We start from the raw sequence: 143,760 nt of genomic DNA on the forward strand, positions 1-143,760 counted from the left end.
GGTAACTCAAAGCCAGAGAAAGAACCACAGGAAACCTCAGCCTTCTAAGGCGAGCCTTCTGGCCTAGAGCCAAAGGCTGATTGTACTACTGGTTGCTTCTGGGCGGTGCTGGCGCTGGTGAAACACTCAGCCTGGGTTCAGGAAGAATGCAGCCACCCTGGCTGTTATGAAAGTGGCTGCCCAGACCACCCTCAGGGAGAACCTTCCTCTTGCATTTGGCCATTCAAACCTGACACAGCCACACCCCGACTGCCATGACCAAACCGATTTGCCAAGACAGTTGAATTTTTTTTAAAAGGAGAACCCAAAAGATTTCAACCACGGGAGACCACTGGCTCAGTCACAAAGAAACGCCATCATCAAAAAAGATATTTAAGTTTAATACAAATTTTATACAAAGAAAATGTGAAAAAATACTCCCATATGCTAAAAGCAGTTACGCTTCCCAAATAAGGCCAGCTAGGCTAGATTGTTTGTTTTTTTGTTTTGTTTTGTTTTTTGACAACCGCAATTCACATATGTTCTTCCTCTTCTGTTTTGTTCTAGCATTTCTTCCTTTCTTCTCTAGTAGGGGTTAAACTAGCTGGACAATGCACAGCTTGCATTCTCTTATCAACAATGAAGAGAAAGTAAACGAGCGAGGACTAAAATGTACAACGGAATGTGCTGGAATGTACTGGAATGCTATACAATTAATTCTTCTCCTATACACACATTACCTTTTGCTTCGATCGATGCTTGTTTTACACAACATACAAAATGGAACTACAGCAGACGCAGCGTTAACGGACAGCATGACAGGTCCTGGCTTTCTCTCACACTGCCTGTGTTTCATGCTTACATAAAAACGTAGAACTCCGGCATATAAATAATACATACATGCTCCATCCCCGGGCTCACGTGTCCTCACCGTGCACCTTGCCTTTTGAGTCCTTGCTTCTTCCAAGAAGCACATCTCTTCACAAATCTGTGTGAGTGTTCGTGGGAAAAAACTCGGCAGAGAGAAGGGCCCCCCCCCCACACGAATGTGTCGTCTGCATCCATGATGGAACAGGGGTTGGTGTTCACGTGTGCCTTCCGTAAACACACCAAAATACACACACACTTCTCTCTGTGTCCTTTGAGCCCAGCAAGCTTGTGTTTTGTAACATCGTCTTGTAGGGTCAGTGAGGGGCCGATGGCTTGGTGTGGCGGGTCCAGGGCAGCACAGCCTGAGAGCCCCAGTCATGGTGTGCTGCAGGGTGACAGATAGTGGCTCCCTCCCTCCCCAGGTATCCAAGGACTAGGACCTGTGTCAGAATAGCATTCCCTGGGGCCCAGCCCTGATACCACAGTGAGGCCAGAGGCGCTAACTAACCAGCCCTCTGGATTATCAAAAACATTCTTTTTGTTGTAGGTTTATATATATATATAAAACTTGTTTTCTTTTTTCTTTTCTTTCTTTCTTTTTTTTTTTATAAGTTAAGGTTGGTATAGATATGAAAAAGGAAGGTAGGCTAGGTCAGTGGCATCACAAAGTATACCTACTTATACTTAAAGTGTTTGGCTCACAGGGTCAAGCAGTCCCAGCCAAGGCCAAAGCTGGGATGGCATCAAGTCGCTGCCCTATGGCCACACCCCCGGGCATAGCCTGAGTGATGGGAATTATAAAGGTGGTGCGGCGGTGGCAGCAGGTCTCCAGTTCCTGTTTGGGTTGTTTTCCCCCACAGGGAGGAATTGTGGCTCACAACGCGCCCTTAGTCCCAGAAGGTGTCTAGCCGAGATTCCCGAGATTCTTTGGGCATGAGGTTCTTCGTGCTGGTCCCTGCACTGTGCTCGGAGCGGGCTGACCCCCGCTTCTCCTCGCCACTGCTCCACAAACCTGTCTTGCTGCTCCGGGAGTGGTCTGTGGAAGAAAGGCAGCAGGCTTAACTCCCCAGCCCACATGCCCTCAACCCATCTCCCAGCTGTTCCGGTCACAGCTACCACTGAGATCCCATAGCACGGGGTGGTGTTGGTGTTGGTTGTTTTTTAGGCTGTTACTACCGTAACTGCAAGATCAGCAGGGTCTCCTGCTTGCAGAGAACGAAGGTTAGTGAGTGATGTGTTGATGGGGAAACCCTTACCCTAGTTAAGTGACTGACCAATGCCATGGGGGCCCATGCACTTTGCCTCTGAACTCAGCCCTCAGGATCTGGCACGTGGTCTCCTTATGTTAACAGAACTCCTGATTAATTTACAAGACTCACATCCAGACCAGGAAGAGATTGTAAAAGAGAAGAAATAACAGGCAGATGAGATACCTAGACCCACCTGACACAGACCCCAGCTGAGCCCTGAGATGGCTTTGAGATCACACAGGCACCAAGCTCGGTAGTAGCTAAGGAAGCAAAGAGGAAGCTAAAAGAAGAGCCACAAAAGCCGGCTCAGAAGAGGACAATAGCCCAAAACTATGGGCACTGCTGGTGGCGAGATGACAGGCTTAATGGCCAGCCAGTAAGATCTCATTGCTACTTAGACCACTTAGTAAGCTCCCAGATTCAAGCTTACAGATAGAAAGGGCCAGTGAGGAAGGGCGGCGGCAGTGGCTGCTGCTGCCGCCACTGCTGCCACCGCTGCTGCCGCCGCCGCCTCCCCTGCAGGACAGACTGCACTTCTTACTGCCTGTCCCAGGGTACATGCAGAGAATGCTCCGGTTGCTTTTAAATCTGCACGCCTTTAATCCCAGCACTCGGGAGGCAGAGGCAGGTAGATCTCTGTGAGTTCAAGGCCAGCCTGGTCTACAGTGTGAGTCCAGGACAGCCAAGGCTAACACAGAGAAACCCTGTCTCAGAAACAAACAAACAAAATAAATAAATAAATAAACAAACAAACAAACAAACCCAGCCAGGAGGGGGACAGCGTTCTAAAGGGACAATCGGGGTTCCAAGTCGTCCTCTACACATATTCCTACTCCTGGCAGTTACACTATAATCTTCTAGAAGGTCTTTCAGGGGACGACATGGCCAAGAGCAATGGGAACACTAGAGAAAGAGAACTCAAGATCCCAGGGTCTGTAGGACTGAGCCTCAAGTGGACGGGGCTAACCATGCCAGTCACGGCAGGAGACGCAGTATGCACATAAGACAAAACAAAAAAACAAAAACAAAAAACAAGGCTCTGAAAAGCCAGTGCTGTGCTGTCCTACAGCAGTTTGCAAAGGCAGCGAGAGGAAGAGACAAGAAGACTGACAGCAAAGCAGATAAAGACTCCACTCAAAAGAACAGGACACGCCCACACAGACACAAACACACAAAACAAGGCTTCTGCACGGCGGGAATGGCTCCCCAGCAGGCCCCCTGAGACAGGGTCATACTTACACTTCTGGGCTGGGTAGTTGGGGTGCGGCTGGTGATCTGTAGTGGTTGGGGCATAGGCAGGTTGCTTGTTGCACCTCTTGTTAACTGGAGAGAGCACAGGTACCCTTAGAGTCCATCACAGCCCGAACGTCACATAACCCCAGGGGCCAACGGGCTAGCTGCTCCTTCATGTACGTGCTTATGTACTGGGGCTTTTAAAAAAATGTGTGTAAACCAAACAGGGTCGCTGGGCACAGCGCGCCACAGGGAAGAAAGTGGACACACCAAGGACATAAAAGCAACCCTGTACTTTCACAAGCCACAAAGTCTCAGGATCTTGAAAGCAAAATGTTCTGAACTGCAAGCTCTGCCAAGAGCCTCACTCTAGCAGGGAAACTGAGGTCGGCTTGAGACCGCGCTAGTGCGGCAGGCACCACGCGGCAGAGAACAGACCAATTATCTGTGAGGAACAGGAAGACCGACGGCAAAGGTGCCACACAGAGGACAACAGAGGACTGGGAGGGACCAGCTGACTAATGTCTAGGCCACAAGAAAGGGACATCCACAAACCACGTCCAAAGTTTAAGAGCCAAATAAACAAACAAGCAAACAAATCCCTTAGAAAAGCCAAGTGTGCTTTTCACCTGTCACCCCAGCCCTCAGGACACCGAGAGAAAAGGATGATGATTTTGGGGCCTGCCTGAGCTACATGGCAAAAGTGACTAAAAACCCCAAGTGGAAGGAGCGCCTATGCTAAGTGAGTGTCCTGAAGAGTTTAGTAGGAAAAAGAATGGAATTAAGACAAAGAAGGAAACCACAGTAGGCCACATGCCTAGGCAGTGAGTGGCTTAACGGTTAGCGCAAACGGAACTGTGGGCCTGCAACTCTTCACAGAGAGAGGAGAGGTGAGAAGAGACAGCGGATGGTGCATGTTCAGTCTTGGTGCCAGCAGGCGTCATGGGGCATGTGACATGGATGTGAGAGTGACAGGAAAGAAGGCAAGGTGCCAAGGAAGGAGGCCGACTCTGCTGACAGGATGGGTAGAGGGTAGGCTCACACAGCCAAGCGAGGCCAGACCACATGAAGAAACGACCTCCCTCAGAAATCAGGGAGGGGAAGGGAAGCCCCCTGATGAATTCTAAAGGCAGGTCAGACAGCAGGCCCGTGGAAGAGCCCCAGAGGGCCAGATGGAGGATACACCTTGCCCGCACTAGTCTAGCCTCTGAGTTTGTATGCGGTGGTGGCGCACGCCTTTAATCCCAGCACTCAGGAGGCAGAGGCAGGTGGATCTCTGTGAGTTCAAAGCCAGCCTGGTCTACAAAGAGAGTCCAGGGCAGCCAAGGCTACACTGAGAAACCCTGTCTCGAAAAAACAAAACAAAATAAAAATAAATAAATAAAACCCTTAGAGAACAAACTACTGCTGGGGACATGGCTCCATGGTGAGCTTTTGCCCAGAATGCGCGAGGTCCTGGGTTTAATCCTTAACAACCACAAAAGGCCATCAAGTATAGAGGACAAACAGGACAGGTCTGCAAACCTACCGGGAGAGAAGTGTGTATTTGTGTGTGTGTGTACACACATGCATAACGAGTTGTGCGTAGGCCAGAGGTTAATGATGAGTGTCTTCCTCGATCATTTTTCCTTTTTTTTTTTTTTTTTTTTTTTGAGTCTGGGTCTCTTGCTGAACCTCATGTCCAGCCAGGGAGTCTTAGAGATCTCCAGGTCACAGTGTTGGGATTGCAGGCGCATGTTGCTTCACCAGGCTTTGTACATGAGTGCAGAATTCCAGCCTTCACGTCTTACCCTCTAAGCCACCACTCTAATCCCCCTGCCTCATTCTTTCCCCCCAAATTCTAGAAAGGGCTCGTTCTGAGATCTCCACCCGTCCAGGCACTGTCTGAGAGAATGTGTCAGAACATGGCAGCTGGGTTGGGGCCCAGAGTGGAAACACCAGTCTGGCACATGCAAGGCTTGGGGAGGGGGGGGTGTCTCTCCCAAGCATTGCTTCCATGATCAGCACACTAAGAGAAATTTTAATAACAACAACAATAAAACTCACAACATTTAGACTTCTAAATGCCCTTTCTTTGTCAATGGTGCGCTCACCCCCCCTCCCCACTGGCTTTCAATTTTTTTGAGATAGTGTCTCACTATGTAGCTCTAGCTGGCCTGGAACTCACTTTGTAGACCAGGCTGCCCTTGAACTCATGGAGAGTCACCTGCCTCTGCATCCAGAGTACTAGGATTAACAATTAAAGGCATCTGCTACCGCACCTTAATGAATGGTGACATGTGGGGATGGAGGCGGGGTGGAATGCCAGGAGAGGCTCCAACTGGGCCGGGAAAGCAGAGCAGGAGTGATTCAGGTTGTAATAAAAAACCACCAAAGTTATATTAAAATCACCTAAAAGAAAAAGCCCCAATCCCTTCCCTTAGCCACATGCACTCAAGGGGTTTGACATATATTTCCAGGATGGACAGCATAGATTCCACAGTGGGTGCAGTATGGAGAGAGGACCATGGAGACACAGATACATTTATCACTGCTCCCAGAAAATGTGTGAGAGGGGGCAACTTAGGAGCCAAGGAGAGGAACAGAGCGGGGTCAGGTGCGGGAGGTCAGCCTGTCTGGGCAAGGCAGAGAGACTGCTGATGCTCTGCTTAGGACACCACCACACCTGATGCTCACAACTCCCTCCCCAACAGCCAGCCACTTCCTCCTCCGGACTAAGGCCTCCTTTCCATTCAGAGCCATTTTTCCCACTCCCTCTGACCCAAAATTCTCTAGGTAAGGGGCAGCAAGGGATCCCACAGGCCCAAGCAGCACAGCCATTTCTACAAGCCAGGGTTTACAGGTGCATGGCCAGCTATGCAGTTGCCTCTGTTTGGTCTGTGACTTGCACAGACACAGGTCCACACAGGCCTCAAGGTCCTTCCTAAATGTCACTCCCCCACACACTCTAGAGTCCCAACGGTATTTCCTAACTTGGATATTGCTAGCTCCACTCTTGGAATTAAGACATCCCTGCAAGCCGGGCGTGATGGCACAGGCCTGTGAGTCTGGGGCTAGCCTGGTCTACAAAGCGAGTCTAGGACAGACAAGGCTACCCTGTCTCAAAAAACAAACTACCAAAAAAGACATCCCTACAATCTTCTTTATCACTCAGTTCATGGATTTCTTTGCTTGTTTATATATTTGAGACAGAGAGTTTCACTCTGTGGGCCAGGCTGCCCTAGATCTCAGAGAACTCCTGATGCTGGGATTAAAGGCATGCACCACCATGCCAGTTTTTATTTTAAACTCATATATATCATCAGTAAAAAGTGGAAAATCCATTAAGGCATCTCCTCAAAAATGATTTTAAAAAAAGGGGGTGGGGGAGCATCAAACTGCTAGAAATCCACCCATTACCCCAGTACTCAGGAGGCGGAGGCAGGAGGATCATGAGAGCAAAGAGCAGAATTCGAGACAGCCTATGAGGCAGTGTGCGTAATGACTAGAGCCTCCGAGTTCACCAACAGGCTGGAACTGAAGGCACAGTGGGGGAGGGGACTTTCTCCACTGCAGGACATCCAGGGGGGTTGTGAGTTTATACACTCCCTACCATCAGCTTGCTCCTTCACACCACCGTCCCCAGCGGCGTTTCCCGTGTGCTCACTGTGCACAAGTAAAACATTAACTTTTGCTCATCAGCGGACAGAGAGATCCTGGAAGCCAAGACGACAGGAAAGAACCTCAAACTGGCCAAAACTGTTGCCGAGAAGGAAGCTATGGCTCTGAACTCTGGGAAAAAGATACCCAAGGCTCCCAGGAAGGGAGGATGGATGGCTCGAACTCCACAACAGCTGGCAGGGGATCGCAGGGGAGGCTCTCGTGGAGATCCTACCCATCACCATCTTCATCACTAAAGGCTTTAAGGGTCTCTGTGAGTCAGCTATGCCCTGAGGACCTCTGAGACCTGAGGGGGGAACACCCTGGGTCCCATTGAAGGGTGCCCTCGGTAAACACAACCCCTACAGGTGACCAATGCAAAGGGGCACCCGGATAGCACTTTGCCCAGCCACATCTCCACCCGAATCCATCCAAGGTACCCTCCATCCCCCCATAAAAATCCGTTTAAACCTCTGACTTCCCCCAACTTGCCCAACTGAAATTAAAAAAAAAAACAAAAAAATAAATCACCATCTGCCCACCAGGGGCAACATACCAGAGCCTTGGTTGGAGCCTAAGAGTATGGAGGAGGGCGTCTCTCTGGAGCCAGAAAGGTCCAGGGTCTAGAAATACAAACAAACAAAAAGATGGGACTGTAGGACCCCAGGGAATCATGGGAGGGCTCACCACTGCCCCCGACCCAAGACACCTTAGAGACTTGGTGTTCAGACAAGGAGCCAGGGCAGACAGATAGCCACACACATTATGCTCTGCCTGCCAGATGCTAAAAAAGGCCAGAGCAAAGCATTCGAGTGGCTCCCATTTATCCCTACTGTCTCTGCCCCTAGAACGCTCAGGACTTCCTGAGCTTTACTCACAGACCTACTCACCCAGTACCATGCTGTGCAAAGAAGGCGTATGTTGCTCAAAATTACTACCAGTTTGTTTTTTAACTTCATGTTAGCCTCTTACTAGGCAACACTACGAAGTCAATATGGTTTTTACTGGCCATCTAATGATTTGGTCCCTTGAAATACACAGCTTAAAGCATAAGCAACGGTCAACGCAGGCCTTCAAATGGCCCATGCATTCAACTGTTACCGCTTGCCCCACGGGAAGCAGGCAGCTGTGAGCACTACAATCCAGTATGACAGCACCGGCACGGGTTACCACGTACAACTCAAGTAACTTTAAAATCAGCAAGTCCTTGGTCACATGTCACATTAGCCACACTTCTAGTCCTCAATAGGGATAAGTGGCTGGTGGCTTCCAGGCTCAGCAGGAGAGTCCCTTCTGACCTTCGAGGGACCCTAGAGAGCAGCCAAAGCCCCACCCCCCTAACAGGCTCTCCATGTTCTTGCATGTGGGGCACAGTGGCTGCCAAGAGTCCATTCCCCACCCAGCAGAGGTGGAAGACACAGAAAGGGTCCTAGGCACAAAGTGGGTGTCAGGGGGAGCCCCTCACCGAGCTGCTGTCCTTGCTCTTCTCTGCCGGTGTCTCCTTCTCTTTGGAGGCGCTGGCCGTTTCTGAAGGTGCTGACTGTGTGTTGGAAGAGCTGCCCTGGGATGACTTATTTCCTGTTTCCGTGCTTGCCTCAGCATCTGCTTCCTGCTGAGGGGCAGTAGCTGGGGACCAATGAGAACAACAGAAGTCTTGTGGATGTTTTAAGCCACGTGTGATGGTTGCAGGCCTCATTTGGAGGCCATCTTTAAAACTGTGCCACACCTTGAGGCCCCCACAGCTGAGTCCCTACCAATCTGATGCCACCAGGCTCCTTTTCTTTCCTCCCAACCCCACCGAGAGATCTGGCATGGGCCACACTCTCCGAAAGCCAGAGCTTTATCTGAAAATAGGCCTTTTGATATTTAGCAACTCAAGTTTTAAATCATTTTGCTGAGGAAGCATATTCTCCCAGCAAAGGATATTTGAGTGGAGCCAGGCCGTGCCCACCAAACGAGCCTTTAGCCTTAGAGCCACCTCAGCCCAGCTGAGGCAGAGTGAGGGAGACCAGCATCCTTTGAGAGGGACCCGGAGCTTCTGGGCCAAGAGAAAAGCAGGAAGGAGTTACAGCCGCAGACATCACCATGCCACAATAAAAGCTGAGTTTGTGATATCAGACAGAGACTAACTGGACCATGAAGTAACCACACAGAAACGTCCCAGTTACTGAACGTTACTGAACACGGAGTCACGTAAACAGGCCAGAGTTACATCACCACTAACTACCCAACTTAAAGTCACAGGTTGAGACTTAACCCCACACCTGCATCTCTTGTGCATCAGAACAACAGCTGTTCGCATACATAACATGGCAAGAGCCTGGGCAAGCATCCCTTAGCACCCCAGGCAGGAGGGCCCAGCACACAGCCTCCCAGGCATGCCGGCGTCCCAACATTACCTGACTGGGTACAGGACTTCATGTGCTCAGGCCAGTGGGCCTGCTGACAGGGGTAGTCGCAGTAGCTGGTGTTCCAGCAGCAGTAGAAAATGGCCTCCTTCTTGCAATTGGCACACCACTGTTTCTTCTTGGTCTCGTCCACCGCCTGCTGCTTTTCCAGCTCCAGCTGTTTCTTCACCTCGGCGATGAGCCGGTCCCGCTCCTGTTCCAAGCTCTGCCGCATCTCAGCCATGGTCAGCTCTGGTACAGGAGGAGGAGGAGACGAGCCGCATCACTGACTGCGGCACAGCACACTGGGTAGCAGACCCCTAGCTTCACACAGACCCTACCTAAGCCTTGACTTGGAAATGTCCCCCTCACCCCAGCTCGGCCAGTAACACAGTGGGGTGGGATACTCATCACTCAAATCTGATTGCCTGTCATGCTGTCAACCTAGTATGTAGGTGACAGGAGCGTTGCCCACCAGTGACATCATCCCAAGTTGTAGGGATTCCTCACACCGTTCAAACAGTTGCAGCTGATATTCATTTTTTCCCCTTCTGTCAATCAAATACATACACAGCATCTGTTGTGCGCCAAGTGTGGCCCTAAGCACTTTAGACCTGTCATATTCTCAAAGGTAAGCTCTACCGTCCTGTTTCACACACAGGTAACAAAGGCATTCAGACACGATTTTCTTAGAGTCCTGTCTTGAGACACAGAATAAAACCCACTGTCAGGGGCCACTATGGTTGGCAGTTCTGCTAACATAGCAACTGTCAAACCCATCCTCGTTCTTAGAAAATCCCAGGCAGTTTGCACATTTACAAGTGAACCTTACATTGAAAGTAAATGGCCCCTGGATTCCTCACAAGCTCTTCTTGAATTAAAAAGACCAGCAAAGGGCCATCAGTGTGGCTCGGCTGGTAAAGGTACTTGCGGCCAAGCCTGAGATCATGCGTTCAAATCCCCAGAACCCACATAAAGGTGCCATGAGAGAACACTCTTATCTTGAGAGGGAAAAGAGGGTCTGCAGCCCTACACCATCTTCTGCATCCCTGCCTTGAGGGCTGTTTCAACCTGTTTGGATCTGGGCCCCGCTTCACAGCAGCCAGGGGCTCAGCCGACCCTGCCTCCTCACCCAGGTTGTGTTTCATCTCGGCAAGCTCTTGCTGGTGCAGCCACTGCAGTTTCTCAATCTCGATCCTCAGCCTTCGAATCTGCAGGGAAGACACCGAGCCTGAGAGGCTGCTGGGGCAGCGGTTCCCCTGGAGCCCATTGCCCTACAGCTCAGGATTGGTGGAGAAGGGTGTCATGTTCATCTGTACACATGCAAGAGTGCACGATGCACCACGCGTACGTGTACACACACACACACACACACACACACACACACACACACACACACACACACACACACACACACACACACACACACACACACACACGCCCCCCCAAGGATCCTGGTTCTGCAAGCCAAGGCAAGTGAGACATTCGGCCCCCACCTCCTAAATGGAACAAGAGGGAAAACCACTTAAAGCAAAGACAAGGACTAAAGGATTTTCACATAAACAATATATCAAAATTTTAATTAGCATTTTGATTCTTAGAACACATGAGAACGGGGCTACTGAGCTGGCTCAGCTGGTGAGGGTACTTGGCGCCAGGCCTGATGACCTGAGTTTGATGCCTGGGGCGGACAATGTAAAAGTAGGGAACTGCACAGCACTCAGGAGGCAGAGGCAGGTGGATCGCTGTGAGTTCAAGGCCAGCCTGGTCTACAAAGCCAGTCCAGGACAGCTAAGGCTACACAGAGAAACCCTGTCTCGGAAAAAGAAAGAAAGAAAGAAAAAGAAAACCCTGCCTCAAAGGCTTGGAATCTGTTCCCATCCGTCTCTGGTAACCTCAAGAAACCCTGCTCTCTGTGTGTTGTCTGGTCACCAGGCCACTGCCAGCACCACACTGTCCACACAGATTCTAGCAGATGGTCCCTCTCTGAGTGGCCTCGAGAGGGAAGAGCAGGCAGGAATTGTGTGTGTTTGTCTCTGGATAAAAGGAGGCTTCCAGAGTTAGTTCTAAGAGATGACTTAGTAAGTAAACAGTTTGGCATTTAGCCACTGTCTGTCTTTACTCATAGACCTGTGGCGCCCCCAGCACACAATTCTTAAGACAAGTGGTTGTCTAAAAAGGCCAGGGGGATGGAGACGACTACAGCATCAATCCCGGATAAACCAGAGGTGCCCAGTCCTGTTGTGATCTAACAGGACATAGGCAGGAGGCAGGGCCAGTCTCCCTAGCCAACTACTTAATCAAACATCCACCCATGCTCTCAGCCCGAACAAGCCAGGGCCCCAGACAGGCTTCCAGCCCAGCTTTGCATGGCCCAGGCTCAAGCCCTGAACTTCTGGGGGGGGCTCCCCAGTCTTCTGCTAACCTCAGCTATTGTGCTTCCGGTGGTGTTTTTGGAAAGGTCATTGTAGATTTCCGTCATCGTCCCTTTTATGGCATCCATCATCTGAAAAGTTTAAAAAAACAAAAAACAAAACAGCTTCAGTTAAGTAACATGAATGTAAACCTTACACTAGGCCAGTCCGGGATAGTGTCTCTCCCAGACCATGTCAAGATGTCTGACAGAGCAGGGAGGGGCTGCTCCTGGTACCCAGGGCTGGAAGCCAGGGAGGCTGCTAAGCAGCTCACAGTGACTTACAGTGTACAGGCCAGGCCCTCGCAGAGGGGAGAAACCCACACAAAGCAATGTGGAAGCAGCTGAGAGTTCTTTTCAGAAGCCCAGCTCCACCCTCAGGTGTGTCTTGTTGAGCCAACACAGCAGGTTTAAGGAAGGGATTATTTTGCCCTTGTTGCTTCAAGGTTTTTTCCTTTATTTTATTAAAAAAAAAAAAAAAAAAAAAAGCCAGTTGGTGGTAGCATACGCCTTTAATCCCAGTTCTCGGGACACAGAGGCAGGTGGGTCTCTGAGTTCAAGAGCAGCTTGATCTACAGAAGTTGTTCCAGGAAAACAAAACAAAACATAGTCCCTTGGGTTTGTTTATTACTAAGTCAGGGACCTCACATCTCCGCCTGGTTTTACTCAAGCTTTTGATCCCTGAAGTCACTAAGTTTTTAAGTTCAGTGGTGGGGCTAGAGGCCAAATACTTCGTGTGGGCTAGACAAGCATTCTACCAACTAAGACGCATCCAAGCCCACCAAAATTAATTTGTTTTTTGTTTTGTGAGACAGGGCTTCTCTGCCTAGTCCTGGCTATCCTGGAACTCACTCTGTAGACCAGGCTGGTCTCCAACTCAGATCCATCCACCTGTCTTTGCCTCCCAAGTGCTGAGATTAAAGACAAGCACCACCACTGACCAGCTAAGGTATTTTTGTGTGTGTGTGTGAGTGTGTCGTTAGGAAGTGTGTATGTGTAAGTGCCTTGGAGCATGGGGGGGGGGGGTCAGAGGCCAACCTTGTGAGAGATGGTTCTCTCTTACCTTACATGAGGTCCAGGGACCAAACTGAGGTTCCAGACTTGCACAACTTTTACCAACTGAGCCATCCTGATGACCCAAGTGTACATTTTAATGAGAAACAATTAACTCATCACCCACTTCACCAGCTACAGGGCACAATCTGCTAGATTTTATTTAGTGTTGAACTTCAGTGGCTGTGTGCCAACTTGCATGCACATATATTCAGTGGTTTTTAGCATGTCTGGAGTTACCCAGACAACAACAGCACAAACACTTCTAGAACATTTTCATCACATACATACACACACACAGGCAAGCGTGTGCATAAGAGAGTGTGTGTGTGTGTGTGTGTGTGTGTGTGTGTGAGAGAGAGAGAGAGAGAGAGGGAGCACCTTAGTCTTCACTGTCTTAGGGTTTCAACTGTAGTGATGAAACACCATGACCAAAGCACCTTGGAAAGAAAAGGGTTTATTCGGCTTACACTTCCACACCACCTGTTCATCATCAAACAGGGCAGGAACCTGGAGGCAGGAGCAGAAGCAGAGGCCATGGAAGACCGGTGCTTACCAGCTTGCTCCTCATGGCTCGCTCAGCCTGCTTTCTAATAGACTCAGGACCACCTGCCCAGGGATGCCACCACCCACAACCGGCTGGGCCCTCTCCCACCAATCATTAATTAAGAGAATGTTCTAGAGGATTGCCTACAGACCTATGTTATGGAGGCATTTTCTCAATTGAGACTCACACTTTTGGGGTGATGATAGCTTGTGTCAAGTTGACTTAAAACTACCCAGTACAATCCCCAACATCCCCATCACCTCCCCCACCTTTTCACCCAGGTCCCTAGGAACCACTTATCCACTTCCTGCTTCTATGAATGTGTGTCAGTCACTCCACACCTGGGCCTTACAGACTGTGGTCAAGGCTTCCTCAAATCTACAGTGTGTACCAAACAATGCACCCTGCCTTTTCCTAGTCCATCATATGGTCACCTTAATGCCCTCTGGGTTCCATGAGGCAGCCAAGCTCAAACAGGCACCAATTTGTAACGTTCCTTCTGCCTCCTACCTTACCCCCTGCCACAAGCCCTCAGCCACAGGCCCTCTGCGTTTCCAGCTGGAAGCTATGACAAAATTCACCAGCCTCTGGAGCATCTATTCCCACCAACAACTCTCATCAGTTCTTTTCCCAGGGGAAAATTAGGACAACAGCACCCACGTGTGTGGTGCACATCAATGGACTGAGAACACCAGGGGAATGGCGGCTGGCCCAGGGCCATGCATAGAGACCATTAATACCAGAGGGCAGCTACCGCCCCTTTAAAATGAGTGAGAACAGGGTCTGCTCAATGACCTGCAGGTGAGGGCATTTGTCACAATCTCCAGAACCCACATAGTCCAAACTCCTCAAGTTGTCTCCACATGTACATACATACCACAAAATAAGGAATGTAAAATATTTTTTTTTTCCAAAAAAAGAAATAACCTGTTCTGTTTTACAAAAAAATACACTAACGAACGTGTCATCTTTCAACTACCACCAAGGATGAAAACAGCAACTCCAAGTTTACCCCAGAATGGGTATCAAATGAATAACACTCTCCAGCTGCTGCAGGCCCGTGATGTCAGCACTTGCCCTGGGCTCGCAGGGAGGCCGTCCAGTCAGGCACCTGTGTCAGGCCCCTCCAGCCTCCCTCCCTCCACCTCACCCACCACAATGATATTTAAAAAAAACAAAAAACAAAAAACCTACTTTAAGAGAAACCCAGAAAGCCAATCCATTGCTAACATAAAGCTCAACTTTGTGAATTTGGGGACTGACTGTCACTTCAAACACAGCACAGGCCTCAACCTTTAATAGAGTGTTCCTCTGCCTGCACACACAAATCTGGGCCTTCAAAGGTCACCTCAGAGACAGGCTTAGCTCCCGCCCCCTTCCCCCCAAATGTCACCATGTTCAATTTTTCAACTGCAAAGAATCTATCCCCTGAAACAGGCCATTCTTCACTTGGGCGTTGCAGAGATGACAGAACGTCACTGGTCTCAGGGGCCACCCTGTTTGCCCACTAGTAAGAAACCCGCCTCCCCTTGCATGTGTGAGTGTGTGGACGTGTGGATGTCAGGGCTTTACTTCCTCAACCCCGCTCCACTTTCAAGACAAGGGTCTCAAAACTGAACTCACATCTCCCCGATTCAAGGATGTCTGGCTAGGCAGCTTGCTCTGAGGATTCCACCTCTGGCCTGCAGGGCCAGGATTAGAGGCGGGTTCCTAGATCACATGCTTGTAACAGCAAGACAGCAAGTGCTTCAGCCTGTGAGCCATCTCCCCAGGCCCCCACTTCACCAAAACAGTGGACAGGAGTGTGTGTGTGTGTGTGTGTGTGTGTGTGTGTACACGCGTGCGCGCACATGCTAGATGGATTCTATAGGTTTCACGGGACTCTGTCACAAGTACTAGGTAACAGGGACATGTAAAAAGAAGGAATTAAAGAAAATGAGCAAAAACCAGTCACCACAGAATATAAATCTTTTATTTCTTCCACCATCCAGAATTTTGGATTTCTATTGTCAACTCAGCCCAGTAAATAACTTTTTTTTGTTTTGTTTTTTGAGACAGTGTTTCTCTGTGTAGCCTTGGCTGTCCTGGACTCACTTTATAGACCAGGCTGGCCTCAAACTCACAGCGATCTGCCTGCCTCTGCCTCCCCGAGCACTGGGATTAAAGGCGTGCACCACCACACCCGGCTAGTAAAGTAACTTTTAACATGAAATCAAAATAAATTTAAAAATCCAAGCAAGAGGGCTGAGAGATGGCTCAGCATTTAGGGGCACTGGCTGCTCTTTCAGAGGTCATGGGATCGGTTCTGAGCACACACACAGTGGCTCACAACCACTGTTAATTCAAATTACAAGAGATCTGATTCCTTTCTCCGCCCTCTGAAAAAAGAAGTTCATAAGTGATACGCTGAACCCTGACCCTGGACCGGGCTCTGTCTAACACAGACCCTGCATGCAGGCAAAATACCCATATATATAAAAATAAAGAAAAATTCTAAGCTGGACAGAGTGACCCACACCCAGGAGTTTGAGAGGACTGCTAAGACCAAGGCAGGCTACAGAACCAGCGGGGGTGGCGGGGTGGGGGTTGGGGAATTAAGTAAACCAAAAACATAAAATGAAATAAACAAAATAAAAATCAGAGAAACACTATTCTCCACTCTTTTCACCTGTGCCTTCGATAGCTTCAACTGCTTACTTAGAAATTACTAAACACGCATTTTCCTCATTAGTAAAAACCAAATTTTCTGGCCCACTCAGTAACTTCCTACATAGGGAAATGTTTCTCATAGGCTATTAAGTTACTGGCAGTGATAAGTCTGATAAGCAGGCAGCTGGCTAAGATGCTCTCTCTACTGGCAGTGATGGACTCAGTGCACGCATGCATACACACACGCACATACACCCCACCACCACAATATCAAGGATGGACTACACACACACACACACACACACACACACACACACACACACACAAACTCTGCTGACACTGTAGTTCACCGCCAACATCTCTACAATGTCAAAGGAGAGGCCTAGAGGGGTTTTTTTTTGTTTGTTTTCAAGACGGGATTTCTCTGTGTAAACAGCCTTGGCTGTCCTGGACTTGCTCTGTAGACCAGGCTGGCCTAGAACTCACAGGGATCCTCCTGCCTCTGCTTCCAGAGTGTTGGGATTAAAAACATGCAACACTACGCCCAGCCTGAGGTCATAAAAGCCCTTGGCCAATTAAGAGAGAAAAAGAGGAGCTGGGCAGGGGCTCCTCTCACGCTTTTAATCCCAGCACTTGGGAGGCAGAGGCAGGCAGACCGCTGTGAGTTCAAGGCTAGCCTGGTCTACAAAGTGAGTACAGGACAGCCAAGGCTACACAGAGAAACCCTGTCTCCAAAAATCAAAAAAAGAGAGAGAGAAAAGGAAAGTGCGTCAAGTTCATACAGCAGCGGGCTGTAGAGGAATTTTAATTCAGAACATGGCTGCTCTGGCAAGTGTGATCCAGCTGGAGTACAGACACGCCTTTAATCCCAGGAGACAGAGGCAAGCACATCTCTTGAGTTCAAAGTCGGCTTGGTTCAGAGTAAGTTTTCAGGTGAAGAAAAGCTTAGGTCCAGGTGTGGTGGTGCATGCCTCTAATCCCAGCACTCAGGAGACAGAGGCAGGCTAATTCCCTCAGTTCTAGTCAGTGAGCTGAGAGGCAGTGCAGTGGAGCTGAGTTTGTGGCATTTCAGTGCCTGGAACTCAGAGGAAGTTTTACTGGGAGAGTTTTACAGAGGGAGATTGAAGAGAGAACCAGCCAGACACATGTGAAGACAGAATGAGCCAGAAGATTGGGACAGAATGCCAGAGTTAGTTTGTGAGGCCAAGCAGAGCAATTCAGTGAGAAACAGAGAAGCCAGATGGAATCAGTCAGCTGGGAGAGGAATTTCAGCCAGAACAGCTGAGTTGAACCAGCCAGCCAGAGCTCAGAAAAAGCTAGAAAGGGTGAGCCTATTCAGCAGGAAGTCTCAGAGGCTGAAAACATTCTAAGCCTAGATTAGATCATACAGAGGCTAGAAGCTTCCAGGAGTAGGCCTAGGTTAGCCGACAGGAGAAAGCAAGCTTTTGAGACAACAATTACATCAGGCGAATAAAAGATACTTTAACTGTGAGCCATCCTGCCAGCCAGGCCACCAGCAGGGACTGAGTCCTGGAGAGTGGGTGACTTAAGGAGGGGGACCCAGGAGCCCCTGTCCATCTCAGTTCCTACCATCTCACCTTGCTGCCGCCAAAATGAAGTCTCACTTTGCCAACCCTTGGACAGCTGCTTAGGGGGACAGTGACTTGTGCCAGTACTTTCACATCTGTCCTGAACGGGCAGCTGCAGATTTGGCGATGGAGCGTGCCCTGCGTCTTGGGATTTAAAACCCAGCCCCCTTGCAGTTAGCCTGTTTGTAGTGGCGGGGCAGTGTTTGAAACGTTTCCTCTTGGGGAGTGAGCTTCTGAAAGTTACAGGATTCGCAGGTCCCCGGGGGTGCATGAACAGTAACAGAGCCTGGGGAGACCGCTCCCACTGTCCCCCGTGCCAGCAGGCTGTGCAGCCAAGTTCCAGGGACTCAATTCTCTTGTTCCTATCACTGGGTTTGTTTGTTTGTTTGTTGTTTTGGATGACAGCTAGCTGCCTGAATCACTGCCTCCTATATCTCATCCCTAAGAGCTCACGGGTCTACCAAGTGCAAGCTTTCTCTCGTCTGTTGGCGGTGCCTTTTGTGGAGCAAATAGACATTTGTTCACAGTCCCCTCCAGCGAAATCAAACAATACCAGTCTGTATATGTCTATTAAGAAATAACCTGCTAGGGAGGAGGTGGCGTCCACCTTTAATCCCAGCACTCAGGAGGCAGAGGCAGGCGGATCTCTGTGAGTTCGAGGCCAGCCTAGTCTCTAGAACAAGTTCCAGGACAGCTAAGTGGGTGCAGTGAGGACCACACCTGCTCTCCCAGATGCTTAGGAGTTCTTCAAGGCCAGCCTAGATTAGAGAGGAAGACCCTGTCTCAAAATAAAACAGAATAATGCTGGGAATACAACTGCCAAACCCTGGGTTTAGCCACAGATAGCACATGAGGAAAATAAAAATAAAAACAGAAATAGATGGAACTAACTCGACATACCCAAACACAAGACTAACCTTGGAGACCCTCTGTAAAGCCAGCAATTTAGCCTTCTTACAAAACTAGCAAGCCATGACCCCAACAATGCCACCTCAGCCACACCACCACCCACTCACTTTGCTGGTGTACTTGGCAATGTCTGCGGCCACGTCGGCTGAGGCAGTAGCAATGGGCAGGTCGGCACTGATTGCGGACGCCAGGGTGCTTGCAGAGCCCGAACTGCTGACCAGGGCTGCCGGCTGTGTGCTGGTCACCAGCGTGATTGTGGACGTGGATGGGCTCTGAGTGACCTCCTTCTGCTGGACAGCTAAGAAAGCAAAGGATCTGGTCACATCACTCATGTGGGAACCCACGGCCCAGCACATAGCTGGGGTAAAGGAGGGACTTTTCACATAGCCCTGCCAGCTTTTGAGCTGGGTGTGCCAGTGTCTCAACTTGACCAGGCTTAAGCCAAGTTACTGAGCTCTCTTCTTGACTAGGTTATGACCTTGGACTACAAAGACTTGAACAAATGCTTGAGGCTATAGGTGACTTAATCTAGGCTTTAAAAGACAGGCTACCAAGGAACATACAGGAAGATGCACGCAGCCAACATCTGAAGATGTGAGGCCACTGTCTCTCCATCTCTGTGAGCCAGTAAAAGTCTGACTAGTCGTTGGCAAACCCAGACAACGTGACAAAGAGACTCTCATTACAATGTTTAATTTTCCTGTCTCTGAGCTGCCCCCTTTTGCCTTTGAAAATGCCAGCCAGCCAGGCAGGGCAATAAGTACCAGTGTTCTACTAATTAAAATCACTTCCTGCCACGTTCACTGAAGGGGAACAATTGTCCATCACTCATTAAAAGCTCAGGCCTTGACATTTTTGGTTTTTTTGTTTTTGTTTTTGTTTTTGTTTTTGTTTTTGCAGTGTTGGGAACTGAACCCAGGACTTTGTGCATGCTGGGCAAGTATTCTAAGACTATACCTGTGGCCAACCACTTTTAAAAGTCCAACAGCACAGTACTCATTAAAAATCAACGCCATTTTAATACCATCTTAATTGGTGGCAAAGCAGGACTACACTCATTAAAGTCAGTCCTGGCCACCGTGGCTAGAAGTGCGACCCAAAAACGAATGATTAAAACCAATGCTTGGCCATTTTAATGCACAGGCGGTACAGGAACACTTTACCTATCAAAGTCTGGCCACAAGGCGTGCGATGGAGTGCTGCTGCTTGAAATATGTCCCTGACACTTTATGGGTGAGTTAGGTAGTGTATTACTGGATTAAAACTGGCCCTTACCAGTTGAAATAAGCTTTGCAACCTGACACAAGACTATCTAGAATCTGAGGGGCCCTAACGTCACCAGGTCTGGGTGCTGCCCCCACCTACCCTACACCTGCAGTGAGAGCCTTGTGCGGAGACAGAACCCAACAAGTGGCTGTCCTAATTCCAGCTCCACTCCACTGGCTTCTACAGCCAGCGTCAACCCAGCTCACTCTTGACCTGTCTAGTTTTTCAGGCCTTCTCCACCCACCTGGCCTTGAATCCCTGGGGCCAGCCTCACAGGCAGCTAGCTGGGTGAAGTTCCCTCACTAGGGTGAGCTTTGTTGGAGGGAGCATTGGGGAAGGGAGGAAGAAGTGGGTGTGGAGAAAGCTCCTTTGCCCCCCACTCCCCAAGGAACCAGGCTCAGATTACTGCTCCTGAACACTGTCCCGACCCACACTTGGACGGACCTCAGCGGCCTCCAGCACAGAGTTCCTGACGCAGCTGCATCCAACCCATGGTTCTTGGAGGCTGGTTGGTCTTTAGCATGGAACTGAGCACTAGGTATTAAGGGAACCTTGGCCCAACCAACTCCTCAACATGCTACACTTTCCCAAAGAAGGCCTAGAGGTTCACTCATGCTCCTAAGACGGATTATACAAACATCTTTTCATTGCAGCATAACCTAAGAGTGGGAAGACCTGAAAAGCATTCAAAATGCCCACTAGTGGGGAATGCTTTCAATAAACTAGGGAGTGCTATGCAGCAGTCAAAAGAATAAGACAGACAGACCTCGAAAACATGCTGATGGATGGGAGGGAAGGGGTGGGGAAAATCAAGAATGGTACCATTTTTTGCTTTAAAAAAAAAAAAGAAGAAGAAAAAAAGTAATATTTGTATGGTATAATATTCTATGGTATAAAAACAGATGTATATGCATGCATTGGGAAAGGCTTTACAACAAATACTCATGGCTGTCACAGAAGGGTGAGCAATGACAAGGACAGTGAATGGTCCCACACTTAGCATTCTATATAAATATTCTGTCTCCTTTGAGTGAGGAAACACATATCATTTATAAAATGAAAAAAAAAAAATAACAACAACAACAACAAAAATCAAGTGAACAGTAAACAGCAAGCCAGTTTTTTCTTTTTTAAAAAATGGCGCCATATGGGCTTAGCAAGGCCTGCGATGACCACAACACACACAGGAATGGAGGGGGAAAAATTAAATAGGGGGATCTTTCTCCTGTTGATGTGGCAAAAAAGGATTGGTCGCCACGGAGAACAGAAGGGGGCGCGGTACCTTTCACAGCCTGTCTGGTCTGATATCTTGTCCCCTGGGAAGAATGAGGCTGCTGCTGCTGAGGCTGCTGCTGCTGTTGCTGCTGCTGCTGCTGTTGCTGCTGGCGCTGTATCTTCTGCATGTGCCACTTTTGGGAGGACGTTTGAAACTTACTTGATGCGTTCCACACGACCCGCTGCACGGCTGGAACAGTCTCCTTCGGTAAGAGCGGCCTCTGCTTCTTCACCGGGCTTCCTGTGACAGTGGTGGCCGGTGCTGTGACCGTGGCGGTAGACATCGTGCTGGTAGTGGCGGCCACAGTGACCCCAGCTGCGGGTGCTTGGGTGGCTGAGCGGGTGAGCACCGGTGTCTCTGGGGGAGACTGGTTACCTGCTGCAGCGGACGGTGGCGGTTTACCTGTAGCTACAGCCAGACAGCAAGGAAACAAGCAGACACTGGATTTGACTCCTGAGCAGGGAACTCACACGCCACCGGCAAGCTCTGGGTCAAACCTAGTAGAGGCAGACAGCTCAAAGAATTCAGAGTGCCCCTGGGGCCCCAAGGACAAGCATGGCCTGTGCTGCAGCTAAGAATTAGGTGTTAGTGAGTGCAGGCTCACATCCCAGATCAAGATGTGGCAAGCCTTCTAGGGGAAGAAAAGAGGCCCAGACCCGGCCCCCTGCTGAGCAGCCTTAACTAGTGGCTCAAGCTGTGGGTGATGGGGACAGCCCAACAGCTTGGGCTAGAAAACCAACAGGGCGGGGACCACAAGAGTAGATGCCGCCCCCCCCCCATTGTCAATGGCGAACGTACAACACCAAATCTACTTTCACAGTAGACAGAATCACTGGGAGGGGCTGCGAATATTTAACAAAAGAATTCAGCCTCAGGCTTGAGATCCTTCCCTCTACACATTCAGCAGGGACTTCCTGCCCTTCAGGTAGCCCAGTTTCGCCTTGCATTCTAGATGTTTCTGGACAGCAGACAATACTGGATTTCCTGTAGCGTAATGGTCAAGTTTAAGGTGTCGTCTGTCCCCACCCCTGCCCCCTTTTGTTGTCTTTTTCAAGTCAGGGTTTCTCTGTGTGGCTCTGGCTGCCCTGGAACTTGCTCTGTAGACCAGGCTGGCCTCAAACTCAGAGAGCCACCTGTCTCTTTGTGACCTAAGTGCTGGGATAAAAGGCATACACCACAAACTCCTTGCAAGTTTAAGACTTAAATGCATTTTTTTAAAAAAGAGTTATCTTAAAAGGTTTAAGTCAGAGGCTGGGGCTACAGTTCTTGGTCAGGCATTAACTGACCTGGGCTTAACGATATTAAGCTGGGGAGGTGGGGAGGGGGGACTGGTAGCAGGACGGGAGAGCCACCCCGGTGACAAGTCACTGAAGAAGCTGCTGAGGGACAGTCAGAGCCAGGGAATTGAGCGCATTAATAAAGGGGGGGACAGTGGTGGCTGCAGAGGTGGCAGCTTGTACTCCACTCCACCCAGGGTGTGCAGAACACACATCGAACATGGGGTACAAGGGAGCTTTGCCATCATGGACCACACTCTGGCATTTCACGAGGACGAAGCTTGTCATTTTAGATTCAGATCACCCAGAAAAGGACATGGTTGTTCCAGATAGGATCTTGAGCAAGCTCTGGGTTTTACAGGAAGCCAATGAGAACAGAAGAGGAGAGCTGCTGTCTACTCTGAAGCAATGGTTTCCAGGCTTGGTGAGCACCCTGCGCCTCTGGAGACCAGAGTTCAGTCGAGCTGGTGAGAGCGCTGCAGGCAGAAAGGGTTGGCTGGCCCTCTTGGCTAGCCTGACAGACACCAGATGCAGCCCGTCTGCCCTGGGTACAGAAGCAACTCTGACCATGACCATTCTACCAGGGTGTGGTGCCTAGCAAGGTTCTAACCTGAAGAAGCAGCTGCGGGGGTAGGTGGCACTGCCCATGACATGAATGTCATTACCACTGCTGACTAGCTAGCCTAGCTCACTTTTGGGGCCTCAAAAAGGTCAGTTCCTCTCTCCTGACTGGCTTTTTGAGGTGTGCCTACTCGGTGGTGATCTTTTCCAAATGAAAACCGTAGCAGAAACAAATGCTTTGCCAGAGCTTCCTCAGGGTATAGCTTGTGGTTACCAAGAATATGGAAATTTCTTCGATGGGACAAATTCCAGAAATTTCTTCAATGGGGAGAATTCTGGTGTTTAGGGTGGGGTGGTTAGAAAGCTAGAGCACTCAGAGAGAATAACCGATTACTCTAAAGAAATGCAGATTGCCCTAACTAGCCCCATTAAATTAGTAAGCCAGAGCTTTGCATGTATAAGAAGTAACTAATAACCCTGTGAAGATGGAAACGCCCACAGTGATGGGAGCCCAGGGAGTCCCCGGGACCTATACCAGCACTCGGGGCCTGAAGGGTGGCTGCACTGCCCGGTACCCTTCACTTCAGTACTGACTGGAGGAAACATGGCTGCAGAGATAGATGCTAAGAGCACCAACTCTGGGGAAAGAGGATATACCCACCACTGCGGGGACTCTGGTCTACTTGAAGTAAGTTTTGCCTCAAGCTTTGGAAACCTCTCTTGATTGTGCTATCTTCTAGAACCTTCTACCATGTACTCAGGCTTTGCTGGGGTCCGTAGGCATTTCCTTCAGACAACAACACCAGGAATAGCTCTGTAGAATGCTTCTGATATCTTTTAAACTATGACATCTGTTAAGACGCCATGCTTCTCTTTTTTGCTTTCACTGCCAGGAAGCTCACACCAAAAGAGAAACCCTTGTTCAGGATGCCGCCCCCCACCCCACCCCACCCAAAAAAATTGGGACAGCAAATTTTGTTTGGTCTGTTTTGCTCGAGTCAGGGACTGATGGAGCCCACCTGGCCTTGAACTCCAAGGGCTGGGTGGAGAAGTTTGGGTGCCCATGTCTACCTTAGTGCCTTTCCCCAAAGCCAGAGCAGTAGAGGGTTAAAATCAACCAAAAGGTGTGTTTCAGGGTTGGCAAAATGACTCAGAGATAAAGAAACCCGCCACCAAGCATGCTGGCCTAAGATCAAGTCCCCAGGACACACACATTGGACAGACCTGACTCTCCTGAGATGTCATCTGACCTACACATACATACTTACACGCACTCAGACGAGCGTGCATATCTTTTGTTTTGTTTTTTGAGACAGAGTTTCTCTGTTTAACCTTGGCTGTCCTGGACCCACTTTGTAGACCAGGCTGGCCTCGAACTCAGTGATCCACCTGCCTCTGCCTCCCGAGTGCTGGGATTAAAAGGCGTGCACCCCCATGCCCGGCTGTGCATTATCATTTTTTAAAAGCTTGTTTTGGAAAGAACAGGAGAGCTCAGTGGGTTACACCTGCAGTGTATGCTCTTTGCCTCCACTCCACACCCCAGACAGATTTCTGAGGCCTTCAGCAGGCCTAAGCAACTGCACAAGTGTGCTCTGTTTCTCCACCTCATCCCTTTTCCTCCATCAGAGAAATCTGTCTTTATTAAGAACTGAGATTTCAGACTGCCCAGGTGGATACCCCACAGGGGGAAAAAAAAAGGTTCACAAGACACACAAGGACCTACTTTTAGACATGGGGCTACAGGAATTTGGAGGGACACAGATTCACACCTTACTCCTGGGTTACGATGAGGAATTAGCTCCTTTCAGACAAAAGGCTCAGTCAAAAAAGAAAGAAAGAAAGAAAGAAAACTGGCTGTCCATCACCAAGTACACGCGGCTTGACAGCTACCCTCACTTAAGCGATGTAACTGACTGATCTTGAATGCTGCTAGAATCCTCTGACCACCCAGCTGCCCAGCCAAAATTTGCTGTGATTCTGTGAGAGGAAGGACAGACACCCTTGACTCATCCCCTTCCGGGGAGGTTTTCCAGCATGCTCACTGCATCCCATGCTGGCTTACCCTGCGCCAAGCCTGAGGGGAAGACATTTGATGGACAGATGCTCCTGCCATCTAGCGGCACCTAGACCCTGGAACCACAATTCCTAATAGATTCCTTTCCTAGTAAGAAAATGACTATTGTTCTACTGAGAGAACCCCCTTGACCCCCCCCACCCCGAGCCCCAAGAAAATGTCTGAATATTAAAAGGCACTTTGCTGGGGGGGAAGTGAGGCCCTCAAGTTGGTAAACTGCTTGCCTAGTTATGAGGCCATGGGTTCAGTCACCAGCACTCTTAAATCCGGGGTGGTGGTGGGTGCCTGTAATCCTGTCACATGGGAGGTGGGGACAGGAGGATCGAGGCCAAACTGAGCTATATAAAACCTTTAAGCAAGCAGACCTAAGGCTAAAGTGGCCCTCACAGGAAGCCGGTACAAGCACCTGTGGGGTTTATTTTTCTGGTTCATTGTGCTAAGGATCAGAGAGGGCCCTGTTTGGATTATGGCCGTCTGTACCAGTCAGGGACCCTGAGACCTTCCTGTCAGTGCTGGGCTTCAAACTCCCACAAACTCGGGTGTACTAGGTCAGTGGCAGGGTGCTTGCCCACCATTCACAAGGGCCTGGGTTGGATCCTCACACACAGTGCCAAACAAGGAGGCTGGGTGTGTGACTTACCGTCCTGCTTAGGCGACGGCACCTTGGGCTCCTTCTTGTTTTTTCGACCCTCCCGCCCAGAAGGGTCTTCTCCTAAGTCTATGACGAGTTCGCTCTCTGAGTCAGAGTCCAGGCCCAGATGCACCGTGGGAGAATCTGTCTCATCCTTTCCCTTCAGTTTGTCCTTTGTGAGGTGAGGCGATGGCTTTGCTTTCTCTACAAAGTCCTTCTCAGGCTCAGGGCTGGCCTTGTCCTTGGCAGGTGCGGGGTCTGCCTTCTCGCTGGCTGGCGAGTTACTCTTCGCTTCCTCTTTGACCTCCACCGGATTTGCAGGTTTGGGCTTTTTTTTGACAGCAGGGGCCTCTTTGTCCGCCCGATTCCCCTCTTTGTCCCCAGGGTCCTCTGGCTCATGTTTGGGCTTCTGTTCCTCATCGCTGACATACTCACTGTCACTGCTCTCGGACTTCTCGGACTCCTCTGAATCACTGTGCTCGACGGCAGTGTAAACATCCTCCGAGATCTCGTTTATGCCTGAGGTACAAAGGGACAATACAGCACAGCTTAGTCAACGAGACAGATTTGGGGGAAAGAGGGGACACAGCATGCGCCATCTTGGTGGGGGCAGCAAGAAAGAGAACTTGGGGGTGAGGTTGATCAAGACCCAAGGAAAGCAGAGGACCTACGGGCTGTCAGTTTTATGTAGAACTAAATCTGCAAGGCTGACCACTGGTGTAGAGAGGGGGAAATAGAGGCCTAGAGAGTGCCTAGGCACAAACAAGCAAGCAAACAAAAACAAAGCAAAAACCATCTGGGAATCAAATGAGGGACCTGGGCTCCCGACTCTGCATCCCTCCCGAGTGTGAAGAGGCAGCCTTCTTTCTGAAAGCCAGAGCAGAGACACAGGCCACACTGCTCAGCCCTAGGTGCCTCTGCCCTCACGATTCCCTGTGTACATGGTCTTTTTTTTTTTTTTAATTCTAATTCTCCACCCAATTTACAAATGAAGAATTTCCACATAAGAATCAAGGCAGAGGCCAGGCGTGGTGGTGCACGCCTTTAATCCCAGCACTTGGGAGGCAGAAGCAGATGGATCGCTGTGAGTTCGAGGCCAGCCTGGTCTACAAAGCGAGTCCAGGACAGCCAAGGCTACACAGAGAAACCCTGTCTCAAAACAGCAGAGGAGGCAGCTTCTTTGAGATGCTGGTCTATGGGCAGCAAGTAGCATGAGGGGAAGGAGGAAACTGCCACACCCCCTTAGGTAGAGGCAGGTCTCCAGGTAGCCTGGTGCCCAGCCCTCCAGCTGGCTCCCTGAGCTGCTTCTGTGAATGCACTGTCCTTCTACTAGATGAAGCCACACCTGCATCTGTCCATCAAAGGAGACAGGCATAGAAGAGCAGGTGAAGTGTGCACAGGGTACAAATGTGCTTCCAGCTCAGGCTGCTGGTAAACAGTGCATCCCCCAAAAGAATGGGATGCCCAGCTGGTCACACCACCCTCATCCCTGTGCAACGGCCAGGTCTCTGGACATATCAGAGAGAAACTCAGAAAGGACAAGTTGGTCAGCACAGTCACTGGGGAACTGTGACTGCATCGCTGCCCCACCCCCCACCCCCCACCCCCTGCCCCCCGCCCAGGGGCCCAGCAAACACCAACGTGAGGTCTGGAATGAGGTGAGAGATTTGTGCTGCTGTCTGTAGGACCTGTTCGTTAAGCCTTGGAGTTTGCATCTGTTAAAATGGAGCTGAGAGGGCTCCTTTTTTTTTTTTTTTTTTTTTTTTTTTTGGTTTTTCAAGACAGGGTCTCTCTTGTGTAGCCTTGGCTGTCCTGGACCTGCTTTGGAGACCAGGCTGGCCTCGAACTCACAGCGATCCACCTGCCTCTGCCTCCCGAGTGCTGGGATTATAGGCATGAGCCACCACGCCCGGCTTGCTGAGAGGGCTCTTATCTGCCTCCCAGAATAACCCAGACATAGTTTAGCAGACCCATGCAGTGTGTCCAGGAGGCAGAGTTGGTAAATGAAGTAGAAAAATTCTTTTTTTTTTTTTTTTTTTTTTTGTTTTTCGAGACAGAGTTTCTCTGTGTAGCCTTGGCCATCCTGGACTCACTTTGTAGACCAGGCTGGCCTCGAACTCACAGCGATCCGCCTGCCTCTGTCTCCCGAGTGCTGGGATTAAAAGCGTGCGCCACCACGCCCGGCTGAAGTAGGAAAATTCTTACCAGTGGTAACAGAGCTTCCTGGGAGGGTGCAAGAGAGACTCAATCCCCACCTCTCAGTGTCCTAGTGGGACAGGGATCCTAACAAGGAGGGCCACAACACAGAGACCTTGTGCCATCTCAGTATTGAAATGATGGTCCATGTTTCCCCAGCAACTTATGAAGGGAAGGCAGGCTGGTGTCTGATACCAACCAGAGGAACTTGTCTATGGGAAAGGTTTCAAAGCATTCTGGTTTTTTTGTTTTGTTTTGTTTTTGAGACAGGGTTTCTCTGTGTAGCTCAGGCTATCCCAGACTCGCTTTGTAGACCAAGCTGGCCTCGAACTCACAGAGATCTGTCTTGATCAGGATGGCTTAGTGATGCAAACCTCTAGCCCTCTTGTTTAAACCTGGACCCCTTTATCTGTTCCTCTTCCCAGTGCAGCTACACTGGATAAGTATCCCTTTCTCTGCTTTTCACTATTACCCATTTCTTTAATTGGCCTGTGGAAAAAGGGTCGGTGGCCAAGGCTGTCAGAGCCTGAGCTCTGACCCTAAAAATTCTAGATCCAGTGATCACCCACTGGTCACTCAGACAACTCCCTTCTCAGGGATCCAGGGCACTGACTGACACTGGGGCCCTCACCTCAGATGACCCTCGCTCTGGGGCCCCACTGCCCATCACATCTTCAGGGTCCCTGGATTGATTTACTACCTAAAGCAGTATTCCAGAAGCTTCCACGAAGAAGGCAAATCCCTTTAAGATGGTCTCCCTATTTCAGAAGCTTCCATAGAGGGCAGGGCCCACCACCCAAGGACCCTTCATGCTTTCAGACAAGAAAGGAATAAAGGAGGCCAGCCAACAGAAAAGCAGTCATAAAGACTTCCAGAAGGTGAGAGAGTGCGTATGTCTATGTGTGTGTGTGTGTGTGTGTGTGTGTGTGAGAGACATGGATAGCCACACCTGTATGTAGGAGAGGGTTGGACTTTTTTAAGACCCATTCAAGAACAGTGCTATGATATCCAAGTTTGAGGAGAAAAAAGGCAAACTTGGAACACTGGTGCTTTTGAACCCACACCTGAAGTTCTGAGGCCGAGAAATACCCTCCACTGAATTAAGAAGGCCCTTCTGGGTACTGGGAGATATGGCTCAGCGGTCAAGAGCACTGACTGTTCTTCCAAAGAGACCTGGGTTTGATTTCCAGCACCCACATGGCAGCTCACAAGTGTCTATAAATCCAAGATCTGACACCCTCACACAGACATACATGCAGGCAAAACAACAATGCACATAAATTAAAAATAAACAAATTAGGGCTGGAGAGACGGCTCAGAGGTTAAGAGCACTGTCTTCCAAAGGTCCTGAGTTCAACTCTGAGCAGCCACAGGGTGGCTCACTACGATCTATAATGAGATCGGGTGCCTTCTTCTGGCACGCAGGCAAAACACTGTATATGAAATAAATAAATAAACCTTTAAAAAAGTAATTAATTTTTTTCAAAAAGGAAGGCCCTGGTGGAAACCCTGAGATAGCAAATCTGAAATAATTCCGGAGTAGAAATGCAGTGCGCTCTAACTATCCAAACAGGTGGAGGCCAGTGCAGCTGGTGAGATCACAGCGAGTGGCGCTTTCTTCTATCCAGAGGCATCCCCAAGAATGGTACCCACAGCACAGGCAGTCAGGGGACGCACCTAGCTGTGCTTTGCAACTCTCTATGGTCTTGTCCAAGTTGAGCTGGAACCGGCTCCGGATCTGCCGCTTGGGAGAGATGAGCGGGACGGGGGCTGACTGCTGCTGGACCGACTCGCTCAGCTCCTTCAGGTCCATCTCGGCCTTGCTTCGATCTGGAAGACACCAGCCCAAATCAGACCCGGCTCTCATGCCACCCGCGGTGCAGGTGAGCAGAGCATTAAGCAGCCTTCAACCCCAACAGTATCCAGCTGCCCAGAGACTAGGGTGCCTGCCTGAGCAGCAGAGGCTAACAGGAAAACACATGGCAGGCTTACACTCATCCCCCACCCCCCGCCCACAGAGCAATTGACCGGAGTATAGAAAATGCTTATCCCAGCATTAAGAAAGCTGCCAATAATCTACCCAACCTTAGGCAACAGGAGGGAAACGCCTCCCTGGCCTGAGTACGAGGACAGCTTCCCTCTAGCATGAGGCATGGCATTCCCAGAGGGCACCCTGTGCACCCTCAGAGGCCACCCTGAGCCTATAAACCGAGGCTTTGTCTCTCACTACCAGGCCATCCTGGTTGAGGCTTGCACAACAAAGACAGGAATTAGGGGACAGGTCCTTTCTAGCATGAGTGCCAGCACCCAGGCCAAGCAGGGAGAGGCAGAGGACGACTTTCCTGTGCTACTGACCTTGGCTGAAAGGTCTCTGGTGAGACCCTAAGTTCCGCAGCCCCAGGCTACCTCTGCCTAGGACTGGCTGTCCGACCAGCTAGACCGGATTTCTAAGAACCAGTGAGCTCGCTGACTGGTTTCCTACCTCTCTCCTCAGTGCCGAAAACTACATAAGAGAGGAGGTCCAGACGAGGGGAGATTTGCAGGTGGGACCATGTGTCCTTCAGTCAGGCCTGTCCCCGCAGCCATCCCCTCCAAACTACCCCTGGGTCAGCATCCGATCAGTGACAGAAACACCACTTCTAAGGCCAGTCCCTCTGGATCTGAGTTCCCTCCCTGCTACCACAGGCTCGAGTCCTCCACTGTCACCCGGAAGTGATCTGAGAGCTAGACAGGAAGAGCCATACCCCTTCCTGTGGCACAGTATTCTCCAATAACACGCAGCTCCCCAAAGCCCCTGCCAACCCACACATACACAGACGGCAACAAACAGACCCAACTCGTTCACCACCACAGTGATGGCACCCTCCCCCCCCCCCCCCCGCGAGAGAGACCTCCCCACCAAACACACAAGGCCGCAGACACACACACACCTGAAGAAAGAGAAGGAATGTTCATGGCTAATGGAGGCACCACCCTTGTAACCCGAGACAGGTGTCCCAGCATTCTGTGTGCATGTGTGTCCTTGTGTGCCATCAGCTGGAATAGTCTGTGTGGAATCCAGCAGGGAGTAAGTCCCACCCACCTTGAGGTCTCTTCTTGCTTTCTGAACTTAGCACCTACCTTTTGTTTGTTTGTTTGTTTGTTTTTTCCAGACAGGGTTTCTCTCTGTAGCCTGGGCTGTCCTGGACTGACTTTGTAGACCAGGCTGGCCTCGAACTCACCCCTGCCTCCTGAGTGCTGGGATTAAAGGCGTGTGCCACCACGCCGGGCTCCTACCATCCATCTTTATGCCCTCCTCTGCACGTGTTCTGAGAGCACACTCAGGCAGTTTTGGGGGGCTTTCCGGGACAGGGAAGGAACATTTATTTAAGGCTTCTGATTTTCCTTCAGCCATCTTTGTCCCCAGGCATCTGAAGCATTCCCTCAGCTGGCCTGGATGGGGGGCTGGGCACTCAGGGCCACGGAAGTTGGAAACCAAGTATCAGATCAGGATACACCGTCTGCCTTAACTGCTGTGAACCCTCGACACAAGAAAGGAGACAGATCTGGCCTGGCAGTTTGGCTGTGCACACATCTAAGTGCATGTCTGTGAGTAGACGGTCTCCTGGCAGGTGGACTGCCAGGAGTTCAAGGCCAGCCTGACATACAGAGCCAACAGGGCAGCCTGGACTGTGTGTGCCTAGGTCTCTGTAATGCTACATCCTTAAGTACCCGTTTTACTAACCGAGGATAATGAACTCTCATTATTTTTTTCCCCTAAGAGCAAATCGCCCAGTGCATGAGAACTAGGATCAGGTGTAAAAACAGGCTTTTGGGGACTTAAGCCAAACATAATAATTTTCCAAGGGTGCTGGCTGGATGTGACTCTCCCCCTCTCAAGAGAGGGCAGCATCTCCTCCTTATCACAGGGAGTCACCCTGCCCTTTTATACTGGGACCTGCTCCAGCGGCCCCCTGGCTGCCAGCATTTTGAACGTTTCAGCTGCCATTAAGACAGCTCCAGCTATAAATGGAAACCAGAAAGGGAAAATAGCCATGCTTGAGAAAGGCTCGTTCCTCCGTTTCTGCAAGGGAGCACAAAGCCGAGCAGCGACTTCATGGGCAACTCGGCGACAATGTCCAAATAAATATTAAGCCGTGAGGCCGCTGGCCCTCCCTATCACCTCCATGGTTTCCCTCCCACAGGGGAGAAGTGTCCTCAATGCAGCCATTCTCTTTGTGCCCACGAGTAAGGATGAAGGCTCCAGACTACCCACAAATGGGGTTACGATAAGCATGACTGCTCTGAAAAACAGCATCATAAAACAGTCCCTTCTAGGAAAAGGAAACCGGAGGTACAGCCAGGGAGCCTTGGTGTGAGGAGGGGGGGTGGGGGGGAGGGCGGGGAATGCGAATATGGGCGGTCCTGAGGGCCACTGCTTCCGTACTGATGACAAGGGGCTAAGGTAAGCATTGTGGTGGGGTGTGCTGGTTCGGGCCAGCTCCCTGGCTCCCTCCAGCCAGGGCCACCCACATCCCTGAGAACCAAAGGTGTGAGACGGAAAAGCAGATGACAGTGACAACCTGGGGGAAAGGGAAGCGGGAGTGGGAGCGGGGCGTGTGTGTGCGCGCACGCAGAACTACAGCAATGTTCTTCTCAAGGCTGTCACCGCCAGCATCGCCAGAGGAGAAGGACACACTGGCACTGTCAAGACTGCCAACTTGCTGGGCTGCCCCCTTCCCAAGGGGCACAAGAACTAGTAGGAGTCCGGAAGCAGGAGGGCCAAAAGTTCAAGGCCTGCCTTGAGTATGTAGTGGGTTCCAGGTCAGTTTGAGCTATGTGACAACCTGCCTCAAAAAAAAGGGGGGGAAGGGGGACCCAGCCGGGATCTGGGAGGAGAGAACAACTCTGCCAGCTGTCCCCCACATGTACACACACAAATGTGTCTGCGTGAGCGAGAGAAGAAAGAGGGAGAGAGGGGCCTTTAATCTCAGCACTCAAGAGACAAAGTTAAGCAGATCTCTTAGTTCAAGGCCAGCCAAGGCTACATAGTGGGACCCTGCCAGAGGTCAGGTGGAGAGAAAGAAAGTAAGCAAGCCGCTCCGCATTTGAAGTCAAACCCTTTATGGAAACCCAGGCAATTATGGGTCTGCCTCACATTTCTCCAACTTGGCTTTTTCCATGCGCTGTTTTAAATACAACCCCGCTTTGTTGGACAGTGACCTCTCACCATCAGTGGCCAGCACTCTGGGTCACATGTCACATGGGCAGACTTACTCCGCATTTCCCTCTGCTACCGCCCTTCAACACCCCTACACACACACACACACACACACACACACACACTGCTCTCCTGGGTCCCCAGCAGAGCCTTTCTGTGAGACTGAATTTCCATCCCAGGAACCCACCCACATACTCAATGTTCTCACCCCTACTGAGCTGAGACGTGTACCCTGGAAGGAATTATGGGGGGAAAAAGAGGACAGAAATCATCGCTTCCCTAGGGTCACCTTAGAGCCATCCACTGGGGCACCCACTCATCAAGCCAAGCTTCAAAGAGCCGTAGCATCACAAGGACACTGGTGGGCTCCACGGCTTACAGGAGCTGTTCTCTCCAGGCATGATTGGCAGAGGGGAAAATGTCACCAAGAGAACGCCTCCGCTCAGTGCCTCTGTAGAGAGTGTGACGGTGGGAGGAGGCCCCAAGAAAAGAAACCACATTTTCTAGAACAATGAATGTCCCCGAGATAACAAGTGAGGAGTAAAGTGGACTACACCTGGTGGCCTCTGGTCCTGTCACCCTGGGAACCTTGAGACACCAATCCGATCCATACCACCACCTGCACCCGCTGTGCAAGGATGGCATTGTGACTCACACACAAGGCGCTGCTGCACACAGGTGGCCTCCCGCCCACCCCCCCCAGGAAACGTTCTGCCCCAAGGTCTCCAGGATGTCACACCCCTTAGAGTTGCTTCCTCAGATTCCTCTCTGCACTTTCCAGCCCCCTGCTCTTCCTTTAGCTGATCTGCTACCTGCTCCAGGGGCTCAGGGCCCTTGCTCCTTTCAAACATGCTAAGACCAGATCTCGACTTCTGGAGCCAAGCACTAGACATTTAGCTGCACCTCCAGCTTCAGCCACAAGGTGGCAGCATCCAGTTACTCAGCAAAATACGGGCACTAAGTAAGGCCTCCAAGTCAGTCAAAGATTACAGAAATTCTCACCTTTTGCCCCTTGCTCCCAGGGATGCAGGCCACCCTAGGCTGCATAGGAAAGTAACTACAAGCTAGAACACATGGGTGCTCCCCCTCTCCCCCCGCCCCCAAGCAGGCCTATAACCACAACACTTGAGAGGTAAAGACAGGAAGATCTTGAGATCATCTGGGGCCTGAGCTACAAGGCAAGCTCAATTCCAGAGATGGAAACTAACATCTTAAAACACAAGAAAGGGCTGCAGAGATAGCTCAGCAATTTAGAGCACTGGCTGAGTGAGAGAGAGCCTGTACTGGTTCCCAGCACTGACCTGGTGGCTTACAGCCATCTGTAACTCCAGTTTTGGAGAACTTGATGGCCTAGTCTCCACAGGCACTGGGCAGCAAGCACACTTATTCGTTAATTAACTAATAGAAAATTGAAGAAACCATATTAGAACACCCACCCCAGAATGGTAAGACTCGGTTTCAATCAGGTGAATTTCCCAGGGGGAAACCAGCTTATAAGGATCACTTGTAAATGGCTGGCCCAGGATAACTTGTGGTAGAACACTTTTGCATGCCAACGGGCCTCAAAAAGCCCCTCATCTTACGCCCTCCTCTGGGATCAGCCCTCAACCTCCATGCACCAAGGCTTGCACAGAGTTCGGTGTGCACGGACCATTCAGGAAAGGACAAAGCGGCAGAAGCAGCCACTGCTGCCAAACATACACACACGCGGGGGTGGGGGGGGGGGGGGGGGGGGGGGAGAAGAAATGCTACTGACCCAGGTTCAAGTTCAGGATGCTCCCAGTGGTGGAGGTCTTGTCCGTTTTTGTCATGATGGGTGTCGGAGCTTGCGGAGAGAAAGGCTTCGGGCTGCCAGACAGACTGCCTGCTTGCCCCGTCTTTGTGGAGGCTGGAGAAGCTGAAAACGCATGGCCTGGTTAGAAGCCGGCTTTAGAAATCAGCAAAGCAGTGAAACTCTCAGGGTTGGTCGGGTTGAGGACAGGAAAGAAGGGACATGGTGTTCTTCATTCCAAGGGTGCAGCTCAGTGTCCTGGATGGGCTTGGTAGGAAGAGTGGCATACACTGCCAGCTGTCATCAAACAAGAAGGCAGCTAGGCTGGAGGCCTATCAGACTGCTCTAAGGCAAATGGCTAGGCTGCCACTGGAATTGCCGCGGCCCATTCACGGGTGTAGCTATCAGAGCAAACCCATCACGTGCCAGATGCACAGGTCAGGAGCAGGCTTGCCGGGGCAGTTTGAGGGGGCTGCTCACAGCCTGCATGTCCTCTGACCAGCCCCTGGGGAGGTCCAGCCCCTGCCTCAGTTCTTCTCAGGGATGAGTGAAAGTAAGCAAGGCACCAGGCGGAGGGAGGGCGTTGGCAAACTATCTTCCTCCTCAGGCTTAAATTCCTCCAAGGACGACAGACCATGCCCCCAATTTCCTTCACTGGCCAAACAAGGCAAACGAAGACCAAAGCGCTTAGAGTGACCAAAGATTCCTAAGAACCCACCCAGTCCTGACCAGTTACCCTCATACACTAATTTACACATTTTGAGCATTTCCCACTATGGTCCCTGAGTCCTGACAAGCCAGTACCTGGCCGATTGGCCTGAGGAAGGAGATGGCAGTGGTGAGGTTGTGGTGATCTGTTTCTGACAGGAAGTCGTGAATGGCCCAAGAGGGTAGGACGCCAGATACTGACATAGACCATAAAAATGTAGGCCTGCTGTGGGGTTTCTGTAATCCCAGCAGTGAGGAAGCTGGTGCAGGAGGAGCAGTTCACAGTCATCCTCAGCTACATAGCAAGCTGTAAGGCAGCCAATACTGCACAGCGAGGCCCGGCCTCAGGAAGAAAGCTCCTGCACTTGGCTGGGCAGAAATGCCTCCAGCTCTGCGTGTCTGTGAGTGTGTGCGAGTCCAGGTGCCCACTGAGCCCATAAGGCTTGGGTCCTCAGAACTGAAGGTACGCGGGTGTTGGGAGTCAAACTCGCATCCTCGGTAAGTGCAGGATGCGCTCTTTGACCATTGGGCAATCTCTCCAGGCCCTACCATTTGACTTTAGTGTAAGTGAAAGACTTGAGACTACAGAGATATGGACTCAATCAGAGGCGGACACTTAAGGTTCAAACCCTGGGCCCCTACTGACTAGCTATGTGACTTTAGGAAAGGTGCCTGTGTCTGCAGCTCCCTTAGAAAGACATTTAGGGGTGCTGGAGAGATGGCTCAGTGGTTAAGAACACTGCCTGCTCTTCCAAAGGACCCGGGTTCAATTCCCAGCAACCACATGGCAGCTCACAACTGTAACTCCAAAAATCTGACATCCTCCCACCAATGTGCATAAATTAAATTTTAAAATGTTAAGAAAAAGAAAGACAGACATTCAGGGACTGGCAGACATGCAGGGATGGCAAAAGCAGCTACAAAATCCATCAGGTTATAACGAGGTCTGAATCTAGACAGTCAATGGCATCAAGAGCACGGGCATCCAGGAAGTGTGCATTCAGGAAGTGCGGTCCTGTGTCCTTACTAGCTGTTTCTCCATGGAAACCAGGGGTCTTCAATCAGGTTTGCACCACCCTCATCAGCTCATACTGGGCAACACATGCAGGTAATTCTAGTAGCCATGACCAGGGACATGGGCTGCACTTGGTGTCTAGTGCCACAGAACCTTAAGGCGACACAGAGAAACCCTGTCTTCAAAAACAAGGACAAAAGATCACCTAGGGGCTGGAGAGACGGCTCAGCGGTAAAGAATGCTTTCTGTTCTCACAGAGGACCCAGGTTCAATTCCCAGCACCAACATGGCAGATCACAACCTTTTTTTTTTTTTTTTTTTTTTTTTGGTTCAAGGAGAGCTACAGTCTCCGGTCTCTGCAGGCACTGCAGCACACAGACACATATGCAGGCAAGCTCTTATATACATAAAACTTGCTTGTTTGCTTTTTTTGTTCTGGGAGACAGGGTTTCTCTGTGTAGCCATGGCTGTCCTAGAATTTGCTCTGTAGATCAAGCTGGCCTTAAACTCATGGAAGGAGATCCACCTGCCTCTGCCTTCTGAGTGCTAGGGTTAAAGGCATTCACCACCACTTTCTCGCACGCATACAATTTTAAAACATCTGGGCTACAGAGATGGCTCAGCGGTTAAGAGCACTGTTCTTCCAGAGGTCCTAAGTTCAATTCCCCGGCAACCACATGCTAGATAGTTCACAACTATCTATAGTAAGATCTGGTGCCTTCTTCTGGTGTGCAAGTATGGAGCACTAATATATGTAAAATTAATCAAAATAAAAAATTTAGCTGGCTGTGGTGGCACACGCCTTTAATCCCAGCACTCGTGAGACAGAGGCTGGCAGATCGCTGTGAGTTTGAAGCCAGCCTGAAGCCAGTCCAGGACAGTCAAGGCTACATAAAGAAACCCTGTCATGAAGGGGGGGGGGGGGGATTTAAAACACCACCTGTAACTCCAGTTCTGACACCCTCTTCTGGCTTCCATAGGCAAGGCATACATGTAATGTGCTTATATTCATATGCATTAAGACTTAAAAAAATATAAATCTCCTCCGCATTCCCCCCCACCCCCAAGACAGGGTTTCCTCTGTGTAGTCCTAGCTGTCCTGGACTTACCTTGTAGACCAGGCTGGCCCTGAACTCACAGAGATCTTTCTGCCTCTGCTTCCTGAGTGCTGGAATTAAAGGTGTGCGCCACCATGCCCAGCTTTTAAAAATAAATCTTAACCATGAATAAGAAGGAAAGAATTACCATCTGGCCCCAATGTTGCTCCTGACTTAACCCGGGGAGCATATGTGGAAATCCTTTCTCTCCCTCTGGAAATAGGCTGGGATAACATTAGATACATGCCCAATAAATTATTTGAGGATGGTGTTTTATAAATGTGAAATTAAATCCAATTTACCATAGGGATTTGCAGACTGCCTGACCTAGTAACCAGGCAGGCAGCCTTCCTTCCCCGCGGGCTGTTGCTCGGGGCAATCTCTACCACTTCCAGGCTACGGAAACAAACAGAGGGCGGAGTATGTGCTACAGGGAGAAACAAGAATGGGCGAGCTGCGTGAACGTGTGTACGCATGCTCGTGGACATTTGTCCTCAAGGGTGTGGTGACCTTGGGTACTGCTCCTTGGGTCTCTCCACAGTTTGCTCCTTTGGTTTAGAGACAGGGCCTCCATATTAGCCCGGAACTCCCGCCAGAGCAGGCTGGGCTAGCTGGTGGGAGCCCAGGGAGCCACCTGTTCCGCCCAGCACTGGGACTGCAAGCATGCACCACCACGCCTCAAATTCTTACGTGGGTTCCAGGCATCAAATCAAGCTCACAAGACAAGCACTTTATTGAGACATCAGCCCCCAAATGAGGCTTTTTTTTTTTTTTTTTTAAAAGCAAAACTGCTACTATACAAATAGCTTAAATAATTCATTTACTGCTGCTTGTGATAGATGAAAAAGTTCCAGGGGCCACACTGTTCCCCTGAGGATGAAAGAGAAGGCTTTTCCAGCTGTGTAGTCACTAAGTAAACAGAGAGGTGTAGCGCGCTCTGCCTGGGCCTTCAGGGATGTGGTGAGGAGGCCTGAGCGGGCACCAGGAACCCGAACGTCCAGAAAACCCACAAAGCTGCCACTGCACACAGATGGCAGCGGAGTGTGCCTTATTTCCTTTTTAAGTTTAAAATGTAAATGGGCGAGCCAGCAATATGGCTCGGTGAGTAAAGGCGCTCGCCACCAAACCTTAGGACCAGAGTTCCCTTCCATTTCTAGGACTCACATGACAGAAGGAGAGGGGCTGATTCTCACAGGCTGTCCTCCGACAACCTCACGTGTGCCACGTCAAATTCATGCACACAAACAAAAACAAATACATGAAAGCACAGCGAAAAAACACTATAGGTCGGATTTGGTGACACACACCTGTAATCCCAGCACTCTGCTGGCAGATCTCTCTGAGTTCAAATCTAGCCTAAGTGGTTAGAGAGATGGCTCAGCAGTTAAGAGCACATATGGCTCCTGCAGAGGACCTGGGTTCGGTTCCCAGGGACCACATGGTGGCTCACAGCCAGCTATAACTACAGTTCCAATGCCCTGCTCTGGCCTCTGCAGGCAACAAACATGTGTGTGCAGGCAAAACACACTCAAGACACTTGAAAACAAACATAAATAAAAATCTAAATTTTTTTTTTTTTTTTATAGCCAGCCTGACCTATACAGTGAGTTAGTTCCGGTCTAGTCGGGGCTACAGAGTGAGACCCTGACATTGTCTGAATAAACAAACAAACAAACAAATAAATGAAATGAAATTCAAAGGATGGGAAAGCTGCAGACAGCCCAGAGGACTCCACCCCACTTGTGATGAAACCCACAACAAAGCCACTGTTTTCTAATTCTGTGTATATATATTTCTGTGTGTGTTTCTCATAGTGTTTACGACAACAACAAAAGCAAGCTAGGTGATGTGGACACATGGGCGCATACAATGAACCAGTACATAAGGGCTAGATAGCTGGCATATTTATATGTATGTGGGTGGGTGTACATGTGTGGGTGTGGATGCGTGCACGTGCATGTGTTTGTTTGCAGCTTCGCCTGCTGTAGCAGCAATCTGGTCACAACTGTATCCACATTTACACTAAGAGCCAAGCGACAAGAAGCCCCATGGCCGCTCTAGTTCAGAATTTGGGGGACCTTCAGGTCATATGCCTCTCATGAATTCCAAGTAGCTCTTTGACAAAACACAAACCGGCAATGCCAGCATACACCTTCCATCAAAAGGGTGACCACTTGGGGGCCAGCAAGATGGCTAAGCTGGTAAAGGCACTTGCCACCAAGCCTAACGACTTGAGTTTAATTCCTGGGACCTACATGGTGGTGAGGACTGACTGCAGCAAGATGTCCTCTGACCTCCATGCACGCACAGGCGCGCGCGCACACACACACACACACACACACACACACACACACACACACACACACACATTCTAAGTGTGACTGCATCTGGGGAGGCATGACACACCACTGTGCATGAGCACAACTTCCAAGCAGGTCATAATGAGACAGGTACCTTGCTTTCCCTTGATCCTATCACCTGTCAATCACACTCCACTCCCTTCATGAGGTTCAACTTAACAGCGTGCCATGTAACTCCTCAGGAGAGACAGCCATGGGAGGGAGGGTTAGTAGTGACTTAGTATTTGTCACGGGCAGCCATTTTATGACAACTATTGATTTCACAATAAACCAGAGTCTGTGAGAACACTTTGCCTTCTCCCTGACAGCAAGCCCGCAGTGGGAGGCCAAGACCAAAGCGTCATTATCTCAGGTGGGTTTGCAGGCTCAGGGCGGTGCCATGTGACACATTAACATTCTCACTGGGGTCTCTAGGAAATAGTAAACGCCGACAGGCTGATGGCTGAGGAAGGCTGGCTGCCCAAGTGGCCCATATAACCGGGTGAGGTGAGGGGCCACTGTGTTCAAAGTAGTGGGATCCAAAGCTGTGACAGCTATAGGCTGCTTGCCAGGCAGAGGGCTGCTTCTCAAGGCAAAAGACACAGGCCGAGTCACTGAGTCTGCTAAGGAAAAAGACAGTCTTGGAGCCAGTGGGAGGCTGCAGCAGGTAAAGGCACTTGCTGTTGAGCCTGATGCCCTCTGCAAGCTGTCCTCTGACCTTCAAACGAAACACACACACACACACACACACACACACACACACACACACACACACACACACACACACACACTCACCACCTTTAATCCCAGCACTAGGGAGACCAAGGCAGGCAAATCCTCTGTTCTGTGGGTTTAAGGACAACCTGTCACCACCCAAAAAGAGGGGGAGGGCATACATCCCTACACATTCTCATATGTAAAGAGACTCCATTACAACAGGAGAGACGCTGTGGATTCTGAAAGCTGCTTCCGTGGTTTCTCTACTTTATAACATGATAAACTTCTCTGGGATTGTGGGGAGCCCAGGTTGTACTCTCCCTGGCTGTGGGGGTGTCTAAGGAAAATGTACACCCTCTTCTCCCCGCACTAGCTTCTGGCTTCTGCCTTCACTGCTAACAGCAGAGGGCAGGAGGGAGTTGGCCAGGCTTTAGGGCCTGGCAATTTGCCACATGAAGAGCTGACAGAGTCCCTTCTGGTCTTTGTAGTCTACAGGGAGAGGCGGCAAACCTGGATCTATGGGCCTACGGACCCCATCTGTTCCCTGTCCCTGAGTGGCCTCCTATTTAAGAACAGTATAGAACACTGGGGCACACAACAGTTCTTCTCTGCCCCTATATATGAGTGCTTTGCTTGCATTTAGGTCTGCGCGCCACATGCATGCCTGGTGCCCCAGAAAGTCAGAAGAGATCATCAGATCCCCTGGAACTCAAGTTACAGACAGTTGTGAGCCATGTGAGTGACAGAAATTGAATCCAGCTCCCCCGCAAGAGCAGCCAGGGCTCCTATCCACAGAGCTGTCTCTTCAGCTCAGTTCAATCACCCTTAAAGCATGCACTTGTAAGAAATTCAGGCTTCATTACCCATCGTCCAACACCAGCTAAGTTCTATTGAAACTCAGCTATCGATGTCCACAGCTGTAGCCATGACCAAAGCACGGAACCAACATCCAAGTGTTTAACTGTGGGCGCCACACAGTGAGGGGTGCAATTTGTGAGAGCATAACAATTCTGAATGCCATCCCTCTTCTTTCTTCTTTTGAGAGTATTGTTGGAGGGGTAGGGGGGTGGGGTGTCAAGACAGGGTTGCTCTGTGTAGCCTTGGCTGCCCTGGACTCGCTTTGTAGACCAGGCTGGCCTCGAACTCACAGAGATCTGCCTGCCTCTGCTTCCCGAGTGCTGGGTTTAAAGGCGTGCGCCACCACCGCATGGCATTCTTATACTCCTATACAAGTCTTTTTTTTTTTTTTTTTTTTTTAAATGCAGAACCAGAGAGCAAAGGGGAGCTGTGGTGGAGCACACCTGTCATCCCAGCCTGGACCATCTCAGAAAAATAAAACAAAATGTATAAATATTAAATGTCTGGCTCGGTTTTGTTTGTGAAATAAGCGTTCTACTTAAATCACCCCTTCATTGTATCTCTTCTCAGATCCACTCAGACAGCAGATTAGAAATCACCAGAAAGATAATTCCATGGCAAGCACTGTTCTGGATACTGCTCTTGTCCCGATGTGGGTCCAGACTCATTCTGTCCTCGAGAGAGGTTACAGGTAGCCAGCTATGGTTGCCATGGCAACGGTGGGGGAGACTAAGGCATAACGACATTAAATGTATTGCCGAAAGCCACATTAGCTGAGTGCAAAGCCTGGAATTAGAGACCAGTTGTCATCTCTGAAATACAACACAGAGTTTGACAAAAGGCGACCAGTGTAATAACTGGGCAGAAGGACCAATTTTCACCTTGACACATGAATGTATCGAAAACTGAGCTTCCAACAGTCACAGGACCCTGTTGTGAACAGTCAAGCAGCCCTAACATTGGCCCAGAGCCCTGCAGGGTTTTTGACCATCTCCACCCGCTTCTAAGAATAGCCCCAGCTGGCCTTTGGGAACACTTCCCTCATCTCTGGGGCCCTGTTACCCATCTACCTAGTCCATCACAGTGCCCCATGACGGCTGTGGCACCTGGCTGCCTGCACCATGGGTGAGGCACCCAAGGACGCCAGAGTGCTCCAAGTGGCCTCCTACCCCACTCTCCCAACTGGGGCTAACCTGTGCTCTTATCAAGGAAATCCATGGACTCCTCGCTCGCGCTGAAGTGGCTGGCGGGAGCCTTCTTCTCGGGGTCCTGCTCCACGTCAGAGCCCGTGTGCACAGAAGAGTTGGTGCTGGTCGGGGAGCGAGGCATGTCTGACAGGGAGATCCTGCGGCCGGCGCCTCCGCTCAGAAGGGGCTTGCTCAGGAGGATCTTGGGAGACGCTGTCATGTCAAAACTGAGCTTCACTTTCTCCTGTTTGTCTGTCTTGGCAGTGCCGGCGCTGGGGTTGCTGGGATCGAGCAGCATTTGGTACTGGCTATTGGGGGTGTAGGGCGTCCTGAACGGGGAGTAATTAAAAACCCCAAACTTCCTTCGCACATTCTCCACATAAACTTCCATCTCTTGCATGGCGCTGTTGAAGATACTTTTAGTCTTTTTCACAGAAAAGGGGATTTCTTTAGACATGAGGTAGCAATTATTGATTGGAACCCAGGCTCTAGGAGGGCAAAAGAGAGAGACTCTGAGTCAGCTTCATTTCCAAGATTGTTTATTCTTTTCTTTTCTTTCTTTCTTTCTTTTTTTTTTTTTTTTTTTTTTTTTTAATTTTCTTAATGCAAACCAAATTAGCCTGGAGGGCACTTGCCAAGATCCTTACATGTGGGCTCTCCTTTTTTTAAAATAAATGATTTGTTTTGAATGGTTAATGAAATGATCCACTTCACGGAGGTATTAAGGATGGAACACGAACAACGACAAAAAAAAAAAAAACCTAGCCAGGCTGTGAAAAAGCTCCACACACTTAGGCATCTTAATCTGTTAGAAATACAATGGAAGTCTTCAAGATGGCACAGCAGGTGAAGGCACTGCTGCCAAGCCTGGCTGGCGACCTGCTCAGAAAATCAGAAAGCCCACGTGAAGAGAACCCCCTCACTTTGGCCTCCACACAGGCTCAGCTCTGTGGTACCCATAATGTACACGCTCGCACACACACACACACCAATAAAGAAATGAGTGTAAAGAGCAAAAATTAAATAAAACGACAATCCCCTCGGTTTTGTACTGTTTCAGAATAAGAAACACAGGCAGAGTTCATGAGACATCTGAAGGAGGTCGTGTTTCCTGGATCTTGCCACACACGGACAAGGACCTTCTTTTGATTGATTGCAATTCCAAACGGGACTGTTCTTTACAAGATACATTCCTAGAAGGAGGTGCACATTCCAGAACCTCAGTGTGTAGTCCAGGTTGGCCTGCAACTCAGCAGTCTCCTGCCTCAGCTCCCTGAGAGCCACACGTGGCAGAACGTGAGAAAGTAAACTTGGGGTAAACTCTTCCCCCCCCACCCCCACTTCGAGACAGGGCTTCTCTGTGAAGCCTTGTCTGTCCTGGACTCGCTTTGTAGACCAGGCTGGCCTCGAACTCACATCAGTCCACCTGACTCTGCCTCCCAAGTGCTGGGATTAAAGGCGTGTGCCACCATACCCGGCTCCCCGGGGTAAACTCTTAATAATAAGCAGCATTTGGTTTTGGGGTGGACATGCTCCACCTGCTGCTTCCGGGAAAGTCCCATCCTTCTCCTGCAACCCCCACACCCCAGGACTTTCGCAGAGACCCTGAAACCAAAAGCGACAGTGGTACTTTTCCAGACCAGCAGCCACCTCGACCACAGAAGGTCTGAGAACGCGCTAGCCACTGCTCCTGTGGAGAAGGCCCACCAGGACATCTTATTAACTGTCAGCTCCCAACTCTGCAGCCTCCACCTAGCTCACAACTTTTCCTTGGAGACCTTTAAGGGTTCCTGGACCTCAAACTTAAACCTGGCATAAAGCCATGGGATGTGGTGGGGGCTGGGGAGGAGAAGAGTCTTGCCCAGCTATGACCAAAGCGCCCACATAGGACTCTGGACCCAGCTCTTCTGGTCTCCCTGGCCTTTGAAAAGAAGCAGTGGGAAAACTCTATGGCGTTTTATAGCACATCAGTAGCTGGCACTGACTTCCTACATCTGAAGAGGAAGTGAGGCATGAGAAAGGAGGCCTGTACAGACGCAAAGGTCAGCACAAGACCTGCCTACAAGTGGGAACCCTCAAGCATACCACTTCGGGGTGGCAAGAGTGAGCAGCTCCCCGTATGTGCTGGGGACACAATAGCCTTAAGTGCCCTGAGTGACCCTGGGGCAAGGAACTGCATTCTGTGCCTCAGTTTCCTCATCACGTAGACGGAAGTGAAAGCAGTTCCTTCTAAGGGTGGCAAAATGCCTGGTGCCTGGGCACATGGGGTAGCCTGTAAGCGCAGCCCGCAGGAGGTGGAGGCAAAAGAAATAGTTGCTCCAGGCTAACCTGCCTACTCAATTACACAGGAGGCACAGGATGGCTAGCAGGGAGATTTCTTAAGCCTTGCAACCATTTGATGTAAGACTTCCTATAATTTTAGGTCATGGTACATATGTCTAAGATCAAACAAACAATCCTTTAAAGAGATAAAAAGCACACAGAGGAAGCCTGCAGACAATCCAATGGCCTCTGCCCCAAGGCTCTGTAGGCTCATTCTCAGGCCGATCAACTTGAGGATCCCAGTGTGGGGTTCTGGGACATTTCTCACATGTCCCAGCTCACCAGACCCCAGCTCACATGTCGATACTGTCGCTTTGGTGCTACCAAGTGATGCGACAGTATGGCACCCTTGTATGCTTGCCGTGGGTTCTTACGACACAGTTCCCCACATCTTAGCACAGCAGCCTGTGGATGAGCCACCCTGGGCTGACGTTAAGACTCGGGCGGCAGAGGCAGGAGGATCGCTGTGAGATCGAGGCCAGCCTGGTCTACAAAAGCGAGTCCAGGACAGCCAGGACTGTGTCACACAGAGAAACTCTGTCTCGAAAAACCTAAAAAAAAAAAGAGACTCCGCCTCAGGTCAGGTGTAATGACACACTTGCAGTCCCAAGACAAGGGGAGCAGAGACTGGCAGATAGATCTCTTCAGAGTCTGAGGCCAGCCTAGTCTACAGAGGGAGTTCTAGAACAGCCAAAGGTACACGGAGAGACCTCGTCTCTCAAACAACAAAACAAACAAAACAGAAAAAGTCCCTGGCACAGCCCAGGGTTACATGAAAAACCGAAAGTCCCTGTCTGGGGAGAGAAGAGTGCTCACCCAGAACCAAGAATTCCCCTGGGGAGAATGCACACGCAAGCTCCCAGTGATGGAAACACCCTGGCCCTTCCACGTGAAAACACTGAGAAGGACCAGAGCTCATGCAAGCAAACAGAGAAGGCCTGCTCTTGGCCGGCTCCCAGGACCAAGGACGGGGCCTGCCTGTCCCCAAGGCCACCTTCAGTGGCAGGTTAGCAGGGTGGCCACAGTAGGCACGGAATCATGAGCTCCTGGTTCTGGGTCCACTTGGTAAATAGGGACATCTGCTGTGTCACACGATAACATGCATCTGGGTAGGTAAGTCTACGGCGCTGCCCCACAGAAGTCTCTCAACCCCTTAAGATGATGACCATCTCAAGTGTTCTGTGATGAGATGGGTCAGGGAAGACAGGTACCAGCTCCTCCTGCTCTGGAAACAAGAAAGCAAATCCTTACACTCCTCTCCTCCGAGCCAGCACCCAGTCTGAACCACTCAACTACAGCACAGCTTCTCAGTCACAGCCCTCCACTGGCTTCTGCTCCCCAAGCCGGGTCCACCAGTGTCTTCCAAACAAGCATTCCCTACAGACAGGGAGCAAAGCAGTGTCTGCCCACTCGCTACTGCTCTGCAGCACGCAAACAGCCCGAGGAAGCGCGTTCCCTCAACTGAGGGAATGCTGAAGTTCAGGATGACTTCCACAGAACGGGAAAGGAAGGGTGGGGAGAGAGCTCACTTGGTAGAGGGCTAGCCTAGAATGCAGAAGTCTGGGTCTGACCCCCAACAACATATTCCCAAGTGTCAAGATGCTGTAACTCCAGCACTCAGGAGGTGGAGGAAGGAAGTCTCTCCTAATATAAAACAAGTTGAGACTAGACTGGGTTACATGAGGCCCTGCGAAGAAAAAAAAAAAAGGTGTGGGGGAGGGGTGAGCTGGGCAGTAGTGGGCACGCCTTTAATCCCAGCACTCCGAAGGCGGAGGCAGGTGGATCAAGGCCAGCCCGGTCTACAGAGTGAGTTCCTGGACAGCCAAGGATACACAGAGAAACCTTGTCTCAAAAAACCAAGAAAGAAAAAGAAAGAAAGAAAAAAGCTGAATCTCTTCCAGGCCAGCCTGGTCTACAAAGCAAGTCCACCTCTTTAGGGCTACACAGAGAAACCCTGCCTTAAAGCAAAACTAAACTGAATCTCACTAAAATCGAGATTTTCCCTCCTGTTTGGTTTGTAAATCAAGTGAGCTCTATCTTCAGATGCTGGTATCACTAAAATAAAAAATAAATAAATAAATTGTATTTTCTCCTAGGCATTCACATATCTTCTCAAAATGCTGGGCGGGGTGGACTCTGGAGGAGTCTCGGCTTCATTTAGTCATAAGGCAGGCTGCAGGGAAGGGAGCACGTGGAAGGGTGTCTCTGACTACCTGTTGTTCAGAGAAGGCGGGGCGCCAGGGCAAAGGGAGCTGCTGTTCGCTGGAATAACTAACTCCACAGCTCCATTCAGCCTGTGCAGGAAGGAAAGGGGAGGGCGGGGAGGCTGGGGAGGAGGGCTCATGACTGTCAAAACATCAACCCCCCCCCCTGTCATTTCCCATTTTAGAAACAGAGGAAGGGGGGTGGGGGTGGGGGAACAACTCCATCTAATGCTAAGAGCCTCTTTTAGTGGCAATCTGGGGAAACTACCTCCGGTCCCTGAAAGCAAATACTTTTAAAAGCAATTTGCACAGAGGTTTAATTTACTCCAGAAAACAAAATAAATGAATAACTATACATCAAACAGCAACACTTCACACAGCCATGGAACTCATCCCAGATCCATCAACAGAACCAGAGAGGAGATTCTTCACACACCTATAGGGAGAGAATGAGGCCCACCCCTCCCCAAGCTGGGCAGGAAAAAAAAAAAAAAAAAAACCTCTGTAAACACATCATTTGCAGAATAAAATGTTAATGCAAAAACAAATCCTTATGGCAATAAGTATAACAATAACCATTGTCACCACTAATAAAAGGTAGAATTCACTTTTCAAAACAGCGGACACCAGACCCTCCACCACCTTTAATAAGTGATGCGATTACCCAGAGTTCCGCTCAGAGCCTGTTTTGAAACTCCCACCTGTCATGTTGTCCAAAGAAACGGGCATCAACCTGCCCGTCTTTATCCCTCAGAGCTTTCGCTGGCCAGAATGGAAACCCTTTCAGTTTTGCCCAGACCAAAGGGTGCGGATTGCTCTAGAAGAAGAACAAAATGCAGGGTTAGCATTATATCAGGCAGCAATGCACACATTAAAGTCTGAAAGTTAATTTGAATGTGGGGGGTGGGCAGGAGACACAGCAAGGAACACACCCTGTGCTGGTGAGGTTTCTGTCAACTTGACATACACTAGAGTAATCTGGGAAGAGAGACCCACAAGTCAGAATAGGCCTTCATCAGACTGGCCTGTAGACAAATCTGTGGGGCATTTCCTTGATTGATGACTGATGGGGCGCCGAGGGGGAGTCCAAGCCCCTTGTGAATGGTCCTGGGTTGACTAACACAGGGCTGAGCAGGCCATGAGGAGTAAGGCAGTGAGCAGCTCTCCTCTGTGGTGTGGGCTTCAGGTCCTGTCTTCTAGTCCCTGAATGATGGACTACAGTATGAAATTAACCCTTTCCTCCCCAGGCTGGCCACAGCGTTCATCACAGTATATTAGAAGGCAAACTAGGACACAAGCCATGCGTGAGAAGAGAGCAGCTGCAGGCAAAGGTCCCTTGAGGAAGGTGTTCCCCGGGCAGGTGTGCAGCCTGGACAGGGCTGGGGCAGGGCTTAAAGCTGAAAGAGCGAACAGAATCAGGCTGGGGTCCTGGGATGACCCACAAGTTAAGAGGATCCGCCTCTTTAGGCACTACAGAAGCAGTCACCACCCACTCCGTGCTAAGTTTGGACAAAAATGTGGGGCTATGTAGGTGAGAAGCTACAGGAGACACACTCGTTTGCTGGGGCTCCCCTCCCTGTCCCCGGGGTGCTGTGGCTACACAGATATTTATCTCCAGAGGGCAAGAAGGGGCCTGAGCTATGTTTTAATAGTCGCTTGTCCTGTCTTGCCCTCTGGCACCCTCCACCGTGCCTCTCCCTCACCCATAGTGCCTCCACCCCACAATGCACACAACTCTATAAAACAGTGGTTCTCAATTTATGGGTCTCAGGTCGCCTGAGGCCATGAGAAAACACCGATGTTTATTTATTTACTTACATTATGATTCACAACAGTAGCAAAGTTGATGGGTTAGGAAATAGCAACAAAATAATGTCCTGGCTGGAGTTCCCCACAGTGTGGAGGAGCTGTATGGAAGGCTGAGAGCCACTGTTTTAAAACATAACTGGATTAGCCAGGCGTGGTGGTACACGCCTTTAATCCCAGCATTTGGGAGGCAGAGGCAGTTGAGTTCGAGGCCAGCCTGGTCTACAAAGCGAGTCCAGGGCAGCCAAGGCGAACACAAAGAGACCCTGTCTCTCAAAAAAAACAAAAACAAAAACAAAAACAAAAACAAAACAAAAAACAACATACTGGATTTAACCAATGCCCAATACTGTGGGAGAAAGGCAATTCCATGAGGGCGGCTTTGAGTCCCGTATCACTAATCTCTCTGGAGAGACTGAAAAAGTCCTCCAGGGATGTATGTCCAAAGGTCTTAAAACAGGAATCAAACCAATTTTAAAGTGACACAGCAAACTGCAGACACAGTTCTGACACATCCTATGACTCACGTCCCACTTGCCATGTCAACCCAGTTACCAGGATGCTTAACTCGGGACCAAAACCGGTTCGGCCCAAGAAGTTTTCCCCAAACCCAATTGGTTCCTCTCGGCCCCGACTTTTTCCGAACAACTTATATAAGAACTCCACAATCTCATCTCAGAAAGCCCTGGAGATGGCCATCTTCGTATTCCCCGAAGACTCCCGAGTTCTAGAACGGAAACCAAGGAATCGTGTCCAACTTACACAGGGCTCACAGAACCAGTTGTCTCTTTTTTGGCAAGCAGCGAGGTGGGTAACACTCTGGACACACTTCAATTTCGTTCATCTGCAAAGCAAAAGAGACATTTGAGTGTGGAGCCTCAGGCCCGGCAGCCCAGCCCTAATCAATCAATCCCTGATAACTTTTCAGTGCTTGTGCTTTTATTTCAAGGTCAGATTGTCTTCTTCTGTATTAGGAGGGCAGGGAGAGGGCAACAGAGTTTCATCAGGTAGCCCAGGCTGGCCTCTAAGTGAGCAAGGGATCCTCCTGCCTCAGCCTCCCAAGTACTGAGACTGTAGGTTCATAGAGGTGCAGACAGAGTTTGCTTAATTTCTTTTTCTTTTTTTTTTTGGTTGTGTGTGTGTGTGAGAGAGAGAGAGAGGGAAGGGGGAGAGACAGACAGACAGACAGACAGAAAGTTAGTCAGTCAGTCAGAGGGTAACAACAGTATCTTCTGAAGTCACTTTATCGAGACAAGACTTCTCACTGAACCCGGAGCTCACCAGTTTGGCTAAACTGACTGACCAGCAAGGCCTGGGCTTCTCCTGGGTCTGTCCTGGGAGTACAAGCATATCTAAGATGGTGCATTCAGATAGATAAGACAGCACACTTTAGAACCAACAGCCTCAACCTGCAGTTAGACTCTGCCACTCGCTAGTCCAGAGGCTTCAGGAAAAGGTCTCAGACGCTAGGCCCACACCTCATCAGCAGTCATGGAATCCACACAGCAGCTAACTCCACAGATTCAGCATACTAAGACAACCTGTGGCATCTTTGGCCAAACCACCTTGAACACAACCCGTCTAAGTCTTCCATGGTTGGGACAGGGTCAGACTGCTGTCATCTCATTTTAAAGTACCGAGGACAAGCATGAAGTCCTAAAAATGCAAATAACCTAGAGTTCGAGGTGGCACAGGTAGGGGCAGGGATTTGAACCCAGGCAGCAGATCTCCAAAGCCTATATGAGTCTCCTCAACACACTAGCAGTTATTATCTTCCAATGCTGGCAGTCTTGTGTTGCTCTTTGCCTCCGGTTGCCATGCAGGGGCCGTGTATGTAGCAGGTTGATACATTTTCATCCTGTGGCACACATGCCATCCTTCCTGAGCCAGCTGAATTGGGGACCGAGTGAGGAAATGAATGAAATGGGGGGGGGAGCGTGGGGGGGGCGCTTCCTCCTAACATTCCAAAGGCTCATCATGCCATGCCGGGCCCATCACAACTTGCTACCAACACAACGCAAACAAGAACAATTGTAAAACGGTCCTGCCCCATGATCACACGGAGGAAATAGACACGTGTACACTTTTTAATTTAGATGGGCTCGTGCAGTGGCTCAAGAGGTTAAAGGGACAGCCTGGGTTCAGTTCCCAGCACCCACCTTAGGAAGCTTGAAACTACATGTGACTCCAGTGAAGGAGGACTATCCTCTGGTCCCTTCACGCATCTGTATGCTTACGGGGCATGTAAACACAAAGGCACCCACACTACACATAAATAAAAAGAAACAAATACATCTTTTTAAAAGCCCAGCACTTCTCGTGCTAGAACACACACACGCTGCCATCTAGTTCCCCTGTAGGTTGGTATCCACACTGCTACAGCTGTTCTGAAAAGGAGTCAGAAAATAGCCAGCCACTAGCAGAGATGTCCAATCCCCTGACGTCAGGTCTAAGCTGTTTTATCTAGGAATTTCATGCTTGGGAACCACACAATCAAACTGGGGAAAAGAGGAGAGAAAAACCGAAAACAAAAAAACCACCACCATGGTCAGGCGATGTGGCAGGGGTGGTGGCGTAGCGATGTGTACCTTTACTCCTGCCACGACAGAGGCAGAGGCTAGCCTGATCTACACAGCAAGCTCAAGAAGGCCAGCCAGGGCTACATATGAGACTCTATTTTCAAGCAATCCATCAGTAAGTGGAGAAAGAGATAAGAGACTTTCTTAAGTCAAAGAGGAATGAACTGTGAATCACCTCATGGACCGACTCAATTGCAACTGTGGGGGGCCAAGGTCAAAACTGACCAACTGACAAGCCAGAAGTCCCAGGATTCCCCCGCACCTGGCCCCAACCTCAGGCTGAAAATTACCCCCATCTTCACTGCTGAACTAAGGGGCTCCTTTAACATCGGGGTTCCCTCTTTCCTGCTTTCATGTGCTTGAACTGACAAGATGCTGTGCACAACACCGTGATAACAAACGTCCTAGCAGCCACTGAGCCCCGCCCCGTGCCTCTAGGAGCCACCCACAAGAAGCCAGGAGACACATACCTCATGCTCACAGATTTTGATGACGACTTTTGCTATTTGCGTCAACTTGTGATTTCCTAAGGATAAAAGAAAATGAGATTATTCCCAAGGCAAACAGCAAGCCGGCTGCCTCGCGATTACACGTGCATTAGCCAACGCTTTAACTTGCCCCTCCCCCCAAATTCACCATTTAATGGCTAAAACTGCTCTATCAAGGACCAAAGCTTGGTCATCATCTTGTATCTGAGCAGTTGGGGTGGGAATTCCCTATAGGTGAGGTACTTCAAGTACTCCAAGGCTATAATTAGCAGAAAGGAGCCTTCCTCGGCCCTGAAATCCCAGAACACAACCCAAGAAGGAAACTGAGCGTCTGGTGCCTGCCTGGAGACTCCACCAAAAGCTTTAGAGGAAAACGGCTGAGAAAGGTCTCATTTACTTAATGACTAAGCTGAAACCAGGAGTCCCTGCCCCTCCTGGAGCTCTTAGCTAATGAGCTGAGCATCTGCCGCGGCTGCCCCGCCCCCACCCTCCGGGCCAACACCAAGCCTTTCGCTTCTGCACTAAAGCAGGGGTCAAGATGGCCAAAGGGCTGTGCTCTCTTTCTCTTTGGTCCTTGACAGTATTTTTCAGAAACTGTACATTTGCTGGGCTGATGAGCCAGCTCCATCAGTTAACTGTTGGCCTCGAAAGGATAAGGACTCAACGGGCCAGTCATTCTAGCCTAATTGGCCAACCCCAAGCCTGAGACACTGTCCCAAAAGACAAAGAGAAACCAAGGTGGATGGCTTCTGAGGTGGAAACCTGGGGTCGACCTCAGGCCACAGACACACACACACACACACACACACACACACACACACACACACACAGAGTCGCCCACAGGAATATGCACTTATTCATTACCTACACGTAACACATAGCTACGGGACCTAATAAGCAGCAGTGGACAGGAAGAAGTCTGCAATGGCAGCATCTGCAGCCCCGTGTGATCCTCTGTCCTCCATCCACCCCACACCACTGGCCAGGCTGGCTGGAGCAGGTCACTCCGTGCCTCCACCTGAGCTCATTACTATTTGTAATGGTCTGATAGCCAGAGCTCAGTATCAAGTGTGTTCGAGGTTCGACCTCCAAGTGTTTTGAGACGGAGTCCCTCACTGAACCTGCAATTCACGGATCCGAGAACTCTGGAGAGTTCCCAGTGCTGGGGTGACAGACATGTGCTATGACACCTAGCTTTTATACAGAAACTGGAAACTCAGATTTCCCAGCCACATAAGCCTTATGTTATAGTTCTTTTAAATTCTGTGTGGTGGGGGGGTGGGAAATGTACATATGACTCCAGAAAGCCAACAGCATATTGTCTGAAAGAGCAGCAGTGCTTTTAATGCGGAGCCATCTCTCCAGCCCAACAAACCTGAGTTTTAACAAAGGACAGGAGACTGTGCCACGCTCGAGGCATTCTCTCCTCCTTGCGAACCCCCCTTCCCAGCTACTCACCCCCATTATAAATAATGCAGTTGTGCAGGATCCACTTGGCGTCGGCCAGGAAGGCTTCCGTGCAGCCGTACATCTTCTTTTTAGCATTCTGGGAGAAGAAGCCAGAGGCCATAATGACCATTGAAGTCTATATAGGCAGCAGTGCTAGCACCTGGGTTCCCTGCACCTTTCATAGGAGCCATCTGCTGGATTAATCAGTGCTCTCCGACTCATATCCCAGGGTGCTATTTGGTTCAAGATCTATAACCCTATAAAATGCACTGGGAGTTATCACGGGGATTTGAACAGTCTCATCCGTCATTTACCCAGCAGCGTCACCCAATGAATGGCACACTCCATACAGCTGGATATGGCGAATAATAAAGCCACTAAACGCTGTCTCGTGCATCTCACAAAAAGGCCAGTGAAGTTTTGACAGAAGGAGAAACTGAGGTTTGACAGTGTGAGGACACCTCACTCCAGCCTGAAGCTAGGATTCCAACCCTGTCGTTTGTTTAATGTTTTCTCCCCAGCATACCACCATAGGGGTCTGTGCAACTTTCCAAAGCTGATGTGATCTACTGCTGTAGGGGGGACTGCCACTGCAGACAATGATGACATCATGTTCCTCCTTGTGGGTACTTTTGTTTTCTTACCAAAACAAGGCCCAGCCCAGCCCCAGCCCTTTACAGATGTGTTTCGAACACATATTTAGCTGTTGAGCCAGGAAATCTGCACAGGAAGGTGTGCTCAATTGAAGTGTTTCAAGTGTGATTTTCACCACGGAATTTTAGCACGAACTCTTCAAACCACCTTCAGGCATTAAAGAAACAGCCTGATGGGCCGAGTGAAATCGGTTCTAAGAAAGCCCCTTTACTGCTAATCTGAAGGTTTCCAAACATGTCATTTTTTTCTTCCTCCTTCCTGCTGCTCTCATTAGCACCTCAGAAGGAGGAAGTGAGGAGCCAATCAATCAAATCGCTAATTCTCAGAAGCTAGGATAACCCTCAAAAACACTGCCAGTGGATCTCAACAATCCCCTGAGATTGCTCCCCCACCCCGCCCCCGCCCGGAGAAGGTCACGCAAGTCAGGGAGTGCTATCGGACTGACGTCCAGAACTGGTGCTCGGCAGGGGAAGGAGGGAAGAGCCTTCGCAGGCTCCACACCTGTGCTACCACGGCCAGTCCCTATGATAGAGGCCAACCTTTTCCAAGGTACAAAGGTCCATGGGGTGGAAAATATATTCTGCATAGTCAGGATGCTGCTCCAATGGAACGGGCTTCTGGAATGCGTCTGTCTGTAAGAGAAAGAGACACGCAAACAGGCAAAAGGCCGTCACTGCTCTGAATCCATGCACACCCAGCAAAGGATGCTTAGGGTGCTTAGAGCCAGACCCACTTTCACAAGGTGACCTCAAAAAGCTCAAGGTGACCCATCTCCTAATTCTGCACTCTTACATAGAACTCTGGGCCCCTGGGAATGTGTCTGGTTTTGCTATTTGTTTTGACTTCAGTGCACAGTCCCTGCCTTCTCCCTTCAAGGTTGACAACTACAACACACTGTGGACCTCTACCAGACACTTACTGTGTAGTCCACACCCCAGCACAAACTGCCTTGAGGGTAAAGTGGTACTGAGAAGTTACTTCACCAGAAAATGTCCCCTAAGTATGAGCACTGAGTGTGACCTGGGGGACAACCTACAAAGCGAGATTCTGTTCCTTCCTTAAGAAGGCAGATGGATGGAGTTTGTTTTGATCTTGATTCACTTAAGGGGCAATAGATGGTTAGCGTGGGTGGTAGATATTTACTTCTCAATTTAAAAATGCTAAAGAGGTGCTAGCTGCGCAGTGGTGGCGCACGCCTTTAATCACAGCACTCAGGTACAGAGGCAGGTGGATCACTGTGAGTTTGAGGCCAGCCTGGTCTACAAAAGCAAGTCAAAAAAAAAAAAAAAAAAAAGCCAAGCGTGGTGGCGCATGCCTGTAATCCCAGCACTCGGGAGGCAGAGGCAGGCGGATCGCTGTGAGTTCGAGGCCAGCCTGGTCTACAAAGTGAGTCCAGGATGGCCAAGGCTACACAGAGAAACCCTGTCTCGAAAAACAAAAACTAAACAAACAAACAAAACAAAAAACAAAAACAAAAGCAAGTCCAGGGCAGCCAAGGCTACACAGAGAAACGCTGTATCAAAAAACCAGAAACACCAATCCAAACCAAACCAATTGAAAGAAAGAAAGAAAGAAAGAAAGAAAGAAAGAAAGAAAGAAAGAAAGAAAGAGGGGACTTGGTTGTTCAGAGCACTTACTCTTATACCACAGAACTCAAGATGGTTCCCAACACCCACACAGGGCAGCTCACAACCACTGGGATTACAGCTCCAGGGGATCCGATGCCTTTGTCTGGCATCCTTGGGCACCTGTGTACACCCCTTTCAAAATATAAAACACTGAAAGATTTGGCTTAACACTAACTTATACCGTCACCTAGAATGAAAGTCTGACTATTATAAGATGTTAGAGGGCTGAGAGATGGCTCAGAGGTTAAGAGCACTGGCTATTCTTCCAAAGGTCTTGAGTTCAATTCCCAGCAACCACATGGTGGCTCACAACCATCTATACTGAGATCTGGTACTCTCTTCTGGCATGCAGGCACACATGCAGGCAGAATCTTGTATACACAATAAATAAATAAATCTTTAAAAAAAACAAGAAAAATAATAAATAAATAAATAAATAAAGACGTTAAGAAAGATGATTTAGGGTGAGAAACATAAAAATATATCATTCTCAGTGGCTGAGACTCGCCTAACATAGATTAGGATCTGCTCTAGATGGTCCCTTTATAAACCGTCTTTAGCAGGCCCAGTTTAGACCAAAAGGAATCAAGAAGCAACTCGTTACACATTCAACCCAAAAATCACTCCACAGTCAAAATATAACGTTCCTTTTTTTTTTTCCTTTGTACCAAATTCTAGCTATGCACTTTACTCCCACTGATTGGGACTGAAGAGGGAAATGCTTTCCCGTTTTAACAACAGCCAACTGGAAGGATCTGGATTTCTTTCCCCCATGTGACAACAGACTTCAGAATAAGGCTCAAAGCAAAAGCCTGGTATTGGTTTTGTTTTTATTTATTTATTTACTTATTGTATGTGTGGGGGCTCCAGCCTGTGAGCCTGGGTGTGTGTGTGTGTGTGTGTGTGTGTGTGTGTGTGTGTGTGTGTGTGTGTGTGTGTGTGTGTGTGTGTGTGTGTGTAGGTCAGAGGACAACCTGAGGAAGTCATACAGAGCACAGGCATGGGGGTTGAACTCTGATCGGTAGACTCTGCAGCAACCATCTTCTGCTGGGACAGCCCCACTGGCCATGGTTTTGCTCCTTTTCAAAGAGGTTTAATAGGTGAGCTCTTTTCACTTAGAACACGAATTTCACTAGACCATAGGGTGCTTTGCTTTGTGCGAACAGAGAAGAGGGGACCCTGCCCAAATGTTCCTTTACTTCATCTGTAGGAAAAATGCAGTAAGGGATCATTTTAATGTCTTGAGGCAATTGGGGGGAGGGGGGACGGGGGTCATGGTTAAGATGCGCCCACGCCAAAGTCTTGCTATGTGGCCATGGCTAGACTGAAACCTGTTAAGGACACGAAGATAGCCTTGAACTTCTGCCTGAGTGCTAGGACGGTAGGATTATAGGCATGTGCCACCAAGACGGGGTTTAAATATTATGTTTTAAAACCTGGTATATTTTTGGGTTGGGGATAGGTACAGCATCCACAAGACCCTGGGGTTCAATACGCATTACCACCAAGAAAAAAAAAAATTTTTTTTAACAATTTATTTATTTATTTTAATTTGATGTCCATTGATATTTTGCCTGCATGTATGTCTGTGTGAGGGTGTCAGATCTTGGAGTTACAGACAGTTGTGAGCTGCCATGTGGGTGCTGGGAATTGAGCCCAGTCCTCTGGAAGAGAAGTCAGTGCTCTTAACTGCTGAGCCATCTCTCCAGTGCCCCCAGAAAAATTAGAGACATTTTTCTCACATTTTCCTGAAACCATCATAGTAAACATACCAACCACAGTAGTGCTGGCATAGTGGGGTCCCTCAGGAGGGCACTGCTGTAAGGTACACACCTTGCCTGACCCCCCACACACACCTTACAGCCTCACCCACCATGGAGAGCTCCCTGGCTCAGCCTCACTACACTGGGCTACACTCTGCTCCCACAGAATTTCACTAAGGCCTGCAGTGGACAATGGGGTTTTGACTATTGTGAGTTTGACCTCACGGCCTACTCTCTGCTGTCTTCTCACTAAATTCTTTCAGGACAGAATATCATATCATCTTTTATGTCTGGACAAACAGGAAGGTCCCCGGAATGTGTCTGTCTGTGAAAAGCAAGGCCACCGGGGCATGCGTAGGACATTAAAGGAACAGAACAAACGCCACCGCCGTCAGTAGGCTCACAGCAGCGGGAATACTCTTACCCCTGGCTGCTTCATTTTCTGAATTGCAAACTTGAGCAGGTAGGACAGCTGTTCAATGGTCAGCATTGTCATGGCTTTGCTCTGCGTCTCGATGCATTCTGCTACTGTAATCTTCTACAAGTCAAAAATCACACACACACACAGGTCCGTTAGGGGGAAAAAAGGCCGTTACTGACAATGTAGTTATTCTCCTTCTATTTTTATTTTTTAATGCATTCATATGTAAAAAGCAATTCCCATTCTGCTCTTAGAAAGGTCTCCGAACTACCAGATCAACATGGACTGGATCCGGGGCAGAGATTTAAGTCGCCAATCCACATACACTGTGTCAGGAAAAGACTGAGGCTGCTGGAGGCACCATGGTCCGATCAGGACCTGGGATGATGGCATGATTGTAACCTTTGGGTCTTAAGAATTGAATGTGAGCCGGGCGGTGGTGGTGCACACCTTTAATCCCAGCACTTGGGAGGCAGAGGCAGGTGGATCTCCGAGTTTGAGGCCAGCCTGGTCTACAGAGTGAGTTCTAGGATAGTCAGGGCTACACAAAGGGAATTTTTTTTTTTTAATAATCTTTTTTTTTTTTTTAACTGTGAAAAGAAAGGCCACCAGAGAGTGGTTGGAGGGAACTGTCACACAGGATGTGTGCTCATCCACATCCTCTTGGGGCCCTGGGCTATGGCTGAGGAGACTAGCACAGCCATTCTCAAAGCAGCTGCTGATACAACGGGATAGAGCTCCATAGGGAAGAATCAGGGGAGGGGTCAGCCAATGAGAAACGGGACACAAATCTCTACACCCAAGGACGTCCTGCAGGAGGCGGCCTCTCCTTTTTCTTTTCCTTGTTTTAAGACCACTGCACTATGTAGACCAGGCTGGCCTCGAACACACAGAGAAGCACCTACCTGCCTCTGCCTCCCGAGTACTGTGATTACAGATGTGTACCACCATGCCCGGCTGATCCTTCCCCTTTTCTTTCCCTTTTCCATTCCTTACCTTTTGTCTCTTCTCCTTTTCCTTTCTTCCTCCCTCCCTCCCTTCCTCTTTTCTCTTCACGTAGCCCAGCCTAGCCTCAAGCTCTTAATACCCCTGCCTCAGCCTCCCAAATGGGTTCACAAGTGTGTGCGCCACCACACCAGGCTCACAAGTGCACAACTGTCACTTCATCTGGGAGACTCCTATCAAAGAAACGGCCCAGGTAAACAACTGTAACCAGACTGCTGCAAAAGCCTCGTACCAGATCTCGGGGACTCTGAGGATTATGTGGCCGCGACAACAAAAATAGCAAATCCTAAGATGTCAGGGACTCTTCTGGCCCGTCTGAGAAAGAGAGATGAGACGCTTTCTCCAATTAATTTGGAATCAGTTTCCATCTGTCACATCTCTGGGGCCTTCCAACAAACTCCCAGTGTGCTTGCTTGTCAAGGAAAGGGCCACACAGAGTCACTCAGAAAGTGACAACGGTGCACAGTGCACCGGGCGGCTCCTCCACTTCATTTTCCCAGCTGTCTTTCCAACTCATTGGGGTGGGGGATGGGGGAGGGGGGGGGAGAGACGACACTGAGGGCCCAACCTACACACAGAGCAAGCACATCTACTTGCGTGAATCCGATTTCTTTCAGAGTCCTATATATCCGGAGTCTACATACAGGGAGTCACCTGCCCACCTGCCATTCTGTCCTTCCCTCCCACCCCTACTCCACACCCTTTCCTGGCAGGGACTGGTTACCACAACATAAGAAGCCCCAGTCAAGCTTTTTCAACAGGGAAATTGGTGAGCAATGCTGACCAAAGAGCCCAAGGGCAAATTAGCTGGAGGATACTGGGGGGTAGGGAGGGGGGAGGGGGTGCAGGGAGGTGGGCAGAGAAATCTTCCGCTTGATAAAAGAGAAGTTAGGAGAGGTGAGCCATTCTCTTAGGCCATTGTCTATCCACACATGATACCTGAGCCTCCAGCAGCCATGGTGTGTGGCGCCAGAGGCATGGTAAGACAGCAAGCTTGGCTCCAAACAAATGGGCCAGCCCTACCTCACTGGTTGCTCTCCCCGATGGACTGGTCATGAACTCTGCCGGCTCAGATAGCCCTCAACCCGGCCACTGCTTGCAGGGAAGGCAAGCCTATCTCTATTTGGTGACTGAGGGAAGAGGGAAGAAACCTAGTGATGGCTCAAGGCCACACAAAAAAACTATGGGGAAGTGAGGCCAGCTCTGAACAGAGAGAACTGCCAGTACAGACCAAGCACATCTGTCTGGAGTAACCCCAGCCAGCTTTTGCTGTGACAGAGGCGGAACACCCCTTTGATGTCATCGTCATCTGTTCTCAAGTCTACTTTCTTTCCACATATTTCTTCTTGTTCTCCTTTCTCCACCAAAGAGTGGTACTGTAAACATCTCCTTGGGTTGGGTTTCTCCCCCCTATACACATCGGGGTGATGCTTTCCTCTCACACACAGAAAGCTTCCTCAGGATCTAATTCAGTGCACGGTGGCATCCCAGAGATGGTCTACATGGAGTGATTTGTGTGAATGGCATTCTTGTTTTGAGCAGTGCAGAGAGCATCACAGTGGGAGCCTCGAGGAATAGTGGGAGCTGGAGCGGTCGGCTTAATGAGGGGTTCGCCGCTGGTGAGACGTGGGGTGAGCTGCCTTCAGCCTAGCTCGCATGGCTGCAGCCAGAACCTGCAGCTTCCTCTGCCCAGATGTCCTCCCCTTTGGATCCTCCTCGACTCGGTGTGACCTTCCCAGGCCTGGGCTCTTAAAGCCTCAACTTCTTCTTCCCATCCACTGTCCATTTTTTTTTTTCCTACTTTTCTTCCACCTTCTATTACAAGTAACTTTCAGATTTTGTCCTCTTTTGACCAAAATAAAAATAAGAAGAAGAAGAGGTTATCCACTCTGTCAAATGTGCTGTTGAATTCCCGATACCTAACAGGCACTGGAGAGATACTTGTTGCGTGAAAGAGAATGGGACAGTTACCAGGTGGAACACACACACACACCAGAGTGGTCTTTCCAGCCAGGGCTACTGTTGAGTCAAAGCCGAAGGAGGGGAGGAAACAGCACAGGATCTTTTCAAAAGGCGTCAGCCATTACAGATCTACAAGGTCCCTTCCAAGGTGCTCACGGCAGAAGCAGCAGACGCACAGCGGCAGGTCTCAAAGCGTTCCCAAGGCTCGTGAAGAAGCGGGGACAGGCAAGGCGGCGACACGTCTTTCCAAGAGCTGCCCCACTGCAGCCAGCGCAGAGGCGGTGGGTCCCCAGAGGGGTTGGCCAGGGTAGAGCAGGCAGGAGGCAAGACATTTCTCTTTCCCTCTATTTGGATTATTTGAATTTTTTTTTTTTTTTAAATAAAAGGAAGAAAAGAGAAAGGAGAGGAAATGAGGCAGGTAATGAATTTGTTCATCGGGAACTAACCTCACATTCAGGGCAAAACCAGTCCCCCTCTGGTTCCGATGTCAGTCTCAGACACTTAGCGTGATAAACCCGGGGACAGAGCTCACAGCAAAGGACTTGTCCTTCCCGGTGACAAACCCAGCAATAGAAGTCATTCCGTCCGTCCTGCGGTACAACATCAACAGTGTCTGTGGTGAGTGGCTGCTTCATATAGTAAAACGGACCATGTCTTAGCTCTGACTGAAATGTAGGCAAGAAAGACAAGTGGGGTTTCAAAACAAAGGTGGTTTCTTAGCAGTGATTTGCACAAGTACATCAAGAACAACATACCAACATCACACACCTCACAAACCCACTACATGGCCAAAGTTTCCCAACTAAATACGGCTGTAGCTGGTGTAACAGCGGTAAGGCCACTTGCCTCTGCGTTAAAAGGGCAAACGCTGAGAGCCAGCGCCTAAGAGTTAATGACTGGCTGGCCCAAGCATACCGGAGTGCACACTTTAACTCCCCCCTTTAACTCCCCCATTAACCAGCTGCATGACCTGAGCCATGCCTCTCTCCAACTCCCCGCCTCGATTTTTCTCATCTGTAAAATGGAGTTGGGAGTTAAGAGTCCCAACATATTGGTATGAGGTGGCAACACGGCCACTACTTGCAAAAGCAGTGAAGGGCCCAATATGCATCAGTCCAAATTGACAAAGCTGATATAGGTTTGGCAATTTGCCCTGGAGTGCTTTAAATAGTAGGTATTGGAGGGTAGAAGCAATTAGATTTGATTCACAGAAAATTATCCTTCATTTATTTAAGTCTATCTCCAAGGCACAACGTATCTCTGAGATTCCCCAAAGCCATGAAGCTCAGGGCAGGGTATCTGCATCCTGCCAGGAAGTCTGTCACTTAATCAGAACCAACAATGACAGAAAAAGGAAAGGGCAAGCCAATTGGTGGGAACCAGACATCCTCCTGTGAGACAGTACCAGGAAACTAGGCTCTAGAATGAGACATTCAAGAACACAGCAAAGCTGCACACAGAACAGCGTGCAGAAGCAGCCCCAAGTAGCCCGAGTGGTGACTGTCACATGGCCTAGTAACAGCTCTGTGCCCTTCAAAACCCACAGGGAGACAAGATCCCTTCTCATCAAACCCAAGGATACTGTGGAGAGATCACATTTACATAAGACAAGCTCCCTGTCAGGAAAATACTGTCTCCGCCAACAAGAGCTCACGCTGGCTACATGCTGCAGATTCTAATAATACGGACAGGCAAAGCAGCCTGTGTAATCCCAGACACGGAGGCAGAAGGCCAGTGAGACTGAGGGCAGTCTAGGGAGAGGAACCCTGTCTCAAAAGACAAAACAAGGGCTGACAAGATGGCCAGCTGGTTAAGGCCTACGTAAGTAACCTTTGATCCCTAGGATCCATGAAAAGGAAGGAGAACCTTATGATTCATATCACCCCCCTCCCAGAACCTTATCATTTGCCCCCCCCCCCTTCGTTTTGTTTTTAATTTTTAAAAAAGAAGTGTTGGGCCTGCTGGGCGTGGTGGCGCATGCCCATAATCCCAGTACTTGGGAGACAGAGGCAAGTGGATCACTGTGAGTTCAAGACCAGCCTGACCTACAAACCGAGTCCAGGACAGCCAAGGCTACACAGAGAAACCCTGTCTTTTATTTATATATTTATATATATATATATATATATATATATATTTTTTTTTTTTTTTTTTTTTTAAAGTGTTGGGGTCTGGAGAGATGATTCACTGGAAGAATACTGGCTGCTCTTCCAGAGGACCCAGGTTCAATTCTCAGCACCCACATGGCAGCTCACAACTGTCTATAACTCCTGTTCCAGGGGATCTGATACCCTCACACAGACAGACAGAGGCAGAACACCAACGTACATTTAAACAAAGTGTGTGGGTGAGAGAAGGCTAACCCTGGGAGCCACACCCCAGGTCTCTATTTGAATGGCTAGAGCCTCCAGAATGACAAAGGTCTCAGAGATTCTCCCCTCAATTTTAGTAGGAGGAGAAGTCAGCGCTGTGCAGATGTCTGGTTGCCCCATACCCTTTCTTTCAGGGAAGGCCTTGGAGCTTTTTGGAATCAGTGTTTCTGACCATCCCTTCTAAGCAAACAATTCCATCATCCCGGACCACCAGTTACTTCCTTGTTCTACTAACTGTAAGGGCTTGGGTGGTCTGCTCAGTGTCCAGGGAGAAATATCATGGCTGGCATCTCTTTAAATGGTACATTTTTCAATGTACTGTGGCCTGCAAGTTCAAGGCAGCCTTGTAATTTACCAATATCCCATCTCAATAACAAAAAAAAAAAGTCAAGCCCAAACTCAGGGATTAAATATAACAGGTAACCCAACCTGACACCAGGGCCCAGCTGGGCATTTTTGCTACTGCTTTTGTTTCTTTGATAGCTCATGTTTCCCCCAGGCTCCATCCCTGCCTCACCCCAAGTGGGTGTCCTCAGGACCAAAGGGGCAACCAGGTGACTCTGCTCTCTTCAGGGACCTTGTCAATCACATGCCTCCATTGTGGCTTCTGTTTTCTCCTCCACAAAAATAATATACCAAATGTGGAAGTTTTTAAGAAAGAGAAGTCAACAATTTTAGGTAAAATGGATTCTGATTTCTCTCTCTCTCCCACAAGTCTCAAGTATGAACGGCCCTGCAGCAAAGCACACAGGCTGCAGCCTGTGCCACAAGGGGATAATTGCAGGTTACGGAGCAAATGTTTTTGTTCCCTGGCTCCTGCCCCAGGTCAGCTTAACAAGAAAATGGAAAAGACCTATTCACTCACTCCAGGGAGGTTTTCATCTGCACTGGAGCTCGCAGATGTTTTCTGTAAGAATAATAAGCAAGGGGATGGGGAGATGGCTCAGCACTGACTATTGGAAAACCTGGGTTCAGTTCCAAGTGCCATAGCTCACAACTTTAACGCCAGTTCCAGGGGATCTCGTGTCTTCCTCTGACCTCCAAGGGCACTCCACACAAGGGGGACAGGAAGCATATATATATATGTGTGTGTGTGTGTGTGTGTGTGTGTGTGTGTGTGTGTGTGTGTATGTATGTATGTACACACACACACACACACACACACACACACACACACACACACACACGCAGCCAAATCTCATACAGGTAACATAAAAATCTTCAATGACCGTTAAGTAGCAAGGTCAAACTGGCCATCAAGACACTGTTTCCATCACCTACATAGCTGTTCACAACCTCCTATCACTCAAATTCCAAATCTGACCTACAAGAGCTCCTACACAGACATGGCATACATAAGCTCATGCAAGCAAGCATATATAACAGTTTTTTAAATGGACAAATCTCTCTCTTTTTTTCTTTTTTTGGTTTTTCGAGACAGGGTTTCTTTGTGTAGTCTTGGCTGTCCTGGACTCGCTTTGTAGACCAGGCTGGTCTCGAATTCACAGTGATCCACCTTCCTCTGCCTCCCAAGTGCTGGGATTAAATGCGTGTGCCACCAAATCTCTTTTTAAAAAGCAAAGCATGGGGCTGGAGAGATGGCTCAGAGATTAAGAGCACTGTTCTTCCAAAGGTCCTGAGTTCAATTCCCAGCAACTACATGGTAGCTCACAACCATCTACAACGAGATCTGGTGCCCTCTTCTGATGTGCAGGTATATACAGGCAAAACACTGTATATGAAATAAATAAATAAATCTTTAAAAAAAAAAAAAAAAAAAGAAGCCAGGCATGGGCTGGAGAGATAGCTCACTTGACTGGTCTTCCAGGAGTCAGGTTCAAATCCCAGCACTGACATGGCAACTCACAACTATCTGTAACTCCAAGATCTGATTCCCTCACACAGATATGCATGCAGGCAAAAAACTAATAAGCATAAAATTTTTAAAAATAAAATAAAAACCCAGGTGTGCCGGGCACGGTGGCACCTGCTTATAATCAATCCCAACACTCAGGGAGGCAGAGGTAGGTGGGTCTCTGTGAGTTCAAGGCCAGTCTGGTCTACAAAGTGAGTCCAAGAGAGCCAAGGCTACACAGAGAAACCCTGTCTCAAAAAAAAAAAAAAACCAACAATAACAAAAGGTAGGCATGGTGGCACACACCTCTAATCCTAGCATTCTAGATACAGAGGCTGGGGGAATCTCGGTGAGCATGAAGCCAACCTGGTCTATAGAACAAGGTCCCAGTCAGGCCAGGCTACATAGTAAGAGTCTATGTCAAAATGAATAAATGTTTGTGATCCCTTTGAGAGAGTGCATGAAAACTGCCCCTTTCTGCAAATGTCATATGCTAGAAACAACCAAGCAGCAGAGGCAACCTTTGCCTAACTTTGCCTGGTGAGGCTAATCTACCTGCCAATCAACCTTAGTGCTTATCCAAAGCCCTCTTGAAGATCTAACTGAAGCAAGCGCTAAGAGAAAGCCAGTGACCCGGTTATACCGTGAGTGTCCTAGATGCTGGGAGCTAGGTCATGTGACCTGGTAAGGCTAAGGGCACCTTCCACAACCACTGCTGACAACCAGTCCCCAGAGGCAAGCCCAGGCCTTGTGTCTCTTCACCCACCCTCCACCTGTCTTCTGAGACCATGGTGTCCCACCCTCTGTCAACAGCAATACGAGACACTGACAACAATCTGAGGCCCCTGAGGAGACAGGTGCCACAGGTTACACCAACCTGAGCACGAGGCTGAAGTCTTACTGAAACAGATGAGTTTGGAGACAGGTTGCCATCATTTGCTTTTGCTATCTGTATAAGACTAGGTCTTGCTAGGCAGATAGCACAGGCTGGCTACTAACTCACTGTGAAGCCTAGGTTGGCCTCTAATTTAAGGAGCCAGGCTAGCTTTGAACTCTGATAGTCCAGCCTCGGCTTCCTGAGCGCTGGGATGGCGGGCGCACACAGCCACAACTTTGCTCAGAAACTGCCTTAACATGTGCATAAGGAAGGAAGGAAAGAAAACTGGCACATGTAGCTACTAACAGAAAGATGGCCAAGTCACAGAGACCTAAGGACACGCACATGTAAGCACACGTGTGTGAGGAGGCCAGAGGAGACGATGACAGTCTCAGGTGTCATCCTTAGGAGGGCCCTCCACTTCCTTTGAGACAGTCTCTCACTAGCCTGGAATTCACTCCAGCTAGCCTGGTCTCCTGTGGCCACCTCTTCAGCACTGCGATTACAAGCAAACACTCTGGGCATTTTCATATAGGTATTAGGGCTTCTCGGCCTCAGGTCAGGTCCTCATGCTCACAAGACAAGTGCTTTATAAACTGAACCATGCCCATAGCCCATAGTTTCTTCATTCCTACTAGCTATGATGGCACCCAGGTAACAGGGGCCGGATGTCACCAGCTAGGTAAGCACAAGCTAACACTCCCTCACCCCACCCCAGATAGCTACCATCCTTCTGCGCTGTCTAGACCGCCTCGGGGCTGCCGAACATACAGTCACGGGCAGTCATTTAACTTATGAAATGAAATGGAAAACTCAGTTCTCAGTCACATGTAGCGACGACTTCCATGTCAGACCATGTGTGGATCTACAAGGCTTTTTCAGATACTGGGGCGGGGGGGGGGGGTTATTGTGTGCACAGATCTTAAGACTGCTACAGCCTGGTCCCAGGCAAACCAGGATTACACCTCTGAGTTCCTGACACAAAAGAACAAGCTTGCTGGAGTCAGGTTTCCTTTTCAAATTCTGTCACTACTGTTTGCATCAGTAATTAATTAATGGTGCTCAATTAATGCTCACAACAGCCCCCTTAGACTGGGCTATATCACAATCCTCATCTTGTGAATGAAGGAGAAAGCTAACGGCACACAAGAGGTTAACTTGCCCAAAGCCACAGAGCCAAGGCTGAGCTCACCACTCGCTATATAATTTTGAGAGCGAAAATAGATTTGTGCTCAGAAATATATACTCGAGGCTTTAGGCATTTAACCACTGCAAGACCTCTGCCCATAAAACCAGCCATCTTGCTTGATTCAGCCCTCACTCCCCAGAGCCCACTCCAGCACTCTCGATAAGGCATAGAGTGGGTGAAGGGGCCGACACTGAAGACAATGCCGGAACTGACTCAGCCACAGCGACACGGGCATCCTATCCAACCCATTCACAGGCCTCTCGTCAGCTCACACCCAAAGACTACCCAGCCTGCATCAGAGATGTAAAGCTGAAAGACTCTTTAGACAACAACACCCAAGTGGAACAATCTCCTCCGTATAGGCGATGGCACTGGCTGCCAGGAGGGTAGCGCTGTGTGCAGAGAAAGGGGACAGTGACCCATGACCAAAGCTGGAATCAAGTGTCTCTCCCCGCTTGCCTTCATTTTACAGATGAGAAAATGGTCTCCCAGCCCATGCAGCCCCCCTCTGGCAGATGTCTTAGCTCAGAGGGAAGGAAAACACCCGACACTACCAAAAACTAACTCAAGGAAAAGCACTCAGCCCCCACCAGACCCCCCCCCCCAACCTGGCTCACAGCTTTGTCCTTTGTCCTCAAAACAGATCTGAAATCCCACTGAGAATTCCTGCACAGACCCCTTCTGAGCTGCCTCTCATGTAAATGCGGGCTAGTTAGTGCCCGGCAGCCAGGCAGGCAGGCTGCTACATTAACCCAAGCTACACCACTGCCACCTGGCCTCCATCCCACTGGAACAGAAGCCACTCGCAGTGACTTGGTTACCTGCTCTTTATTGCTACTGTTTAATAAGCCGGGTTTCTTTTTCTTTTTAATGGGGCTTGTGGATGAGTCTTGGGGTGAATGGCCATTGGAGGAATGTGGAGGGCTAGGGAACTTCCGCTTCTGGGCCGTTCTCTCTGTAGAGCCAGGATCTGAAAGAGATACAGAGGTCCATGCTTGAAAAGCTGTCAAGGAGGCCTGGGCCACTTGGAGCGGGCATGTAGGTGTCACAGTCACAAGTGACTCTGCCCCCAAACTCCAAGTGACAATGTTAGTGTTTCCTTTCCTAGAAGCTACCTGTCTCCTCCTTCAGTCTCTCTTCATACCATTCCTGTGAATTCTTAGCTTGGTGCCAAGTACACAAAAAGAGAAACCTCATGTGGGGCGCAGCACTGCATGCCTTTAATCCCAACATTCAGAGAGGCAGAGGCAGGTGGATCTCTGAGTTCAAGGCCAGCCTGGTCTACAAAGAGAATACAGAACAGCCAGGGTTACACAGAGAAACCCTGTCTCAGAGGCGGGGGGTAGACAGAGAGAGAGAGAGAGAGAGAGAGAGAGAGAGAGAGAGAGAGAGAAACCTCAAACCACCTAAACTTCTGGCTTTTCTTTAAAAACAAAAATAAAAACAGTAACAAAAAAGCAGACCAAGGCCCACAGGGCCTGATGGCACCTGCCACAGCTGAGTAGCAATCACCTGTCTTCACCTGAGAGCTGTCATCAATTTTTCATAACAAAAGCCCTGGTGACAAGGCCATGACGCTGTTATAAGAGCTGTGTTATTTTTAGGCCTCTTGAGGAAATGTGTCACCTGGGGTGGACTTTGACATTTTTGAACCAGGCCTTGCTTCCTGTCCACACTTTGTCCAGGAGCTGTGGCTGTGAGAAGCCCAACTGCACACTCCCACCAACACAGATGACACTGCCGACCACCAGGCCGCCTAGGATGGCACACGACATCCCCTCCAGATGGAAGCCAAAAAATCAACCTTACCTTCCTTCGGCTGCTTTTCACGTATGTGGTCACAGCAACGAGAAAACGATAAAGCAAGTTACAAGAAGTGGTCACGCAGGCAGGGGTGTTGCTTTTACGCCCAGAAGATACCTCTCCATGGCCTGCCCAACAAAATCAAGACACCCAGGAGATACCTCAAAAAAAACAGAGCCGCCAGTACTCCTTCATATTCCTTTCGCCAGGTCAGGCATGGTGGCGCATGTCTTTAATCCCAGCACGCGGGAGGCAGAGCCAGGTGGATCTCTGAGTTCAAGGCCAGCCTGGTCTACAAAGAGAGTCCAAACCAACCAAGGCTACACAGAGAAACCCTGTCTCAAAAAATAAAAATAAAAAAAATGTTTAAATTTAAAAAAATAAATAAATAAAAGAATGCTGAGTACACACTGGAGAGATGGCTCAGCGGTCAAGAGCACCATCTGCTCTTCCAAAGGTCCCGAGTTCAAGTCCCAGCTGATCCAATGCCTGCCTCTGGCCGCTGTAGGCACTGCACACATGTGGCAAAACACTCGTACACTTTTTGAAAATAAGAATAAGATTGAACACAGGCAAGAGGCAGAGGCAGACAGATCTCCGACCAGCTAAGGCCAGCCTGGATGACAGAGTGAGCTCTAGGCCAGTGAAAGCCTGTCTCAAAACGAAGAATGCTGCAAGTTAGTGAGAAGGACAAATGAGTCCTGCAAGCATAAGGCTCTGAGGCCAGAAACCATGTAAACTTGGCCATGGTTGCCTGAATGTGAAACCTCAGCACTCCTTCAGCAAATGTAAGACAGACATAAGAATCCTCCAGAAGCTTATGGGCCAGCCAGACTGTTGCACTGACGGCAAACAAGAGCCTGTCTCAAACAAGGTGGAAGGAAAGAACTGACACCCAACACATCTCATACACACACACACACACACACACACACACACACACACACACACACACACAATCATGTGTAAGAAAAACAAGTGTGTTTTACAGGCACTTTGGAGGCAGAAGCAGATGGACTGCTTTGAGTTCCAGGCCAGGCTGGGTTAACAGAGTGACACACAATCTCTACCCCTCCCCCACTGAAAGATTGATGAGGCACTACTGAGGGTGCCATTTAGCCATAGAGCGCATGCCCAGCAGGCACAATCCTCCAGGTCCCATGCCCAGCACCAAGAGCGACAGCATCTCTCCATACTGTGTGGCAATCTCCAGCCTGGATCCAGTTACAAAACAACACATCTAGTGCCATCAGGAGACCAACACAGCCCTCCCCAAAAGGATGCAATCCTGTGTGTAAACACTTAGAATCCTCCAGGGTGAACACCAGGGTCCAGCCAGGTTCCACAGCGGGGACAGGTGGGTGTCTCAAGAAGAGGGCCTGTGGGAAAGGATTATTTTTCACCATATACTCTGGTGTGCCAGATTCATCCTGTACCCAGATGACCTTATCAGAGCAAGGGAAATGAAAGAGACTTAGAAGGCTCAGTTTCACATGAAAAGCAGCAGGTGCGGGCAAAAGGCAACGAGTAAAAGATAGAAGTCACAGATGGATAAGATGGTGTGGGCTGGAAAGCCTCGGAATGGAGTTTGGGGTTCGTTCTCTGTGGATCTAATACACCCTACTACCTCTGCTCAAGTGTCAGAGCCTAAGTACTTAATGCAGGTGACTGGGTGGTGGGGTGAGGGTGGGGGTGTCTCGAGTATGTCTCAAAAGAAACAATCCTTTGGCCACTGCAAACCAGGAACTGACCAGGCAAAGGCTGTACTTACAAAATCTCGGCTAGCGGTTAGGTTGAGAGAAACTTCGCCAACGGGAGACAGGGGCAGTTTCTTAGGGTGCTGCAGGACTTCTTCGCTAGCTTTGGAAACATCTCGGCTCTTAGCCAAACTCAATTCCATTAAGAGCCCCAAGAACGGTGACAACAAAAAACAGGAAAGGGGTAGAGTGGGGACCTTCCTGCTTAGAACCCCCAGGGGGGGCTGTAGTTCTTATGACCAGCAGCAGCACCTTAATGTGTGTACGTACACACACACACACACACACACACACACACACACACACACACGGCAAATTAGGATTAGCTGGGATCTGTGAGTTTGAGAGGCTGCAGGGCACATACACGCTTGGGGGATGGGGCAGATCTGAGACCCACACACATGAAATCCCCTGGGTTGGGCTGCTAGGGAACTCTTTGACAAGATGGAAAAGAGACCAAGCAAAGCTTTTTGTCTCTCAGGACCTTGTCTGCAATGTGAAAAAGAGGGAAATGGGAGCCAGAAGTCCTTTCATGGCTCCACATGAACGCCTCCTATACCCGTCCAGGAAATACATGCCACCACTCTGCACACAGTTTCCTGGACGGGGGTGGGGGGTGGGATGAGGGATAACCAACTTCATTTTCACTGAGATGTCCTAAAAAATATAGTTGGGGGGGGCTGGAGAGATGGCTCAGGGGTTAGGAGCACTGACTGCTCTTCCAAAGGTCCTGAGTTCAATTCCCAGCGACCACACAGTGGCTCACAGCCATATATAATGAGATCTGGTGCCCTTTCTGGCATGCAGGTGTACATGCAGGCAGAACATTGTATAAATAATAAATAAATCTCTTAAAAAAAAAAAAAAAAAAGAATATAGTTGGGGCCAAATAAATGTACTTGCTGCCAAGCATGAAAACTGGAGGTCCATCCTGGGGACCCACAGGGCAAAAGGAGAAAAATCAACTCTTGCAGCCCTTCTCTGTGGTACCATCTCCAGTGGCTGCTCTCTGTGGTACCAGCACTCGTGCCTACTCTCTGTGGTACCATCTCCCCTGGCTGCTCTCTGTGGTACCATCTCCCATGGCTGCTCTCTGTGGTACAAGCACTCATGGCTGCTCTGTGTGTATCGCTCTTGGGCTGTTTACTAGGGTACACATGTGAGCAAGAGTTCCTGGAAAGAAGCTGTGTCCGTAGAGACTGACTGGTTGGAACTGCAGTGTGGAGAGGTTGGAATGCTGCAGGTCCACAGACTGACTTACCATGGGCCAGTTCCAGCCGTTTCACCGTTCCCTGCTCTCTCCTGGGTCAGAACTAACATCCTGTGATGACTAATAGATTAAAAAACCTTCTGCGATCTATGAACATGGCTAACCACTAGCTTCCACCAACCTCAAGGTGAAGAATGTTACCAGAGTGCAGCTGCGGCCCGTCTCTCTGTACCCGCCTCTTTGCTGTACCCACCAACATATCCTAAATTGCCCCAATTTATGACTTTCTCTGTTCTGTAAAACTATGTTTTTAAAAGCCATGAAACTGCTTCTACGTTAGAACATGGAATTTGGGGCAACCTAAATCTGTGTTCTGGGGCTGTGCAAGCGTGTGCACATGGGCCTAAATGGGAGGGAGGTGTCTATAAGGCAGGAGGGTGGTAAAAAAAAAAATCTTTCCTTGAGCTTTAAAATATTTTCATGGGGAGGGGAGGCCACCAGAAAAGTACACTTGCAAGCACCTATACCTGACAATGGAGTTTTGTTTCAGCCTACGGGGGGGCGGGGAACCACTGAACCCCATTTAGTGAGAATATGGGTCTGTCCCACAGCTGCCCAGCTCTGAGTGTTCCCAACCTTGTCTCAAGAAACCATAAAAACCTCAAGCTAGGCACAGTGCCGCACACCTTAAATCCCAGTACTCAAAGAAGAGGCAGGCAGATCTCTGAGTTCGAGACCAGCCTGGGTCTACATAACAAGTTCTAAGCTACCCAGCGCTACAGAGCTAGAACCTGCCTCCGATCACCTCAGCTCTCTCTGCTATTACAAAAGATCCCCCTGGAGCTTAGGGAAGCCCCGCTGCTGTACCTTCAGCTGCTAACACTCCAGAGGCCCAAAGGCTTTCCACAAAGACTCCTGGCCAGAAAAATTAGGAGACGCGGCTGAATTTATCACTCTTGAGAAACTGAATGGCAGGTCAGCCCTACAGCTGAAATGCCTCCCTCTCCGGCAGGAACCCGGCATCTGGTGACTGTACAGTGCTGGGAAGAAACCCAGCTGTCGTCATGGTAATGAAGTCACCATAAAGGCCTCTTCCAGAAAGCTGAGTCAGATTTTCGCTTCTCTAACGATTATGATTCTGATGAGGGAGCACTGCTAAGCATTATCGCATCTATAAACTCGAAGCTACGACAGGCACCCACCCGCCCCTGACTATCTTCACCTTGCATCTGAGAAGGGTTTCGTTTTGGTTTTGGTTTTTCCTTCCACCTTCCTGGACTAGCAAGATTCCATTACTCTGGCCTTGCACCAACCTCCCGCCTCGCCTCCACCTCCCCCAAAATTAAGTCTGGCTCTGAGTGTACTAAACGTGGGTGGGGGAACAGGGCTGCCTTGTGGAGGAGATGGCACAGTGACTCAGGAGCACAGCCTGGAGCGGAGCAGGCACCAGAAGCTTCCCCCTCTTTGTGACATTTTCCTGAAGTCTCAGTAAAGAGGTCTCCTGGGTATTAAGAGCTAAGCGTGTGACGTAACCCTTCCGGAGCCCATGTCTTATGAGCCACCAGAATTAATCGTGCTCAGCAGTTCCTTGCGTGTCCTTCGGCTTAAGGGACACCTCCCTCTAAGATAACCTGGCCACAAGCGAGGACCTCTTCAAACAACTTAACGTGTATTTCCCACCTGCCCAAGATGGCATAGCTATCACCACGTGTTGGGGCCAGGATTTGGCTCCAAAGCCCATGTTCCTGGCTACTATGGGACAGGCCCTTTACACCAGAAGGGCTCAGTTTCTCATCTGGGGTTGCAGAGAGGTCTCCTGATTGGGGTCCAACGGCTCCAACATTCATCCACTTGCTTTTGCTTTTCAACTGCAGGTGGAGGTATGGGGGCAGGAAGGGCCCCAACAAGAGTCTTGCTAAATGAAATCGGCCCCTCAAAGGGGGGGGGGTCTCTGGGAGCGCCAACCCCCGACCCCCCCACCTTCTCAGGACCTACCCTATGCTATAGAATTAGAGACTCCTAAACCCCACCCCTCCCCCAACCACACATCCCATCCCCACCCAGGCCTGGCAACCTGCTTGTGCCAAGCACCACCCACACCCATGGCCTGAGTCAGAGCACACCTGGCCCTTCAGAGCTTCAGCAGTGATACACTTCGCATGGAGCTGTTCTTGTTCTTCCCTGGAGAACGGGGCTGCCGCTTAGAGGCTGGGGGCTTTGTGTGTTTTTGTGGGTGTTGAATTTCCTTAATGATGCAGAGAGCAAGCCCACTGGTGCCCAGGTGCAAAGAGCAGTGGGACAGAGATGACAACACATGGCTGGCTCCAGGCCAATAAACAAACTTTTTGGAGGGGTGGGAAACAAAAAAACAAACAAAAAAAAAAGGTAAAAGAGGGAGCTGGAGAAGTGGCCCAGTGGTTAAGTATTTGTTGCTCTTCCAGAGGACCCAAGTTCAATTCCTAGCACCCACTCTTATCCAATGAATCATCTCTCCAGCCTCCGCCCTTTTTTTTTTCTCCTTTTTTTTTTTTTAAAGAAACAAGGCCTCTCCTTCCTCCTCCTCTCTCTTTCCAGTCTAAAAGAAGCAAGCTTTCTTCCAAAGAGCATTGTAAATCAATCCCACAGGTTCAAAGTAATGAAAAATGCCGGCCCCTATCAAGTGGAAAGCAAAAAAAAAAAAAAAAACCAGTCCTGTACATGACTTCAATCACTCAGCACTCGCTGGAGAGATCTTGGATACCGCAGAGGCCTCTGGGTCAGAAGCAGCTGGGGCACCAAGTGCCGGCAGAGGCAGCACTCCCAGGAAGGGACTAAGAGCCTCAACTCCGCCTGCTTCAAACAGGACCACCCGGGGACAGCTCTCCCAGAAGTGGCAAAGCAGGGCCACTGCTTAATCGTTTCCAAAGCTATTCCCAACGACAAAGAGCAGGTACCCAAAAGAGCCTCCCTCCCCAGGAATCCCAGGCACTCCCAACTGGGTAATTACATCATAAAGACACAAAGCCCAGAACTTCCTCCTGACACCAAAAAAAAAAAAAAAAAAGCAAAGGTGGGAGCCGAGGCTAAACTGTCCCTCTAGCAAAGATTGTGCATAGCAACAACTCCCTGAATGACCCACTCACTCTCACAAGGGGAACGTGGCTGAGGCCGGCAGAGACCCCAGGACCAGGCTGGACCAGCCTGAATAGGCCTGCCAGCACTAGAGTCAGAGGCAGTCAGCCTCTACAGGAAGCAGGCCTAGCAGCTTCTCACCCAGGACCAAGAAGTGGGTGGAAGAAGGAGAGAGGTCACACTCAACTTGGAGGAAAAAAAAAAATGTCCCTTCACATGAAGGCTTCCACAGCCGGCAGTGAGGTCAGATGGCACAGGGGTGGGCACTTACCTGCCATAGAGGCAGCTTGGTAGCTCAGGGAGCCTGGCCCCTCTGTTCCAAAAGAGGACAGAGGCAGGCTCCCGGCAGGCATTCCTGCTTCCGGCTGCTCGGCGGCCTCTCCCAGGGGGAGGAGGAAGCAGAGAGCAGAGGCTGAGAGTCACCACTTACCAGGCCAGCTCTGGTCTTAAGACGCATGGGATCTCCCAGGAGCACAAGGACACCTTTGCGATAGGACAGGCAGAGCCTGGCCTAGTGTCCATGGGCTTTCAATCTAATTCATCACCCTCGACAACCGCGTGGCTGTGAAGGGAGTCGTCCACACAGCACACCCCAGAGCCATTTATTATGGTCGACGCAATTGCTGTGCTTCTTTCTGAGGACAGGGTGTCGGTGGGAGAGGGGAGGTGATCTACATTTTGAACATGCTGATTTTTTTTTTTAATTAGGTGTTTCCATCTCCCTTCGGCCATGAAAGAAGGCAGCAGATACACCCCTACAGTGTCCTCCACTCTCCCTAGACACCAAATCAATCTGTAAAAAGCAAACCAACCAAAAAAAAAAAAAAAAAAAAAAAAAAAAACCACAAACCAAGCAGGACAGAAATGGCTCCCATCCAGGGAAAAAAGAGGCTGACAAATGAATTGTCTTTAGTCCTCAACCATCAGAACAGTTGACTGTAGCCTGGTCCTTCTTCATCACCCTGGGGCTCTCCCTGGCTGTTTCAACAGCAGGAGAGGCAGAGTCAGTATTGCATGCACGCACGCGCGCGCACACACACACACACACACACACACACACAGCCTCCTAGTCCTAAGAGTGCCTCCAGCATGGGTGACCAGCTAGGCCCTTTGGCCCTCCCAACACCGTATTAACACTCTTCTCCCACCCCAGAGATGGCCCCTCCTGGGGCTCGCAGGCTGCAGCCTATGGAGACACAAAAGGCTGACTACTCTGCCCTGAGGCAGCTGAAGCTCAGAAGTGGGTTGAGAGGAAAAAAAGGAAAAATAAAGAGAGAAAGGAAGAGGGGCAGCCGGGGACCAGGCCATGCGCCCCACAAGCACAGGAGGGTTCATCCTCCTCCAAAAGTCACCCTAATGTGGACAAGGAAAACGCCAGGAAGCAAGCGGGGGGGGGGGGAACACGGGCCTTCCAGGCAGCTTGCCACGCTTTTCTGGGCAAGCTGACTTTAGATACAGAACGTCCCCTAGGTTCCCCCAGTGAGGGTGATGCTTAACATCCCTGGAGCTCTCAGGGTTTGGGGGCCGCCCTACAACGCGGCTCAGAGCAGCCAAACACAGGAAACAGCAGGACAAGCAGCCAGACAATGGACCGCAGGAATCCGGTTGGGTAAGGGCGTGCAGGAAATCCTCCTGGAAAGGTCAGGGACTGAGCAGAGTGCAAAATAGGGGGGATGGGGGGGTCACAGAGACCCTGAGTTTGCAGCCTGGAGGAGGAATACTTAAACAGATTCCTCTTGTCTTTCTAATCTTGTTCACACATTTGCACGCGTGCGTGCGTGCGTGTTAAACCTCATCCTTGTTGGAGGCTGGGTCTCTTGTTTGCTGCTGTGCATGCCAAGCCACCTGGCTGGCCAGCTTCAGGGTCCTCCTGTCTCACCACCACCACCTCCTCCTCCCCCTCCCCCTCCTCCCCTCTCACAGCAGGAACACCAGAGTCATAATCTCCCTCTCCTACAAACAGCCCCAGCAATACACAAGTTCTGGGGGTTCCAACCCAAGTCCTCCCACCCGCATGACTAACGCTTTACCCACAAAGCCACCTCCCCAGTCTTTGAAATCTTTTTATGAGCTACAGGCACTATGGTGACTGTATGGAACACTCTCATGGGAGGGATGGCCACATCTGTATCCTCAGCATGTACAAGGAGACACGAAGGGCAGGGGACATCGCCAATTAGGTGCCATTTTCAAGGGACTCGGGTGTCCAGAACGGTGTATGGCAGTGATTCTTAAAGAGTTCCCGGGATAGACTGGACAGACTCTAGAGATGGTTAGGGATTGGGAGAGATGAAGCATCCTTTAAGACAGTGGACAAGACAGACAGGTGGCACCCAAAGCATCCAGCAATGCTGAGGCTGTAAAGCCCTGGATTCTAAAGTTCCAGTGAGCAACCAGGCAGGTCTACCCAAGAGTCAAGACACCATCATTAGCGGCTGGCAGATCCAGTGGTTAAGGCACTTGGCTAGGCAGGTTATCTGGACAACCAGGAAAAGGATGGCCCTGTTCTCTTAGGAGAGCAACCAGAGACACACAATGGTAGCAGCTGGGAGATGCTATGCCCAACTCACTACAATTCTGCCAGAGGGTAGGTGCTGAGTGTGCCCGTTCTGTGGATACAGTTACTGAGGCCTAGAGGAAAAACTGGGGATTGTTTTCTTTTGGCTTGGGGCGGGGGGTGTTGAGACAGGGCCTCTCTGTGTTAGCCTTGGCTATCCTGGAGTCGCTTTGTAGACCAGGCTGGCCTCAAACTCACAGAGATCCGCCTGCTTCTGCTGGGATTAAAGCTGTGCTCCACCACGAGTGGCTGAAAAACTGTCTAGTAAGTTCAGATACCTCAGAGACTTAAGACCAGGGGTTGTAAAATATAGGCTGGAGAGAGGGCAGTACCAAGGAGCGATTTCTCTATTTTCTCCTCAAAATAAGCTCATTTTAGGCCAAAGCTTTTCCCCTCCTAAACACGTCTCTACTTTTTTTTTTTTTTTAAATTTACGAGCTCGCTTCGGCAGCACATACACTAAAATTGGAACGATACAGAGAATATTAGCATGGCCCCTGCGCAAGGATGACACAAATTTGTGAAGCGTTCCTAAATTAATTAATTAATTAATTAATTAATTTGTAAAGATTTTGTGTGCATTGGTGTTTTGTCGGCATGTCTGTGTGAGGTTGTCAGACTTTGAAGTTACAGACAGTCGTCAGCTGCCATGTGGGTGCAGGAACTTGAACCCAGTTCCTCTGGAAGAGTAGTCAGTGCTCTTGACCACTAAGGCATCTCTCCAGCCCCCCAAGGCTGTTTTAAAAAATCACTTATGGCTATAATGCTGGGGGGCAGACGGGGATGCCTGATACCCATGACGGCCAGAAGAAGATGCCAAATCCTTTGAAGCCGGAGTTACAGATGGTTGTAAACCATCATGTGGGTGCAGGGACTCAAACCCAGGTCCTCTGTAAGAGCGGCCAGTGTGCTCTTACCAACTGAGCCATCTCTCCAGCCTCCCGTGTCACAGCTATAGTTTATGAAAAGCCACTTGCTGGAACGTAGCTCAATGGTCACATAATTCAATCCAGGGAACCAGCTGGTGAGAACCATGAATCACACGAGGATGGAGCAAGTTTCTGTAATGGGCTACAGCCCATCCCAGCCTGCGCTGCAGCCAGGTGACAGTCCAACACCTTCTTTACAGACCGACTCTGGCTGCATAAGTTCTGTGTGCCCCCCCCACCCCCGACTGCTTATCCATGAGAAGGTCCAGGCTTGGACTTCACAAACACTGCTGGGTTTGCAGGCTCTGCCATCTGCTATGGCTTTGAATCCAAGGCCTGGGCAAGTTACTTGGTGTCTCGAAGTCCCGGTGGGTCCGGCTATAGCTAATAAGAGTCATTCTGCATGCGTGATTAGTGTAAAGTCAGCGCACAAACCAGTGGCACACTGCTGACAGACCTATGCGTCACTGCTGTCACTCTCCCCTACTTATGGAATCAGGGAAAAGACTCAGAAACCTAAAACCAGTTTCCCTAAAACTTGCTGTGTGACCTGAGCATGCCTGGCAAACTCTCCTGTGCCCCGACACCCCGGCCCCACCCTTCCCATCCCTCCTCAGACCCTGCTCCTCCGAATGCCTGCTCCTCTCAAGACGCAGGAAGCTCTTGAAGAGAGACCAGGCCCGAGAGAAGGCCAACCTCACAGAGAGCTGTGTGACCTTCACCTCTCTGAGTTTCAGGCTTCTACTTATTCGTTCACAATGCCAAACCTAAAGGAAGAGCGGTGGCTCGCGCCTGTGATCCCAGCACTCAGGAGGCTGAGGCAGGGGGATCTTCATGAAAGCAAGGCCATCCTGAGCTACAGGAAGTTCTAGGCCAGCCAAGAGTCATCATGCCTACCACATACACGATGAAACACATTCAGCTCTGCTCACCCTAACCACAGTCACCATGCCCTCGTCCCTCAGGCGTGTTTCCTTTGCACTTAGCTGACCCCTCCCTCCAGCTACAATGTCCTATGCCCAATCCGCTCCACAGTAGCTAAATGTCACCTCCCCGTGAGCTTTCCAGGACACCCCAACCTGCAGGCTCCTCACACATACCCTGAAGTTGTGGGGGTATTTTATTCTCCATGAATCCACTCCTAGGGGTTGTGAGGCACCCTCTGCGGCTCAGTCTCTCGGAGCGTCTACTTCAAAACGTGAGCTCAGTGTCTGTGCAACAGCCCTGCACAGCAGCCTGGTGTTAGGCACAGAGCTGGGCTGACAGGGGCCTGCAAGATGGATGTCTGACCATTCAGGAGCAGTGACAAGACAGAGATTAAAGAAACTCTGACAGAGAGGACTGAGGTAGCTCAGAGGCTAGAGCACCGGCTGCTCTTCCACAGAAGATGGGTTCAGTTCTCAGCACCCACACAGCCGCTCACAGCCACCAGTGACTCCAGATCCGAGGGGCTATGGCTCCAGCCACTGAGTATTACTTTTTAAATTTCAGCAAATCGGGCCGGAGAGATGGCTCAAAGGTTAAGGGCACTGACTGCTCTTCCAGAGGTCCTGAGTTCAATTCCCAGCAACCACACATGGTGGCTCACAACCATCTATAATGTGATCTGATGCCCTCTTCTGGCCTGCAAGTGTACATGTAGGCAGAGCCTGTATACATAATAATAAATATTTTCAGAAAATCATCAAGCCCTACCAACTTGGAAAGACAAGAGAAAAAGACACTCCGCATAATTTTTCGAATAACAGGAGGGGTCTGACCAAGAAACTGGAAGCTTCCTCCATTCCCTGCAGTCCCGGACTAGGTATCTCCATCTGTATCTCAGCACGATGCTCCCCAGTCTATTAATTCCCGGAGGAGGCCACAGCACAGTGAGCAATGCAGCCCAACCGTCTACAGAAATGGTGGATGCCTGCAATACTGTCTGCACCTCACTGTCCATCACTCAAGTCCATATTTAGCCCACACACACTAGACATGGGCTTGAGCGACTGAGAAAAGAAAAATGACTCTTATGTGAATCTGAACAGTCACACATAATTAGTAGCCGCCATTCTGGAGGGCCTGGCAGGCAGACAGGACTCCAGTCCTGTGTGCCTGAGGGAATCCATTGCTGGGTCCAACGCACAGTGAGTGCTAAGGCCTAGAACTTGCCTTTGGGTCCTTCATCTGGCTTCGGAACATTGAATTCTGTAGTGTGCACACAAATTCTGATCAAAGCGGATTCCTTTGATAGGTAATTTAAGGGTCTTTCAGGGACAGTTTTGACTTTGGAGCCTACAGGAGTCTGCTCGCTCATTTGGATTTATTTATGGTTTTTTGGGGGGGGGAGTGGGAGGGGAGCTTGTGGTTAAAGGTTGTTTTACATTGCTGGAGATTGAATGCAAGACCCAGAGTTTCAGCATCTGCTCTGCCACTGAGCCAAGTCCCCTCCAGCTCACAGGTGTAGGTATAAACAAAAGGCTGGGTAGCAGGGTTGGGGGTGGGGAGGACCTGAGGATCTGGGGGGATACTAATCACGGACCGGCAAAGCAGTTCTCAGAAAGCAACACGGAGGTGGGGGGGGGGGGGTCACAAAGAGGGCGTGGCGGAAGCAGGAGGGTTCCCTGCTGGCAACAGCACCTGCCTGCAGCCAGGGAGGGTAAAGGAGGGCCAAGTAAGTGCTTAGGGACTCTGCAGCTTGAACTAGGGAGTGGCACAGCACGAGGAAAAAAGCCTTTAATCCCTGCTCCAGAGCCTCATCTTAAGGGAGAGAGAGAGAGAGTTGAGACAACAGCGGCGAATGAAGGCCTGTAAGGAGAAAGGGCCGCATCAAAGAGCACCGCGACCCTACAGGAGCAGAGAGGGAGACCGGCTCAGGGACAGATTATTCGAGCCTAGTTAATTACTCCCAGGCACTAGATTTTGCTAGAGAAGAGCCATTCTCTCCAGCCGAAAAGGCTGCTTTTGCCTTCACGGTGTAGGGCGGAAGTTCCAGGCATCAGACAACGTCTGGCTCATTCTGTCAGCTGTGCACGGAGGGGAACAGGCAGCATGGTAGAGCAACAAAGGCAGGACTCAGTTCCAACCGAGGCCTTGAACCTGAGGTACATGGGGGTGGTAAGGACACCTGCCACCAGGTCTCACCAATCTGAGTCCAATGCCGAGACCCATATGGCAGAAGGCAAGAACTACCAGCCCCCACAGGCTGGCTGCCTGACTTTCACATGTGTGCACACATGAAATATTAAACAAATGAAACTCAGAACAAAACAAACAACAAAAAACACCCTGGACAAGAGTTATGAAAAAACCTGATGTGCACAGAAGCCCCCTAGCCACACATGGCTCTGGGGATGATTTGAAAGGTCAGTGTGAATGACACGGAAAGGGACGAGTAAGAGAGCGATGAGCCTGGCAGAGCAGGGCAGGGCCAAAGTCTGAGGCTTTCAGGATGGTGCTTACTCAGGGAGGGCATGGTGGAGTGTTTGCCAGTACACACAAGGCCCTGGGTTAAGCCCATAGCCCACAAATCCACTTTCAGGTTTGCACCCAGAAAAAAAGAAAACACATGTGCACAGGCTGCCTCGAGCTCCCTCATGCTGTCTGTGTGTCTGTGTCTGTGTCTGTGTCTGTGTCTGTCTGTCTGTCTGTCTGTCTGTCTGTCTGTCTCTCTCTCTCTCTCTCTCTCTCTCTCTCTCTCTCTCTCTCTCTCTCTCTCTCTCTCTGCACCCCATACAGGAATGCTCAAGGCATGAAGGCATGAGCAGGTATGTCTCAATGTCTACCAACAAAGAGATGAACAAATTAGACATTCACAGACAGCAAGAGGAACACGTGAGCCCAAAAGTCGGGCTGGGAAATGTGGCTCAGTAACAAAGACTGTTTGCTTACTATGCAGAGGGGAACCAGTCCCACCACTCCCCACCCTACCCCTAAATACCTCATGTTCTCTTGCCCAGCCTGGGAGCACAAGCCTGTAATCCCAGGTACTCCGGAGACTAAGACAGTAGGATCCCAAATCCAAAGCTTACCTAACACCTAAATGTTTGGGCTACCGAGCCCACAAACCTTGAGTCCAACACCAACAATATCGCGAGACTCACCCCCAAATCTCAAACACCACAAACACAAACATGTTATTTAAGAAGAAATTAGGGAGAAGAAATCTACTGCCACTGAAGCAAAAACAAAGACAGACAGAGAATTCGTAGTCCAAACACTTGATCCGAAAACACTCCGAAATTTGAGCATCCTGGAGTGCTGATCGTAAGTAGAAAACTCTGTATCGTGTGCTGGCTCGAGGTCCATCTGAACAGAAGCCATCTGCCAGGCACGGTGCGGTGCCTTACATCCGTAACCCCAGCAGCATCCAGGCAGCAGAAGCAGGACACTGAGCTTCAGTTCCAGGCCAAATGGAACTAGCTGCATGTCAAGAAGGCCTCAAAAAAAAAACAAAGTGACAACACTGGCTGGGGACCCCTGGGCTACGCAAGGGATCTATGAAACATAGGTGAGTTTCAAGTTTAGTCATCCACAAACACCTCATTAGGCACATGCACACTGCCCAATGTTTTAAAATCTGAAATCCAGAATGCCCCTGGTTTCCAATTTTTGAGATAAGAGAGATTCAAACACAAGTATTTATTTTTTGAATGTCTGGTTGATAAGAGGGGCCCAGATGTTGTGGGAGGCTCTCTGCCTGCTGCATTTGTTCTGAGTCCTTTGGAAGAGGGGGGAAAAAAACCAGAAAGTTCTTTTTAGGTGGAAAATCATCAGTTTTGGGCAACAGCATTCAAAAATGGGGCAGGTGCACAATTTCCTCACACCAACCAGAGAGATCAAACGATCAAGCTGGGGGGAGATGGCTCAGTCAGTAAAAATCCTTCCTTAACAAAAATGGGGGCAGCGTGAATCCAGATCTCCAACACCTGTAAAAAGCAGGTGGGTAATCCCTGAGTTGGGGAGGAAGAGACAAGCACACAGCAGGTCGAGCCTGCCAAGAGAAAGCAGGCAATTTTAAGTCTGTAGGCCATGACCAGACGGTCCAGCTTTGGGGATAATCTAGACTTCATTAGGGAGGAGAGGGATGACATGACAGTTCTCTGTCATACATTCTTGGCACTACCCACTGCAGGATGGCACTTCCTGGGGTCTCAGAGAGGTCAGGATCGGGGACAGTTCAAATTACTAAGGTCTTTTGAAGGAAGACTTTGCAGCAGTGCTTCTGCAGCCGGGGCTTAAAAATAGGAATGGTTCTGTTTTCTTAGAGATCCCTGAAAAGCGACAGAAGGCCTCTTTCTCACAGCCATGCTCACATTCGAGCTCTTTGTGAAAGTCTTAATTTACATACAACAGAGAGAAATAGAGGGTTCTCTGCTAAATGGGGGGGTGGGGAGGTGGGGGGTCTAGGACTGGTTAGGAAATTGCTGTTCCTGCCCCTTTCTCTACCATCCTGGCTCTGTAAACGTGTCTATTCCCAGGCAGGTCTCACGAAGAACAACACTGTTCGGGGTTTTAACACATTGATTGAGCTTCCAATGCATCTATGCCTGGTTTCCGAGGGGACCGTTCCCTTGTGCCGGTGACACAATGCAGACACAGCACAGCGACACACCACCGTTCTGCCCACGAGATGTGCACGCAGCAGGATGAAGATGCAAGCAGCCAAAACAGGGAGCTTCCCTTCCATCCAGGAAAAGTGAATCAGACTGCTGCAGACTCCCAGTCTCTAGCCACCGAGGCAAGGCGGTGTCTGACTCATTCAGTTATGGCCAAACTCCTGCAAGGAAGTGTGCTGTGACCACTCTTGCACAGAGAATGCAAAATGACAGCCCTGGGCCATTTCTGTCCCCTTAGTGTGACTCTCTGAGTCCATGCACCATCAGAGAAGCAGGTCTACGTGGAGAATCTGGTCTGCATCTCTATGTCTAAATGAGCTACAGTGACAAGAAAATGGTGAGCCGATCCAGGCAGGCATCCCCAGGAAGCCCAATTCCTGGCCCTTAGCAGTGAGGTAGAGCCCTCAACCAACCAACCAAGCCCCCTTATTTCCCCCTACACTGGGAGCTATCCAGGTATACTTGCTGGCCCTGAAGGGAGGTGACTCCAAGGTTGAAAGCAAGAGACAAAACCTGGCCCCAGCACCCTACTTGGCCACTTCACTCATCTTCCTAAGCCTCAACGTCCTAGACTGTGAGATGGGAAAACACATACCAAAGCGATGAGGCAAGAACTGATGAGGTGCTATACGTAAACGCTACCTGGCATCAGGTGAGAACACACCAACGTGGCATCAGGTGAGAACACACCAACGCTTGGTTCACTGTGCCAGCACTCCTGGTAGATGGTGCTCCTGATTTATGCCTGAATAGCTTTCAGCCAATTGTCATCCTCGGACACAAATGTCACCCTGACATCTTGAAAGCCTGAAGGCTTTGTCTCCTGAGAGTGAGCGCTCTGCAAAATGCCAAGGATGATATAAAGGAGGCAACAGACTCGGAACTACCCTATTAATAATAAGTGATTACACAGGAAGAGGGCTGCTGATTGAAATTCAGAGAACAAGGTGTCTGAGTAGGATCTGAGAATTCTGAGCTAGGTCTGGTAAAAGAGCCCAGTGGGTGCCTGAGTTCCTGAGTCCCAAGACCCTCCTCAGGACCTGCAGAGTGGCAGGAGAAAACCAAGTCCCAAAAGGTGTCCTACACACACACACACACACACACACACACACACACACTGGAATATATATACACACACAATAAATAAGTAAGTACACCAGGGATGGAAGTGTTTGCTTTTAACCCGAGCCCTCCGGACACCTACTCAGGAGGATCTCTCTGATCAGCCTGCTGAACATACTGAGTTCCACGCTCATCATGGCCGCATGGTACGAGCCTGTCTTCAAACAAACACATAACATAAAGAAACCTGAGCTAAGTATGTTGACACATGGCCTGCTGTCCCACCTACTCCCTTAAGCCCACAAATTCAAGACGAGCCCAGGCAACATACAAACTTCTCAGCTCAAAAGAAAAAAAATGAAATGAAACCGGGTGGTGGTGGCACACGCCTTTAATCCCAGCACTTGGGAGATAGAGGCAGGCAGATTGCTGTGAGTTCGAGGTCAGCGTGGTCTGCAGGGCTAATCCAGGACAGCCAAGATAACATAGAGAAACCCTGTCTCGGAAAAAAAAAAAAACAAAAAAAACAAAAAAACAGAAAGAAAGAAGGAAAGAAAAGAAAAAGAAACGTTAACATTTGGGAATCTGAGGCAGGTTTGAAGAAAGCCTGAGCTGTATATTAAGTTCTCAGGCTGTGGAAACGGCTCAGAAGATGAAAGCGCTTGCTGCCAAGCCTGAGGACCTGAGCTCTATCTTTGGGGCCCACACAGCTGAAGAAGCAGGTCTCACAAAATGTCCTCTGGCCTCCGTGCATACACTGTGGCACAAAGACACACATATACAAAAATAAATACAATAAAACAAAAAAAAAAATTTTTTTGTTTTGTTTTTTTGAGGCAGGGTTTCTCTGTGTAGCTTTGGCTGTCCTGGACTCACTTTGTAAACCAGGCTGGCCTCGAACTCACAGCGATCTGCCAGCCTCTGGGATTAAAGGCTTGTGCTGCCACATCCGGCTAATAAAATTTAAGCAGGCAGGCAGAGAGGTGGCTGAGAAGTAGAGCCCTTGCCTAGGAAGCATGGCCCTGTGGGTTCAATCAGCTCCCCTCCACCAATTACTAGCAGCATTTCTGAGTTCCCCGGAGCCAGCTGGAGCTCACTCAGATTCTCTCCCGCAGCATCAAGTCCAGAATAAAGTCCTGAGCTTCTCCAGATGCCCCACCTCATCTCCTGAGGAATGTTCTCTTACTCATGGAGACCGAAAGGGTGGGTCCAAGTGGCTAGACAGCAGCCAAAGTGCAGCCTCATGACACATGTCCTGTACCCTCCTGTTCCAGAGGAGGCCAGTGAACTGAGCCATCCACACCCACCCACAGCCTTCCTGCCACCGCCATGAGACAACTAACCAACCACTTTCCTGCCAGTCCCTTCTGTGCCTGCCCAAACAGCCCAGGATGACTTGTGCTGCTCATAACAGGAAAAAACAAACAAACAAACAGGACACACACTCAGTGGTGGCAGTGGTGGTTGGCAGTGGCAAGCGTGCACCTCGCTCTAAGTTAATTACTTTTTTTTTTTTTAAAGACAGGATTCTATCTTTCAGGGGCTGAAATACTGGACATTAAGGGGGCGGGGGGAAGTGGCCTAAAGGAGCAGTGAGTGCTCACAGCCTAGATCACAATACCAGGCACCTACAAGATAAATGAGGCTGAAAGAGGGATAGGCCTTGTCCCAACACATCACAAACGTCACATCTTGGTCTCCCAGACTTCAACTCTACGAACCTCAGTGCCCTGGGAAACTCCAGCTGTGGGGCTGGAGAGATGGCTCCAAGGTTAAGAGTGCCGCCTGCTCTTCCAAAGGTCCTGAGTTCAATTCCCAGCAACCACATGATGGCTCACAACCATCTGTAATGTGATCTGATGCCCTCTTCTGGCCTACAGGTGTACATGCAGGCACAACACTGTATACATAATAATAAATCAAACCTCCAGCTGTAAAATATGAATGACACTCAGGTGACTGTGTCAGAGGAATGCCCTGATATGGGTGTGGTGGTGATGTAATCCTAGCCCTTGGGAACAGAAGGCAGGAATGTCCAGCGTTCAAGGCCAGCACTCCCTACAGGAAGCTCAAGGTTTGCTCGAGTTATGAGACTGTCTTGTAAAAGCGAATACAAGGCTGGTATGGCAGCACACAGCTTTAATACCAGCACTTGGGAGGTAGTTCAAGGCCAGCTTCATCTCCAGACTGAGACCCTGTCTCAAAATAACAACAACAACCATACTTAATAATAATGAGATGGCTCGGCAGCTAAGAGCACATATTGCTCCTACAGAGAACCTAAGTTCAATTCCCAGCATCACTAGCGCCCCTAATTCTAAAGCCAGGGGTCTGACACACTCTCCTGATTTATTTATTAAAATAAATAAATATTTTAAGAGAAAGATGCTCTGAAAACAACAGCAGCCAAAGTAGGCCCCTCCACAGGAGGAGGACCAAAGTGCTGGCAGGGAGTCCCTTAGAAATAAGGGGTCTCTCCCCTCGGATTCTAAGCAAAGCTGAGACCGCTAATCACTGTGAGCAGTAAAGAGGCCAGTAGGCTGAACCACTGTGTAACGGAGGTGCGCACAGCTCACACACACACACGCACTCTTACTTCCTGGTTCCCAGTCGGCCCTGGGCAACTCTACGCAGCTTACCAAGCTGGCTGAACAGTGTGCACAACCTCTTCCTGGGGCAAGAAGAACCACACCAGGAAGAACTCCCTGTCTCTGCCAAGTCTATCTAATCCCAGCCGGCATTTGGGGACACTCTCACATCCACATACCATTCTGAGCACTGTCTGTGAGCAAGATCCATCTGAACTTCCCCCATCCCATTTAGGGAAAACTGAGCCTTGGTGGGGTCAAGCAGGAGCAAAGGAGTCTGGCTCTCTGGGCTGGTTGAAAAGCTCTGTGCAGGCTGTGGCTGTTTAGAAGGCTTGCTCAGCACCTCTAACGGCACATGAAAGCATGGGCATGGTGCACAGAGGCAGGAACCTTCCAGCACTCGGAGGTAGACAGGTGCAGGAGGATCAGAAGTTCAAGGTCACCCTCGCCTGCATAACAAGTTGGGAGCCAACCTGGGATCTGGAACTTAATTTTTGAGACCCTATCTCAAAAACAAAACAAAAAGCAGCTCTGGGGTCAGTGAACAAAGTGCAGCACTGCAAAAACTTGGCAACTTTTGTAAAAAGCCAGACCCAGGAATGTGAGTGTATAAGCCCAGAGCATGGGGGGAGGGTGGAGACAGGCAGGCACCAGGGGCTTGGTGGCCAGACAGTCTGGCCAAAATGGCCAGCTTGGGGGTTCAGTCAGACCATGTCTCAAATAAATGAGGGGGAGAGTACTAGGAGGACATCCAAGATTTACCTGTAGCCTCAACAAGCCACACCTCGTCAAGCACAAGGGCACAGGCACACACAACACACACACACACATACACACACAAAGCACACAGGGGGTGGGGAGGTGGGGAGGCCACACTACTTGCTCTCAGATGGGAGGTGGGGCACACTTGGCGGTCAAGGACCTTCTAGAGAAAACTCCTGTCCTCTGGTGCAACAAGAACAGCACAAGAAAACAATGGGAACAGGCAGGCGATGGTGGCGCACGCCTTTAATCCCAGCACTCGGGAGGCAGAGGCAGGCGGATTGCTGTGAGTTCGAAGCCAGCCTGGTCTACAGAGCGTGTCCAGGACAGCCTAGCCAAGGCTACACAGAGAAACCCTGTCTCAGAAAAAAAAAAAAAGGGGGGGGGGGACTTCTAGATAGCTAGAGGTATCCCACTATCTTTTTTCGTGTGTGTGTGTGCGCCACATGTGTGTGCCACATGTGTGTGCCCCAGAAGAAGGGTGTTGGATTGTCAACAGCTACAGTTATAGGCAACTGTGAACCATGGGTGCTAGGACCCAAGCTCAGGTTTTCCGGAAAAGCAGCAAGCACATACGTTAGCTGCTGGGCTACCGCTCCATCCCCAGTTACCTTGAGCGTGTCACGGTCTACTGAATGGACACCTGAGTTAGCAGTCTATCCGCTGTGCACTTCGGATAAGGCTGAAAATACTCCAAAACTGTATACACAAGGCTAGCTGAGGAGCCCGCGTTCTTGATGGGTGCCATGGGTGATATGGAAAAGGCTAGAAAAGTGGCCCACACAACTGATGAAAGAAGCTAGGGGCTGGTGAGCTGCCTCAGTGGGGAAAGGTGCTTGCCGCCAAAACTGGAGCCCTGAGTTTAAACGCAGGGTCCTACGTGGTATCAAGAATGGACTCCAGGGGCTGGAGACATGGCTCAGAGGTTAGGAGCACTAACTGCTCTTCCGAAGGTCATGAGTTCAATTCCCAGCAACCACATGGTGGCTTACAACCATCTCTTCTGACCTGCAGGCAGAATGCTGTATACATAAAAAATAAATAAATCTTAAAAAAAAAAAAAAAAAAAAAGAACAGACTCCACCAAGTTGCCTTCTGACCTCCATTCCTGTGTGTGTGTGCGTGTGTGTGTGTGTGTGTGTGCGTGTGTGTGTGTACCCACACACAGATTTTCAAAACAAATACATGCTTTTGGAGACAAGCACACAAACTCATGTCTAGGCACCACGGACATACACACACAAAAAAAAGCACCCCCAAGAACGCAACGACAGGAGCGGTGAAGGTGAATATGGACATCTGCTTCTCGGGTGACTCAAGAGAGCCTAGAGGCAGACGCCCCAGCATCAAGCAGCATACCCAGCACACCTGGATCCTTAGTGTCCTAATAGCACTGTCCCAAAAAGGGCCTCAAGCAGAGCGCTAGCAGGACACATCAGAACATAAGCAGTCATAAGTAGACGGCCCAGTGGGAGCAATGGGTAGTAAGCAGCAACATATAACCCCCAAGAGTGTAAGAGGGACCCTTGGGCCCATGATAATATAAAAGGACAAAGAAGCTCACGGGGGAGGGGGAGGGGCCACGGAGAAGGCTCAACAGTTTAAAGCACTGGTTCTTCCAGAGGACCTAGGTTTTAATTCCTAGCACCCACAGGGCTCAAAGCCACCTATATGACCTGTTCGTTGCCGGGGATCCAACACCCTCTTCTGGCCTCCGTGGGCACCAGGCAGCCACATGGTACATGGGCACACATGCAGACAAAACACCCACAGACATAAATAAATTAAAGAGACAGCAAACACCTCCACTGTACAGAATTCTAATGCAGTCACTGTGCCCTGGGGGCGAAACACAGAGAAGATGAAGAGTCACAATCCCCTGCTCCTGGGAGGTGGCTCAGCGACTTCCTTTCCAAGAATGTTGCCTGGGGACAGCTCAGTCAGCAGCCCAGCATTAACAAACCCCAGGTCCCATCCCCAGCGCCACATAAACTGCGAGTGCTGGCACATGCCTGCAACCCCAGCACTTAGGCAGATCGCCCTTGACTACACAGCAAGCTTAAGGCCACCATACACTATGAGTCTTTGTCAAAAACAACAACAACAACAAAAAACAAACAAACAAACCAAGAGTACAATTTGGAAAATGTCAAGGCCATCATAAACAAAGTTCTGAGAAACTAAGGAAGACAATGCCAGGTAGTTGTCACAGTAGCATTCTGAAGGAGAAAGGGGGCCCTTGGCAAGAAAACTGAAAAAATCTGAATACAGTGTGGGGTTTAGTTGAATTCAGAACATCTGCCCTGTCTCGGAAAACAAACAAACAAACAAAAACAGAACATCTAGATATGCTGAAGAGGACTGGAACAGGAGGGGTTGGGAGAGGTGGGGAAGGATGGGGAGGAGTGGAGAGGGGGGAGGATTGGAGAGGGGGGAGGGCTGGAGAGGGGGGAGGAGGGCTGGGGAGGGCTGGAGAACAAAAGAGTAGGATGGGGGCTGCTTGAGTCTTCTTTAAATCTAAGACCCTTAAAATGAGCTTACTTTATTTTTTCTTTCCTGTTTGTTTTGTTTCATCTTTTGAGACAGGGTTTCTCTGTGTAGCCTTGGCTGTCCCAGACTCACTGTGTAGACCAGGCCTGCCCTTCCTCCCTGAGTGCTGGGATTAAAGGCGCCTATCATGGGTGCCTGGCTGAGCTTACTTTAAAACCACCCAAAATAGCAGACTGACTCCTTCAGAAACAGCAGCATCTGCAATAAGTCTGTGTGATAACGAACGGGCTGCCAGGATGCAGGACAGCATGTTCCCAGGACAAACAGAAGGACACAGGGAGTGCAGTTGGGAGGAGCTGGCACCAGGTAAGTGGGTGTCATAGGGCAATGGAGACAAGAGAGGCAGGTCGCAATGACTTCAGATAAGGGGACTCGAAGCTTTGGGAAGATAAACACGAGAAGATGGGTGCCTGTGCACATGTGTGCACATATGTGGAGGTCAGAGGTCAACCTAGGTGTTATTTCTCAGGTGCTGTCCACCCACTGTATTTCTCTGGAGAGGGTCTTACATATAGACCAGGGACTCAAGGCAGGTTTTTTATCTGTTTGTTTTTATTTTTCGAGAGAGGGTTTCTCTGTGTAGCCGTGGCTGTCCTGGAACTCACCCTGTAGACCAGGCTGCCTCGAACTCAGAGATCTGCCTGCCTCTGACTCCCAAGTGCTGGGATTAAAGGCATGAGCCACCACAAACGGATCAAGACAGTTCTGGAAACTGACTCAGGACCTCCACAAGCCCTTTACCAACTGCATCATCCTCCCAACCCTATAGAACGGTCCTCGGTGCCCTGGGGAAGGGCAAATGGACACTGGTCATGCAGAGCTGACAAGCTTTAGGCAAGGGGGGAAGACAGCATTTAGTTAGGAACTAGGCATTTCCTGGTGTATAATGACAGAAAAGGTCTTCACAAAGGACAAGGCAGGCGGGTCCCTGGGGACTTCCCCAAGTTGGTGGCCCAATGACTGTGGCCCTTCTGAAAGGGTTTTATTGCTCTATCTACCAAAGTCCAGGAATGAGGAGTGTCAACACAGTCTACTCTACCCACTTATCCATTAGACACTGGTGTCCTGGACTGCGGAGGGGGACGCCTCCCACTTCAGAAGGGAATTAGACAGGCCCAACACAGGAAGGCTCACGGCATCCCTCCAGCCTTCAAACACACCAGTACCACTGTCACAGACAACCCTAGGAGGGAGGAGCCTGACATAGAAAACAGTCCCATACCTGAGAGTACAGATAATAAAAGGAGCCAGGCATGAGTAGCAGTACACATCTTTAACCCCAGCACTCAGGAGGCAGAGGCAGGTGGATTTCTGTGAGTTCAAAGCCAACAGGATGCACAGAGTAAATTCTAGGCCGGCCAGGGCTGTACAGTGAGATCCTGTCTCCAAAAAGGAAAAAAAACAGGGATGGACAGAAAAGACACACAGACAAAGATGAAGACCCGACACCGCCCAGCCCCTCCCTAGACACTCCCTCATCCTCTCTCCTGTCATGTGTCACCAGGCCACGTCTCATTAGTCCATCCTGCAGGGACTCCCTCGGTCGAGGTCTTGGCCTGCTCTAGCTTCCGGGCTCCTCACAACTTGGAGAAACGAAACTCGGATGACCTGCACATGCTAGGGCCACTGAGGCAGGGACAAGGCAGTGGGCCCCTGCCTCCTCCTCCCAGCCAGCTCTGTGTGACAACATGACCCTTAGTTTGACCCAAATAATAAGCTTTTTTTTTTTAAAGTCCCGAAATGCTCTTTTCTTTTAGGTGCCTTTAGGAAGTCACATTTTATGACATCCTGGCCAGATGAGAGCCTCCTCCCGGAAGGGTCTGTAACAACCCTCCCCGCGGCCCCTCACACTTTCCAGACATAGCAGGGAGCTGCCAGGAAGGACCAGAAACAGCAGTTAGGCCACCCAAGGCACAAGTAAGCGCTCCCTTTCGGGTACCCCACAAACTCTCACTGAGCAGCAAGCAGGCCCAGCCCACCGCAGGCTCCCAGCAAACAGAATAAACAGCAGACACCAGAGTTCGCTCTGAACACAGGCAGTGGCCCCCCCACTCCCTTGTTAACACTGACCAAAGGCCACCATTTTCCAATGAAGCCGGCCTACTCCATCCCATTCCCGGGATTGCCAGAGACTGTTGTTTCAAATCAGCTGCAGACCCTCGGTGGCTTCCGCAGAAAGCACAGTTAGACTCCTGTAAGCTCTGCTCTGGGGAGAGAGGCAGGCAGGCACCCTCAGCCCAGGCGCAGCATACCCAAAATTTACCACAGGGCAGCTCTGGGCAAGTCAGCATACACACCTACACAAGCACAGCGGGGAAGGAAGACTGAACAATGTCTCCAGAAATTAGGTTCATCCATCAAAGGACCCTACAGTGCGACGGGTGTCACAGCCACCCGGCAGCGCAGAAGAGCTACAATTCACGGCTCTCCCACAACAAAAGAAATCCAATCCCCTCTCCTCAAGAACTGAGTGAATAATCTGAAATTTTTACTCACCTTTGGAGCGAGTAGAGCTATCCATTCCCTCTACCACCTCCTGTTCGGTTTTTATCTCCTCTTCAGCCAAGCTGAAATAGAACAAATTATGTATGTTTAGGTAGGCTGCAAATGGCCTGGGGGGGTGGGGGGAGTTGCTGGGGAGCCAGAGAGCAAACCCGCCTTCTCTCTAGGAGTCCTTATGGGCAGGAGGGAGCACACCTGATTTCAATGAAGTGTGAAGATGCCAAAGGACTCCTTTAAAACACTGGAATACTAGAAATACTTCTTTTAAAAAAGTCAAATTGATATCTCAATTGTCAGACCATTCATGAAGAGATTGTGGGGGGGGGGGATGTTTTAGTTTAGAAGGGCAAGTACAACCCACCTGCTTCTTCTATCCTAAAGAACCCGGGCTACAGAAGCCTCTCACACGGTACCCAGAATCTGTAACACAGAATCCTGCCAGTAGTTGCCAGGTCTCCCCATCCTGACCCTAAAAGCTCGCCCAGTGAGGCAGGATGGCGAAAAGGAAAAAAAAAAAGGAAAAAAAGAAAAACCATACCGGTTAAATTACAAAGCAGAAAAACATGGCCAGACTCAAGCACCCTTTATCCCAGGAATCATGACCCTGAGGTCACTGGGCAGGCAGCCTCAACCCCGGCAGGCATGGCTTCCTCCTGAACTGTGACTAATTACACTCCGGCACAGACAGTGGAATGAGGAAGGATTATTTAAAAGACACAGGCTAAGTGGAGAGTTGGGACAGAAGAAAGGCAGGCCCCCTTAGCTAGAAAGGTCTGTCATCCAGAACCTTCTCTGCCTTCCTACTGAAACACAGGTTCAACAGAGCAGGCCCTGTCAGACCTAACCCCCCTCCCCCCCCACACACACACACTTCATAAGGCAAACAGGAGGAAAACAAGATCTGCTCTTATAGGTGTACATGATCGGAAGTACTAGAATGTTCCAGGCATTCCAGGATGATGTTTTGGTGAGATTGCTTAGGTACAATCCCAGCAGATCATGGTTCAGCAAGAAGAAAGGGATGCATCACCAATTGGTGTGGCTGGAATTTTCCACTGGGAAGGCTTGAAGGCAAGACAGTGAGACAGTTGAGGAAGACAGTCTTGTGTCCTGTGCTTTGTGTCAATGACAAGGCAAAAGATGGGTCCAAAAAGGCAGCCTCCAGCCTGGAGCTCGGGCTAAGATGGAGCCATGTTTGGGAGCGTTCCAGATGCGTTGGGAGGACAGAATTCAAGACAGGAACTAGGCAGAAAGAGAATAGACTACTTACTGCTCAGGACAGGAACTCAGAGTCCTCTGACTAACTAGTCCCAAGAGAGAAAAGAGAGAGAGAGAGAGAGGGGCAGTTCGGGTTTGAATTTGAATATTAATACACTTGGCATTCTTATATGGAGCCTTGGTAACAATTCCATTTAATCGGCATCGTAGCAAGACCAATGACACAAATCACCAAAGAAATACCAACACGATGTCACAGGTGATCCTTCTCAAAAGAAACCAAGCTTGCCAGCCCCGAGCATGTCACCAACATGAAACGTATAGGGGACAATGAAGGTGCAGTTTCTACTCCAGCCTCAGGGAAAAGCATTTCCACCTCAGAAACACTGCCCAGAACAGGCACTGATTGTCTGCCTGGGTGCTGCTGGAGGGGTGGCTCTTGCAGTCAGAGATGGGGGTAGATGATTACCTTCAAAGGAACCCATAACCTTGATCTTTCTAGCAACTAGAATCCTGTTCCCCTTTCTAGCATGAGGTATGTGAAATGGGTCCCACCCGTATTTTGAGTGATGAAGGAAAAAACGCCAATCTCTGCTCCAACTAAAATGTACCAGTGGGGAAAGACATTTAAGACACACACACACACACACACACACACACACACACACACACACACACACGAAGGATTTCTGCTATGATGGACACATTCAAAGGTGTATTGATCAAGGAGACCTGCACTGAAGAGAACAATTACGTGGCTTGTAAGGGCCCAGAGAGGCTGAATACTTCAGGCTGGAATCCAGCTGAGAAGCTAAGAAAATGCAAAGTAGTTTCGGGGTTGCTGTTCGCTGCTGAGTTTAAGATAATCGATTCTGAAACAGAAGTAGGGGGGTAAGCTGTTTTATCTTCCCAAGCTTTACAAGTGATCACCAGTCACCTGACTTTTAACAAGCACCACCAGTTTTGAGCCTAGGATTTCCAGCACATTTGAAGAAAACCATCTCTTTCACACCATAGCAAGCTGTTCCTTCAAAGGCATCCCCCTCTGTACAAGTACATGCGCGCGAGCACACACAAGTGCACAACTTGCATTTGACTAAATTGACGTTGCAGCGTCTATGAATTTAAAAGGAAAAAAAAAAAAAAAAAGAACACTTCACTTACTAAAGCAAAGACCAAAATACAAAGTTAGTCATTTCTAACAGCCACATCTGAGAGACTTCCTTTTACCTACAATTTCAGGTTTCTTTTTCTTTTTCTAACCTCCCCCCCCCCGCCACCCCCCCCCCCCTTTTTGGTTCAGTGTTAAGCACTGGTGTGTTACTAGCAAGGGAGAACTCCAAATCTCATATGAAAAGTGCTGATGACAAAGATTTGTACCTTTCTAAATGCCCCACAGATCTTAGGCAATTCAGTTTAATAGCTGTTTGGAGATTGTGGGGTGAAAGTGGGGAGCTGGCCGACAAATAACAATCTTTAGAAAGAAAACTGCAGCTGGAGAAAACACTTTGAACTTTTGCCATTAACACGTATAAAAGTCTTAGCCTACACAGCCCCCCCCCCCTTTCACCCCTGCTAGAATCCAGCAACCCTGATCATTTCAATCAACAAAGGAACAAGTCTTAGATTCAAATTGACATTTCTATTTTTGTAAAGGTCTCGTGGGGTGAGTGGATACATAAAGGACAGGGTAAAATAAGCCAATAGAAAGAGGGGGGGAAATGTATCAACTACTTGTATACATTGTACAAACACGACCATCAGCACTTAGGCTCATATTTACCCAAGTCTCTTGCTGGTGGATCCACAAACTGCTACATTTCAGGCACCCGAGAGAAGAAACAGCACCTGCAAACACAATCAAGTCCATCTCTTCCCCTTTTCCCAGTAAAAAGAATGAAGACCCCCACATACACTCCTTCTCTGAGCAAGAAATCTAGGCTTCTAAACCTGCCAGCACTGGACAGAAAAGGAGCAATTAAAAGTTGCATACGCACTCCTGTTCTTCCAGGAAGCCTTAACCGTTCTGATTATTAATTCTGAGGACCCAGGGCTGGTCGGTAATTCCCAGGCACCTCACCCCTTCAACACTTCCAAAGGAGAGAGAGAAAAGGAAAGGCTTAGCTGTTTGACAGGGGGTGGGGGGGGAGCAAGCCTGGGTGGGTATACAATAGGCAGCTCCTTCCTTTCCCAGGTGCCCTTACTGCTTGACTTTTAGAACAATCTGTAAGCCAGCTAGAACACAGAACAGCATGCACGAGACCTTGCTGCCCCAGTCAGAACATCATCACACAGCCAATTCAGGAATCATGCACCAGTCCTAAGCGCTTCTCCTAGGTTTTCCTTTCATTCAAAAATACCAAAAGGGTCCAGGCTGTAAGAAACACTTAACACCCAAGGCACACCATCCTCCTCCTCCTCCTCCTCCTCCTCCTCCTCCTCCTCCTTTTCCTCCCATGGCACAACAGTCAGCATCAAAATGTAAAGGGAGGGAGAAAAAAAACCCACAGAAACAAAACAAAACCAAGCATGCGCCTCTGAATCTGCAAATAATTTTCTTTAATTGGGGGGAGGGGGACGGTTAGCAAAGCGCTTTCTGTAATCACTCACCTAAAACGGGCAGTCATCGGAGCTAAGCTATTTATGCAGTATTCTTAAAATGGCGGCTGGCAACAGTGCCTCACTCCTGTATTGAAGCTAAAATGGTAGCAGTTTGTTCAATAGCTGAGCTCATGTTTAAGAAGCCCTGCTAGTTCCAAAGCCACCTTCATAAACATCAGAACTAAGAAACGCTCCACCAAAGGACACCAACAATCCAACGTTTGAAGAAGAATAAAAAAAAAAAAAAAAAAAAAAAAGGAAAGGAAAAAAAAAAACCCAACAAACTGCAGTGGCAGGGAGAGTTGGTGAAGTCACAGGTTCCTAAAGGAAAGCGGTCCCTTTCAGGCGTTCACCCTTCCTCAGGAGACTGTGCTGGGGCCCCCTTGCCCTGGACTGAGGTGGGTGGAAGGGTAGGAATTACGCAGCCCCCTGGCATAATGTGAAGACAGACAGGTGTCTCTGCACGCAGATCAGTCCTAGAGAGCAGGCTGCAGGGGGAGGAAACTCGTGCCCTTCTGAGTCCAGAGCAGCACAGCTCGATACCACTTCTCCAGGTAAAATGAAAGCTCCCAGAACAGCAGGCTTCTAAGACGCAAAGCTAACAGGGCTGCACCACTGTCTGAGGCCAAGGTGAAAAACCCAGAAAGATTGTGAGCCTAAAATCTGCCATCACCAAATACAGCAACCACCCCTGATAACCGGGCTCATCAAGGACAGATCCTCAGGTCTCCAGAGGAGTAACTCAAGTCCACAGAAGACTCTCAGAAATGAGGTTCCCGTCCACTTCCTCCCCCCCACCACCACACACACATAGCCTGAGAGGTAACAATGCATTTTGTAAAGCTCCCTTCACAGGCCGAACTATTAATAATAGCCTCATGGTGGCCAATGTCATTGACTGCTAAGGTCTGAGAACTGCAGCATTCCTCCGGCGCTGGGAGTAGGGAGCTTCAAGGTGACAGCTTTTCAGCTCCTAGGGAGAAAGGAGGGCACCATGCCCAAGGCTGAGCCGGGCGAGGCCAGGCTGCTGGCTGGGAGCCGCCCTGCAGGTAGGTGATCCGGGTAGGAAGGGCTGGCCTGGCAGCATGCTGGCTGCAGAGCTGGCAGGGCCTCCCTGTTTGTCTGGAAGGAGAGGAGAACGGGGGGGCGGGGTGGGGGGGAGGGCGGCCAGAGCCCAGCAACCTGAGGCCAAGGGTGACTCCTGAGTTGCTTTTGCATTTGAAGAACAACTCTGAAGGCTTCTAAAGCCACCGCTGCCTTTTCCTTCTCAGCCACGGAGAGGGGCCCCTTGAATGTGTCTTTCTTCTCAGGGTCAACCAGAGGCAAAGAGATCCACAGCCTGGCAAACGTGTGGGCCTCGGCCAGAGGAGCCAGAGGGGAAAGCAAACAGAAACAAAAGAGATCACACATTTGACTAGGTTGGCCTTCCCAAACATACCTTGCCTCCAGGGTTACCAGCACCCAGCCTTCTAAAATATGACCACACACACACCACACACAAACACACACACACACACTTTTCTTTAAAACCTGATACTGGAAGAAAGAGGAGAAAGCTATTGTTTTCACCCCTAATTTATAATCCGAGGGACATCATGCTTGCTTTCTGCCTCAACTCTTTGAGCGTTGATTATAAAAGTAACTACACTTGTCTGTAACATTTCTGCAGTGTCCTTGCTCTACAATTAGAACACTGAGGAAAGTTTACTGAGTGTTTACATGCAATTAATCCCGAGCTAAGACCGAGAGCACTGGCCATTTTCTGGAGCGAATAAAAAGCGGTTAGTCCCCTCCCCGACAAGGATGCCACTTCATCTCCCGAATGGGGTACCCATCTTGGAAGGTCTTAAGGGGGGGGGAGATGAGAGAAGAAGAGAATGGGGAAAGAGGGAAGACAGGGAGGGGGAGGGGAAGAGAGCATAGGGAAAGAGGGAGAGAAGGGGGAAGAAAAGGAGAGGGAAGATATGGGGGGGGGGAGGGACGGAAGGGGAGAGAGAGAGAGAGAAAGATCAAAAGCTCCAGTGTCTGTATTTGTTCCTCTGCAGCTATGACTCCTCTTTGGGGACCAGGGAGGCAGGAGGAAGAGGGAAAAACAGCACATCAGTTTGTTTTCTCCTCTGCAATTTGCACAAGTCTGGAACCTTCCACCTTAATGAGGAAAAGGCAAGTGGGGGGTGGAGGGGGGGGTCCTAGGGAAGCAATGTAGGAGACTCTCCAGCTGGGCCACCTGCTTTTTTCCTAAAAGGAACAACAGCAACAACAAAATGGTAGAAATTTCCAGAAGTCCTATACACTCAGGCCACTCACTGCAAATGTCAACCTTTAACCTTTTCCCCAAATCTGCTTGTTTAAACAGTTAAGGGGGGGGACCCCGCTGGGCTAGTCTCTGGCCAGCACTGAGGTCTCACCTAGTCCAATTGCAATGCAGTCACTCTTTCTTTTTTTTTTTTTAATTCCCCCTTTAGGAACTGGAAAAGAATGCTACTTCGAAAGCAATTAACTTTTTACCAACCCGGCCATGGAGGTGGCTATGAGGGAAAGCAGCCAGCTTGAGCCAGGGCTAGGAAATTGTCTGGGGTTCACAGTCACAAACAGATCCTGGCTTTCCAAACCTGTGGGAGCCATTTTAAAGGAAGCTTGCAGAGGACGAACGCTTTGGCCCTCAAGTTTCCTTCCAGCCCAAGTTAGGCAAATGCTGAAAGAAGCAAACCAGGAGGCTTGTGACTAGCCCCGGGGTTCTGAGGAGGTCACATGAGACTTTCACAGCACCGAGAGAGCAATAAAGAGAGTAGCAGAAGTTTGTGTGGGGCAGTGGCACTGCTTAAAGACTACACCCCTGCACTCTGCCTCAGAGACGCTGGCCTGCCTCACACAGGCTGCCCAGCTAAATCTTTAGTCTGGCTTTCTTTACTAAATGACGCTTTTCCAACTGATGTCAAAAGGTTGAAGTTGCTTGCACACTAAAAGAAAAAGCTTAGTGAGTCTCCGAAGTTGGCCTAAGACCACCACAGCGTACAGTGGCCGCACTTCCATGCAGGCTGGAATGCTCTCAAAGCAGGAAATACATGTGGTGAACTTCCAGGCGGACCCTGAAGGCAAATGCTGAGGGAAAGTCAGCTTTTGTCACTTTAAAATCCTAGCTGCAGCCTCAAAATTAGGGCAAATGCAAAGGCACCAGTGCACAGAGAGAGGGAGGTGTGGAGCAGGCTTGAGGGGAGGGGGGTTGGCGGAGAGGCTATAAGTGGTGGTCCCTGAGTCCCAAACCAAACCTAGTTTGGCAGTGGATAGGACTCTATACTAAATGTAAACACTGTAAAACTTACAAATGACACCAACAAGGCACACACGCAGGCACACACCCAGTGTGCAGGGCTCTGGAACCCCTAAGGACAAACAATCTGTTCATGTGTCACAGCACATCACCTACCCAGAGGTTCGAAGAAGCCAAACACAACTCAAGGTCTAGCTGCAAGCCACAATGAAGCCAGTAATTCCTCCCCCAGCTGAGGGTAAACAGGAAGTGAGAGAGGTTCAGTCCTAACAGCAAGCCAGCAGGGACAACAGTGGATTCAAGCCATCACCCAAACTCAAGACTCTCTGTAGAAGCCACCCCCCCATGACCAAGACCCCAACTGTTCACCCAACTCTTGCATTACTTACCCAACACACGGTCAGGCAAACCGTCTCCCTTCCCCCAGTTAGGAAGAGAGAATAAATAGGCTGGCAGGTTTGGGACTTCATCGAAAAGGAAACAATTTTGTGAACAGTTACATGGTAGTATTAAAAACACACACCACCACCACCACCACCACCACCACCACCACCACCACCACCACACAGCTCAGCAACTGGTTATGGGATGCTGTCATGAGCCTCAGGTATAATCTTATGTCCTCTGCACTGTATCACAGAGGACAGAAGAGGATGATATAATGTTTAAAAAAAAAGAAGAAGGGGATGAAAACAAAGATAAAAGAAACATTAGCCCATGGAAAGCATGCAAGGATTCAGAGTCCTCTCAGGTTTTTTTTTTTTTCTTCTGCAGGATGTTATTCAAAATCTCTCCCCATCCCCACTCGCACCTCACCCACCCCCAGGCACCATCCCTACTCCAAAAACTCCCTCAGAGGCTAGAAAACACTTTCAGAGCCATTTGCTGGCTGTAGGCTGACTTGAAGAACATTCTGTACCAAGCTAAGTCGGGGGGTGGGGGGGGGGAGGCTGAACACTGTTGCTGCAAGGGTGAAGCTCTAGAGAAGGGAGATTCAGTCCACACGCCACCACCCACCTAGGCCCAGGAGCCAGCCTGGCTCCCCTGAGCACTGCTCTTGCTCAGGCCTGGCTTCTGTTACAAACGCACATCCTCTCTGTTCAGAACTTAGCCCAGCCTTTCCCAGAACCTCTCTGGAGAAGCAGGCTTGCTTGCTCCTGCTGTCTGCCACAAACAGTCCTGAGCAGTGCTGGGAGAAGACCTTGTGGCTTACCTTCCATTTTCTTTCCCCAGCAGGCATGTGACACAGAGCAGACAATAGTGCAGGGGGGGGGGTGAGGGGAGGACTGTTCAGAGAGAGAGGGAGAGAAGGAGAAGGAAAGAATGGGAGGGGGAAAAAAAGAAGAAGAAGAAGAGGGGGAAATAATAGCTTCTCTTTTGGATTACCAGGATTTAGCTTCAAACTATTCCAGAAAGTCTTTGTCCTGGTCAGAGTAAAGGTGTTCCAGGCCCTCACAAGTCTGTAAAATCAAGCTATGGCTAATGGCTACTTAGCCATGTGACCCAAGAAAGGAAAAAAAAAATCTCTCTAAACAGTCCCAAGTTACCCTAAGTGCTCTGGGGGGGGGGGGGTGAGTGTGGCACAGCCAGGCTACAGAGAAATCACACTGCTACTCACAACTCGATGACTCAGAGGGAGGGGGGAAAAGATGGTTAAAAAGCCGAGCTTACCTCTGTGGATGCATTGTTAACTGTGTAATGTCAATACTTATAAAACATGGAGGACAGGCTCCTAGTTCTCACAGAAAAAGGGTTTGGCACTTCGGCTGATGATCTGGCCGCCTAATAAAAGCTCATCCCCGATTGGCTGCCCCGGCAAATCGGAGTGTAAAGCCGCCGCGGATTGGCTGAAACACTTCCTGAGCGATTATCTTTGTGAGGCTCGGGTGAGCAAGAGCCATCCTGTGCATAGAAAAAGACAGGCTAAGCTAGGCCCTTTGCAGGAAGAAAAACTTGGGAAAGGGGCCCCCACATGCACTTCTACCACACCCTGGCTAGATTCCCCAGTCTAGGCAAACCCGTGCAGCCAGCCTGACCTGCTCCAGCGAAGCCTGAAGCCAGGATGCCACAGGGAAGAGCCCTTTTGGGGTGGGCTGGACGACTCATCCACACCTGCCCCCACACAGAAGTCCTTCTCTAGGGAGGCAAACAGGCCGTTTTCTAAAACAAGCCAGCTTGAGTGGGTCTCAAAGGAGAAAGTCGAGCTGAAGGGTAGAGAGTCCCAGGGAGCCAGGAGCAAAAGGGACAAGGCCAGCAGCACAGGCCTCTGAGGGGTTGAGGGGTGGGGGTGGGGGGGAACAGGCAGCCCAAGGGAGGCCCCCAACAAATCAGCAAGGGGCATCCAGGTTCCTGAGAGCTGAGAGGCGCCGCTGCTGTGGGGAGGAGTGGTCAAGTTTGCCTAGTCATGGTCAAAGTGCCTGTAGGAAAAAGCAGGCCCACAGAGCCATTTGCAAGGCAGGGTGGAAGTCTAAAACCTCACCAGCCCCCTCAGTCAGTCCTCAAAGAAAAACCAAAAGGGTCCTTTGCCAAGATGGCAAGGAAGGGACCCTCTCCAGGCTTACCCTAAGAAAAGCCAAATGCATTGCAAGCAGGCCACATGCCTCCATCTACAGACCTCCCTTCCCAGCTCCCTCCCCCACAGATGAGGCCTGCTAAACCTGTCAGTTAAACAAAAATCTGACTTCCGTATTAGTCTGCGATGCCTTCAGCTTCCTGCCTGTTAACCCTCTCTCGGACTCTGGGCCTTGCTGGGAAAAACTAGGCCCTGAGATTGCAGAAAAGGCCTGTGGAAAAATACCAGCTGCAGCTCTCCCAGGCAGATGCAGAAAGAGAGAGAGAGAGAGAGAGCGCGAGCTAGCTAACTGCTGTCTCGCCTCGGCTTCCCAAGGAGGCGTGGACCTTCTGAATCCAGGGCATACAGGCAGTGCCTCTCGGTCTGAGAAGCCATTTAAATCCAGAGGGACAGAGAAAGATGTCAAACCCGGGCAGGAAACAAGAACCTCCATTATAGTCAGGCTTGCACACCCACAGGTTGGCTCTTTCTGCCACAATTGCCCCTGTATGTGTGTTCTGGGGGAAAACTGGGCCCTGCTTGGTGGGCAGACAAATCCCCTGGGCTTCCTAAGGGTTCCCGGCTTCAATTTATTTCCACAGAGAACTGTTTCTTTTCCGTCCCCTAAGGCAGATGGAATGGCGATTTCACACACAGCCTCACACTTGGCAGTTCCCCCGACTCTCCCCATCTCTGGCTCTGCTCCCCAGTAAAATATTAACTAGTTTCTCAGACCTGCTTATAATTCACCTCGTTTCAACAGTGCTGGATGGGAGGCCAGTGCCTGTTTCTTCCTAAAAGCTGCCATTTGTAGAAAAGGCAAAGAGAAGAATATTAGGCTGTCCAAGACTCTTCTCTATCCTTTTAAACAACAACACCCTTAATTAACAAGATTAAAAAACAGAAAACAGACGCGAAGTAAACACCTTTCTGGACTGGAGTTGATACAGCCAGACACCAGGAGGCAGACCCAGGAAGCAATAAAGGCCCCTCCCCCCACCCACCCACCTCACAGCTACTGAAATTAGGGCTCATTCCTGCCTCCCCGCGCCATTCCTCAAAGAGCTGAGCTGCTGGCTTTGCTTTCCCTGCCCCCCAAGGACACCGGATGTCCAGCAGGCCCAAATGCAGCAATCTCCCTGGCTGGGGATCTGCTGCTCGGCTTCTAGACCTGGCCAGGAATCTAAACCCACTCCTGCAGAACGGACCCTGGCTTTGAAAAGGAGACAGGATTTTGTTGTTTTAACCAGCTGAGGCCAGTATGCTGAGAGGACATCTCCAGAGCCACCGGGCCTGACAAAGGCATTCAGGACAACAGGCCCGGCCTCATCCGAAGCAGGGGGTGGGGTGGGGATCAGCTCTTACTGGGGAGGAAAAGCTTACTGGGACCAAATGGGAAACCAGAGGCCTGACCTGGGTGGGCACACTCTTCTCCCCCCCACCCCCCCCTTCATGTGGCTTCGGACTCTACGGTCGCCCAGATGAATGTTGTCTTAGGAGAAGTAACAACACCTGGGGCTGCTGGTAGGTCTCAGGGGCGCCTAACTTCACAACTGGAAAAGAAAATGCATGCACAGCCAGAGCATTCATGGATACTTCCAGATTAAAGCTTGTTGCATAAGCAATTGCAACACACTCTGTCTCTCTCTCTCTCTCTCTCTCTCTCTCTCTCTCTCTCTCTCTCTCTCTTCTCCCTCCCTCCCTCTCTCCCTGCCTCTGATCACTTGAACAGTTTTCTGGGGCAAAGAGCAGGAAGCTGCCTGCATGCATGCATGCGCCGGCGGCCTATGGGGGCAGCTTTGTTTGAGGAATGCTGCTACCATTCAGGCTTGTCTGAGGTTATCTGGGAAGTGTGACTGGGCTGAAGCCTGAGACAAAGGTAGAGGTTCTGGGAAGGCCACAGATTGAGGAGGAAGCCTGAGGCCCGCCCACCAACCAAGGCTGAGCCAAAGCTTAATGGAATGTGGCTGGCTGATAGGCAAGAAACAGAGAAGGTTACTCAAAACTCAAAGCCTCAGCGCTGGGCAGGAGGGGGGGGGGGTGCCGCACATCTGTGCTGCGCAGTGGCTAAATTGGTCAGGGCAGGGAACGGGCCCAGAGGAGCGATGTGCACCACTCAAGGTCACACAGCTAGCAGATGCCTGTGACACCACTTCTACCCCAGTAGTAAGCCTGGGTTGTTTTGGCTTCTGGAAGAAGACAGAGACATGAGGCCAGACTGAGGCTAAGGTCTCCCCAACGGCAACAGTGAGCCCTTTATCACTCTCTTAAGACATCCACCCACCCTTGGTAGGCTTTGAATTGAGCCACAGAGCTGGGAGACACAGGACTCCGCAGATGCAACCTTTCATTACAAATGAGGGTAGGGAAGCCCCCTCTTCCTGTACAAACCTGCTGCTAGCTTGCCACCTCAAATGAGGCTTTTACAGTTCTTAAAATCTGTGCATTCCGACAGACGCAATTTTGTCCCCCAATCTAAGTGACAACTGGGAGACTCCTGGGTTCTCACAAGCGCAGACGAGATGGCTGATGACATCCAGTGAGTGAAAACCAGAGATATTAATGTAAAAACACTACAAGACGACCCCCACATTGCCAGGCATTTTGAGAGCCAGAATGTACACTGTGCTGAGGCTGGCAATGGAAGGGAAGGAAAAAAAAAAACCAACTATGATGTTTTGCACAGAAAAGCAAGTAGCACAGGCCTAAACAAGCAGGCTCCTTGATGATATTAATAAGTAATGAGCTAATAAAATTACATTAAACCTGTCGCTAGGCCTGATGGTGCAGGCCTGCAATCCCACCTATGGGGTGGAGTGAGGAACTTCGTTTTTTTAGGAGGATGGCAAATTAAAAGGCTAGCCTTGAGCCTCAAGAAGGGTGAGTTCGAGGCCAGCCTGAGCAACTGTAAGATTCTGTGTCACAAGCCGGGCGTGGTGGCACCCGCCTTGAATCCCAGCACTGGGGAGGCAGAGGCAGGCAGATCGCTGTGAGTTCGAGGCCAGCCTGGTCTACAAAGTGAGTCCAGGATGGCCAAGGCTACGCAGAGAAACCCTGTCTCGAAAAACCAAAAAAAAAAAAAAAAAAAAAAAAAAAGATTCTGTGTCACAGAATAAAAAGTGAAAAGCAGTTTATGCACGTAGCTCAGCTCTTTGGCTCTTACAAGATCAGAATCTGGCTTCTGTGAAGGTGGCTAGCCTTGGAGAAGAGGAAAGGGTTGTCCAGCCTCCCTCCCTCCCCTGCGCCTCACTTAACAGAGGCCAGGCCTCACTGAGATGCTTCTCAGAGCCTCTGGCCAGCAGCCAGGCAGCAGCAGGAGGAGCAGCCTCTGCAAGCTGCATCCCAAGATAGCTCAGGCAGCAACTAGGAAACGGGCGCCCTGGACTTATCTGCCTTGGACAAGCAGGCAAGCAGCACGCTGTTCAGTCAGTTACATGAAATGACGGAGACTGAGGCGGGGCGGTGTTTAAAATATCTTGGTTTTGTGTTGTTTCTGTTTGGCCAGTTAGAACTGGAGCCAAGCCCGGGGACAGTGACAGCAGGGCTCACCTTTACAGAAGGAGCTGACAGCATCCTGTTACAGCCAGAGAGGCAGGCAGAACTTGTGTCTCCCTAGGACAAGATGTCTGCCATGGGAGGAGGGGTGTGCACGTGTGCATGTGAGCGTGTGTGTGTGTGTGTGTGTGTGTGTGTCTGTATGTCTGTGTCTGTGTGTGCTTTTACTTCTTTCTAGAAAGGGCTGGCAGAATTAGACAAGTGGCAAGAGGGGAAAATACAATGGGTTGGGGCAAAGGGCAGATGGGAAGATGAACAGCCTGTGCTCCATCAGACAGATGGCCGACACACAGGGATGTATTATGGGGGGGGGGGTGGTGACACAGGGTCAAAGCAAAGTCAGAAGGGAAGGCGATTCAGTATGAGCCAAACCTGCTTTTCTGCTGTCCCTGTTGCTTTACTGTTTGTCTCTCCCTCCCGCTAGACCATCGGTTTTCGGTGGAGGAAAGCATTTGCCTCCCAAAGGTAAACTCTGGAGAGGTTTCTCAATTGTCACATCTAGGAGCTGAGGATGCAGATGCTCCAGGGACCTAATAGGCAAAATCTAAGGACACAGTGACACATTCTACACTGCATACATAGTACAGCCTACCAGAGACTCAGCCAGTGTCAGTGTCAGCAAGCCAACTGAGGCTTAGCATGGTCCTTACCATGGTACCTTAAATTGAACTCATCTAGCCATGGAGTGTAACAGGCCTACAACACAACAGGGCCAGGAATGGTGACACACACCTTTAATCCGGCACTCAGGAGGCAGGTGGACCTCTGTGAGTTTGAGGCCAGCCTGGTCTATATAGCAAGTTCCAGGGACAGCCAGGGCTACACATAGAGACCCTGTCTCAAAAATAATGAATGAGCCAGGCGTGGTGGTGCCGGCACACCTTTAATACCAACATTTGGGAGGCAGAGGCACGAAGATCTCTGTGAGTTCAAGGCCAGCCTGGTCTACAAAGTGAGTCCAGGGAAGCCAAGGCTACACAGAGAAACCCTGTCTCAAAAACACTAATAATGATAATAATAGAATGAATGAGGTGTCTGCCAGTCTCCTACCAGAACCTTTGCCCCTGTCATGGCAGATGCTGAGAACACGAACACACACACACACACACACACACACACACCAGGATATCAGCAATCCTTGTCCAGGTCCTGTCCCTCCACTGAATCCATCCTTGATTCCCACCCCTCTAAGAGCAAAAGCTCAGGTCTTACAGCTGACCACCAAGCCTCCCCAATGCAGTACCCACTTCCATCTCTGGTTTCTGCTCCTTCCACGCCTCCACGCCTCACTTCACTCGGCATGCCCATCTGTCCTCTCCACATCCCGTGCCCATCCTCTGGCCATTGCACTTGGTCTCCAGCTCTGCTTTATACCCCCTCCCCTAAGCCCATCTCTCCTCCAAATCCTGGTGTGGTGGAGCATGGCTGTAATTCCTTCACTTGGAAGGCTTGAGTTCGAGGTTGTCCTGGGCTACATATAATAAGATCCTATCGCCAAAACTCAAAGACTTAAGGGTATAGCTCAATGGCTGAAGAGGCCACGGGCGTGCTCATCAACACAGCAAAAAGAAAAAGAAAGGGTGGACAACAGAAAGACACTCAGGTCTGCCTCTCCACCCCGGCTAAGCCAGGACCCCGTGTGTCTTGCATCGTTCACCCTTTCCCTTTCTACCCCACATCAAGAGGCAGACCGGTGCAGTGGCTGAGTGTGTGGCTGCCAGTGCCAGACCGACGGCTGTGAATCCCAGCTGCTCCACTCACCAGCTGCGAGGCCTTGCCCAGGGCCCACAGCCCTCCGCGCGCAGACTTCCTCTCTACACAAGGGAGCAACAGTCACAACCCCACCTAGGAGCACTGTACCTGAAGCACAAAGCCTGCCCATATCCAGTTTCCTAGATGAGGCAGCGTTTCTCTCTGTAACCCTGGCTGTCCCGGAACTCACTCTGTAGACCAGGCTGGCCTTGAACTCACAGAGATCCACCTGCCTCTGCCTCCCAAGTGCTGGGATTATAGGCATGTGCCACCACACCTGACTCTCATTCATATATCTAAAAACTTGAGCATCCAGGCTGGGGTTGTGGTGGCGCATGCCTTTCATCCCAGCACTTGGGAGGCAGAGGCAGGCGATCTCTGTGAGTTCGAGGCCAGCCTGGTCTACAATGTGAGTCCAGGACAGCCAAGGCTACACAGAGAAAGCTGTCTTGAAAAGCCAAAAAACAAACAAACAGAACCAAAGCAAAAAAAACTTCAGTATCCAAAGTCACCACTGACCCCAGGATCCTCCCTCTGCAGGTCTCTGATACTGGACAGCCCCATCCCAGCCTTTCTCCAGCCATGTGGTGTCCCTTCCTCCCCACTGTCTCTCTGGACAGTGAAACTGGGGACTCACATAGGCAGGGTATAGAGTCAGCCTCAGAGGGAAGGAGCAGGCCCAGCTTCCCTCTTTACTGCCTATGGGAACTTGAGCCGATGGGGAGGCCATTCCCAGGGAAAGCCTAAGTTCAAGGCCAGCCTGGACTCCACAGTGAGGCAGAGGTTGCAGTGCTCCCCCCCCCCACACACACACACACACTCTTGCGGGCACATGAGTACATGCCTAATACTCATAAGATGTGAGGCCTGTTTTTCCTCTCTCCTTAAAACCTTTTCATGGAGCCAGGCATGGTGGCGCACGCCTTTAGTCCCAGCACTCGGGAGGCAGAGGCAGGCGAATCGCTGTGAGTTCGAGGCCAGCCTGGTCTACAGAGCGAGTCCAGGGCAGCCAAGGATAACACAGAGAGACCCTATCTCGAAAAACCAAAAAAACAAAACAAAACAAAAAAACCTTTTCATGCACCATTTCACCCGTAGCCAGAGAAGGATCTAAGTGCCCAGGCCTAACCTTTCCAGGCTAGCGAAAACAGACACTTGCCATAGATATACACAGCCTGCCCCAGCCTGTCTAGCTAGCGTCAGGCTTGCTGTCTGCTCATCCCACTTGGAAGAAGCCAGAAGCACCAAAGGAATAAAGAAATCCACACACAAGATAAGACACCAAACTGAGGCAGACCACTGTGAAGAGGAGCAGGGGACAGGGACAGAGGAAACAACATGGGGGTGGGGTGAGAGGTCTGCTCCAGAAAGGTAGCACTGTTTCTAAGCTCCCGGAGACCAGAGCTGAAAACAGGCACAGGAAACACATACAAAGGCGCTGAGTCAGGGATGGAGAGATGGCTCAGTGGTTAAGAGCACCAACTGCTTTTCCTAAGGTCCTGAGTTCAATTCCCAGCAACCACGTGGTAGTTCATAACCATCTATGATGTGATCTAATGTGCACTGTATACATAATAAATAAATAAATCTTAAAAAAAAAAAAAAAAAAAAAAAAAAAAAAAAAGAATTACAAAGCCCCTGGGTTGGGCCTGAGCTTGGTTCTGAGGTCCTGTGATCTATGCTGTCCGTCCACCGTGGCTCAGTCAAACTATCCAGCACATTTTCTCCTTCCCATCCTACCCTCCTCCACATCCAGTCTACGTCATCCCTGATTCTAAAGCCAATGAAAATCCCACTGAGAGATAAACCAAAAGGCTGGGATGGGACTCAGTCCTAGAGAACTTGCCCAGCATGTGCAGAGAGGTCCTGCCCACAGCACTACCTAAACCGGCTGTGGTGTTAAACGCTTGTAATCCCAGCACTCACTCAGGAGGATCTGTTATTCAGTCATCCTGGCTACACTGTGTGAGTTCAAGGCCAGCCTGGGCCATGTGAGACCCTGTCAAAGAAAGAAGAAAAGGAGGGAGGGAAGAAGAGGGAGAGAGGAGGCCCCCATGTACCCAGGAGTTAAACATTTCCGCAGGTCTGACTCTGGTTCCTTCTGCCCAGCTGCAGAACCCTAAGTAATGTCCACGGCCTATCTGGGAGCACAAGAACCATAGAGCTGTCTGGAAGATGAGACAAATGAACAAAATGCAAACATTTATCTACTCCAAGCCCAGCACCAGGCTATGCTCCAACATAGATAGTCACCTCACTGCCTTGCTGGTCTCAAGGAACCCTCACAGTTCCCTGCCACTCCAGTGAACAGAGGAGGCGCTCAGTAAGGCCCGCTTCCCCCGTCTCCAGGCCTCGTCTTCCTGTTTCTTCTCAACTTCCAGGGAGCCGGATGGCACTTCTACACGCAGAGATGCCACCAGGCTGGGTTCCCCTGTCCTCTCTGGGTCCTCCTGATGAACAAAATCCCCAATCTCCAATCCTGAGAGCCCTTCCTATGTGATGCCCACCTGGAAGACTTCTTGGTTCCAAAAACCTGTGGTGTGAAGCACATGGCCTTGCCAGTGTGATGTCTCAAAGCCCCTGGTTACTGGGACCTGAGAGTGCTCAAGTCACAGCCAGCATCCCCCTGCCTGCCAACCAGTAACTCTGGTCCAGGATCCCGCCCCACCTGACTGCCCCCAACTCAACCCTGCCACTCTTACCCTCAGCCTTCAAGGCAGCCTTAGACAAACCTCAGCCTGGTGTTCTGCCACCTCCAGCATTTCTGTAGGGCCCAGTGCCCTGCTCTCCCAGGGAGCCGCCTGTCCCTTCTATCTGTTAGTCTGTATTCCCTCGCTCTCCTCTAAGGCACCAAGGGACATTGCTTTATGGTTCTCAAGGCCAGCAGATCCCAGGAATGAGGCATGGCCAGCAGCTGTAGGGATCCCATCCCCAAGATGACATGTTACCTGCCTGCTCAAAACCTCCTAGGCAATCAGGCTTGATGGCACTTCCAGTTCCTTAGGAGGCTAAGGCTAGAGGATGGCAACTTGAAGGCCTGGACTACATAGTAAGATCCTGTCTCAGAAGAGCAATAGGGCTCTGAGTGAGGTGTGCTGGCACACACAGGGTGATCCCTGCACTCAGAAAGTAGAGGAATAGCCAGGCGTGGCACGCCTTTATTCCCAGCACTTGCACTCTGGAGGCAGAGGTAGGTGGATCTCTGTGAGGTGGAGGCCAGCCTGGTCTGCAGAGTGAGTTCCTGGACAGCCAGGGCTACACAGAGAAACCTTGTCTGGAAAAGAAACCAAAAAAAAAAAAAAAAGAAGAAGAAGAAGAAGAAGAAGGAGGAGGAGGAGGAGGAGGAAGAAGAAAAAAGAATCAATTCAACTCTTTCTACCCCCTTCTCTCTCTCCCTCTCTCTCTCTCATCCCTCTTACTCTTCCTCTCTCTTCTTCTCACTCTTCCTGTCTCTGTCTCTCTCTTGGGTGCCCCTCCCTCTTTCCTTGCCCCCCCCCCCATGCTCATTTAATAAATTCCTCTACAACATTCTTTTTTACAACATTTATTTTTTTTAAAAATCAGTCCAAGGGACTGGAGAGATGGCTCAGCAGTTAAGAGCACTGACTGCTCTCCCAGAGGATCTGGGTTCAATGCCCAGCACCCACATGGCAGCTCACAACTGTCTCTAACTCCAACATCTGACACCCTCACAGACATACATCCTGGCTAAACACCAACGCACAAGTTACTTTAAAAAAAAAAAAAAAAAAAAAATCAGTTCAAGTTGATCCAAGGTTACATGAGTTCAAGGCCAGCCTGGGCTCTATGAGACTGCCTCAGGGCTGGAGAAATGCTTCCATCTGTAATAGCTTTGAGTTGCTGGTGTGTGCCCTTAGGAGGCCAGGCACCTGCAGAGACAGATGGCCCACAGCATCTAAAATGTTTACCGGAAGGACAGGGACAGGCTGGAGAGAAGCCTTGGTGGTTAAAAGCACTTGCTTCTCTGGCAGCTGTTCCCAGCACCCACGTGGGGGTTCACAACTTTCACCAATCCCAGCTCCCATCTGACACCATCTTTTTACATTCCTGGGCCCCAGGTAAGCAGTGGTAAGTAGGCACAAGCATGCAGCAAACACGCTTATGCATAAAATAAATAAGGCAGTTGTGGTAGTGTGTGCCTGTAAAACATGCAGAAGAGGCAGAGGCAGAAGGATCATAAGTTTGAGGCCAGCCTGGGCTAAACAGTGAGTTCCAGACCATCCCCTCGGTTGACCGTGGCCAAAAGTAATCTTTGCCAGGCATGGTGGTGCATACCTTTAATCTCAGCACTCAGGAGACAGAGGCAGGTGGACTGTGAATCTGAGGCTAGTCTGGGCTATATAACCAATTCCAGGCCAATCTGAGCTACACAGTAAAACCCTGTCTCTCAAAAAAAAAAAAAAATCCAAGCCAGCCAGGCACTGGTGGCACACACCTTTAATCCCAGCACTCGAGAGGCAGAAGCAGGTGGATCTCTGTGAGTTCGAGGCCAGCCTGGTCTACAAAGCAAGTCCAGGACAGTCAAGGCTACACAGAGAAAACCCTGTCTTGAAAAGCCAAAAAATAAAAATAAATAAAAAAAAACCAAACTAAACACTATGAAGCTATTTTCACAAATATTTGCACCTGTCATTCTGGAGAATTTGCCCTCTCCATTTCCCTATGCTAGGTTGGCCAGCACCTTCCGGACTCTACTCAGCTCTCAGTCTCTCCAGGAGGAACCTCACTTAGGCCCTAAGTACCCTCTGTGCCCTCCCAAGACCACAGTCCCAGCTTTCTGAGACAATCTTATGCATTTTCTTTTAGGACCCAGCATGCTCTCTGAGCACTTCTCAGCACTGATTTTGAATCTGTGTACAAAAGCAAGGTCTTGGTATCTCCTGCTGGCCTGTCCCCAGTGCTGGCACAGGCCTGGGGCATAATATTTAATAATTTAATAAATATTAGCCCACGAAAAACGTTTTTCTTTTTCCGAGACTGGGTCTCACTGTGTAGCCTTGGCTGTCCTGGACTCCCTTTATGGACCAGGCTGGCCTCAAACTCACAGCGATCCGCCTGCCTCTGACTCCCTGCGTGCTGAGATTACAGGCGTGCGTCACCACACCTGGCCAGAAGCCTTTTTCTTGAATAAAGTTTCTGTGCAAGATGTCTGTCCAGCACGCCAACCATGGCGCCCTCTGACTTAGAGATGAGCGAACCACAGGATTATCATCAAGTACTTCTCTGTGACCTGTTTGTCACTCCAGCTACCCTAGCCTTTTTTGAAGTCCCCAAAATGGAGCTATTATCTACTGCAAATAGTACCCATGACATCGAACCCTTTCATTGGCACCATTCCTTCTGCTTCGGATCCAGAACCAAATGTCACCTCCTCCAGGGAGCCCTCTGGGATCACACCACAAACGGTTGCATTTTTTTTTTCTTTTTCAAGATTTATTTATTATGTATACAGTGTTTGGCCTGCAGGTGTACATGCAGGCAGAAGAAGACACCAGATCTCATATGGATAGTTGTGAGCCACCATGTGGTTGCTGGGACTTGAACTCAGAACCTTTGGAAGAGCAGCCAGTGCTCTTAACCTCTGAGCCATCTCTCCAGCCCCCAGTTTCACTTTCTTCCTAATGCTTAGCATCTTTTAAAATTATCCTCAGAGTTTGCTTTCAGGGCAGGAACTGGGTCATTTGCAAACACTCCTAGGCATCTGGAGTGTCCCACAGCTAGGAGTTTCAAGGGCTGTTCATCCGAAGAAATGCACACATTCTCTTGCTGGGGCTGCAGAGATGGCTCAGAGGTTAAGAGTACTGGCTGCTCTTCCAAAGGTCCTGAGTTCAATTCCCAGCAATCACATGGTGGCTCACGACCATCTACAATGGGATCTGGTGTCTTCTTCTGGTGTGCGGGTGTACATGCAGGGAGAACACTGTATAAATAACAAATAAATAACAAATAAATCGTCCTGTTGTCACTGAATGCAGTGACTTAATGTGGCTTGCTCAGGACTGAGGCAACATCTCTGGGCTTTACCTCTTCCCAAGGTTGCCATGACTACGTTACCATCCTCTTCCCTTTAAGGATTGTCTTTACTAAGGCTTCCCATGTACCAGACACTTAAAAAAAACAGGGTCTCGAGCCGGGCGTGGTGGCGCATGCCTTTAATCCCAGCACTCGGGAGGCAGAGGGAGGCGGATCGCTGTGAGTTCGAGGCCAGCCTGGTCTACAAAGTGAGTCCAGGACAGTCAAGGCTACACAGAGAAACCCTGTCTCGAAAAACCAAAAAAAAAAAACAAAAACAAAAACAAAAAACAGGGTCTCACTTAGTAGCCCAGGCTGACCTGGAACTCTGTGTAGTCCAGGCTGGTCTCACACTAACAGAGATCCTCTCCAGCCTCAGTCTCTTCAGGGTTTGGGATTAAAGGTGTGTCACCACACCTGCTTTGAGTTGTTTTGTTTTTTTTGTTTATTTGTTTGTTTTTAAAACTATGTATCTCAAACTGCTCTAGATCCATAGTCCTTCTCCCTCAATCTGCCAAGGGTTGGGATTTCACCATACCTGGTTCATTTATTTATTTACATTTTCTCTTTTGATGTGTACATGTGCCCTTCCGACTACGCTTATGTGTGTGCACCTGCACACTCTCCCTTGTGTGAAGGTCAAAGGACAATCTGCAATCTGCCTCCACTCTCCTTCTATCCCAGGAGTCCTGGGATGATTCAAATCAGGTTATCAGACCCACTAAACCATCTCACCAGCCACCCCCCCCCCTTTTTTTTTTTTAAAAACCATGTAGCCCAGGCTGGTCTCAAACCTACAGTCTTCCTCCCTAAACCTCCAGGAGAGGTGGGATTAACCCATGCACATTTTACAAATGAATGACCCTCATTGGCCTACAGAGCTGGTACTATCTCAGATCCCAGGTAGGTGAGAACAGGTACAAAGATTAAGGACTTCATCTACCAGCAAAACGAAGGCTGTGGGCCCAACAGTGGAGCGTTTATCTACCATGATCAAGGCCCTGGGTTCAATCCCCAGCACCAGGGTGTGGAAAAAAGACTTTTTTTTTGAGGGGGACGAGTTGTTTGTTTGTTTGCTTGTTTTTTTCCAGACAGGGTTTCTCTGCATAGCCTTAGCTGTCCTGGACTCACTTTGTAGACCAGGCTGGCCTCGAACTCACAGTGATCCCACCTGCCTCTACATCCCGAGTGCTGAGATTAAAGGCGTGCGCCACCGCGCCCGACCGAAAAAGACATTTATAAGAAAAACGAAGAGTAAACCCTCTCCGCCTCTAAAACTCCAAGAAACAACCTATGGGTTAGAGGACCCAAAGTCCCTTGCAGGAGGCCATCAAGAAGCACGCAACATCACAAACAAAACAACGACAAAATGCGGACCACAGCGGAGCAACTAGATCACAACTCAGCCGTTCCCACATGGCTCCCCCTCCAAATACACGCACGTTCCGGCCACCCGGCTTGGCAAGCCCCCAAAACATCACCACTGATCTCGGCTCCAAGACCTTCCACCCCCCAGCCCTGTGACACATACCGTCCCGCCATCTTCCACGCCTGGCTCCTGCGACAGCGTAATTCCATGGGCAGAGGGACGCCAGCCCTAAGGCCTTCCTTAGTTATCCGTGCTGTGGTAGGAGACAGCAGCTTCCCACCAGCCTCCAGGCCTGACTCTCCCCATCCCCCACACCCTCCAGCTACTGGGAGCTTTTGAAATTTCAATTCTGACCAGGTCACTTCCCTGTCCCCACCCCCCCTCCCGCCCCCCATCTCTAAAACCCCTAAAAGGTCTTTGTTCTCAGGCGACCTTCTCAAATTCTTCCCCCAGCCTTTGGAGCCCGCCAGGTTCCCTCTTCCCACTCGAGCGCCTAGCTCTGAGCTCAGGGCAGCCGGAAGGCTCTGGAGCTCGGCTGCCGCATTCAAATCCTTCTCCCGCAAGTAACTTCTCTGGGCTTGTGAATTAAGGGTAAGGGTACCTTCCCGACCACTGACGGGACTCAAGTCAGTTCACGTCAGATGCTTGCGTGGCACAGCCCAGGAGCTCTTACCCCATTGTTCAGCCTTCAAAAACCAGTGCTTATTCTTGACTTCAGGGCAGTCCTCCTAAGTCAATCTGAGTGGACTCTTGGCGTTTTTTATGGCAAACAAAAATTAACACTCAGTGGCGTCTGACAACTGAGAGAAAGTTCTGGGCTGTGACTCAGGGTCGTGCATCCCCCCGCTACCACACCAGGAGAGAATGGAGTTTGGGTCCCAGCGCTCACGTGGCGGCTCACGTGTGTCTAACTTCAGATCCAGGGGACCCAACGCCCTCTACTGGCCTATACAGGCACCAGGCGTGCAAGCGGTACACAAGTAATGAGTTAAAAAAAAGAAAGAAAAAGAAAAAGAGCCAGGCCATGGTGGCGCACAACTGCAAAGAGAGGCAGAGGCTGGCGGATCTCAGTGTATTCGAGGCCACCCTGGTTTACAAAGTGAGTCCAGGACAGAAATGCTGTCTTAAAAGAAAAAAAAAAAAAGTTTGGTAAACAAACCAGTTGCAGTGGCACTCATCTGTAATCCAGGAAAATCAGAAGATAGCCTGGGCTACCTATGGGATTCCAGGCTATCCAGTGCTACAGAGTGAGATCTTTATCTCAAAAGGCAAACAAAACAAAACAATGTGGTGGATGGCGATGATTGAATGAACAAACTTTAGGATTCCCAGAGCCTTGAGCTCCATTTAGCAGTAGCAAAGTTGAGTCATAGTGGGGTGTGAGAAGACCAAGGCGGGGGTGTGGAAACCTGCATTACCAAAGGAAGCTGCTACTATCTGTACAAAAAATAAGACTCAGAAGGCAGGGGGAGCCGGGAGCAGAGGCCTCAGGATGTGATCCACCTAAGAACCGAACCGGCTGTTCGCTTCCATCCACAACAGCTCAAAGGAGAGAAGAATGGTTGGAGCACTATTCCCAATATTTGCTGTAGCAGCTTGGGCGCAATCCTGCTTTTCCTAGAAACTTCTCCTAAATCTTGTTGTTGTTTACAAAGACAGTGTAGCTCTGGGTGTCTTGCAACTCACTCTATAGACCAGGCTGGCCTCGAACTCACAGAGATCTACCTGCCTCTGCCTCTCAAGTGCTGGGATTACAGGGGTGCACCACCACAGAGCAGCTTCCTCTCCTCAATCCTGCTGAACTCATTTTACAGAAGAAGAAAACTGTGGACTCACCATTGTATTGGAAGACCTATAAACAGTGTCTGGATCTCTCCTGATGACACTGTTCAAGTCTATACAAGATTTGACTGCATAGCAAGTAGTCTGCTGCAAACTGCTGTGTGACAAGATTTTTCCTTGGTGAGGTACAGCACACACATCCACTCACCCTAGGCAGGAGACCATGACAGACCAGAGTATAGAACCAAGGTCCAACTTGGTGAACCAATGGGTTTTACTAGGGTTACACACAGGATCAGAAGTAAGTCAAAAGCCACATGCACTCAATCCCAGCACTCGGGAGGCAGAGGCAGGCAGTTTCTTTGGTCCTGGGGGTTGAACTCAGGGTCTTGAGCATGCTGGGCACTTTACCAACTACAGTGCATCTCCAATCCAGTCTAAAAGTGTATGGAGTGCAAAAGAATCTTTAAAAACACAACACAAACCGGGCATGGTGGCGCATGCCCTTTATCCCAGCACTCGGGAGGCAGAGGCAGGCGCATCGCTTTGAGTTTGAGGCCAGCCTGGTCTACAAAGGGAGTCCAGGACAGCCAAGGTTACACAGAGAGACTCTGTCTCAAAAAAAACAAAACAAAACAAAAAAAGAAGTAAGTCAAAAAACCAACAAGCCAAGAGTTTCATCACAGGGCTGTGGTGGGGCATGCCTTTCACCCCAGCTCTTGGGAGGCAGAGGCAAGTGGATGTCTATATCACCAAGTGTTCACCCCAACATGGGTGGCAGCTCGCCAAGCTGGTTCCTGGAGCACACTGCGCAGCCTGTGGTTGTGAGAGATTGGAGTGTCCTTTCCAGGTGCCTCAGTTTGTCTAAACTTCTTCCAGGCAGTTTCAATAATTGCTTCTCTCTCTCTTTTTTTGGTTTTTTGTTTGCTTGGTTTTTGTTTTTGTTGTTGTTGTTGTCTTGTTTTGTTTTTGAGACAGGGTTTCTCTGTGTAGCCTTGGCTGTCCTGGACTTGCTTTGTAGGCCAGGCTGGCCTCGAACTCACAGAGATCTGCCTGCCTCTGCCTCCCAATTGCTGGGATTAAAGGCATGCGGCACCACGCCCGGCGGGTGCCGGGATTTGAACTCCACTCCTCTGGAATAGCAGTCAGTACCCTTAAGCACTGCGCCATCTCTCCAGTCCCCTGAACATCCCTTTTCTTTTCTTTCTTTTTTTTTTTTTTTTTTTTTTGTTTTTCGAGACAGGGTTTCTCTGTGTAGCCTTGGCCATCCTGGACTCACTTTGTAGACCAGACTGGCCTCGAAGTCACAGCAATCCGCCTGCCTCTGCCTCCCGAGTGCTGGGATTAAAGGCGTGTGCCACCACGCCCAGCTGAACATTCCTTTTCAAAGGGCATTTTGCCCTTGAATTGTAAGACGGGGTCTTGCTATGCATCCCAAGCTGGCTTTACTGCAGTCCTCCTGCCTCACCTTTGCAGTGCAGCCAAGTGCTGGCAAATTTGACCAAGAAAGACACCTAGAAGGCCAAGGCTATTTGGAGGGAGGACTGTCGTCAAGATGCGTCAGGGGAGAACGGCCCTTGCAGGGGACCCTGGCTTCAAACACTGCAGCCTCTACAATTGTGAGACCCTCTCCCCGCCTTTGTTGTTCCAAGCCCGCCCCCACCCCTTTAATTTTTGGTCTGTTTACGCCTATAACCCAGTCTTGAGAGCAAGTCTCTTGAGGTCAAGGTCTCTGCTCATGCCTCTGTCACAAGGGCTGGCTTTTAGTTGCTCATTGGAGACCTGCTTATTGCATGCCTACTGTACTGGGCCCTGTTGTCAATTGCTAGAGACAAGAGTTGTAGAAGCCAGACCAAACTGTTGGTTTTAGAAGCCTGTGTTCTGGCGAGTGGCAACAGCAGACACCTGTCAAACTGGTGCTGAGCTGAAGGGAACAAAACAGCAGGAAGGCAGACTCAAAGGGAATGAGCGGCAGTGACAATTATGGGAGTGGAAGCCGGGGACAGCTGAGCCCAGACCTGGATAAGACAAGCTGGGAGGTTTGGAGGTGCCTGGGGAACTGCACAACAACCTGGGCAGGGGCTGGGTGGGTGCCTCCTGGGGCCTGTGGCAGTGTTGGGAGGTCTGGGGATCGGGTTTGCTTTTTACTTAGTAAACAGCGGCCAAGAGCGCGCCCCAACACCACGTCCAGGACATCGTCCGTCATAGAGCAATCCCATTCTTAGGAATCTTGGGACACATATCTCTCAGCTCAGAGAGGAGGGAAGACCTCACCCCAGCCACTGTATGATTGTTGTTGGCACTATAGGGATGGGGAGGATCCAGCACTGGGACCTCTTGTTCCCTAGAAGGAAACTGGGATAAGGCCTCCGTGTGATAAGGAAGGGAGGGCAGGAGGAGAGAGCAGGCTGGTTTCCAGAGTTCAGTTCTAGCCTGCTGTGGTGGCATAGGCCTGCAATCCTAGCAAGTGGAGGTCTAGCCTGGTGTGGTGGCACATGTCCACAATACCAGCATCTTGGAGACAGGAGGGTCAGTTCAAGTTCATCCTCAGCTACATAGCAAACGGGAGGACGGATGTGGTGGCGCACGCCTTTAATCCCAGCACTCGGGAGGCAGAGGCAGGCGGATTGATGTGAGTTCAAGGCTAGCTTGGTCTAATTGAGTCCAGGACAGCCAGGACTACACAGAGAAACCCTGTCTCAAAAAACCAAAATAAATAAATAAATAAAAGGGGGAGCTACCTTTCTCTGTGTAGCCCTGGCTGTCCTGGAACTCACTCTATAGACCAGGCTGGCCTCAAACTCAAAGATCTGCCTGCCTCTGCTTCTCCAGCGCAGGAAATAAAGGTGTGTGCCACTGCTGCCCACCTGCTCTAGGGCTACACAGTGACCTTGCCTGAAAAACAGGGAGACAGGGAGGCAGGGACGTATTTGTGGTTGACCTCCAGCCGACTGGCCTCTACATACAGATGCACACACATGTGCACCTTCATATATGCACACAAGAATGTTGTTTTTATTCTAGATAAGACCAGAAATCCCTGGAGGCTCTCAGCAGAGGAGACATGGAGGAAATGCTTAGGTATTATAGAGACAGAATCTAGCTAAAAAGAACCAGAGTAGCCAGGTAGTGGTGGGGCGTGCCTTCAATCCCAGCCTCAGAGGCAGGTAGATCTCTGAGTTGGAGCCAGCCTGGTCTGCAGAGTGAGTTCTAGGACAGCCAGGGCTCCACAGAGAAACACTGTCTCAGGAATAAAAAAATAAAAATAAAAAAGCCACAGCAGGTTGCTGGGACCAGTGCCAGTGGTGGGGATCACAGCTAGAATATTTCAGGCCTGAAGTGAACAGACCTCATACTAGGGTGGAGAACATGAAGAAGGCCAAAATTGATGAGTTCTGGATCATTTAGAAATCCAGCTGACAGCCTGGTGTGGTGGTGGCACACGCCTTTAAGCTCAGCACTTGGGAGGCAGAGGCAGACAGGTCTCTGTGAGTTCGAGGCCAGCCTGGTCTACAAAGTGAGTCCAGCCCAGGCTCACAGACTACACAGAGAAACCCTGCCTCAAAAAAAAAAACAAAACAAAATAAAACGAAACAAGAGGAAGAAATCCAGCTAACAGAGTTGGAAGAGGGAGAGAGGCAGAGGAGGCAAGATGCTTTCTCAGGTCCTCCTCCCTCTGGAAGTCAGCTGATGGGAACTTTGGTGCCAGCTGACACAGGGATAGTGGTGAGGACAGGGTGACACCAGCATCTAGTGGATATAGAAGCCATAATTGGAGGGGACATCACCCACAACAGGGAGTGTGGTGGAGGTTCTTCATTCAGTTCAGTTCAGATGCTGGTCCATAAAACTCTCTAGGGCAGTGACAAAATACAGATGACTAGAGCTGTGTCCCGGCACCCAAGAGGAAGAAGCCCGCAGATCTGTGAGTTTGAGGCCAGCCTGGTCTACAAAGGAAGTTCCAGGACAGCCAGAGCTACACAGAGAAAGCCTGTTTGGGGGTAGGGGCGAGACAGTGTATGGGGAGACATGAGACAGGGTGTGTGTGGAGGGGGGGGTGGCTGGAAGTTTCCAGAAAAGTGGAGAGCCAGGCCAGAGGGGCACCTAACTATCTGAGGTGGGGGTCAGGGGAAGAAGTATTGAAGGAAGGAAGGAGCAAATCAAGGCTCCAGAAAGAGCATGTTGGCTAGAGCCTGAGAGCCGACTAGGTAGGCGTGACGGTCACAGGTGAGGTGCCTAGTAATGAGCTCAGAAGATGGCCACTTCAGGTCACCACAGGAAGGTAGTAGGGAAAGAGTTTGTGCCTGGCTGCGGCATCTTCTGCCGTGACTTTGAGCAGAGTTCTTGCCCTGTCCTTGGGGACTCCCACACTCTTCAGGGTGCATGAGCTCATGGGAGATGAACCGTGAAGTGCTTTTTAAGGACCCTGGTGACAGTTGTTCCCTGAGCATTTATGTAAAGACACCTCCAGTGACATATGGGTTCTTGAGGCCATGAAGCTTCTCCTGGCACTTGTCTCAGAACAGATGGAACCGGCGCCCCGCCAGTGGGGGCTCTGACAATCGACCACTTCCCAACAAAGACAGGCTGATGGCTGATATCCTTTTTTATTTTTTTTAAACTAAGGTTATAAGGTTTTCTTTCTTTCTTTCTTTCTTTTGTGGGGGGGGCGGTGTTTCAAGACAGGGTCTCTCTGTGTTAGCCTTGGCTGTCCTGGACTCGCTTTGTAGACCAGGCTGCCCTCAAACTCACAGCAATCTGCCTGCCTCTGCCTCCCGAGTGCTGGGATTAAAGACATGAGCCACCACGCCCACCATTTTTTTTTTAATGATTTCTTTATTATGTGCACAGTGGTCTTCTTGATTGTACACCTGCACACCAGAAGAGGGCATCAGATCTCATTATAGACGGTTGTGAGCCACCATGTGGTTGCTGAGAATTGAACTCAGGACCCCTGGAAGAGCAGCCAGTGCTCTTAACCGCTGAGCCATTTCTCCAGCCCTTAAAGATTCTCTTATTGGTGGAGTGTTTGCCTATGTGTGTGAGGCCCCCCCAGCACCCCCGGCCTCACAGAAAACAGGCATGGTGGTATACCTGTATGTCAAAATTTAAGTAAAGGCAGTAGGTTCAGGTCTTCGAGGTCATCCTCAGACACTTAGTAAGAAAACCAAAGCTAAAAAAAAACAAAAAAAAAAACAAAGCTCATGTGAAGGGCTGAGAATTTAGCTGAGTTGGGGAACATTCTACCTCAAAAGCATGAAACCTTGGGTTCAGTCCCAAAACTGGTTAAGAAAGATTCACCCAAAGACTGTTGCCCTTTCTGTGCCTACCCATCCAGAGCAACAGTGTCACAAAGCTGCTTTGCCTGCCACCTCCAACCAGTTTCCTACCTGGCCAGACCAGTTTGAAAGCTACCCACATAAAGTCCTAAATCTGGTGGGGACAAAGGTTCTATTCTCTGGCTCACATTTGGGGTACCACCGGCTGGTCCAGCAGAGGTTTCTGCTTGAAGAACAGGTTTTTCGAGTGACCATTCTGGGCAGTTTAAAGTTGATGCTAGCTTCTCCCAGGCCCTTTCTCTTTTCTTTTCTTTTCTTTTTTAGGTTTTTCAAGACAGAGTTTCTCTGTGTAACAGCCCTACTGGACTCCCTTTGTAGACCAGGCTGGCCTCGAACTCAGAGCAATCCACCTGCCTCTGCCTCCCTGCCATGTGCTGGGATTAAAGGCGAGGCCCTCTCTGTTTAAATAGCAGTTTTGTTTTTATTCCATTTGAACAAATCAGATACAGAAAAAAGCACAGAGGTAGATTTTTCCTGTATTAAGCACAAATCATGCCAGGTGTGCAGATGCAAACTTGTAATGCCAGCACCTGGGAGGCAGAGGTAGGGAGGATCAAGAGTTGAAAGCCAGGCCCGGAGAGATAGCTCAGAGGTTAAGAGCACTGCCTGCTTTTCTGAAGGTCCTGAGTTCAATTCCCAGCAACCACATGGTGGCTCACAACCATCTATAATGAGATCTGGTGCCCTCTTCTGACCTGCAGGTGTACATGCAGGCAGAACACTGTATACATTAAAAAAAAAAAAGTTGAAAGCCAGCTCTGATATGTAGTGAGTAGGGGGCTAGCCTGGGCTATCATGAGACCAGTTTCAAAAATTAAAGATAAACAAAGTGGGTGGTGGTTGGGGACAAACACCTTTAATCAGAGGGAAAGGCATCTCTAAGTACAAGGCCAGCCTGGTCTACAAAAGTAAGTTCTAGGACAGCCAAGGCTACACAGAGAAACCTTGTATTAAAAAAACAAAAACAACAGCAATGAGAGAATGAGAGAATGAGAGAGAGAGAGAGAGAGAGAGAGAGAGAGAGAGAGAGAGAGAGAGAGAGAGAATGAAAACAAACAAGCACTGGCTGCTCTTGCATAGGACCTGGGTTCAGACCCTAGCACCTACCTGGAGGCTCATAACCGGCTATATCACAACCAGCCATAACTCAACTTCCAGGTGATCCGATGACACTCTCTACTGACTGCCACAGGCACTAGGTAAACATGTGGTGTATTCACATATATGCAAACAAAACACACATAAAATTAAATAAATAAATAAACAAAACTACTCTTTATGCCCAAGAGCCTTATTGTGTGTGTGTGTGTGTGTGTGTGTGTGTGTGTGGGAGGTGTCATATTCCGAGCTGCACTAGGCAAAGTCACATGCCTGTCAGAAACCTGCTGAGAAAAAGAAGGCCCCCACTAAGTTTCTCAGTCAAGGCCGGGCATGGGGGCACATGCCTTTAATCCCAGAACTTGGGAGGCAGAGGCAAGTGGGATCTCTGTGAGTTCGAGCCCGGCCTGGTCTACAAAGCGAGTTTAGGACAGCCAAGGCTACACAGAGAGACCCTGTCTCAAAATAAATAAATAAATAAATAAATAAATAAAGCAAAACAAACAAAACAAAACAAAAAAATTTCTCAGTCAAAACAAGTTTGTCTCGTCTCCTTTCAGAAAGCTAAGAGAGGAGCAGAGCATAGGTCAAGGTCGATCCAGCCTGCATAACACAAGTTCTAGGCCAGCTTCAGCTGCATAGCAAGACCCAATGCCCCCCTCGCCCCAACAACAAAAGGGTTTGGAGAGATAAAATGGTCAGTAATGCATGAGGAGCTGAATTAGGATTCCTGGGTTCCATGAGAGAGTATTTCTCAAAAAAACAAGATGGCAAGCTGGGAGATGGCATGGACACAAGGCCCTCTCGCTGTGCAAGCCCGATGACCCGCGGTCTGACTCCCAGACTCCGCAGAAAGGCCAGATGGACACAGCAGCACATGTGTCTGTGGTCTCAATATCTTCCCAGGGCCTGCACTGCAAACCTGCCCGCAAGCCTTGAACCCCCTCACAGCATGTGGACGGTAAAGACTGGCCCGAAGGCTGTCCTCCTCTGACCTCCACGTGTGCACCATGGCATGCTGGTGTCCCCACTTGTGTACACACCAAGGACACTAAACAAAAGAAGGCAGTGAGCAATTGAGGAGGACACTGGATGTTGACCTCTGACCTCCACGTGCACGCACACACACACATACACACACACACACACACACACACACACACACACCACCACCACCACCACCACCACCACCAAGAATAACGCAGGTCTGGTGGCACAGGCCTGTAGTTTCATCTATTGGGAGGGACAGCTGAAGCAACTGGGCTAGACAGGCACTGGGTAAAGTCATTTGTCTTCTCATCTGATGACCCGAATGTTATATCCCCAGAACCTGGGAGCTAGAGGCTGATAGACCTCTGTGAGTTCCAGGCCATCCTGGTCTACACAGTGAGTTCCAGGCCAGCCAAAAACTCTGTAGAGAGATCCTCTCTCAAAAAAGGGGTAGGGCTAGGCTGAAGTTCAGGGCACAACACTTGCCGAGCATCTACTTGGCCCTGGTTTGATATTCAAGTTCTAAGGGCAAAGCGGCCAGAATGTGGGTCTCATCGTTGCTCTTCTACACGCAAAGGGAAACCTGTGTCATTTCCTTCTGGGCCCAGGAAGTTGGTTGTATCCAGCCAGATCAATGATCTCACTTTAATTCAGCATAGGCAAACGGCGGCTTCGGCACTTTACCCGGAAATCAGGGACTGTGGACCCATGGCGCCCCCTGGTGGCCAATAAGCGTTCTGCTCCTGGCAGGCTGGGCTCTGAGTCATACCCATTCTTGGGTCTCATTGAGAACATGGAAAATATTACACAGCCCATTCCATCCTCAGACAGAACGCAGGCTGTTGAAAAGAGGTGGGGACCACAGAGCTGAGGAATGCAGAGGAAGGGCGTAGACAGGCCCTGGGGACTCCAGGGACCAGAACATGGAAGGCAAAGCTAACCAGGCTCTCACCTTTGACCTTTCCCTGGAAAGCTTACCAGGTGCTTTGGGAGGTTAGAAGCCCCGGAACGTTGGTGCCTCTTGGAAAATTGGGCCATTAATCTAGTTCGTTGCTCAAATGTTCTTTGAGAGTCCGCCATATGCTGGGTGCTAGTCTCACTGCTGGGGGCATAGAAATAAACAGACTCCCCACTTTGGGCTCTGGATTCCTGCCCGTTTGATCAGAAGCCTGCTGTGATGCCATTGGCTACCAGGCTCCAGATGTCCATCGGCCTGATCTTGGATTTTGGCCCTAAAGATGGTGAGATAAATCAATTTTTCCTACACATTTTATTTTATTCATTTATTTATTATTTTAAAAGATTTATTTATTTATTTTTATGTATACAGTGCTCTGTCTGCATGTACACCTGCAGGCCAGAAGAGGGCATCAGATCATATTATAGATGGTTGTGAGCCACCATGTGGTTGCTGGCAATTGAACTCAGGACCTTTGGAAGAGCAGTCAGTGCTCTTAACCTTTGAGCCATCTCTCCAGCCCCTTTCCTACACATTTTAAAAGAGAAGAAAACTTGGGCCAGGTGTGGTGGCACATGCCTTTAATCCCAGCACTTGGAAGACAGAGACAGGTGGCTCTCTGTAGGTTTTAGGACATCCTTGTCTACAGAGTGAGTTCCAGGGCTACACAGGGAACTCTGTCTCAGAGGAGGAAGAGGAGGAGGAGGGGGAGGAGGAGGAGGAGGAGGCTGGATTGTGGTGGCGCACACCTTTAATCCCAGCCCTCAGGAGGCAGAGGCAGGCGGATCACTGTGAGTTCAAGGCCAGCCTGGTCTACAAAGTGAGTCCAGGACAGCCAAGACTACAGAGAGAAACCCTGTTTTGAAAAAGAAGAAGGAGGAGGAGAAGGAGGAAGAGGAGGAGGAGGAGGAGGAGAAGAAGTCATTATGCCCAGCTGCACCAAGCACTCTTGAAGGCGGGCCATCTCTCCAGCCCCTCCCTCTTTTCCTTTTTTATGAGGTGGTGCTACACTAAATATCCCTGCTGACCTGGAGTACATTGCATAGCTCAGGCTGGCTCTAATTTTCCATTTTCCTATTCTCTGTAGAGTTGGGATTACAGCTGTGGGCTACCACATTTGGCCTGTTGTCATCATTTTTTTTAGTGCTGAAGTTAAAATGAAATTTCCTTTACTAAACATAAGATATAAAGCTTGGGCCAGGTGTTGTGGCACACGTCTTTAGTCTCAGCACTCTGGAGGCAGAGGCAAATGGATCTTTGTGAGTTCAAGGCCAGCCTGGTCTAGAAAGGGAGTCCAGGACAGCCAATGTTACACTGAGAAACTTTGTCTCAAAAAACAAAAAGCAAAAAACAAAAAACAAACAAACAAACAACAACAAAAAAAAAAAAACAAAAGAAAAAGAAAAAAGAAAAAAAGAAAAGGATATAAGGCTCTGGGGGACATCATAAGCTCATTCGTTGCTCTTCACTTTAGGGTTTTATTTGTTTGTTTGTTTTTTGTTTTTGAATTTTTTTAAATACTAGTTCTCAGAAATACAAAAAGAAAGAAAACAAAAGGCATTTCTTTTTTTTTAAAATAAGATCTATTTTATTATTATGTATACAGAAGAGGGCATCAGATCATTTTATAGATGGTTGTGAGCCACCATATGGTTGCTGGGAATTGAATTCAGGACCTCAGCCAGGTGTGGTGGCGCACATCTTTAATCCCAACACTTGGGAGGCAGAGGCAGGTGGATCGATGTGAGTTCGAGGCCAGCCTGGTCTACAAAATGAGTCTAGGACAGCCAAGGCTAACACAGAGAGACCCTGTCTCAAAACAAACAAACAACAAACAAAAACCTCAGGACCTCTGGAAGAGCAGTCAGTGAGTGCCCTTAACCTCTGAGCTGTCTCTCTAGTCCCAAAAAGCACTACTTATTAGTGTGTATGTATGTGTGTGCCTGTGAGTGTGTGTGTGTGTATGTGCCTGTGTGTGTGTTTGTGTGTGTCTCAGGTGTGAGGGAATTCATATCACAATGCACTGATGAGCATATGATAAGTTTGTGGAGTTGGTTCTTTTCTTCCACCTTTACTTGAATTCCAGGGGTCAAACTCAGCAGGTGCATCCACCCAATGGCCTGTCTTGCTGCCCCCACAGCTTACTTCCTTTTGCTGTGAGTGAGGTCCTGCTCACCAGCTGGGAGGAGGAGGGTAGTTTAACACAACACAAGCCCCTGAGGGGCAGAGGTAGGCACTCCGCACCAGTCTTCTCCTCCAGGATCCCCGGGGCCAGTGCTTTCTTGTCTTCAGAAGGAAGTCCTTGGTGATCTCCCTCATCTGACTGTGGTGAGCTTAACAGAAAGCATGAGGTCTTTGTTTTTCTATTGTTTTGTTTTGCTTTTCCAGACAGGGTTTCTCTGTGTAGCCTTGGCTGTCCTGAGCTTGCTTTGTAGACCAGACTGGCCTTGAACTCACAGTGGTCTGCCTCCTTCTGCCTCCCAAGTGCTGGGATTAAAGGCATGTGCTACCATGCCTGGCGTCTTTTTTTTTTTTTTTTTTTAAGATTTAATTTTTTAAATGTATACAGTGTTCTGCCTGCATGTAACACCTGCAGGCCAGAGGAGGGCACCAGATCCCATTATAGATGGTTGTGAGCCACCATGTGGTCCTGAACTCAGGACCTTTGGGAGAGCAGACAATGCTCTTAACCTCTGAGCCATCTCTCCACCGCCACCCCCCTCAGGTCTTTGGTTTTGTATTTATGAAAAGTAATAAACAGAGACCGAAAGCCCAGCATGGTGGTACACACCTGGAATCCCAGCACTTGGGAGGCAGAGGCAGATGGATGGATGTGAGTTCAAGGCCAACCTGGTTTACAAAGCGAGTCCAGGACAGTAAAGGCAACACAGAGAAACTCTGTCTCCAAAAAACAAAACAAAATAAAATAAAGAAAAAAGAAAAGAAAGAAAGAAACAAAGAAAAACTAACAAACAAACTAAGGCAAGCCAGGCTTGGTGGCACGTGCCTTTAATCTCAGCACTCGGGAGGCAGAGGCAGGAGGATCACTGTGAGTTCGAGGCCAGCGTGGTCTACAAAGTGAGTCCAGGAGATCCAAGGCTAACACAGAGAAACCCTGTCTCGAAAAAACAAAACAAAACAAAACAAAAAAAACAAAAAACAAACAGACTGAGGCGGGAGGACTGTTAGGAGTCTCAGACCAGCTAGGTTTATTTTTTTTTCTTTTTTATGGTTTTTTGAGACAGGGTTTCTCTGTGTAGCCTTGGCTGTCCTGGACTCACTTTGTAGACCAGGCTGGCCCCGAACTCACAGCGATCCGCCTGCCTCTGCCTCCCAAGTGCTGGGATTAAAGGCGTGCGCCACCACTCCCGGCTTTAGGTCTATATTGTAAGACACTGTTTCAAACAAAGAAAGCCCTGGATATGGCCTACCATAATCCCAGCACTCAGGAGTCTGAGGCAGGAAGATGCTCAGGTTAAGGCTAGCCTTAACCTTGTAGGGGTTTGAATAGGTGTGGCCCCCATAGACTCATGTGTTTTAATGCTGGGCCGATAAGGAATGGCCTTATTTGAGGAAGTGTGTCATTGTGGGGGGGACTTTGAGGTCTCCTGTGCCTAGGCTTTGCCCAGTGTGGAAGAGAGAGTCTCTTCCTGGCTGCCTTTGGGTCAAGATGTAGAACTCTCAGCTCCTCCACCACCAAGTCTGCCTGCGTGCTGCCATGCTTCCCGCCATGATGCTAGTGGGCTAACCTCTGGAACTGTAAGCCAGCCCCAATGAAATGTTTTCCTTTATAAGAGTTGTCTTGGTTATGGTCTCTTCACAGCAACAAAACCCTAAGAAAGACAGACTTCCTTTGTTTCTTTCTTTCTTTCTTTCTTTCTTTCTTTCTTTCTTTCTTCTTTTTCTTCAAGACAGGGCTTCTCTGGACTTGCTTTGTAGACCAGGCTGGCCTTGAACTCACATCGATCTGCCGGCCTCTGCCTCCCGAGGGCTGGGATTAAAGGCGTGCGCTACCACACCGGGCTCACATCTCATTTCAAAACAAGCAAAGTTCTTGGCCAGCCTGGGCTACTTGAGTTCCTGATTCTGAGCAGCTGGGTACAGGCCCTGAAAGAAACCTTAGGAGGCTGTGCCCAACCTAAGGAGGAAGGAAGAGAGACAGGAAATGAGAGCCTGTGCCCACAGCTGCAGCTTCCTGTCCACCAGGCAGGTCCACAGCCCTAGACAACAAGGCTTTGAGAGCTGTTGCTGAATTTCCTTTCAAGAGACTAGTTCAGTGTATGCTTCTGACAATGGCCTGGCCCAAAGGTGCCATGTGAGATCCTGAGCTAGTAATGGGTGACATTTGGCGGGCTTTGGCCCTGTAATGAAGATTAACAACCTCTGACAGGTGCTAGTGGGCCTATCCAAGTCCCCATGGCACCCAGGGTCACTTACCCGTCTAGGTGAGGGGAAAGGAAAGGCCCTGGATAACTGGGATTTTTTTTTTTTTCGAGACAGGGTCTCTCTGTGTAGCCTTGGCCATCCTGGACTCACTTTGTAGACCAGGCTGGCCTCGAACTCACAGCGATCTGCCTGCCTCTGCCTCCCGAGTGCTGAGATTAAAGGCGTGTGCCACCACGCCCGGCGATAACTGGGATTTAATTAGCCGCTGCTCTAATGGGACATCACCCCAGTCTGTTGACATCTTATAAAGTTGGAAATCAGCTAACACAGGACAGGTGACCTGCCTCTACACATTCGGTACTGTTTTTTGGGAGGTGGGGGGAAAGGCCGTTTTACCCTGTGGCTCAGACTGGTTGCCTGAAACTCACTATGTAGTTCAGTAGTTCAGGCTAGCCTTGAACTCGTGCTAATTACCCAGCCACAGCCTCCCAGGTACTTGTAGACACAAACCACACAGGGAGCCATACTGTATCTTGTAGTGGTGGTTACTAATTATTTGCATTTGTTAGGACCCAAGAAACTAGGTTGCCTGCACTCAAAAGGCCCTGGTTGGGTTCATCCCCAGCAGTCTATAAACTGGGTGTGGTATCGCTCCCTGTAATCCTAGTAGTCAAGAGGTGGCCATATGAGGACACGAAGTTCAAGGTCATCCTCTGCTACTTTTTTTTTTTTTTAAAGATTTATTTATTATGGGTAGAGTGTTGTACCTGCATGTACACCTGCACACCAGAAGAGGGTGCCAGATCTCATTATAGATGGTTGTGAGTCACCATGTGGTTGCTGGGAATTGAACTCAAGACCTTTGGAAGAGCATGGAAGAGCAGGCAGTGCTCTTACCCTCTGAGCCATCTCTCCAGCCCCCCTCTGCTACTTTTTAAAAAAAAAGATTTATTTATTATTCATACAGTATTCTGCCCACATGTGTGCCTGCACGCCAGAAGAGGGCACCAGATCTCACAGATGGCTGTGAGCCACCATGTGGTTGCTGGGACTTGAACTCAGGACCTTTGAAAGAGCAGTGTTCTTAACTTCTAAGCCATCTCTCTCCAGCCCGTGTTCTACTCTTATTGGAGTGAGTTCAAAGTCTGGGCTACATGAAACCTTGTCTCTTTTATTTATTTGTTTGTTTGTTTGTTTGTTTTGAGACAGGGTTTCTCTGTGTAACAGCCCTGGCTGTCCTGGACTCACTTTGTAAACCAGGCTGGCCTCAAACTCACAGGGAGCCTCTGCCTCCCAACGGCTGGGATTAAAGGCATGTGTCACCACAACCAGGAGACCTCATCTGGGCGGGGGGTGGAGGAGGAGAGGGGAAGAACCAAAAAACAAAGAAGGGACTGGAGAGATGGCTCAGAGGTAAAGAACATTGACTGCTCTTCCAGAGGTCCTAAATTCAATTCCCAGCAACCACATGGTGGCTCACTACCATCTGTAATGTGATCTGACTCCCTCTTCTGGCCTGCAGGTGTACATGCAGGCAGAGTACTCTTATATAATAAATAAATAAATCTTTAAAAAGAAAAGAAAAGGAAACAAACAAACAAACAAACCAAAGGAGTGAGAGATAGCTCAGTATTTAAGAGCACATGCTGTTCATTCAGAGGACTCAGCTTTGGTTCCCAGCACCCATCAGGCAGCTCACAACAGCCTGTAATTCTAACTCCAAGGGATCTGATGCCATCTTCTGTCTTCCACAAATACCTTTACCCCAGCCCTATATACAGACACACACGCACACACAGTCACACAGTTTGGGCATAACATGCTAAAGACAACTTGGAAACAAATGTTTCAGGGGCTGGAGAGATGGCTCAGTGATTAAGAGCTCTGCCTGGCCGGGTGGTGGTGGCACACGCCTTTAATCCCAGCACTCAGGAGGCAGAGGCAGGCGAATCGCTGTGAGTTCGAGGCCAGCCTGGTCTACAAAGAGAGTCCAGGACAGCCAAGGCTACACAGAGAAACCCTGTCTCAAACAACAACAACAAAAAGACCTGAACTCAGATATCCACCAGTCTCTGCCTGCCCCAAGTGCTGGGCTTACAGGCTTGCACCACCATGGCCACCTTTGTTGTTGTTGTAATAGGAACTTTTTCATTATCTCCCCCAACAGGAGACCCTCAAAGCCCCTTCTGCTGGTGAAGGATAGACCTCAGTGTGTGACGATAAAGTCGATCCTACTTGCTGGTGAATCTCTGATGCTCAGACAGGTGTTTCCTGTGGCAGTGGCAGGTCTTCTGTGATCAGACGACGCTACGGTGACATATTATATGCTGCTGGTCGTTGGGGAAAGCACGCCAATGAACCTCAGAAGAAGAAACGACACTTATTCCATATTCTGTCATTGCCAAAGTGACCCTGTCTTAGGACTCTAGCCCCTTCTCCACTGTCCCAAAGTGTGGTGCTGCAGAGGGCATGAGGGCCCTGTGCTCTAGGATTAAACACTAGGGAAACCAGGAGTGTGAAACACACTGCTTGTGTCTTTCACGGAAGGGATCTGTCCACTCATTTTCCACCCAGAAGGCTGAGAGAGTACTGGTAATAGCCTGGTGATCTGTGCTATCTGCAGCCACACCCGAATCCCCCCAGAGTGTTTATCCCAGACTCTCCCTCCCTAGACCTTTGTTTTTTTGACCATTGCTTCTCAGCCAGTTTAACCCATCGTTAGGGGAGATGTCACATGTGCTTTGTAGGTTGGTGACCTTTGCCATATCTGTACCCAAGATCACACCAGATGGCCCTTAGGCTGCCTTAAGCTTTATTCACACATGTGGGATTGAGAAAACTGCTTCTAGGAAGCTTTACTTAAATGTCTAAAAAGTAAACTGTCCAGTGTCAGATTCTAGAAGGTTTTTTTCTTTGTTTGTTTGTTCGTTTTTTGTTTTGTTTTTGTTTTTGAGACAGGGTTTCTCTGTGTAGCCTTGGCTATTTGTAGACCAGGCCGGCCTCCAACTCACATCGATCCGCCTGCCTCTGCCTCCCTAGTGCTGGGATTAAAGGCGTGCGCCACCACGCCAGGCCCCCAGATTCTAGAAGTTTGAACCAACACCAGCTACTGGGTGGTTTTGAACTGGATTTCCTCTTTACCTCACAGGGATCAACACTCCGCTGGCCCTGGTGGTCATAGGGACGCCTACTCGATACTCCCACCAGGCTGAGGGTGTGGCAAGACAGGTCATCAGACACTGGCTGATACATTCCTTCCCAAGCCCAAACTTAGTGGTGACATGTTTGTCAACTGTAGGAGGAGCCTTCCCATCCAATTTTGGAGAAAAGGCCCCTTAGCTTGAGGCTTTTTTCCAAGAGTTGTTTGTTGGCCATTTGCCCTGCAGTGCTGGCTGCTGGGAACCTGTGGCAACCGCAGCCATCCTCCTTCCCGGACTGATTTATTTCTTTTTTTCTTTTTTCTTTTTTTCCAGACAAGGTTTCTCTGTGTAACTTTAGCTGTCCTGGAACTCACTCTGTAGACCAGGCTGGCCTCGAACTCAGAGATCCACCGGTTTCTGTCTCCCTTGGGCTGGGATTAAAGGCATGTGCCACCACACCAGGCTCGGGACTATTTCTTCTTCCGGATTCCTTCCACAGAAAGTAGTCATAGGTGTTTGTTTCACTCCCAAGATACTAGTGACGGAAGAGACACATCTAGAATGTGAGCTCTGATGATTTCTAATGCATTTTGTGTGAGGGCGAAAATCTCCCCATTCTTCCTGCCATCCTGCACAGGACCTGTGGAGTTCCTTTTCTGGTTGCCCTGTGTCCTTAGGTTATGCCATGACTTTCTTGTGTTCCAAGCCATCAGCTGCTTCTTCTTCTTCTTCTTCTTTTTGATTTTTCAAGACAGGGTTTCTCTATGTAGCTTTGACTGTCCTAGACTCACTTTGTAGACTAGGCTGGTCTAGAAACCACAAGAGTGCTGGGATTAAAGGCATAAGCCACCACCACCTGGCTCCATCAGCTTTTTTTTTTTTTAGTGCGTTCTTTTCTTTCTTTCTTTTCTTTTTTTAAACCTACACTCAGGGACTGGAGAGATGGCTCAGTTGTTGAGAGCACTGGCTGCTCTTCCAGAGGACCCAGGTTTGGTTCCCAGCACCCACATGGTGGCTCACAACCATCTGTAACTCCTGTTCCTAGGGATCTACCTCCCCTTTCTGGCCTCCTTGAGCTCTGCAAAGTGCTCGTACACAAGCTCTCCTTTCTTTCTTTCTTTTTATTTATTTTTATTAATTTATTTTTTGGCTGGCCTTGAACTCACAGCGATTCGCCTGCCTCTGCCTCTGCCTCTGGAGTGCTGGGATTAGAGGTGTGCGCCACCATGCCGGGCTCTTTCTTTTTAAACTTATGTGTATGTCTGTGAGTCTGTGTGGGGAGCATGTGGACATGAGTGCAGGTACCCTCAGAGGCCTGAAGCTGGAATAACAGGCATGTGGTGAGTCACCTGACGTCAGTGCTGGGAGCTGAAGGCAAGTCCTCTGGATCAGCGAGCGCTTATTCTTGACCTCTGAGGCATCTCTGCAGCCTCCACAGAGAAATGTTATTCATTTATTTATTTATTTATCAAGGTTTATTTATTATATCAGGCCAGAGGAGGGCACCAGATCCCATTTTAGATGGTTGTGAACCACATGTGGTTGCTGGGAATTGAACATAGGACCTTTGGAAGAGCAGCCAGAGCTCTTAACTTCTGAACCATCTCTCCAGCCCGTATTTGTTTTTGTTTGGTTATTTTGTTTCAGTTTTATTCTTTAAGATAGGGTTTCTCTGTATAGCCCTGACTGTCCTAGAGCCACTGTGTAGACCAGGCTGGCTTCTGCTTCCCAAATACTGGGACTAAAAGCGTGTACCACCACCACCCAACTATTTTTGTTATGTCTTTAAAAATATTTCTCTCTGTCTCTCTGTCTCTCTCTCTCTCTCTCTCTCTCTCTCTCTCTCTCTCTCTCTCTGTCTCTCTCTCTCTCTCTGTGTGTGTGTGTTTAGAAATTTGAACAATTTAAGAGAGTTATAAGACCGGGCGTGGTGGTGCACGCCTTTAATCCCAGCACTAGGGAGGCAGAGGCAGATGTACCGATGTGAGTTCGAGGCCAGCCTGGTCTCCAAAATGAGTCTAGGACAGTCAAGGCTGCACAGAGAAATCCTGTCTCGAAAAAACTGGAGGGGGGGAGAAGAGAGAGTTATAAGAGAATGGTATTGGCCTCAGGACCCCCCTAAACCAAATTCTCAGCACAAAGGAGATTTATTTGACCCAGAGGGGCAGAGGGCAGGAAATAAGAGACAAAGACAGGAGATAGAGGAGGCAAGAGAATGGGAAGGGAATGAGGGAAAGGGAAGAGAGGTGTTTGTTCCAGAGTGTGACAAAGGACTGCCTCTCGATAGAGAAGAGACAGGTGTGGCTCCTAGGAAAGTATCTGTTTACAAAGGTGAAAGAGGAACCCCTGAGTTAGGATGATGTGCTTAATTTTAATTTTTTTGTTTTTTTGCAGGGGCGTGTTGAGACAGGGTTTCTTTTTTCTTTTTTTAAAGATTTATTTCTGTATTACATATACAATGTTCTGCCTGCATGTACACCTGCACACCAGAAGAGGGAACCAGATCTCATGATAGATGGTTGTGAGCCACTATGTGATTGCTGGGAATTGAACTCAGGACCTCTGAAAGAGCAGACAGTGCTCTTAACCGCTGAGCCATCACTCTAGCCCCCAAGACAGAGTTTCTCTGTGTAGCCCTGGCTGTCTGGACTTACTTTGTAGACAAGTCTGGCCTTGAACTCATGAAGATTTGCCTGTCTCTGCCTCCACCTCCCAAGTGCTGGGATTAAAGGTGTGTGCCACCACACTAGGCTGAAGTGTTTAATTTTAACTGGGCATGTTAATTAGGGGAGCCAAAGGGGGCCTTTGATTGCTGGACTTCAATACTTTGAGAGCTGGACCTTGGAGCTCTGCTTCAGGAGGAGGAAGTAGCCAAATAAGGAATAGTCCTTGGTGGCTAGCTTTAGGAATGCAATCGAACAGTTTTTAGCAAGGTAATGGGCGTGGGCGAGAAGGGCAAGGCCTGCCAGAGTCTCTTCGGGAGTCACATTCCTGGGCTGGAGAGACAGCTCAGTGGCTGTTAAGACCACTAACTGCTCTTCCAAAGGACCCAGGTTCAGTTCCCAGCACCCACATGGCACTGCACAACTGTCTGTAACTCCACACAGACATACATGCAGGCAAAACACCAATGCACACAAAATAAAAATAAGTTATTTTTCGCCGGGCTTGGTGGCACACGCCTTTAATCCCAGCACTTGGGAGGCAGAGGCAGGCGGATCGATGTGAGTTCGAGGCCAGCCTGGTCTACAAAGTGAGTCCAGGATGGCCAAGGCTACACAGAGAAACCCTGTCTCGAAAAACAACAACAACAACAACGAAAAGTTATTTTTTGTGGGGCTAGAGAGATGGCTCAGTGGTTAAGAGCCCTGTCTGCTCTTCCAGAGGTCCTGAGTTCAATTCCCAGCAACCACATGGTGGCTCACAGCCATCTGTATCCTCTGATGACCTCTTCTGACATGTAGGTATACAGGCAAATAGAGCACTCATATACATAAAATACATTTTTTAAAAAAGGTGGGGGTTTTTTGTTTTCTTGTTTTTTTGTTTTTTGAGACAGGGTTTCTCTGTGTAGCCTTGGCTATCCTGGGCTCACTTTGTAGACCAGGCTGCCCTCAAACTCACAGCAATCCACCTGCCTCTGCCTCCTGAGTGCTGGGTTTAAAGACATGTGCCACCACACCCGGCTAAAATAAGTTATTTTTTAAAAAGTCATATTCCTGCCGGGCATGGTGGCACACGCCTTTAATCCCAGCACTTGGGAGGCAGAGGCAGGTGGATCACTGTGAGTTCGAGGCCAGCCTGGTCTACAAAGTGAGTCTAGGACAGCCAAAGCTATCACTGAGAAACCTTGTCTCGAAAAACCAAAAAAAAAAAAAAAAAGTCTTATTCCTTGGAACTAAAGTTACTGACAGTTTGTGAACTGCTACACGGGTGCTGCAAACTAAATCTGTGTGTCCTCTGCAAGAGCAGTAAGTGCTCTTAACCCCACCCCATAAATAAAACATAAAGAGCAACAACAGTGGGCTACCAAGATGACTCAGTGGGTAAAGGAACTTGCCACCAAGCCCAACAGCATAAGGTCAGTCCCTGGGGTCTACTTGCTAATAGCAGAGAAATGACTCCAGGTAGCTGTCCTCTGCCCTCCATATGTACATATGTGTTCTGTGGCATGCACATGTGTGTACTCATAAAAACAAACAATTAAATAAAAACACACAACAGAAACTTTAGAGCAAAATGAAGAAGAATTAACAGAGAAAACTGACTTCCTCTGTGGCTGTCTGTGTTCTTTCCTTGTTTTTCCACTTAAAACTGCTTTTCTTGGTTTCTTGGGGTGCTTCCTCTTTTTCTAGAAACAAACATAAACACTTGAGCCCTTCATACTAAAGGACTGAAGGTGACATTCGGTAGCCACTTCCACCCCCACCTGCCTTTTTGGTTTTTCGAGACAGGGTTTCTCTGTATAGAAACAGAGAGTGTCCTGGACTTTGTAGACCAGGCTGGCCTCTAACACACAGGGATCTGCTGCCTCTGCCTTGTGAGTGCTGGGATTAAAGGCATACGCCACCATGCCCGGCTGTTTTGTTTTATTTTGTTTGTTTGTTGAGATGGGTTCCTCAGTTTCACAGGTCTGGCTGTCTTGGAACTTGCTTTGTAGTCCAGGCTGGTCTCCAGCTCACAGAGATGCACTTGCCCCTGCCAAGCTGTTTGTTTATTTGTTAATTAATTAATTTGTTTGTTCATTCATTTATTTCTAGACAAGGTCTCTCTGTGTAGGCCTGGCTGTCCTGAAACTCCCTCTGTAGACCAGGCTGACCTCAAACTGAGGAATCCGCCTACCTCCGGCTCTGGAGTACTGGGATTAAAGTCATGCGTCAGCTCAGCTGGATATTTGTTTGCTTATTGAGACGGGGTCTCACTATTTAGCCTGCCTGGCCTGGAACTTGCTATATAGACCAGACTGACCTTGAGCTTACAGAGATCCTCTGTTTCTGCCTCCGGAGTGCTGGGATCACAGGTGGTCACCACTGTGACCAGCTCACTGTGCAGTTTGTTTGTTTGTTTGTTTGTTTATTGGTTTTTTTTTTTTTTTTTTTTTGAGACAGGGTTGCTTTGTGTAACATCCCTGGCTGTCCTGGACTCGCTTTGTAGACCAGGCTGGCCTGGAACTCAGAGATCCGCCTGCCTCTGCCTCCTAAGTGCTGGACCACTGTGTGTTTTTTAAATCTTTTTCATTTACTTTTTTTTTTTTCCCGTATGTATGTATATGTGCATTTGTGTGGACAACTTACAGGAGTCTGTTCTTTTCTTCAACCACATGAATATCCCAGCGATGGAACTTTGGTCACAGAGCTTGGTGGCAAGCACCTTTTACCCACTGAGCACCTCACTGGCCCCACATATTTTTGATGCATATTGGTACATGATCTTCCGAGAGGGTGTGTCCTTTTGCACTGACAATGGAAGGCTGTTTGTTTCCCTACAGGCTCAGTGATGGCTGCAAAAATAATTATTTTGGCTATTGTTGAAACATTGCCTGTGCAAGAAATACAAGTTAGACATGCTTTGCTTGCTGATAGAACACAGTCATTTTCAGATTTATTTGAGGAGGACAGTTCCAGTTGAGGACAGACAGGCTGGCATGGAAAAAAAAAAGAAGAAGAGAAATTCTTGAAAACTGAAAATTAGGTTGCAAAGCCTGGTGAGCTGTGAAACACCTGTAGTCACAACCCATTCAGGAGCTTGAAGTAGGACGATCCCTTGAGGCCACAAGTTCAAGACCAGCCTCAGTAACTGAGTAAGATGGTTTCTCGGCCGGGCCTGGTGGTGCACGCCTTTAATCCCATCACTTGGGAGGCAGAAGCAGGTATATCTCTGTGTGTTTGAGGCCAGCCTGGTCTACAAATCCAGTCTAGGGTACACAGAGAAACCCTGTCTCAGAAAAAAAAAATCTTTATGTGTGTGTATTCATGAGGAGAAATCATAAGACAAATTTGTGGCATCTGCTTTTTTCATCTACTTTTTTGTGGGTTCTGGGGAATCAAGCTCAAGCTTACAAACTTGCAAAGCAAGAAAACAAACACCTTTACCACTGAGTGTCTCAGTCACTGACGGGTCTTTTCTTTGATTGTTGTTAAGTTTTTGGTTTTTGAGATGGGGTTTCTCTGTGGAGCCTTGGCTGTCCTGGAACTTGCTCTGTAGATCATGCTGTTCTGGAAGCCACAGAGCTCTGTCTGCCTCTGCCTACACAGTGCTAGCCTTTAAAAAAGCCATTGCACCCAAACCTGGGCTTCTTCCCTGCCCCCTTCAAATTTTAAGACAGGATTTCACTAAATTGCTAGGCAGACTGTAAATTTGTTGTAATCCTTTTGCCCACCCCCTACCTCACCCCCATTTGGCTGCCATTGCAGGCCTATGCTACCAGGTCCTGTTCTGTATTGATTTTTTAAAATATATTTATTTATTTATTATGTATATAGTGCTCTGCCTGTATGTACACCTGCACGCCAGAGGGGACATTAGATCACATTATAGATGGTTGTGAGCCACTATGTGGTTGCTGGGAATTGAACTCAGGAACCCCCTGGAAGAGCAGTTGGTTCTCTTAACCTCTGAGTCATCTCTCCAAGCCCCCTGTATTGATTTTTTTAAATTCTTCTATCAATTGAAACAATATCCCTGTATGAATTTATTCAAGTTTCTCTTTTCTTTTCTTTTTTTTTTTTTTTAACGATTTATTTATTTATTATGTATACAGTATTCTGCCTGCATGCCAGAAGAGGGCACCAGATCTCACTACAGATGGTTGTGAGGCACCATGTGGTTGCTGGGAATTGAACTCAGGACCTTTGGAAGAGCAGTCAGCACTCTTAACCACTGAGCCATCTCTCTAGCCCCAAGTTTCTCTTTTCTTAGGAGACAAGGTGACTCAAGCTGGCCTAGAATAGTGAAAGTTGATCTTGAGTTTTTTATTTTTTGCTTTTTCAAGACAGAGTTTTGGTATTGTTGTTGTTGTTTTGTGTGTGTGTGTGTGTGTGTGTGTGTGTGTAGCCTTGGGTGTCCTGGAATTAGCTCTGTAGACCAGGGTGGCCTTGAACTCACAGAGATCCTCTTGCCTCTGCACACTTGCTGGGATGAAAGGTGTGTGTCACCATTGTCTGCCTGGCTTGTCTTTACAATGTTTTTTAGGCAGGTGTGGCACATACCTTGGACCAGGCACTGGGGAGGCAGGGAAAGCAGGATCTCTGAGTTCAAGGCCAGCCTGCTCTACAGAGCTAGTGCCAGGACAGCCAGGGCGTTGTAGAGAGATGCTGTCTCAGAAAACTACCAAAACCCAAACAAAACAAAACAAAAAACACTTCCACTGTATCAGGACCTCATGTAGCCCAGGTTGACGTCAAACTTGCTATGCAGCAAAGAAGGACCTTTGTCTCCTGAGTGCTGGGGTCACAGGTGTGCACTATGTCACCGGTTTAGGCAATATTGGAAGTGGAATGGGATCTGTGTTAGACAGGCTTTTGTTTTTGTAGACAGGGTTTCTCTGTGTAGCCTTGGTTGTCCTGGACTCATTTTGTAGACCAGGCTGTCTTTGAACTCACAGAGATCTGCCTGCCTCTGCCTCCCGAGTGCTGGGATTCCAGGAGTGCGCCACCACTCCCGCCTGGCAGAAGAGAAGAGAAGCTTCCTGACTGGGAACCGAATCAGGAAGGCTCTTTACTGAGCCACACCCAGCAGCTTTATCTCACTGTGCATCCCTTTCAAGTCCCCTTTGGGCGTAAACAGTCATGGCGGTTGTGGTGAATGTTAGCACAGACAGGGCCAGCTTTATACAGGTTCTGATGTTCTTCAGAGCCCAGATATTTCCAGGGCTCATTCTCATGAAGGAAAGTGGAGAGGGATGTTTTAGTTACTGGTCTATTGCCATCGCAAAATACTGCGACCAAAGCAACTTATAAAAGAAAGCCTTTAATCGCGGCTGGGGGGGGGGGGCACGGTTTCTGAGGATGAGAGTCCCATCATGGCGGCGAGCATGCAGCGAGCACGGTGGCAGGCAGGCATGGTGCTGGAGAAGCAGCCGAGAGCTCACTTCAAATCCTCAAGCACGAGGCACACAGAGGAAAAAAAGCAAACAGCAAACGATACCCTCGGTGACACACCCCCTAAAGCTGTCCACTTCCGTCAGCTGTAGACCAATCTATGCTCCTATGGGGGCCATTCTTTTTTTTTTGTTTGTTTTGTTTTGTTTTTTCGAGACAGGGTTTCTCTGTGTAGCCTTGGCCATCCTGGACTCACTTTGTAGACCAGGCTGGCCTCGAACTCACAGCGATCCGCCTACCTCTGCCTCCCGAGTGCTGGGATTACAGGCGTGCGCCACCACGCCCGGCCTTTTTTTTGGGGGGGGGGGGCGTTCTTGACAAAGGACCACGACAGGTGGCGCCGATTAGCTCCTGTCCAGTTGCCACAAACGGGAGTCACCTGGGAAAGAGGAACCTCAGCTGAGGAACTGCCTCCTTCAGATTGGCCGGCAAGCGAGTTTATAGGGGCATTTTCTTGGTTACTGATTGACGTGGGAGGGCCAAGTTCACTGTGGGTGGGTGCCACCCCTGGGCAGATAGTCCTGGGCCACCTAAGGAAGCGGAGTGAGCCGAAGAGGGCTAATGATCCCTCCTCCGCGGTCTCTACTTCAGTTCCTGCCTCCAGGTTCCCACCTGGAATTCCCGTGCTTTCTGAAGATGGACCGTGAGCTAAGCTGCAAGCTGAAATGCCACCACAACCCCCCCACCCCATGCCCGGCTCCCTCTCTCCCCACCCCCATTTGCTTTTGGTCATGGTCTTTCTGTCACTGAACCGAGACGCAAACAAGGGCAGGAGGGCAGAGAACTGTCATCTTCTCTCGTCCCACTCCCACCCAGCTCTCCGCGGTGGCTTTGGTGCAAACATTTCCATGGAAACTTGAACTCCGCAGGTCCTTCTGCTCCGTGACCATACCCTAGCAGGTTCAGCACCCAAGTCTCTATCTTCTTAAGATCTTGTTTGTGCCGGGCGGTGGTGGCAGCGCATGCCTTTAGTCCCAGCACTCAGGAGGCAGAGGCAGGCGGATCACTGTGAGTCCGAGGCCAGCCTGGTCTACAAAGTGAGTCCAGGACAGCCGAGGCTACACAGAGAGACCCTGTCTTGAAAAACCAAACCAAACCCAAAAGAGAAACAAACAAACAAACAAAACTCAACCAAACAACCAAAGAAAAAAACTGTTTGGGAACAGCCACAATTGTTTTTCAGCCTGCTCTCCCCAGTATCCATAGCCCCCTCCCATCCAAACAGACTCCTAGGAGGCAGCCATCCTCCACCCAGCTTCCTCTAGCTGTGTGTTTTGGGAAAATTCTTCCAGGCCCTTGGAATCCAGTTTGAACATGTGACTCCAATCTGACCAATCAGAGCATACATTTTTATGAGTGCCCTGACTGGCTAGGAGAAACTCAGCTGAGGCAGTAAAAGCCCTTCCCGACTAGTTCTCGGAGCTTCTATTGGCTGAAGCCTTTTCTCTGTGACAATGCTGGGAAAGGAATCCCTAACCTGCTGGTTGAAAGGGCCGCAGAGCCAAGCCAAGTAAGGAGAAACGGAGACCTGAAAGTCCCTGCGTTCAGCTAGGCCTCGTAGACCCTTTCCTTCCTTCCTTCTTTCCTTCCTTCCTTCCTTCCCCTTTTAAAACATAACTTTGTGGAGGAGGAGCACAAATGCACGTGAAGGTCACGTTACAACTTGCAGACGTTTGTGGATTCTGGGGTTTGAACTCTGGTTGTCAGGCTCGGTGGCAAGCGTCTTTATCGGCTGAGCCGTCTCGCCGGCCCAAGTTACTTTGCTTACTGTACTTTAGGTTCCCCTTAGATTTCTTTGAAAGGAATATAAATCTTTGTAGCAAAAATGCTCTTGTCTGCCATACTTCCAAGAAATGATTCTTTGTTTAATCCTTCTGTTATAGCTGAGTGATTGTGCCTGGACTTGGCCTTTGGATCCAAAG

The 143,760-nt window shown here is 49.5% G+C and overlaps 1 protein-coding gene and 1 non-coding gene across 2 annotated transcripts; one reads left to right on the forward strand and one right to left on the reverse strand.

Moving 5' to 3' along the window:
* Positions 1–1,433: 1,433 nt before the first annotated feature.
* Zmynd8 (zinc finger MYND-type containing 8) lies at positions 1,434–102,967 on the reverse strand. The gene is given in 25 exon segments (XM_051143814.1): positions 1,434–1,885; positions 3,339–3,422; positions 7,528–7,594; positions 8,437–8,597; positions 9,371–9,610; positions 10,491–10,569; positions 11,784–11,864; positions 18,626–18,816; positions 21,067–21,468; positions 25,613–26,122; positions 29,477–29,629; positions 34,756–34,896; positions 42,698–43,179; positions 47,919–48,034; positions 49,786–49,830; positions 49,832–49,867; positions 52,073–52,128; positions 53,549–53,636; positions 54,733–54,825; positions 58,009–58,122; positions 61,419–61,637; positions 68,087–68,235; positions 93,691–93,761; positions 102,458–102,688; positions 102,823–102,967. Coding segments are annotated over 24 exon segments (3,741 nt in total). The 5' UTR covers positions 102,472–102,688; positions 102,823–102,967; the 3' UTR covers positions 1,434–1,736.
* On the forward strand, positions 78,139–78,243 carry LOC127188756 (U6 spliceosomal RNA). Its single transcript, XR_007830600.1, has one exon. It is a non-coding gene; the product is annotated as a U6 spliceosomal RNA (small nuclear RNA).
* Positions 102,968–143,760: the final 40,793 nt, after the last annotated feature.

Source organism: Acomys russatus, chromosome 4 (genome assembly GCF_903995435.1).
Source record: "Acomys russatus chromosome 4, mAcoRus1.1, whole genome shotgun sequence".
NCBI lineage: Eukaryota > Metazoa > Chordata > Mammalia > Rodentia > Muridae > Acomys > Acomys russatus.